Consider the following 140,884-nt stretch of genomic DNA (forward strand, 5'->3'; position numbering starts at 1 on the left):
CAGCACAGATGGGGTTAAAAATCAGATGTGAGTAAGGTCAGCAAACACCTGAGAGGGGAGAACCAGTCACATCACTGAAGTTACACATTTTGACCACAAGGGGGCAAAATACACTCACAGATATGAAAGGCTGAGGCTGACTGACAGGTTGATGGATGATCACTTGTAAAGAAAGGAGACATAAAGAAGATTGGGTTTGAGATAGTTAAGAATAAAAAAGCGGCAGTGAAAGGAGGACAGACAGTGTGTGTGTGTGTGTGTGTGTGTGTGTGTGTGTGTGTGTGTGTGTGTGTGTGTGTGTGTGTGTGGAGCAAAGACAAACATTGACACGATAATAATCAGCGTAACAGGCCTGACAGCTTTGTTAACCAAAGGGTTTTTTGTAACCTTCCAGGCCACAAAAAATGCCACAGTGCAGCTGAGCAGGCTTCATAGCTATGCGAGGAATGCAACTTAACGCTGATAAACTTCTGGCCTTTTAAAGGGGCCACGGTTTCTTCATCAGGGGTGGAGGGGGTGGAGGAGAACATGCAGGGAGCTGGAAAAAGACAATATGACAGTAAATGTGAGAGTGAGATTTTTAGGTACAGCACAGTGGGCGTCATTCATTAAAACACGCTCGCCTAACGACTTGACAAATGTGACAAGAAGGAGACAGGAGCTCGCTCAGATGAAAACAGGAAGGCCATTAAGACTGTGGTGTTATCCGAATGCACCTTTAAACTATGTGGTTGCAAGAGGTCCTTCAGTGTCAGGGTTATATTTGCATATCAGTCAGATAGAGAACATATAATGAAGGCTCAGTCCGCTGCTGGACAGACACGGTGAAATATGGCTGAGGATGTTTGCTCACACACTGCAATGATGTCAGTACACAGGACATTACTGTACTTTTTACTCCTCGTTTCACAGTTTGAGTTGGAAGCTACTCTGTGCATTTTGATTGTACATATAAAGACCAACTTAAGCTCAATTTAAACATAAAATGTGATGCAATATAGATGAAAATGACCACCCACAGTTTAAATGAGCTCCACCTCCACCAAATACAAAAGTTCCATGGTACTGACAGTACACAGTGATGCCACTTTCAATTTCACTTTTTCACTGTGAGAGCTCCTTTCTGAATCTGTTTTTATTCTATTTTATTTATCTTTATTATTCTTATCAGCACTCATGGAGGCCATTTTTCTGCATAATACTTCAGTTATATTCAGAAAACTTTTGAACTCGTAGCTAATGGGCTATTTTCACATCTGAATACTTCCTCCACTGCTGGAGGCTCATTATACACTCACTGCAAGGTGTTTCATCTATTTTCTTTGCAATGTGCAAAGAGCTAGGACAGAAAGGATAACTTCCAGTTCCATCTTTTAATCAAAGGAATGCAGTGACATCGGTCTCGCTTTGAAAACAGGACAGCCTGGCCAAACACAGCTCGGTGAGTTCTTTTAGGGAGCATCAAACAGTGTTAGAAAGAGTCCAATCTAACAGCTGATTTCTCCCGTGCAGTGATTATTCTAAAGCAGAAATACTCTGTTGCAAGTAAAAGTCCTGCATTCCAAATGATACTTAAGAAAAAGTACCGAAAGTGAATGCACTCATGCAGAATGCCCCATTTTGTGATCATTATTTGTTATGTTGCTAGATTATAATGAGAGATGCATTAATTTGCTCATCACATTAATGCTGCAGCTGACAGGTGGAGCTCATTGTAATGACTTCACACACTGCTGAAAAGGTTAACCTGTAATAACATGGCATTTCATTTATCAATTGGATTTTGTTTCAGAATATATATATATATATATATAACAAAACTGTACTTCAGTGCAGTACTTGAGTAAAAGTACTTAGTTACACTCCTCCACTGGTCTACAGGGTGCTGCTCCCACAAAGTCCAGTTTTAATGATCCAGATCGCCCCATCATCTATCGATCACCTCCGATCTGCGGGCGCCGGCCAATGAGGTCGCGCGGAGGCGGTCCGTTGCTAAGGAGGAAGTTTGGTTGAGTCTCCGCGTAGCAGCCATTCAGCGGCAGTGGCTGAAGCGATTGGACTGCGAGCGTCTCCCCCAACTCTTTCTGTGGAATTTGAATTATTTTGGCACCGCACGGTTCGTGATACATAAGTGGCGGCCTTAACGGGGCATCTTCTGGGTCGCAGCGGTGATCACAGGTAGGTTGAAAAATGTGTAATGGCTTTTTTTAACCAGCCTGCCCGGCACTGCTGGTTAGCTCAGCGAGCTTAGCAGCGCGAACGTTAGCTTGTGTTTTCGGATGCGGCACACGCAGCTATGTTAGCTCCGCTGCTGCTATCCTTCCTCCAGCCCCAGTTCCATGGCATTTAGGTTAGCTCGCGTTGCTAAACTGAGCAGAAAACAGAATGAGCGGAGTATAAGATGTGAGGCTGTTTACCATCCATAACGTGTGTTGGAAAAGGTCTTTCTCTGCCCCACCGAAGGAGCTAAAAGGTTAGTTAGCTAGCTACGGTTAGGTAAGCGGCTAACGTTACTCAACTTACCTGGTTAACTTTACGAGATGAACGTTACTCAGCAAATAATCACTCGAGCTCGGACTAAAATGATTTAATGGCTTTCGGCTGGTACTTAATTTGACGTAAAAAAAAAAATCAGATTGTCACACGGATCAGTTGTGTAATAGCACGTTTACTAATGCAGGCTGGCACCAAGGGGTTTATTAATTTACATTTAAGTTTGGTGACTTAGCAAGTTCGTGAAAATGTGTCCCAGCAGAAGCATACGGTTAAGAAGACAGCTGCTCAGACGATCAGCAGTCAGCCACAGACAGGTTGATCGCCCTGAAGATAAAACTGTGACTCACAGTCTTAACACTGAATTTTTGTGCAGTGTGATAATGTGCCCTAGATTCTCCTACTTGCTAATGATATCATCGCTAGATCTTTAGCTTGCAGGAGAGTTTACTGCTTGGAACAACCACAGAGCAAGAGCTTTCCATTCTGGTCTGCCATCCCTGATCAGATAAACATCAGTGGTCAGATTACCGTCCACATGCAGGCTTTACAAAGATAGCTCCGTGATAGATTGTGTGATATCCACTGAAACATCCTGCCTATTGGACAGTAACCACATTTCAACGCTCTCATTAGCCATAATTGTTGAGTCATTACTGCTTTGCTAATGGGGTGGTGTTGAGGTGAGTGACTTGAATAATACAAGCTGAGTTATCTATTTCGGCCTGTCTGTTTGTCAGCATTAAGCACTTAAAACTTTGGTGCATGCCACCATTTTGTACTTTCCATTGTGAGGAGACAGCAGTGTCAAAATCCAAGGTGGAAACGGACAGTTGAATCTTTATAAAACTGATGCTACTTGATGCAACTAGGGATTAGTTTCCTTATCCATTAATCTGCCCGTTATTTTCTTGATTAACCCATAGTTGCAGATTCATTTTTTGTTGATCCATTAATCAGTTAAATGAGTAGTGACTTCAGCTTTAAGGTCATACGGTGTTTGTGGTGATGGTACAAGGGGTCTCTAACCATTTCTAAGTGATACATGTCTTTTGGAAGGGGACTTGATGTCCCATCCATACAGAGAGAGAGGAGGGTAATATGGGAGCCCCCCCCCCCAAATTCTGAAAGTACTCATGGTTTAGCTCATCTCACAGAATGAGGGAGGCAAGGTTGGCTGTGAGCCATCAAACCCACTGTGCGAGTCTGTCAGCTGCTTGAGAGAGGAGGAGAATGCAAGATCAAGTCTGTCCGAAGCTTTGTGATTCACTCTGTGGGAGAAACTGACGTTACTCTCAGCAGTTCTGGTCTCAGAGGAGAGGCCCTTTTCTTGGCAGAGAGCTGCACATGTGAATGCTGAGTAGTGATGCAACACGGGGAGATAAACTTGCTGTGCGATGACAACGCAATCAAAGGGCTTCACTTTTGTCCCCTGATAGCAGCAAGATAGTCGCCGCTGATGGTGAAAACACAGTGGGCATCGGCGTCGGCTTAGCTCTCGTTCCAGCAGTAACTGAAGTGATGCGAGATGACAAGAACGGGAGATATGCGTCCGTGTTTCTGTTCCTCTTTTCCGACATCAAATGGCCTGGCTCGGGGCAAATTGCTATGACCCGCTCTTGACTGCTCACCTGTCCTATTTATTTTCTTGCTAATCATTTTGGCTGCGGTTTTGAGGCCATTGAATGGGCTGGCTGTTGTTGTCGCCCATAACCTGTGCTTTTCATCAACATCACAGCTGACTAGAAGTGAAAGCACACCAAGTGTATTTAGAGTGATTTGATTAAATGCTCAAATGTTTGCCTATTCAGTTTGATTTGTGTGGGAAGGTGAGAACAAGACAATATAAACGCAGGTGCACAGAGATGCATGAAAATCCTGTTCTCGTCCAAGTTCAGAGTAGTACCTTTGATTAGCAGTGAGCATGTATTCCACGTTTTTGTGTTTTTTTATGACAAAGATTGCAGACAATTTACAGGAACTAGAGTGGGTTTTGTTTTGACACTCTCCTCTGCCAAAAACTCAAACCATTTGGGATGATAAGTTAACAAAACACTGCTGAGTAAAGGAGCTGCTTGCAGTCTGGAGATTTTCACTGACAAGCCCTGGTGAACTGGAAATTGGACAGCAAGACTCAAGATGAATTGGGTACAAAATGCACTAAAATAAACGTTCCTGCTGTGGCTAAGCTCAGAGAAAATTACCTGTAAAATCAACGTGAAATGGAAATTCCCTGTAAAATTATTCTAATGATGCCTTCAGGGGATAGATTGGTATGTGAGCATCATTAACATCCAGTTCAATGTGGCATTTAGAACCTTTGCATCATTAGAAAGACGACATACTGTCTGCACTTGTTAGATTCACACACAGAGCTCCATATTCTGAGCTGATTGGGACTGGATCCAGCAGAGACACTCTGAGAAGATTCAACCAGAGGGGAGGTTTTAGAATCAGGATCTCAAATGTGCAGCTGACCCCATTTCAGAATAAGTAGCCTAAAATAGGTTCAGTGCAACCGCAGAGTTGGTTTGAACTTGTATCTTTGATGTGTTTGTTGGTAAGAACTGTTGTCCTCTGCCACGGAGGGAAACTGGTGTTGGTCCTGATTTTTTCACACAAGTCAGTTACTTTGGAAGATCTGTTCAAAAACCGATTGTACACAAGCCCGGACATACACAAGAGGAAGACTGCAGGACATCTTTGACCATGTTTAGATGCACGCACTTTAATCAGGTCAAGTTGGGAAACCGGACAACATGGTTATATGTGTTGCATCATTTAGAACGCTCTAAAATCCATGTTTCTGTGCAACAAATCTTCCCATTATGTGTGTTATTGTAAGCGAACGTGGACCGTATGAGAACTCAGCTCATAATATTAGCAACCACTAGTGGAGCTTTTTCCGTTGTGCTGAGTCAAACCGTGCTGTGTTAATTTCCGTTTCCATCACCAGTCTAAATGTGCTTGGTTGCGCCCAAGATGGAGCATCTCCAGAGTTGGCTCAAAGCCCACCTGACCGCGGGTTGTGGTGATGTCAGTTGGGCTTTGTCATCATTCAAGTACGATTCAGCGACGTGTTTAAATAGCCACCGCTGCTGCTAGACAGAGCACATACATTATCACCAGTTTCGATCATCTCGCCTTCGTTGTTCAAGCAATGAGCACGAGATGCCGAGCTATTGCACGGTACCATAGTAAACAGTGCTGAAGAGGGTGCTGCTTTTAAACATCACTGACTCAAGACAAGCTTGTTATCACTGAAAGACAAACCTTCCAGCAGGTAACCCTATTGTTATGGTAAATGGACTGTATTTATGTAGTGACCACTCAGAGCGCTTTTACAACACGAGCCGGCATTCACCCATTCACACCCACATTCATCCACCTGCTCATCACGAGCAATAACCATTCACACAGGCACTCACTGATGACACAGCATCAGTAGCAATTTGGGGATCAGTATCTTGCCCGAACTGCAGGGGCCAGGGACGGATCCACCGACCTCATGATGAGTGGACGGCCGCTGTACCTGCTGAGCCACAGCAGCTGGATGTCCTGCTGCAGTGGGCTGATGCACCAAGCCAAACCGAGTCAAGCCAGGCCAGCACATGTGTATAGAAAAGGGCGATAGCAGTCACAACCACAGCCGCTCTGAAACATTTTTTCCTCCACTCGCATGAATTCTCAGCATCACTTTACATTGTTTGTCTTAGGATTTTAGCTATTGCAGAGTCATATGAGTAAATACCTCTGAGAAATGCATTGAATTTGTATTTCTGCAGAAAATAAAATCAGTGTTAAGTCTCTTTAAGTGATAAAGCAAACTGAGTTTAGCATTTTCTCCAGTGTTTTTGAAATCATGCTTCCACCGTCAGTGAAGGATGGCTCCATTACTACAGTGCATTTACCCTCACTGTTTTCTGCAAACGAAGTAGTATTTGTATCCAGCGGCTGTTTCTTAATTGCAGTACTTGGCTATGTCAGCACTCATTTAAAAAAAATGAAAAACAACAGCGTAACAATGGATGTTACGCGTTGTTGTACTGCTTTGAATGCAGTTCTTTGAGTGATCCCCATTTGGGACAATATCTTTAGCTTAATTAGGTCCGAGGGGCATTGAACTCCTCATTTTACCCTGGCTGTTTAAACTGATTAGGGCTGGGAGAGTTGGGGGTGCGTCACTGTATGCACGGAGTTGCCTTTCAGGTTTGCGTCGGTATCACTCCTCCCTGGATATGGTATGGGGCTCAGGGACTCCTTTTGTCTCTCTGGGCCCCATATATAGAGTGATACCTGAGCCTCCTGGGCTGAACAGCTCATGCTTTATTCAGCTCTCTGATCTCTGGTTTAATTACGAGTGACCCAGGACAGAGTGAGCAGTGGTGTATCTCACAGGGTGGGAACTTTGTACTGGCTACCAGTGCGAGCCAGAGTGCTAGACCTGTAAGCTTTTGGCTCAGGTGTGTTTGTCACCTGACTAAGTTTCCCCACCCCCCCTCCAATACCTTTCTACCATCAGTATTTCCTAGAGAATTGATCGACTTGATCTTCTCTAGAGGTTTCGTACCAATTTTTCAATACATATTAATTCTGAATATTTGCTGCTGAATACTCACTTTCCACACTATCGATTCGTTGGTCTCGCTCTCTCATCTTTCTGCCAGCGAGTTGACACACACACCACTGCAGCCCCCCGTAGCCCCGCCTCCTCTCACTCACTCACCCACAGCGCTGTCGTCTTCTCGTCATATGCCCCGGTTTATCGTAACTCACGACAGGCCGTGGCATACTGCAGGTTTTGTTATGGCGTTAGCTCATTAAAGATGGCAGGTGCAGAGCAGCGGGAGTGCCATTTGGAAATACTTTGCATTTGAACAAGGCAAAGGATGCAAGCAGTGCTACAGAGCCGTGCTAACGAAAGGTGCTAACGCAACAAATTCAGCAAAGCAACTGAAGGACAGACAGGCGGACCTCTGTAAAGAATTAGGTGAGGTTGGTGACAGCTCCCATTTCAGCATCACTGAAGCATTGAACAAGATGGCCCAGTAAACTGTGGGTGATAAGTGGGTTGTCCTGTTGTTGGCCCAGCAGCCATATGTAATTCTCAAAGCTAATCTAATCCCCCTCAGAGCCACCAGGCCTGAGGCATTTCAGACTGCAGAGTCTCAGTCGATGGAAAACACTTTGACTATGGTCAGAAGTAAATTAACTTAGACGCTAGAAATTCCACAATCGTGACTTTATATGACCAAATGTTTGTTGTCTGTTTAAAAAGGAATCACCTCAACATATACACGTGATAGGAAAGCAAGACTTACCTCACAGTGGCGTACTATATACTACAAGCGTGACTATAATCTTTGATGTGGGTGACACAGACTCCGATTCTGGTATTGGTTTGATAAAACCACGTCGGTGCGTCTTACCTCTCAGTTCCTCTGCGTGCACTAACGTGAGCATCTCAGTGTGCGATTGGTGTAATATCTCCCTGTGTCGAAGCTAAGTGACGTGTCTCTGTGTGTCTGTGTTTACGTCTGATGGCTCCCTGTCCATGGCATGGATGGCACTGATACCCTCACACATTGTGCTCACTCTCCATTTACTTGGCTAAGCACACAGTCTGCATGTTGCTTCCAAGATATAATGAATCTACTATAATCTGTATTATAGTCCCGGCCTCTCTTAGCCCCACCCACCACCGTGACCCAAGAAAATGTCCAGAGTTGGTTCTTCATGTCAAAACGACAGAAAAAACTGCTTGTTGGCAGGATGTGAAAATGTTTATTAAAGATTTTAATGCGCATACATTAACAAAAGCACACAGCTCAATGGATGAGCATCTGAACCAAAACATGCAGAATTCATGTTTCAGGCTCATCCTCAGGCAACATGCTGGCAAAGCTCGAAACAGACCTTTATTAATAAATGCGCTCCACAATCTTTAATAATTACTTTAGCTTTTTGCAGGCGAGGAGCTTCTCATTTTGTGTTGAGTTAGTCATCTCCCCTTTGCTGAATGGGTTGTGTTAAGAAAGTCACTGACACCAGTAGTGACGTGCCATGTTGGATACTTTGTGTATCTTAAGTTTTGATCAAAAACGAGCAACTGCTGTTTACACATTCTTCCATTTCATCAGTTCACTGCTGTCTTTGATTCAGGCCTTATGCAGATGCTGGGTTCAAGTTAGCATGGCACTGGTGCATGTGAGAAGCTTGGCTGAATTTCTTAAATATGAAAAAGGTTTTGTAGAGAAATCTGTTTTTAATTAGCAAAATAAGGCATCAGTGGAAATGCAGCTTTGATTTTAAGACTGAATCACAGTTTTTGAATTGACACAAGCCTGAGAAAAAAAATTGATATCCATCTTTAATCAAAAAATCGATGTCAAGTGTAACATCTCTTGTAAGTCCAGGCCTTACTGCTTCGAGATCAGAGTCTCTGCTGACTCGCGGTTTGCCGGGAAGCTCCTTCTGGCCCATATGGGTCTAATTGGACCTCGCTGTCTGTTGTGTAACTGCAGTGTGCCTGATCCAAAGTCCACTGGCTACTGTGTTTCTGTTAAATAACTGTATTGTATTAATAAGCAAGAGATCCAATGATGCGACACTGTAGTTTGATTATGTAACTGACTTATTTTGTTATTGCAGCAGTGACTAAAAGAAAGTGTTGTCGTGATCCATGAACTGTTCCGGTTCACTGTATTGTTGACAGTGGAAGGAGGAGCAGCCTAATCGATGATGAACGTTCCCCGGCACAAGAACGATGTCAATTATTAATGAGCTGAATATCATGTTCTGACTCAAGTCGAGTGGCTTAATGTTTGTAAAGTATTGCTGCTAGCTTGCCTTTGTGTCACATACCAGACTTTTAGTGAGAGAAAAGTGAGAGAAATAATGGAATACTTGTGTCAGATAGGTCACACAGTTAGATTTGCTCTGTTTTGTCAGTCCACATTCCTCTCAGATAATGTCAGGAACAGGTAGTTAAGCTTTTTTCCCGGATTCGAAGGGGTTATCAGTGGAGATGGGCGGTGAGGAACGTGCTTTCTGTGCTGCTTTGAGCACTGCAGCTTTTTGTTTACCACAGAATTACAGGGACAGGTGTGTGAGCAGCATGTGCGTGCACATTTGCTCTGCGTATGTTGCGCATGTTTCATTGCGGAGAGAGGGGGAAAGTGTGTGAAAAAACCTGTGGCAAGTGCACTGGCAGGTTCACACACTCCCCACTATTGCACCATTCCTCCACCACCAAGCGGTCTGCGGAGAGGGATGTCTGGCTTGTGAGAGTGCCACTGTGCTGAGTCGACAGGAGGGGAACAATCGCTTCACTGTGCTGCTTGTCCCTTTGGCCGCCTTCATGCAGCATTTCAGCGAGGGGCACCGTCGGCTTTTGGCTCTGTGAGCCTTGTTGACCAGGCCTTTGCCTGCTGGTCACTGACCCGTTGTGCCCACAGTGCCTGCTGCTCGTCAGGCCTCTGAGGGCTGCCGATTATCCCACAGTAATTGGTGCCTGGGCTCTGGCTGATCAAAGGTGCCCAGCTGATTGTAGAGCCCTGGTAATTTTCCATTCTCTGGTGCTCTGCAGTCCTTGCCTGTTCGTCTGTCTTCCTGCTTGCCTGCTTGCCTGCCTGCCCAGACCCCGTCTTTAGCCAACGCTTGACGTCTGTCAGCTTTATTATACCTGCTTTTCTCATAAGAGATGACAGGACAGGGCTGCAGTTTCCTTGCCCTTTCAAAAAACAACTTCTTCCTTGTTAGATTAAGTTTGCGAATGTGGAAATGTGAGTAGAACTAGAAATGAGTTCCTCAGAATCCATAGATATTGGTGAGGTCATGGGTTCAAATTAGCTGGAGCTATAGTGTGTCCAGCAGCCGTGTGGCTTGGCAAAGCTTCCTTGAGCAAGACACTCACACCTCAGTCATGTGCCACGCAGGTTTTCGCCTCACTGAACTCTATACTTGCTGATTTTGCTGATTAGTTTCTGTTCTCTGCTTGAGGGTGTGGTGGTTAGTGACATCATCTGGTTTAGTCGCTCGCTGGTATGAAAGCCTGCGTGTTCATAACCCACACGCTAACCTATCAAGCTTGCTTAAACAATGCTGCCCTACATACCTGCTCGTTAAAGGTTGCCCAAGTCTTAAAATGTGAGATGATTTCATTGCCTGCCTGAGTTCCATCTTTGGCTGCAGAGAAAGAGCTTGATTGCCCGGCTCCTTGGCTGTGTGAACGGACACAAGTGAAATCACTTCTTCTGTTCGCATTCCAGCCTTCTACTGTGGACTCTTACCGAAGAGTTGTCCAACGTTTTTGGAGAAAGGAGTCTACCATGAGTGCTGAATCATTCCTGGCACTGAAATAAAACAGCACCATGGAATACGCTGCTTGCTATTAAGAGACCATTTCTTCACTTTAATGTATTGACTTTATTTTCTCGTCTGTTGCTCGATGCTAACACATAATGGGAATTAGCATCACGACCGCGCTGAAACTGTCTGAACAATCTATTTCACTTCACATGCTTAACAGAAAAGGACATGTATGCTCATAGTTAGAGGCTTATATTTCCTACACTTTAAAACACACAGCGAAAACACTCAAACTCAAAATTTATTTATTATTTTGATGGTCAGGAACAGCTAAAGGTCGCTGTTTGCTTCAAAAAGTATCTTATTTTCCACTTTTTGCAGCATCATTGCAATAACCGCTAAACTCAGAAAGACTGGCGTGCGCATTGTTTTTGAAATGTGACTCATGATGTTCAGTCTCTGCGAGTGTTTGTTCAACCTTTTCCCATGGTGTAGTGTTAAAAAAGCAAACAAAGATGGCAATAAATCATGATAGCAAATTGGAACGCTTGAATCACAATACTTAAGAATCACAATACATGCATACATCAAATCTATACCCTAGCTTCATGATAGTATCCATTGGGAGATAAGCATGTCCTCCCAGCCCCAGTAGCATAGTCTCCAAATGTACAATACGCATATATAGTCATAGGTTTAAAGTAGCCATGGCCTTATTCCTTGCTTGTTCTGCCCCTGCCTGAGCTGCACCATAAATCTGCTGGGTAAATAGCCAGGTAGCACAAGCAGGTTGGCCTAATCTGTTGCGTAACTTGGTATTCTGCAGTCATCACTGGCTTTACAAATAGTCCAAGCAGGATACAAAGAGTGGAGCTCAGGTACGTGGTAAGAATTCCTGAAACGAGTGATCAGCTCGGCAGCTGCACTCAATACTACAGCTCCATTTACATTCATGCTCACAGGACCAGTTTGGTTGGCTGATTCCTGACGTCAGTAGCATCCCCTCCCCTTGCATCATGTGGACTCCTATTACTGTTTCAGTCAGTTTCCTTGTCTCCCTCGAAGATCTATGAAGACTAGTTTCTAGACTCCAAGAACGCTGTGGTCACTGAAATGTGTTTTTATTCCTTCGTAATTCAGCATGTCAGGATCAGTTCATCTGACCTGGAGGATGAGTGAGGAGAACAGAAACACACACACAGTGTGTGTGTGTGTGTGTGTGTGTGTGTGTGTGTGTGTGTGTCTTGGCCCAGTCAGAAGGGCAGTGTAGCCATTCCATGTCTGTTCACTCAGCAGGAAGTTCCTGTTGCACTCCATCCTTTCATCACGCCTGCTGCTGGACAAACACTGCTACTGACACACACACTCACACACACACTCACTGATCAGTGCACTGTGTTCCTGTCTACCAGTAGTGTTGTTGGGATGAAAAGCCATATTATTGACAACACATTGACTTAGCAGCTGGGACCATGGAGTGGCTTGTCTGTGTAATATTGATTCTTCTGTGGGTATTTTTCCATTTATTCTGTTTTCTGTCTTTGTGTGTCTTTGCTTCTCTGCCTTTAACTCTCACTTATGTGTGTGTGTGTGTGTGTGTGTGTGTGTGTGTGTGTTTGTGTGTTGGCCTCTCAGTCTCACTCCCCCTGTGTGTCTATGTTCAGGGATATCCAAGTGACACACATGTTCTCAAGTGTATATGCGATGTGTACAAAATGTCACAAGTGTGTGAATGTCAGAAGGCAGCAGTGCGGCATTGAAAGGCCCAGCAGACTTTACCCTGCAGTCATCTCGACGTGATGATTGGGAGAGCAGTGAAGAGTGACAGGCCTTCATCACTCAGTGAACACACTTACTGACACCCCTCCTCACTGCAGGGCTTTCCTCACCTCTTATACACTTTGATAGCCTGCCAGAATGATCTCTCTGGCCCCGTAAATGCAACTAAAACAAACTGTTATGGTCGTTTTGAAGAAATACCAGCTAGCTGCAAGCCGTTATTGATAATCTGAGTGAAATTGCTTGATTATTTCAGCTCTTGTGCAAATGACCGAAATTCTTCTGACGACTCAGCAACATGAGACTGCAAATTATGACTATTAATCTTTATTTGTAGTTTTAATTATGGTAATAGAAAATAAACAGTTGCCAGGATTGCCAGTAAAAGCATATTGTAAAGGCTCTGCAAAGCACCACCAACAGCCTGATTTAACTCTCGCTTTCTGCATGAGCACCATGCATAGGAGAGAACAATTATCCCCATGCAGTTTAATTCCTCCTGGATTGGCTCTGAAGTTCATTTGGGGAGCCAGTTAATTGGCTCTGATTGCTGCATAATTTTTCCTGCTTTGTAGATTTTCTTTGATGCCTAAATTGACTCGCTTTCTTTGTCAGTTTGGGATCATGTAACTGTTGCCACGTTTAATCGATAAATGTTGAAATTAACTGAGCATTTGCCTGCAGCTGTCAGGCCAGTTACATTGCTGCGAGTCAGTGCCCTATAATCATAGGTTCTTAAAAGAGGGAAAGTCGTTTGGCAGCTGCACGGCACATATCTCCTCTGGGTCGCCTTAACTAAAGGGAAAGGAGAAGGATGAGAGGACTACAGGGAGGAGGATAAGCAGAGTGGGCCAAACAGGGACCTGTGACTTCTCACCATTAAAGAAACATTCGACAGTCACAGAAAAGCAAGCGTTTAGCGGTCTGTTTCTGCTCACTGAAGGCTGTCAGATTCGGCTAAAGAACCAGCATGTGGTCACAAGTAAATAAGGGATTTGAGCCTCGCTGTTGTGATCTTTTATTTAAGTTGTGATTAAACAAACTAACCTGGTAAAAGGTTCCAGTCCGTCCTGTTCAGATAATTAGATTTTAGCTTACCGTGAATGCTTTGTCTGTGCTGTTTGTGGTCCCGATCACTTCCTCGTGCATTGAACCGCTCTCTGGATTGGTTGTTAAATTGAAAGCATTTTTACAGTTCGGAGCAGAGGGGCGGTAGCAGGCTGTGCATGTCAGCAGTAATGACCGTGTTTCAGAAACCCTGTCTGTTGGCCTGATGTGGTTAAATCTGAGATGACGATGCTGCTGGTGCAGAGGAAGAGCTGGCGTTAACTGTGCGGTCTCTGGCTGGTGATTGCCGAGGCCCAGACCAACAACTGTGCGTGAGGTGTGCCGCAGACTGCCTGTAACACATTGCTCAACTATTGATAACATCGTTTTTGATATTTGATTTTTGTCTTCTGAAGCAGCAGCTCTCCAGGAAGTGCACTCTGGCGCCTGTCTGTTCTCATGTCTCTGCCCTGCATGCTAACTGGCTCACGCTGGGACAAGCAGACCTGTTTAACTTGACAGAAACAGCATGTCTGTGTTGGATGTTATGCGACACGGTCTAAGCTTCTCTTCTCTGTCAGTTTGCGGTTAAATCCTCAGCTTTTCCTGACCATGACAGGGTTCTAGTTTGACATTTCTTGTGTTTGATTGTAAAGTGAATGGTTATCAGAAGGGACTTTAACCAAAGGTCTCTGTATACTCACTAATCCACGTGGTGTCCTGGGGTCAGGTTGCACCAAGTTCGCAAACTCACAGGTGGAGAACTGAGCCAAGATTGGGCAGCTATCAGGTCTTGGTCAGCAGAGGTTCTATTGGATTAGTTTGCTGTTATAAATGAGCATAGGCACGGCCCTGGAATATAAACTGCAATCTTAGATCAGCATTCTTCCTCTGAGACTCTATAAATGTGCTAATGCTCGCTTTTTTGTTGTGAGTAAGCCATAAGTAGGATTAATAGATCATGTATTAACGGCGGTTTGCTGAGGCCAGGGTGAATATGTAACGCAGTCTGTGTTTCCTCAGGTCAGAGCCGTACTTGGGTTGAATACACAGTGTGTAGTATTTTGGCCTGATTTCTCCACCTTGCTGCAGCTCCTCTAATGGTACTATACCTCCACCAAGAACAAGAGCCAGACTCTGTGGCCTTGAGACGCTGAAGTCGTCTGTCTCACTTGTGCGTGTGTGAGAGTGATCGTTGTGTTTTCGAGAGCGTGTGCTGTGTTTTATGTTTGTGGATGTAGGGCAGGTTTGGGTTTATGTGTATCTACTTCTACTTGTGTGTTCTCTCTGCCGCTGCCGCTGCACTGCGTGTGTGTTTGTGTAATGCAGAGCTGTCGAGGGGAAAAAGTAAACATGGTTTCCACGAGCAGCTTTTTCACTCCGAGGTTTACTCAAAGTTTCCCTGCAGAGGTCACAGAGAGTCACGGACAGTGTGTTGCGGTTGTCTCTGAGTGTTCGCATGTGAGGAGGTTAAGCTTCTGTCCCACAATTTCCACAACACTGCCGTCGTCCCAGCGAAAAAAGGAAGACAGCAATTCCTCTCATGTTAAAAGACAGGAACACAGGCTGTTTTAGGTCAGCCAGTGTACAAACTCAGAGCCATTTTATAAAGACATCTTCCCATGGCTGCCACATTAGTGGGTACCTATTGTGTTCTCAGCAGCAGTCTACCATAAAGAGGGACCAGGATTGATGGAGTTGGGGCACTCAGGCCACTACATCAAACCCCTCCTTGCAGGCCAGTGCTTTCAGTGAGCAGCCCCTCTCTACAGCATGTTTACAGCTCTATTCATTTAATTGAAACTCCACTCCATTTGGCACAGCATCTCCTCTGGCAAGAATTTTTGAAAAACAATCACAAATATGCTGTTTTGAGGCAAATACAAGGGGCCAATGTAAGGATGCCATCTCCATTCCCTGTGTTGCCTGTTGGTGGAAACCAGGCCAGACCCTGCCTATTGATTCAGTCTGTGAATCATCGCCGGGGCATGCCTGAGGAGAGATGATACAGTGACAGTGATTTGCCACTCCCTGGTGCCAGGGTACTGCCCTGGTCGTTTAAATGTGGCCTCAGCTGTTGCCCAAAGTGATGTGTGGCTCTCTGTGCTGAATGGCTGGCCGGCTGGCTGACTTGCTGCTGGGCAGGGCCCCCTTAATACCAGGCCTGGCCGCTCCTAGATTCACGCTCAGACACACACACAAAAGGCCCGATGCACTGATAGTGATGTACACACACGGTTAGACTGGCTGGACAGAAAAGCAACTCAATATCCCCTGTGCAGCAGCCGGGGCCCTATTTTCTTTCTCTGCCTCAACCCTAACCCCGGTCAGCCATGTGTACTCAGGAAACGGAGGTCATCATGTCTTGCTGGGGGCAGGGAACAGATTGAAGGACTCTGAAATGATTCAGTGGCAGGCGTGGAGTGAGTGAGCCATGCAGACAGTAGCCTGCGCTCCTATTCCCACCATTTCCTTCCCCTGTACCACCCATTTGTACCTCATCGCCCTAGCTCTTTTTCTGTCACTTAAACATCTGGAACCTAAAATAGATGCTTTTCAAGAACACAAATACTGACTCATTTTCCTGCTGACTTGTTTCAGTATCGTCAGTTCAGCTTGCCCTGCAGCTAGTAACGCTCTCTGCTCTGCCTTTGGCCGGTGTTAACAGTCGTGCGCTGCAGCAAAGAACAGGCCAAATTCGCAGGTCGAGACATCATAGTCCGCTGAGTGCAGTTTGTTTTACACGTCGCTTGGATCCGCAGCCATCTTTTCATCACACGTGTCAGGTTGCGTCTTTTGATCACTGTGCAGACACGTGCTGTACCTGGCATATGAAGCGATTCTGATTATTGTGGGGACACTGATGGTGCAAAGTGTACAGATCATTGAAGCAGAGAGCGGCATGCTGAGCTGGAGCAGCTGTCGATTAGTTAGACTTGTTTACCGACAGTCTCTCCTCACACCAGCTTGGACACAGTGTTATTGCGGCTGTTATTTTATGTTCAGGCGTTTGAAGTCAATTAGAGTAATTGGCTGTGATGAAGACAGGGGTCACAGCTGTATTAGTAATTTGTTTTGCAAGGTAAAAAAAAAAAAGAATTGTAGCTCAAAATTACACAAGACTTGTGTGTAACCCTTTCAATGACATTGCAGTTAAGTGCAGTGCAGCCTGTTATGTTATACGTAATGTTAAAACTGAACTGATTAGGAGCCGTCACATATAATGTGACGGCACATTTAATATAACACAAAGGCTATAACAGTTATTTAAATCTCTACTCAAATGATAGCATTGCTTTGACTTGTAAGTCCACTACGCATTATTGGTTAGTTTTTATGTGGTTTTGGTAGTCATTCAGCTTAATCACTAAAATGATCAGCAAAGTTATCTGTGCCATGTATGCGCGAGACATGTGAGACATCTGAGCCAAATGTGTCTCTCTTGAAAAAGACAAACCTCTTTATAAACTTCATCTATTTTTAGTTATTCCTGAAGTTGTGTTCTCTGGGGAAAGCTGTCTTTTTAAGCAGAGTAGTGCTGGACAAGCACTCTGATGGAGGGAGAAAGTTTGCATGTTGTCAGCAGTGATCCCAATTATTTAGTATAGACAGGGTGCAACCACTGAATGCATACAGTGTAATGGCACTGAATGGACTCCATTTAGGTCAAACTACCCCTGAGTGGCAAACTGGGATACAGTAATTAATTCTGCAATGATGCATGTGACCCAGAATATCACATTAAGGGGTTAGCATTAATGATTAGCATTAATGAAGGGAATTGGCTGGATGCCCCCCAACTCACATTGTTCTCTTGTACTTGAATAATAAAGGTCAATGTCAGACTGTCATGAAATCAGTTGCAGCCCCAAGCAATAGCTTTACATGTCTGTTGGGAATTTTTCTACGTTTTATTGAATTTATTTTATTGGTAAAAACACCAAGAGTTTAGCTGGCTATGTCGTCTCTATAAACTCACCAACCAGGATGTCAGAAAGCAGATTGGCCTGACCTCTGACCCTGATCCTGGTCCCACCATGGGAATCTCTTAGCCTTTCCGTTGGCTTTCCTTTTGATGCACTGCAAACTTTGATCCAGATTTTCTCCTTGTTTTTTTTCTACCCCTCTTTTTACATAAATATGCCGAGCTACAAACTGGGGCCTGGAAAATTGGATTAGCACGGTAACAGCATTTTTCAGATTCTCTCCTTCATATGGCCGTTTGGGAGCAGAACAGAGGCGCTATCACCTCAAGTCGGCCGGCTCCCTGATAACGGGGCGCAGAAGATACGCCGGCCGGGCACGCTTTGCGTCACGGATGGCTGGATGGCCTGATTGATTGAGTCTCTCCAAACTATAAACTCAATCTGAACACAAATAACATGGATTCCCTAAACAGAGCAGCATGAAGTGGGATGAAGAGAAACGGCTGGCACAGTGGTGGGGCAAGTCATGAAAGGAGACAGTGGGGCTTTTTCTGTGTTGAATTGCTGCCCGGCCTTTCTCTTTCTCTGTCTCTTGCTCTCACGCTCACTTGCTCTCCCAGCCTCTCCCTCCCACCCTCCCTCCCTATCTCTTCTTTGAAACCCAACCGCTGTACTCATCCCTAGGATCCTTCTGCAAGGATTAATCAGTTTTCCATTCCTGGAGAGATTATTCAAATACTGTTACATCTACAGCCAGCAGCAGCACTCCCTCCCTCCTTCCCAAGCAGCAGCAGCAGCACTGACGGAGGGAAAAGTCCTGTTGTTTCTCCTCTATCTCTCCATCTTTGTTTTCTGTTTGTCCTGTGTGCCTCTCTCTCTCTCCTCTTCTTCATCTCCCCGTCTTTGCACTTCCCCGCCATTGTTCATTGTGCGCGCTTATGTCTGTAATTGTCGCTTGAGCACGCTGATGATGTTGCATGAGAGAGCCTTTAGAGAGTTCAGTGCTTTTTGATTCACCGTTACTTGTTTCTGTGTGTGTGGACACAGAGAGAGTATAAATGGTCCTTGTGTAATTGTCCTCATTAGTGCTGGTAGGAGAGCAGCCAGAGATCCTCACGACACCAGACTATAGGAGCTGTGACAGCTCCAGCAGTGTTCAGATCCTGCTCTCCTCCACCAAAGCCTTTACCTCTCCACCCGCCTTTTCCCTCCAGTCCCCTCTCCCTCTCCCAATCCCCCTTCCTGCCTCCCTATCTTCCATTCACTCCCTTTGTAGTTTTTGAAAACTAAATTAAAAACTGCCTATTGTTTTATTCATTTTTACTCTAAAAGCTGGCCCTTGGACATTTTGTGGCCTTCTAGCATTGACAAACCTGTTTCAGTGCTGCCAGTGAGTGAAAGTCTATTTGTGATCTGTGATGTTTACACCTGTCATGCGACCTTTGGCTTTAAGATAAAAATCCCCCTCATTTCTGGCTTATGTTTGGTCTGTCCTGATGTGTAAGTGCCCAAACGTAGGTGCCCTCATGTTACGCTGAGATATTTGTCGCTGACAGAAATGTTTTATCTCTGAAAAATAACAGTAAAGGTCAGGTGTGAGTGTTGGTCTCTCAGAATGGACTCTGCTGTTCAACAATGGCAAGATAAAAAAATCCAGAACAGCTTGATTAAACCAAAATGCAGTGCGGACACGAAACGCTGCGTGTTGCGTAAGAAGCGCTGCTCGCTTTTCTCGGAAACGATGGGAAACGATGTCCCGCCTGGGCTTTTGCTATCGCTTTGTAGATGTACAAACAGCAAAATTTAGAAGTCGCTCCATTTATATTTAGCTGCGTCTGTCTGCTTCACTTGAAAGGATAACACCAGTTTAATTCTTCGTGCTGTTCCCATTAATGCCTGCGAAGATGGTAAACTCTGAAGCATATTTGAGTCGGAGGCTCTAACTGCTGGTTTGCTTTACCGCCTTGAGGTCATGAGGTTGTACTGATTTGATTTTTTTTAAATCAAAGCTGCTTTTAAAGACACGCTGTTGTTGTGAGGAACATTATCCTTATTTTTAATGAGTCTCGAATAAATACAAACCTAAGGCAAACTGTGCAAATTCATTTTTTCTGCTAACTCCTCCACCTCACCTCTCAGCGTCTCTGCCTTGTTCTCTCTCCGTCTGTCTTAGCTCTTTCCGTCCTTATTACTTCCCTCTGTCCCTCCTGCCACTTATCTTGCCTTTTCCCTTCCATAACCTTCTTTTCACCTCACGCTGTCTGAGTTTGCTGCTCCGTCTGTGACTTTCACCTTTCCTCCCTCGTTACTTTCTTTTTTCTGGCTCATGCCCAAACCAAGTGCTAAACCCACCTCATGTGACCCCCCCACCCACCCATCCAGCCACCCACCCCAGCACTCTGCAGCAAGAGAACATCCAGACATCCCCCCCCCCCCCCACTGCTCACACTGTGCTCTGCTCCCTCTGGCCCACATCGCCTGGCCTCCATCCTGGTCACTGCTCACCTTCCTGCCAACACCACAAACACATGCACATACAGACAATGGAGCTACTTAATGCTGGTGGTAGTGCTGCTAATGTAGATTTCATACACAGATGCCATATTTGACATAATGAACATGTGCTCAACCTGCACTGGCCCACAAGTCTGCTTGTACAGGTTAATTCTGTGCTGTTGACACAGACACACTTTACTGTTCAGCATTGTACATGTAGTATAAATGAAATCTTGCTGGGGTATTCAGGTGTGTAGTACTCCTCATTCCAAACACGTTATATTTAGGCAACAGTACTCATATCACATTCCTGCAAATGGTTGCACTTATCGTACACTCACGCAGCAGGTGAAAACATTCACCGTATATACACACATTTCTGAAACATACGCTTTCTTTCCCACGCAGATGAGTGTAAGTGGTTTCACTCACATTCCTGCTCTCTCTCTTAGACTCTGCAGTACGCTGGAGAGAAGGCGTGTGGGTTGTAAGCTGGCAGAAGCATAAGTGTTAAGTGTTTTAGAAGGTGGGTTTGCTAAGGTGCTGTGAGAAGAGGCGTGAAGAACTGTTGGGCATTAATGGGCTGATATCGGGCTGTGATGCGATACGATCCCCCTCAGACTTTTTCCCCAGACTCTACCTGCTCTACCTCTGTGTGTCCCCAGGATGAGTTAAAAGAGACTATCCAAAATGAGATCTGCTGCCAGGAATTATACTGTTCTGCTCTTGAGCTGGGTTGAGTTGGTGGCTACTTCGTGCAGAATTTCATGCCAAAAACTTGTTACAGTGAACATGTTAGCGAGCTGTTGCCTCGCGAGTCATTGTTTTGGCCACTTGATGAATGTAAGACTAATATTCACTCTACTTTTACCTCTGTTTTGGTCTCCACCAGCTCCTGTAGGAAGACTCTGACCCTTTAACCGCTGAACACTCCATTACTATGCTGCCTTTCAGTGGTGGTTAAGTAGCGTACAGTTGGTTTAGCAGAGCTTTAATGAGAGCTGTGGTTGTGGTTCAGGAAACCAAAACAGTGGGCTTAAAGATGCTGAAACCCTCTGTAGAGCTGAGGATCCATTGTTTATTAGAGGTATTGATAAATGCTGATTTTAATATTCTAGCAAGCCAAAAGGCCAAATGTTTTCTGACTCCAGCCTCTCAGATGTGAGGATTTTCATGTCATCAGTTGAATACTGTAGGGTTTTCGACTTCTTCTTTCTCTGATGTTTTTCAGATTTCTGACAATTTATCGACTTAAAAGAATAACTGAAGAAATGGGCACCAGATTAATAGCTAAATAATCAGTCTTAGCATTGCTAAAGCTAACCTCCATCTGGTTGTTATTTTCAGAAAATGTGTGGTTGTCTAGTTGGCAAACTGGTTTGCCAGCACCAAAACACAGCTGTTTCAAATTCCGACTGGCTTTAAGAAATAGGATGCCTGTTTTATAACACCGTGCCTACCTACAGTGCATCATTCTGCAGAGTCACAAACAAACTGGCTTTCTTAAAGTGTTAGAAATACACCACCACTGTCGACATATTTAGAAGAAAACACTGGCGTCTTAGGTTTGGTGACAACATGACGAGTGAATTCAAAGTGACAACATTTTACTCAAAATACGTGTTCACATATTGTAAACAAATGTTTTAATTTGTTGTACTGAAGATGAGGTTCTCAAGAGCAGACAAATGTGTTTTCCTCCTGCTCCTCCTCTTCACTCTGCAGGCTGGAAGCATGCAGCCTGTCACTGGCACTGCAGTGAGCCCAAACATGATATGACCTAAATAAACCAGTGTGTTCGGAGAGAGCGGGAGTGAGGGATGAAGCAATGTTTTCTCCCTCTCGCTCAGTCGTCTTGTTTTCAAACACTTCGCTCTTCTGCAGGCTACAACTTGTGCACAGTCAAGTGCGCACACATTTTATACGCACATGGAGTCAGACTGGATGCTTTTATATGGTGACACCTGCAGAGGTATTTGGCTCCTAACTACAAAACAGGTGCTTTTACACGTCTTAACACCTGCTTTGCACTTTGCAAATCGCCTCTTTTTCAGACCGCTCACCCTGTGAGTTTGTACCTCTTCCTACAGTACGGCTCAGAGGTCATGATTGTGTTTCCATGAGTGATGCTGTAGACAACAGACAGTAGAAGAGAGAACATGTGGGAAAAAATCCACAAAATCTTGACTTAACGTGGCGGAGGCTTGGCCATGTTACCACTCACTTGGCAAAGTGACTGGACATCATTCAGAAGTGGTAGAGTTCATAAAATGTAGTTGTCTTGTAAAATAGCCTCAGCAGCAGATTTAACTTTGTTGTGTATTTCGCAGACAAACATCCCTTTCAGTGACAGTAGGAGGTTTCATGTGTTCATGTGTGTTTCGGTGGCCTGGTCAGGGCTGAAAGCGTCATCGTGTGCTGCTTCCAGGGCTTGAGCCTGACCTCAAACATGCTGTCTACCCCCAGCCAGTGCTGTCTCACAGGACAGGTTTCACTACGCAAACAGACAGCTCAGTCCTGTGAGTGTGTGCAGTTAAGTAGGTGCATATGTGTGAGGTGGCTGTGAGCATGTGTGTGAGTGAACGCTGCAACGTTGTGTGTGTGTGTGTGTGTGTGTGTGTCTACGGACAGTCAGTTCTCCTGGATTAAAGACCTTTAATCCTGCTCGATCCCCATCAGCTCAGAAGTTAATGGGTCCAACTTGTTAGTCAAGGAGTATGCTCTGCTCACGTGTTCAAAGTTCGAACTGCATGGTCGAATGACTTCTGCTCCTGGGTTATGAGCTGCTGAGGGAGACGTGAGCGGGGCTTTCGATGATGGATGCACCTCTCAGTTCCAGTTTGGATCAGCAACTTTTAATTGGGTCTCTGCTTTTTTGTGCCTCCTAATCTCCCAAAGCCAGGAAGACACATGCACTGTGCTTTTAGCCTAATTAATTGTGCTGTTTTTCAAAGCATTCGAGTGTTTGAACCTCCATTAAAGTGAGACCTTGACTCGAAACCTGGACTCAACATAAAGAAAAGGAACTTGAAGGAAAATGGTGGCTTATTATAGCTTGGGTTTTATTTTCGTAGCTCCAACGTTACAGGACAGGCCAAGAAGCACGGCAGCTCAAAGCTGAACCAGGAAGTTGGTATGAAAACCGTGCTGGTGTTTAAAATGGACAGCTTCATTCTTTCCGCTGAATAAGTTTGACTAACATGGAAATTTATTGTAACCGTCAGGATTGTCTTTCAGCTTGTGTTTGTTGCCCTGATAAACTTATTTCAGCAGTGTTTTGAAATGACAGCAGTTACTTTGGTGTCTACAGTGTAGACAGAGCAAGGACAATGAAGTCTGAGTTCAAACAAACCAGAGTTTTCCTCGAGTCTTGAATGCGACAGAATTTTCATGCACAGATCATTAAGTGCTGCGATCATTTACTTGATCAAGTGTGCCATACATTCCATTACTTCAGAGTTAATGGTTGCAGTTGTGCATTCCAGTTTAATAATCAGTGTAGAAGTTTCATTTTGAATGAATTCCCTGCAGAGGCCTCATTTCAGCGGTGAAGATGTTGATGAAGACGAAGATCTGGATTGTTATTTAACTGTAATCTTGGTATAATCAGCAGGTAAAGTGTTCTCTCAGTAGGAGTAGCATGCAGCCCTCCGTGTCCTCTGTTCCCTTTTATTTGGGCCGCCTTGACTCCTAACACTGCAGAGACTCAGGCTCCAACTTTTCTGTTCCTCCTTGTGAGTCTTCGAGACACCAGTTTACTGTGTTGTGAACTGATGTCAGTATTAAAGCGTTCTTATTTCCTGGCAGTAAACTGTACACATGGCAATGGTTCTTATCTGCTATCAAGCACAGGAAGTTGACTAATTTCTGTGTTGACATACACCACTGCACGTGAACTGGTTCATTTCCAGACTTACAAACTTTTATTATTACTTAACATGTTCTGTTGTCACCTTTAAATGTTCCTTTTTTTTGTCTTATCTGCGCCTTTTTATTCAGCTGCAGCCCATTTTCAACCTGGGATTAATAAATGTGTCTCACCATTGGCAGGGAGCTCAGCGATGAATAAGCTACGGCAGAGCTTCCGCCGGAAGAAAGACGTCTACGTCCCGGAGTCGAGTCGGCCGCACCAGTGGCAGACAGACGAGGAGGCAGTCCGCAGCGGCAAGTGTAGCTTTGCAGTCAAGGTGACTCTCCCGCACGCATGAACGCACCTGAATACAAAACCTCACGCACACCTTTCACAGAAACACACAGTCTAACAGAGGGAATGCAGCGCTGACCTGACTGTGACACACTCATACCTCTGAGAAACCTGCACGCTGCCCGGCTCCCCAAGGACGCTGCTTGTGATTAATCATAAGCATTCAGAGACTGTGAGCACAGCTTTTATCTAGGTTGTAAGACTATCTGCTGGAGCCTTTCAAGCCTGTGGGATATATGTGCTCGATTGATTCCTGGCCTCCAAGACTGCTGAGAACCATTTGAATCATCAAGCAGCATATGTAAAATTAAAGAATATGTTCCATTATAGCGGACAAATAAGAGTTCAGGGACACTTCGATGGGGGCAGCTCCAGACACATGACTCAGCTGGTGATGCTCGATCTGTCTGCATACTTTATTCATTATTGGTGTTTCATAAATGGCCAAACTGGACCTGCTGTGCTGCAGTTGATGGAGTGGGGAGGTTGCTGTATTTTGGCAACAAAACCTTCCACTTTTGCAAACAGAAGTGCAACGGTACACTTCCTCTCCTCACACGGGTCCAAAAGCTCTCCTCACTCGCAACAAAGGGGAATTGAAAACCGCAGAGTCGAGAAAGAGAAAGTTTTCCTCTGAATGTCCGAGCTTTGGTCAGTGGATGTGGATTGTGCTTCAGCCAGTGTGCAGGTTATGGTTTGCTTTGTCCTGTTTCCTCTGAGCAAGAAACTGAAATTTAAAGCGAAGGGTGGAAAGTAGGGAAAGGTAGAGGAGGGGTTTCATGACTGCCTTGAGATTTCTGATGTGAAGTGGGACAGATAGAGACCTGATGTGGAACGGGGGTGCATGCGTGCTGGTCATGGTTTCAGGTCGTTTCAGCCAGTGTGTGAAACGCCCTCGTTTCAAGATCTCCTCTAAGCTGTCTTCCAAATGTCCCACCCACACACACGCGCGCATGCACCCACAGACACACACACACACACACACACACACACACACACACACACACACACACACACACACACACCTTCCCTCCCCCACCTGCTCCCCATAAATTGTCTCGCTGTGCTCAAAGTTAGCTTTGTGGATTAGCAATGACGCCACTCTTTCCCCACACGTCTTTGAAGGTGCACATGAACTAAAACTTGTCACATTTTCTCTTTATTTACTTCTTTCTTCAAGTAGGAGCATTGTCTTTGATTTTTTTCTTTGAAGAGATTTTTATAAATTGTCTGTTGAACGTGAAGAGATTTCATTTTATTTATTATTCATTACTTTTTTTATTTTTTTTAACATGCTCTGCTATATAAAGCAACAAAAGAATAAAATAACAGCAGACTGTCTAACTGTAACCAGCCAATGGACACCCTTTTCCAGGTTTTAAACTCAGGGAATTGACTCTACTACTTTAAAAATCTTCTGGCAAACTGCAGTGAAAGCAGTCAGTGAATTACAGGTCGGCCACTGTGGCTAAGGAACAATTAGCTGATCTCTCATTGTCATGCATTCCTCCTTGTACTTCTGCAGCCACACACACTTCTCCATCAACATTTCTTTCCCCTCTGCACTGGCTTTCATCGTGCCGGTGCAACCTACCATGCTACTCCTCTGTGTCCCTCCTCCCCCCTCCCGCTCCCCGTCTCCCGCTCTAGGTGCCTCAGAGGAGCCCAGTTGGGTGTTGGTTGGAGCAGTTGTGGTGAAATTATCACTGGCTGCCGCACTGAGGAGTAACCAATAGAGGGTAGGAGAGGAGGTGCGGTGGAGAAGGAGAAGAAGAAAGGCTGTTTCAGGTTGGAGTGGAGGGGAAAACAGGAGATCTGGGGAGGTGGAGGTGTAAAATAGGGTGAAATGAGCCTGCAGTGTTGTGGTTTGAGGCCTCTCTCACTGTGCAGTGCATTTGACAAGCATAGCATAAGCCCATCTGATTACCACGTCTGAGGTTTTACCTGACTGTGCTCAGTCTGTTCGTGGTGTGTCATATTAAGTGGTGTGCTCATTTATGCTTGTGCGAGTTGTTTTCAAGATGAAATTGCAGCGACAGACCTTTATTCATGATTCAAGGTGAAAATGTAGACTTGCTTGTATGGAAATGTGTGAAGGCTGGAGATGAATGTGAGATTAGATTAAATTGCTTGTTCGCGTTTACGAACTAAAACAGATGAGAAGGGAAAGTATTTACATGTCCTTGTTTTGAACTACATACTTATTTGCATGGAAATGACTGTGTGCATTTTTGCGTCAGCTTCTTTTCTGCAGCTATTCACACGTTGGGAAGGAGGACTTTGTAACGCTGCATACAGCACTGACTTTCTATTGAATCTGACAGTTTTTCACTGAAACTGATTTATGTCCAATACCCTGAATTAATTCCTGGAATCCTTCTGGAGCATATCCCGAGGATTACACCAACAAAGCCAATTTCATTTAATTGATGGTGATGTGATACTTGTGAAATGCCTTGTACCCGTGCCACCTTCAGCACTTTTGAGCTAGAGGTGTATTTTGTTACCTTTGGCCAGAGCTTCTTCCTGTTTCCAGTGTTTATTGCTGAAATGAGCTAACTGGCTGCTGGCTCCAGGTACATATTCACCACACGGACCTATGACCAACGCATCTAACTTGGCAAGAATGCGAGTAAGCACATTTCCCAAAATGTTAAGTGTTCCTTAAAGAGACCTGAATATTCAAACAACAGGACCGCTCTTCTGTACTGTCTGTCTTTTGACTCGATGTCCTGTCCTCCGAGTCATTGGCAGCTTCAGATGTTGACAGAATGTGAATTTAAACACATCCAGGGTTGCACAGTGTTTCCTTTGTGTTACAGCTGCTGGGCCTGTAAGAGCTGGGAAATCATCCCCAGGGGCAAGGAACTGTAAATACAATATCTCATCTTATGTCTTTCCTAATCAGACACAAACAGTGCAGTGGCAGTAACAGCACAATAATACAAATATCATGACATAACGGCATCTAATCCTAGCCCACTGTAGGATTAGTGCCAAGTGGAACTAATCCTGGAGTGGGCCCACAAACAAATGTGGATTTCAGAACCAAATTACCCCACACATGTACAACACACTGTTCGGGAGATATTCGTTTCATTTTTTTAAAAGTTGCTTCGGTTGAGCGCATCTGGTAAATGTGAGTGTTTCAACCCCCGGATTGTGGCTGCCAGCTGGTTAGTAACAGGACGGAGTAAGATGCCGCAACGAAGCATCTGTTATGACACTCCGAGCCTTCCCTGCATTTACTCATCTCACCTCAGCCACGTCTCCAGGCTGATCCCCTGTTAGCGACGCTGCTGCTTTCATTGTCCTCACTATCCACGCTGCCTCCTTGCATCAGCATTGTCCTCGGTACACAAACGTTTTCGTGCACATCTCTGTGTGTTTACGTGCGTGCGCGTGTGCACATGTGTGTTCTGAAATGCCAACAGTGTGACTCACATCTGTGGCGTCACGTTCTCAAAATAGCCGGGCCAGAGGGCTGGGGGGAGACTGGCGTGGGTCAGCGTCACTCGGTGTGTGTGTGTATCTATAAGGAAAGGGTAAGGACTTCCTCTCTGGCCCCACACACACAATGGCTTCTGTGGCCTTCAGGGTAGTGACTCTGGAGCGACACTCAGCAGGGTGATGCTGCTTCAGGTCCGGGAGGAGGGGAGGAGGGAGGGAGGATCGAGCTGGAGGAGGCAGCCTTTTCCGCTCATTCAGTTGCCGTTAAACCCACTCACGTAGGATTTCCAAGTAAATCCCAGTCTGGGTTGTTGCATGGCTGGAGCACAGGGTTTCCCCCGGGGAACTGGTAATTGGAACAAGCGTATGTTGTGATCAATCATTCACTACAATTTCCTGAAAATGACACTTCCTTATGTGTCTCACCTCTTGATTAATGAGTAAGTGGATGACAGTCTGAACAGTTAGCTCAGTCATTGAATATGTGGCATATATGGTGATAATTTACCTGTTATCCATAAAGAGTAACCTTCATCAGTTTTGTTTCATGTGAAGCTACCTGCCCCAGGCGTAACATGCTGCGGGAGGCCGTGAAGTATTACTTTATTGTTGGGACTTATCATGTTGCAAAGTAATTTACAGTTCACACCAAAACGATTACGCAACCAAAAGAGATTTTTAAAGTCGGTTTTCTTCAGTATTACCAGGCCTGATCTCGATTGTTCTGCGGTGAGCCACTCTTATCTGGAATTTAGTGACAGCCCCAAAAACAAACTGTCCAACCGACGTCGTTTCTGTCAAGTTCAGAGGAACACAAATGAGCTGGTTGCATGTTGACTCTGCTGAGTGTACGAGGACAGAACAGTTTCGTTTTTGCCCACTCATGTGCTTGTTTTTCTCATCTAATCTGTTTCTCATAGAATCACACACCCGCTCTTAGAATTACCCACTCGCCCATTTCTACTTCTCTGGAAAGTGTTTAGCGTTTTCTCCACAGACAAAATCAGGGATCAACTAGGGAGCAATTGAACTGCGATTGACCTCGAAATGGTAATTAATTAGGTTTATAAATCACCAGCACCAGCCTACCAGGGGATATTAGACAGTCTGGACTCATTTAAATACTCAGTCTCATTTCAGGGTCTTTTATTGTAACCTCACTTTCAGCAGAGATAGCCACAGGAAAGGTTCGTCACAGCGTTACTCACTTTCTCTCTGTCTGTCTCTTCTAACCAACAGTACCTGGGACATGTGGAGGTGGAGGAGTCCCGAGGCATGCACATCTGCGAGGACGCAGTGAAGCGGCTGAAAACGGTAGGTTTTCCCTAGAAAACCCTCTCTACCTCCAGGAACGAGGCTGCTGAATACCAGACATCATACTTCCTTTTTATCTGTTTCTTATCTTTTCCTCCATCAGTTTCCTTCACTGTGCTACCAACATCGTACTGACTCCTTCTAACACTTCCTTTATTTAGTGGCAGCCCTTCTTCATCTGTCACCGAGCACTGTTGTACTTTTTAGCGTTTCATCGTTTGTTCCCGCCTGGTTTATTCTGTGCATCGAGGCCTGAATGTGGCCGGTTGTTGCCTTTTGTCAGCGAGGGTCTCCACCCATCTCAACCCTCAGACATCCTCCAGGGGTGTCGGGGTCCGCTCTGAATGTGTCTTCCTCTCTCTCGCACGCTGTCTCAGCCGGAGGAGATAGGCCGGCGTGTACTTCCTGCTGCAGTAGATTCCGGCGGAGTTGCGCAAAAAGAACAAATTCCAGTTTGGGGAGCAGGGGGGAGGGGAAGGGGGAAACCGTGGAGCAATTGCTTTTCCATGCTGTCAGTTGTTTGCCAAGGCCCCACCCAGGTCATAAACTCCTGTGGCTAAACGAGGCTTATTGTCTGTAGTCAGGGCCAAACCTGAGTTGGCAGGTCTGCTCCTGGGGTCTGTCTCCGTGTGATCAGAGTCTATTCAGGCGGATCAGCACGTCATACTCGAGTCTCAGGACGAAGCCAATTTGGAATTCCATGCCAACGACCGTTACGAAACTCCTGCTGGAAGTGTCTGCGATTAGTTTTCAGTTTCAGTTTAAATGACTCAGACTAATTTAGAATTCCCACTCTCTTTCTTCTGTCGTCGACGCCGATTCTTCCTGCTCCATAAAATTGTGCGAAGGACCTTTTACTCATTTTACATGTTCAACTCAATGAGAGGTTGAAGACTACTTGAGCTACAGAGAGCCATTTGTTAGTCTGAGTATACTGGAGAACATGCTTGAGAATATTTTATATTTTACGGAGTAAAACACTTGCATTTTCATATCAGTTAAAACAGAGCAGTTTAATAAAACAGAAGTTATGTAACGCAAATGAGAGAAAGCACACACACACACACACACACACACACACGCGCGCACACACACACACACACACACACACAGAGTCTTACATTTATACAGAAGCACGTTTCTTCACACCTCCACTCTTGTGTCGACACATTCTAGTACAAGACCTGCACACATTACATTAATATTAGACCCAAAAGTGCTAATATGCACATCACCACGTGAAAAAGACGCAGCACACACACACACACACGCACATACAGCAATATGTTTTCATGCAGTGTTTATATCAACTCACACACTTGCAGAAACCAGTTGCAGCATGTGCACGAATTTCCACACAATTTCACAACCTCACACAGTGGTACAAATGCACGTTGGTAGCACACAGAGGCACAAAGTGCACACAGCTGAAACACACTCTCAGATCGCGCTCACAGGCAAATAATTCTTACACACTGGAAGTAGCGCACCCGGAGGCGCAGCAGATAGACACACTGGATACAGACTACACACAAATACCCATATGCATGCTTCTTGTAGTGAATACACAAAGCTGGAACACACATAGAAGCATAATAAACACACACACACACACACACACACACACACACACAGCAGCATGCACACTCTGGTGCTTGATGAGGTCACATGGTGTGCACAGAGCCTGAGGCTGCGAGGTCTTATTGAGTTACAGTCATTTTAACAAGGCGGACAAAATGGAGCCAACTCAAAAGGAGAAGGCGGGGGCTTCTGCCTCATGTCCTCCTGCAGGTCGCGACTATCTGACCCTCCTCAACCCAATGACATTTCCTCCTCTGGCTCCTCCGCTGCTCCACTCTCTTTATTTCTCACCACCCAGAGGCGTTATTGGTAAGCCAGCAGAGGCATGGCTATATTGATCCACATATATAAGTAGGGTGGAAAATTAACATTTTCCACATTCAAGATGTGAGTCAGGCTGGCGCTATTTCAAGGTCCTCTTCTGCGCTTTGTTTTTCTGGAAAAAACTTGTAGTATTGTCAGTTGATGTTTGTGATGTAACTGCCGCTGTTCATTCTTGCTAAGGGGACCTCATCCAGTTCAGCCCTGGCCTGAACGTGGCACTTACCTGTGTGTCTGAGAGGCTCACCTGACAGGAAATGCCACAGAACATTTATTGGTGGTTGAGAACTGCACACTGTGTGCAAAGATGGTGCTCATTCATTCCGCTGAAATGAGCTTGCTTGGCTTTACATTGAAATGCCACCACACAGGAAAAATAGCCTTTCTCTGCTCTGAGAGGCTTTGCAATTTTAAAAAGTGATAATATAGGAGTGTTAATATTTGCTTACATTCAGCACCGGTGCATAGAGCAGTGGAGCAAACAGCAGTGAGTCACGCTGGCACTGCGTCGCTCCGCCCTTCATTTCTGATTAGTTTTGTAGTTACATGATTTCTCAGACAAGATTGAGCAGCGTGTAGCCTGCAGTGTGTCGTCTGCTATGCCGTCACTGCGTCGCTCCGTCTACAGTGACGCAACGAAAACAGGAATGTGCAGTGATTTGACTGACAAAACGAGGTTTGACTCAGGCATTCTCAGCTCGTGATTCAAGATAAGAGATAAGACTTTATTGATCCCACACAGGGGAAATTATGTCCTTACAGCCAGCAAGTATTACAAAAAGCAAAAACAGTGGCACAGAAGGGTCGAGATAAAAACATATACAGGAGATAAAAAGTTTAGACATTTGAGATCTAAGTTTTATAGTCGACTGAGCAGAACACAGTGTGACCGCCCATGATGCCACTTACCTGTGTTAAATCTAGATTGTCCAGGCAAGACGAGGGCCATCCTTTAAGCAGATATACAATTAGCGAGGCCCTGTTAGGTCCCATTTCATCCTCACTGACTCTTTAACAAGCTAACTGTTGCCAGGCAGCTATACAGTTCCCATCAGAGGAGAGGATGTCAGTTACTATTGCTCAGCAGTGAACTACTTCCAGGAACTAAAGTGATGAGGAACCAGGCCCCGTACCTGTGGGCACTTAATATCTGGTGAGAGCTAATGAGGGCTGTTTCTGGAAATTAGCTAAGAGCAGCCAGACAGCAGCCATGACACCAACACAAGCTTGGAGTGAGCAGCAGAGATGAAGAGCAACAGCGAGCTGATGCTCTCTGATGAATATAGTATGCATGTGTGTGTTTAGGTTTCCCTGTATGCGCCCTGTGCTGGAGGGTGCATGTTGGTGGTCTAGCTGTCAGTCGATGTGTGTGTGTGTATGTGTGTGCGTGACAGCTACAGCTCTAGCTGACTCCGTTGTATTCCCAGCAGCCTTTGGGATGTAATGAGAGTTTTCTCACAGCTCCACGACCCGTGACTCAGAGGGGAGGATGGAGGCGGGTGGAGGGGGAGGAGGAGGAGGAGGAGGCTGCACTGCGGCACCATCAACCTCCAAGCTGCCCTTTTGCGTTGTCATCGTGACATCACTTCCTGCTGCTGTTGGCTGATGGCCCGGGGTTGGAGGTGTTTTCTGTGTTCTAGCAGTGGGAATGTTTTTGCTGTTACTCAGGAGCTCATAGTGACCTGGGCTGCTTCCTCTGTGTAGGCTGGGTGGGGCACCCTACCAGGAGATGCTGACATGCTAAAAGAATTTCAGTTTTGTTTTGTACCTCAACACCCAGAAGCCTCAGGGTACATCACTGACAGCGTGTCGGAGGCCATCAGACAGTGTGTACACAAGCTGGTGCTTTCAACTGAGACTTTTAGTGTCATGAAAAGCTGCCTGTCCATCCCCACGAGAGCAGCTGCAAAACAAAACCTTCGCTCACCCCAGAGCTACATGTCCTAAACTCAGCATGCAATGGTCACAAAACAGAAACACTTATTCTTAGCGCTGGGAAAAGTGTTTCATCCTTCCTCTAGCTGCTCTGCGGTGTAGTGGGTTTAGATTCTTTGACCACATCTCTTCTGTCCATGATGAAGTGCTCTCTCTCTCTTAGAGTAGATTCGGCTGTGTCACGTTTGGAGCAAATGTTGTAAGGTGTGAGTTGTTGCACAAAATAAGGCCCTGGCAGGCGTTACACAATGTGTGATTCGCTTGTTGCACATCCTGCCAGTGGTTAGAGTTGTTTTTTGGTGCAGATGAAGCCACCAGCTGGTCGTATCGCAGCAATGTTTACAAGGTTGTCCATTAAAAAGAGGTAAAATATGCACAGCAAATGTCATCATTTTTATTTAGGCTTGTTGGCTGCAAAGTAATTTTCCTGCTTCACTTGTTTCATTTTTGCCTCGTTGGCTTCACATTGATCTTTCAGAACTCAGCTGTCCTCTCTGCCCAGAAAGCTTTCTCCCTTGTCGTAGTCTCATCCCAGCTCACACATTGAATACCTGAATATTGTGTTACCTTTTTGTTTGTGTTATACTTTTTTTGTCTTTTCAAGCAGGTTTTTATTGTGGTGTTGCAGAGAAATGCCTCCAAACCCCCTCCCCCACACCGCCCTCCTGTTCTAGTTATCTCCACCCTATAGAGCCGTTTTTTCCTCTAACCATAGCTTACTAATACTAGCTGTGCAGGCTCCACCATCATCTGCATGTCTGTGTGGCTCTCACAAACACACAAACACACACTAACAAGCGCCTAGCTCATTCCAGATGAATCTCCAGTGCTGGTTAACACGTTAAATCATGCATTAACATGGTGCGCAGAGTGCCGTCTCCTCCATGGCTGTGTAACAGGAGCAGAGTGGCACTTCTTTTCACAGCTTACGGGGAGGAGAGCAACTCTGAGGGAGTGGGGCAAGAGGGGAGGATTAAGACCAGGCTGGGTCAGGTTGTGGGTTCTTTATGTGGTTGTGGCGGCCTAAACTTGACCCCTGACTCTGGCTGACTGGTGAACAGTCACAGGTTTGACTCAGAGGTCAAACTGCCGTCTGTGGGAAATCTGTTTCTGTCTGCTGCACAGCCATGAAACCACCACGTCTCGGTGTAGGAATCAGAGGAGAACGAATAAAATGGGATTTTGGATTATCCCCTCCACACGCACACACACACACACACACACACACACACACACACACACACACACACACACGAAGGTCTCCCATCTCTGTCTCCTCTGTCCAGGCAGCTGGGTATGCTGTCTTAGCTACGGGACTGTCGTAGTCTTGTTGTTTATTTAAATCACAGAAGAACTGAGGGGTGTCACTTCCTGCTGTGGGGGGGGCTCTGGTGGGAACAGTAATATGGTTTACCGGCTTCCAGTGTGGTAGTACTAACAGTTATCAGCATAAAGACAATAACAACCACAATATCACCCACCAAAACATCCATCAGTATGAAATCATGTGGAACTTCCTGATCCATTGCCTCACTCACTCACTCACTCATAACCCAGCTTCACCTCCACCCAAAAAATCCCCAAATCAAATCCCTTCCTGTGGGCTCCAGACAATTTTTAGAGTTCCTAGGTAACATTTTCATGCCTTGTTCCTCCTCCCGTCTCCTCCACCCCTCTCACCCACCCTCCCTTTTTACCACATCCACTTCCAGGACAGGAAATTCTTCAAAGGATTCTTTGCAAAAGTAAGTTATTGCTTTGTGTGTCTGAGTGTGTCTCTTTATTATGAGCATTATTATTATTTTTCCTCCTCTCACGTAACACTTCACCCTTTGATCACATCTGAAGGCTGGAAGAAACACACACACAGACACACACACACTCATACACGGGAGGGAAATCTGTCTGGAAAGAGACAAACACAATGATGCATGTGTCTTTGTGCAGGTGGGGCGGTTTAGGCTGGGGTGGGGCACTTTTTGTGTTTCTGTGTGTGTGTGTGTTTTTTTTTTTTTAATCTTCCTTTTCGTATTAACAGGCGTGCCTTCTCTCCCTTCAGCCCTTCTTCCATGAACCAAGAGTGGAACAGTTGGTGTGAATGAACGTTTCCTTGTCGTGCACACACACATATTTTGTTGTTGTTGCTCTAACCGGCGAGGCCACCACTGTCGACTGCATCAGCGCACCACTTCTCATACCAACCTTCTTGTTTCTTTATTAAATTTGGGAACTACTGAATGACACAGCACTCAGAAAACCAACTCCTGACTTGTGTCTTCTCTTTTTTTCTCTTACCTGGTGTTTTCTCTTTATTTACAGGTGTGCTTTGTGTGTGTTTTGAGTGCTATTTTCTATCAGTAGGTACTGAGGAATGGTACAAAGGGAAGTCATTTTTGGGGGCATGGAGAGGCTGGAAAAGTTCCCTTGTTTCTGACTCGTACCTGTTCCTGTTGTGTTTTGTTTGCAGGCTGGGAAGAAGCCAGTGCGGGCTGTGTTGTGGGTGTCAGCAGATGGTCTTCGCGTTGTAGACGACAAGACGAAGGTAACGCGTCCCTTCAGTCGTCCATTACAGCAGCCAGAGGAAGCGCACACGCACGTGGCTTTAGTAAGGATGTAAGCTGCTGAGCTCCAGCACTTAATAATGATAGTGAAGCTGCTTTACGTCTGGTCTCATGACCTGCAAAAGGCCCTTTTTGGAGATTTGAACTCAGTGCACCTGCAGGAACACATGGAAGTAAACAGTAAAGGTAATATTGACACCTGCTGGAATAAACTGGTACTACAACAAACTTTGATTTGTGCCTGCACAACTTGAAGAAAACTGGGTTATGTCTTTCTAATGTACGTCGCCACACTTCTCAATGATTCTCCTCTCTTGTTATCTCACTAATGTGTCAGCCACATAGTTTAAGTATAAAGCTGTCAAACTGAACGATGCGCTTTCCAAAGCACCAGTGACACTCAAAGCTTTGGACGTCATCAGTCAGGTGATATTCTCTGTTTGACGCCAGCGCTGCCACGATGTGCTGACACACAGGAGTGGAATAAGCTGGGGAGCTCCAGTATCATCCACTCCTCTCTACTTTAAAGTGATAAAGAATAAGGTTTTAAAAAATCCTCCTTGGGTCAGGCATTATTTGTCAGTGTTGCTTCTCCGTGTGGCTCAGGGTGACAGTTTGGTCAGAGAGCAGGGTCGGGTGCACAGCGGTGGTACTAGTTCAGTCTTATTCGAGCACTCTTGAAGCCAATCCTTCGCACTGAAGCACTGTTCGTGCAATCATTCAGCCCACATTTTGAACTGACTCGATTGAGTGTCACTTAACCCCAACCGTCGTTGTTAAACTCATTATAATGAGGAGGAAATGCTTTTTGCAGGACCTGATTCTGGACCAGACAATAGAGAAAGTGTCTTTCTGCGCTCCGGACCGTAACTTTGAGAGGGCGTTCTCTTACATCTGCAGGGACGGCACCACGCGACGCTGGATCTGCCATTGTTTTATGGCCATTAAAGACTCAGTAAGAGCTCATTCTAACACTACAGTATTATTTAAGAATAAGTGGTATTGAGTTCATGTTTGTAGGCTTCTCGCAGTTTCAGTTAATGTATTTTCATGGACAGTCTTAGTCGTCCTTCCTTCCTTGTATGTGTCATTTGAATTATCTTTTGAACATTGGTGCTTTTATACCATAATTACAACAGGAGAAACATTTGTTTGTGTATGTCAGCACTATGCTTGGAGCCGTGTGAAACTCATGAGATCTTAACGTTTGCCATCGTCTCTGTCAGGGAGAGCGTCTCAGTCACGCTGTGGGTTGTGCATTCGCCGCCTGTCTGGAGCGAAAGCAGAAACGAGAGAAGGAGTGCGGGGTCACGGCAACCTTCGACGCCAACAGAACCACTTTCACTCGCGAGGGCTCATTTCGTGTTACTACAGCAACAGAGGCGGCAGAGCGGGAGGAGGTCATGAGGCAGCTACAGGATGCTAAAAAAGGTTTGGAAATAAAAAGTCCCATCTAGAGACTGTTGATGCCTGATGTGGGAGATGATTTAGCCACTTTACCTTCCACCATAGTGGAGGTTAAACTGGTCCTTTTGTTTGTACTTCCAGCTAATGTTATTGCTTTGCTTGTTCATTGTTGCTCCATTGCCCTTCTCTTAACAGCAGAGACAGATGTGAACGTTATTGGAAACTCGGCCACCAGTGCGACGAACTCCTCAGCACACCAGACGGGGGGCTCACCATCCCCCTCGTCCTCCCCGCCCCTCTCCATGTCCGCCCTGGGACCCCAGGCGATACCACGCAGACACGCACCGGCCGATGTTATCGCCAGACAGGGCTCCTTCAGAGGCTTCCCGGCCCTCAGTCAGAAGACTTCTCCCTTCAAACGACAGCTGTCATTGCGCATGAACGAGCTGCCCTCCACCATGCAGCGCAAGTCTGACTTCCCCATCAAGAACACAGGTGAGTCTTGGACCCTGACCAGCCATCCGTGTCCTCAGCTCCCTGCCAGTAAACTTAAAGCACAACAAATATTTGCTTCTGCTAACTTTACTCTGGCGTTTCCCCTCCAGTCCCTGAGGTAGAAGGAGAAGGTGACAGCATCAGTTCGCTGTGCACTCAGATCACCTCAGCTTTCAGTGGACCCCCAGAGGACCCCTTCTCCTCAGCACCAATGCCCAAACCAGCTTCATCTCCGCAGTCTCCTGTAGCACCAGGTAACAGCAGCAAAACCTCTGCTTAAATCCTTAATATCTAACATGTGTAACTGGTTATCCACGCTGTGATGAGCTTAGCTGAGTGGTTACTGTGTTCAGGACAGCTGTGTGCATTGTGAACTTTTAATAGACAAGTCACATATTTTCTCTGCTCCGTTATTGAATTTTCAGTGAATGAGGTCACAGTGCTAGCTAGAAATGGCTAATTACTGAATCGTACTCCTGACCCAAACAATTAAAACAGTTTCTAGCTTCTTGTAGTGATAAAAAAGTGGTTGTTAGCAGCAGAAGACTGCCAAAAGTCTGTGGCCAACTTTCCTGGCCAGCAGTCTTAGTTAGCCCAGCGAATTTCCTTTTCATTCAGCTCTGTGCGAAATTAATAGACTTCCAGCCACATCTGTGTTGCTTGCAGTTTAAATGCGTAGAGAATATGTGCCTGTTCATCTTTTCCCAGAGTTATGTTGGTAACATTTACGTGATTAACACTCGTTAAGGCTGCTAATGAACTGCACGGTAATATTGTGCATGTCTAACAAAAGATCTCCCACGTCACACAAAAGCTTGCCTGTACTAGCTTCTGTCTCTTATCTGCTGTAGTGAACGGCACAGCCCATGGCTTCTCTGTTCCTGCCGCTGCTACCGCTAACCCCCCAGTTCTGCCCCCCGCACTGCCTGCCCGAGACACTAACCCCTGGGCTAAGACCCCAGCAGGGGCTCCGGCCTCAGCACAGCCAGGTAAGCAGCACTGCAGAGAGGAGAATTTGCGTGTCATGGGGTGCTGAGAGTACTGAGTGTGTACTTCTGTGCCTTGGATTGGATATCTGGTGGAAATTTAGATGAGAAGATCGAAACCACTCTTACATCTGTTGGGTAGGTATGAAGCTACAGCTCTGTCTGAAGGTAAGAAAATCCACCTGTCAGCAAGACACAGTCTGGTGCATAATCATGTGTAAAAAACGGCTAATTGTCAGTTTTACATCGTCTTTGTATGAATGAAACAAGTGAGATATAATGTGTTTATTAGTGAGCTTTAGGTGTTGGCAGGCGGATTTCATTACCTTCAGAGCCGGTCCACTTGTTTCCAGTCTCTATGTTAAGCTGAGCCAAGCAGACCAGCTGCTGTCTTATATTTAACAGACAGATATGAGAGTGGTATCGATCTTCTCATTTCACTCTCTGCCAGGAAGCCAATAAATATATTTCCCAAAAAGGCAATCTGCTCCGTCACACCAGCATTAACTCTGAGCTGGGACGGTGAATCTTTACTGTTATTTGCAGCTCACTTTTTTGTGTGTGTGTGTGTGCGCTTTCTGCCAACAGGAAGTAACTGGTCCTCCCCCACTCCGGTGATAGTGGCCCCCCCCACATCCTCCCCAGCCATGCCTTCCCACAAACGCACACCGTCAGAAGCAGATCGGTGGTTAGAAGAAGTCTCCAAGTCTGTCCGAGCCCCTAATCCGATCATGGCAACAGCCTCGCCCCCCGCCCAGCCGTTCACTGCCCCCGTGCCCATGCCCGTGGTGTCTGTCCCCTCTGTTCCCCCGGTGCCCTTCATGTCCCCTCTGCCCTCTGCCGTACCCATGTTGCCCCCTCGCCAGCCCGCCTTCCACGCTCAGGCTCCGGCCTCCTACCCGATGCCGAACGGGCTGCCCTTCCCTCAGCCCAGCGTGCCTGTGGTCGGCATCACTCCTTCGCAGATGGTGGCTAATGTGTTCGGCTCGGCCACGCAGCCCCAGCCATTCCCCGTCCCGGCCTCCACGACGCCCCAGCACGATGCCCAGGTTGTCGCCAACGTCAGCCCGTTCATCAAACCCCCACAGACCACCGCAGTGAACCCTGCTCCCCTCCAGCCCTCCAACGGTAGCGTGACCTTCAACGGGGCAGACAGCTGGGCCGCTCCGTCCCAACTTGCTACATCCTCCCCAGCCACCCAGCCGCCCCCACAGCCACAGGAAGATGCCTTTGAGGCCCAGTGGGCTGCCTTGGAGGGCCGGTCACGCCAGCGCACCACACCCTCCCCGACAAATCCTTTCTCCACTGAGCTACACAAGACTTTTGAGATTCAGCTCTGAAGGCTGTGTTTGAGATTAGAAAGGACCGGACAATAAGGAGGCCATTTTAGATGAGGGAGCAGAAGGATGGTTGACAAAAGAAAAGAGGGGTATGTCCTCCTGTCTCTCTTCATCGTGGTTTCAGTGGACAAGCACAGCAGGGCCGGAGAACTGGGAGACAGTGGAGAGCAACGGGTGAATCAGCAGGGAGCAGAACTCTGCGCAGCAGTGAGGGGAGAAAAAAACAAAACAGGTTGCTGTTAACAAGGGTGCAGCTCCCCAGGCATTTCATTAGCATTGTCTGTATTGTTTTGTTTGTGCTGTGGAGCGCAAGGTTGTCATTACCCTGTGGAATATCTGTGCCGAGCCACACCTGGCCCCAAGTCAGCCCCCACCCACCCACCCACCCAGACGTGGTGGCTCACGTCCCCTGCCCGTCTTTGCTCGGTCCAGCTCCCAGCACCCCCTGTTTACAGGACGAGACCTCCCTCACCTGGCAGAGGAACTGCAGCACTGAAAGAACTCAGCTTCCAGATGAGAAGTTCTCATTAATAACTTCCCAGTCAGAAGAATAGAGTGAGACAATGCCAAAATCTTTATTTTTATGCATTAAGTATATTTTAAATAGCTTTGGAATCTAACAGAAGAGTTGTAAGTAATCGTGCCAAAGGCACAGGCTAGCTACAATGAGACAAGTTCTTGTTCGTGTATACAAGAAATGAACGTATATATTATACATAAATATATATATATCTATAAAGAATCTATACTGTACACACAGCTCACAGCAGTGCTACTTTTTAATGTGATGTAAAGAGATTTTTGTGAAGGGACAGCTGCTTTACTTTTGTGTTTTGTTTTATTGTTTTATTTTTGAAGAAAAATCTCTTTATTTCCGTCTACTGCATCCTGTGATTGGGTGCGAAGCATCTCACTGTAAATAGGGTGTCATTGCAGCAACAATCAATGTGGACCTAGCAATGGTGGTGGTGCCCAACTGGTTGCCTCTCTTACCTGTGCTCAGTTTTTAATAGTTTAGTACACATCAGTACTTAACATTTTACTTTCTGTCTTCATTGTCATTCTTTTTTTGTGTGATAACAATCCTTTTTTTTTTATTTAACACAGTAGGATGAGTCATCTCCCGTTTCTCCACCTCATATTATTTTTTAAGTAGTCGATTTCTAAATTTTTATTTTGCACAAGCATTAAAGTAGATGATTTGACCCCACAGGAGACCTCGATCAACGTGGGTTGGCCTGCTGTGGTTCTGACAGTCAGCAGAAAACTGCAGGGAGATTAAATGGTTCATCTCTCACTGTCTGATTTCTCTCTGTCGTGTTTTTATTTTTTTAAATCAAACCTGTGAATATGATCTGTTATCTGATCTATTTTTCCATTTTGTAATTATTTCATTACTTTATTCCACTTCTTCGGTTGAAGCTAAAAGATTGAATAAATTGATGGTGGTAGAGGAAAAGCTCGTCTGTGTTCTTGAGTGAATGCCATAATGTGTTGAATGTACACAGTGTATTCTGTTCACATTGATAATGAAACCGCTTCTGTTCTTTGGGGTACAAGATGTCAAATTGTTTTTTCAAATTGGTCAAATACCCTTTATTGAGAATAATGGTTAGTTGCAGCCATAGTAAAAGTACATGCAAATATACTGAAGAGTATGGAAGTTCTAGGCAAAGACTGAATAGCAGGTCCAGGAAATGTTACACCTGAGTAGAGCGAGAACATTATTCTTTACACAGACCCAGACAATATCACCAAAAATGTAGGATGCAATTATATCAGACGATTTCCAGACAAATGGGATTATAACAACAATGCTGTTGGACCAAGTCGTGTGAATGCAGCGACTCTATTGCGATGGTCTTTTCTGTTGTTATTCCACCCGTCCAACAGGTGGCGCTGGCTGGAGAGCTGCATCCTTTGCAGCAACGTCGTTACAAATAGAGCCCGGAAGACATGGTTCAGTTCAGTAAAGAGAAGCCAGTGTGCATGTGTGTGAAACTGGCGTTGTGTTGGTTAAAGACGTAAAGGTAAGACTAAACTCGCATATTCGTGCATGGAGGTGTACCTCTGCCGCTGTGCCGTAATATATAAAATTCATCGTAATGACGCCGCGCAGGTAACGAGCTAGCAAGTTAACCGGCTAGCTGTAGCGGCTAACGAGGCTAACGTTGGTTTAACTTTGCTTTAACGAGAAAAGCTTACCAGAGTAATGACAGAAACCAACGCTTGTCCGTCTTACCTTTGAAACAAGTTTCCTTCGGGGGGGAAGTGTGGCCCGGTTTAGTTTTAGGCGCTGTTGTGCCACAGCTGACGGCCAGCGCTAGCAGAAGTTGTACTGCTAACGCTAGTTATCAAGTTAGGTGTTAGCTTGGCGTTCAGTTCAACAGTCGAATGACAGCACGGAGCACTGAACCTTGGCACTTTACATGAACTCGTATGAACCCTACAGGTCAGGCGTTTGAAGGAGAGCTGTTGCCGGTCTTTTACTTTGAATGAGCACTGCGTAGATGGCTTTGGTTGAACAACCATGAGCAAACGTTAGCTAACAAAGTAGCTTAGATGAACAACTTGACCAGTGCTGACCCATCAAATCCCTCAACCTAGTTAGGAATGCTAGTTTTGCCGCGCCAAACTTTTAAAACACACTTGATTACAACCTTTATTCATTAGTTGCTCTTTATATACTTTATAAGCCGAACAGGGTGTCTCTATAATATTTAATGCTACAGTAGAAGGAGTTATAACGTTTTGATGGCTGTAAGTTACAGAAAAAAATATTTTGACCACGTGACACAAAGGGTCACATGTTTGATAGCTGAAACTATAGTGTGTTGGGCTGTCTGAGCAACACTAACCCCTCACCTGTATATGTAATATCTGATCATCCTCGTGTAGCTCCCAAAGTTCTCCTTTGGGGGATTAATAAAGGCTTGTCTTATCTTAATCCTCTAGTGTCACAGTTTTGGGCACACTGAGGTCACAGCCATCAAAATTAATTGTGCAATTAAAGTGGGATTTAAAACGCTTGCACTGGCTAAACAGCTGAAGGTCCCATTTAACTCAGAATCTGTTGCTAACACTGGTGTGACTAAGGTGAAGGCAGCAGAGGGTTTCCAGGCTTTTACATCATAATTAGGATGATTGTGTGATAAGAAGCGTATCTGTCTATTGAACGAGCTGTGGTGTTGTGTTCCAGAGAGATGCTGTGTCTGTCCAGATCACGGGGACAGAGACAGGTGTGCATGGGATTCCACTGACACTAAAAAAGGTAAAACATCGCTTGTTTTTTATTAACAAACATGCCATTTAGGACATGCGGATCTGGCCGCTGAAGACCAACTGGGCTTTTGTGTTTTTTGGCTCAAGGTTTGCACTCTTTAGCCGGCCGAAGATCACTACAGTCAACATGTCTCATCGAGGGCCTTTAACTGCTGTCATAACAACAGTATTAGGGGCTACCTTAGGAGGCCTGCTCATATGGCGAGTGTACAGAACGAAGAGGAAGAGGCTGCCTTCAGTCCAGAAGGTGGCTGATCCTGTGGAAGCTTCATGTCCTGTGGAAAACAAGTTTACAGCCGTGGACTGTCAGTACACCCAACCGCCATTCCCGGAGAAAGAGTTTAAGGCCGTGGAGTGCCAGACCACACAGCTGCCCCCTCCTGTACAGATACCGTCTTCTGAACAGCTGCTGGCGGTGAAACCGGTGATGGTGAGCTCTGAAGAGGAGTGGCAGCAGCTGTGGCGACTGATGCAAAAGGAGCTGTCAGTCTTCCCTGTGCTGGGACTTGACTGTGAATGGGTAAAGACCAACGCCGTAAGAAATACCTTCTGCATGTTTTTACACATCAAGAGGAAAAATCCACCCAGAATGATGCAGCATTGTTCCCCGCGTTTGGGTTTTTTATAGTTTGGTGTAGCTTGTTTATTCATGCAGGTAACTGGCTTCATACAGATGAGACAAAATCACACAGTGTCCTAAAATGCCTTTGACATCCAATTTGAAAATGTACGCAGGTGTTAGGTTATCAGACGGGTGGAGTTCTCCTTTAAACAGCTTCCTTAACCTTTCATATTGATGTTCTTTTTTCCTGACCTGGCTGCTGTTTCCTGCTGCAGGTGTCTGTGAAAGGCAGAGCCTCGGCGGTCTCCCTGTTACAGATGGCCACATATTCAGGTCTGTGCGTCCTGGTGAGGCTGCTGGCGTTTCGCAGCGGCCAGCAGCCATTCCCCCTCAGCTTAATGGAAGTTCTCCGAGACCCACACATTTTGAAAGTCGGCGTCGGTTGTTATGAAGACGGCAAGCGTCTGACGCGTGACTACGGCCTGTCGCTGTCGTGCACAGTTGATCTGCGCTATCTTGCCTTAAGACAAAGGTACAGTTTGCTTGTTGCTGTTTGATGTCAGTGTTCTTAAAAAGCAGACGACCCTCTTTTCCCCTCTTGTTCATTCACATTCTTCACATTGTGATGTATGTAAATTCTTAAATTCTGTCTTTATTTTCAGGCAAGCTACAGTGAATAATGGCCTGAGTCTGAAGTCTCTGGCAGCAGATCTGTTGAATGTATCTCTAGATAAATCACTGGAGCTGCGCTGCAGTGACTGGGAGGCAGACCAACTGACGCTGGAGCAGGTGGTGATTCATTGTGTTACAGCACTCTTCACATTTTTCATATGTCTCATTTTTCAGATCTGCTTCAGTGAATTAATCAGGAATTCAAGACAGTATAGCATTGCAGAGTGGAAGGAGCTGTTTTTAGTGTCCCTGGATCTAGAACTCAGATTCATTTTCTTCGTAGACAACGGCAAAGATTACTAACTTGTGTGCATGAGCACATATGTGAAGAAGTAAGACTCCTTGGGTGCATTTTGGAAAGAAATATCCAAACACAGAGTTTGAAATTCTGCTAAGCTAACAGCAGGTATTTGTCTTCACTCCAGATGACTTACGCCGCCAGAGATGCCCAAGTTTCCATCGCTCTCTTCCTCCATCTCCTCGGCCTCCGCTCTGAAGCCGGACCCGCCTCTTTCAGCGGGAGCTCTTACCCCGAGCTGGCTGCCCGCTGCCAGGGCCTGGTGGACGTGCCCTTCAGGGGCCGAGCAGACGGAGACGACAGGGCCGCTGACGGAGAGAGGAAGCGTAGGACCCGAAAGCCGCCCACCCAAGAAAGCCCGGAGTCTGGAGATCAGCAAGTCCCAGACCCTCGAAAGAATCACAAGAGGAAACCGCTGGGTGTTGGCTATTCTGCCAGGTGAGGATGGAAAAGAGACGCAGTTTGGTCTTATTTATTGTTGTCTATGACAGAAATCAGAATACCTTTATTGATCCCCCATTTCATTTCAGTTACATCCCGTCCAAGAAACATAAAAAAGTAGTAAGACATTACAACAAAACTCGGGGGGGGGGGGGGGGGGGGGGGTGTTGGGGAGGGGAGGTGTCGCAGCACAGACACTGGGGGGGCGTGCCGTCTGATAACTGATGATGAAGACACAGCCGTAGCCGTGGAGACGACCTCGGAGAGTTCTGATCCAGAAACAAAGTTCACAGGAGTGGGGGGGGGGGGGGGGGGGGATAGGGCCGGAGCATCTTGTCTGCATAACATCCAGGAGAGAGGAGAGACACCGGCCTTGGGAAGGCCGGTTATCTCAGGGAGCCAATGAAGATAACAATTGTTTTGTGTCGGGCCGACACTGCAATTTTCCGTCTGCCTTTGAGTCTCTCTGATTCTCCCGGTGGCTTTGTTCAAATATATCCAAATTCGGTTTTAGCCGAGCCGAGCTGACAACTTCTCCAAGTTGGCATCCATCCTGCGAAGGAGTTCAGGAATCGCATCCATCCTGCGATTGTGATCAAGAATCGCCTCCTGCTTGCGACCAAGCTCACATATCGCTTGAGTCTGAGTGTTTACAGCCCTGCTCGTTTCCTCAATCATGACGGGCAGCTTCTCGATTGCCAGAAGTGCTGCCAACATCTTCCGAACTTTGCGATAGATCAGGAAGCTGCTAACTCCAAACAGCAGAAAGCCTGTTATCATAATTCCAATTATGTAGACGTCTTCAACATCCTCAACGGAAAGGATCGACAGGCACACGATCCTCCACTTCTCCCAGGGGTCCATCGTGTATCCGGCTGCAAACGTTCCGTCAGGGCAGGCGGGCTCTCCTTTACCCAGTCTCTTTGTCGAGAAAATTTGGTCGATTGCGTTGAGAGACCAGGTGATCAAACCCATGATTTCAGGTTTCGAATCCATGATTTTAGGTTTCGCAGAGAAATGCAGAGAGAGGCTCCGATAGATCAGACAGAGACAGCACGAGACAAAAAGCAGCAGCAGGGCAGATAAGGGCAGGGAGGGAGCGAGAGAAAAAGCGTCCGCCTTCGTTGAGAACCACAAGAGAGGATTAAGAAAAACATCTTAGAGTGACGCTAATCCAAAATCATCCTCTCTCTCTGTTCCAGGAAGTCTCCTCTGTATGATAACTGCTTCCTCCACGCTCCAGACGACCAGCCTCTGTGTACCTGCGACAAGAAGAAAGCCAAATGGTACCTAGATAAAGGAATAGGAGGTACACTGGATAACTCTGATGCGTAAACACTAAAACACACTGTCTTGCTGCTTTATGCTGTAACGCGCAACTTTGAAATCTCTTTCATTCATCCAGAGGGAAAAGTCACACCTAAACCAGCATATTTAATGCAATAAGTTACACGTGTGTAGAAGAAGCAGGCGTTTAGCTTTGCGGCTTCTCGTCTTCCTGCAGTTTTTTCCTTAGATTTGTCAGTCAGTGAAGTTACACCAGTAGGAAGAAAATGGACTTAAAGCATTATAAGATAGTCAATGTTATATGAAGCGTAAGCTGCTTCACTGCAGTAAAAAAAAACACCTGCGTGTGATAAAGTGAAAGCGTCAGTGTGTCTGAAGACAGCGTGTTTCTCTCCCCTTTGGTTAACCGGTAATCTTTATGGAAAGACATTAATGGATCATCTCTGTGTCTGAGCCAGTGCTCCAGAGTGAAGATCCTTTTGTTGTGAGGCTGCTGTTTGAGCCGTCAGGACGTCCCGACTCCCAGCAGGACTATTACCTCACGGCGAAGGAGAATCTCTGCGTGGTCTGTGGCAAAGCAGATTCCTACATCAGGTCTGACATGTTCGTTCTGAAGCTGAAGGAAGTTTCATTATGGAGTGACACCGGGCAGATTAACTGAATATTTCCCTTTGGTCCCACAGGAAAAACATTGTTCCACATGAGTACAGACGGCATTTTCCCACTGAGATGAAGGACCACAACTCCCACGACATCCTGCTGCTCTGCACCAGCTGCCACGCCGCCTCCAACATGCACGACGGCTTCCTGAAGCAGCAGCTGGCTGAAGAGTTCGCCGCCCCTCAGGGCTGCGAGGAGGGAGTTCGCCTGCTGGAGGACTCGGACCGACGGCGGGTACGCTCGGCGGCTCGGGCGCTGCTAACCGCCGGGGAGGGACTGCCGGAGCAGCGACGAGAGGAGCTGCAGGCTTTGATCAAGAGCTTCCTCAACGTGAGCGAGGAGCAGGAGCTGACGAGCGAGGCGCTGCAGCAGGCTGCCGGTTTGGAGACCAGGTGAGACTCGACTCGGCTCAAACAGAACAAAATGATTCTGTTGGAGTTTCATTCATATCAGTGTGGTTGTTTAGTCCCAGAAGAGTCTGAAGCAGAACTTCGCTCGCCTGAACCAAACTGAACCCTTTGAGTGTGAATGTACCCAAAAACTTTTTCAGCACTGCAGCATTAAGCCAAAACAAAGACAGAAGTGGAGCAAAGACTTGACTTTTAAACATGACTGGAATGCTGAAAATGTCTCTGCTGAGAATAAGAAGGAGCTCTGTGGCACAGCCTGCACCACAGAGCAGGAGGCGCCACAGGTCACACAACAGCCCGTAAAAACATACGATGAAGGTTGTTTTATTAGCATTGGCTTGAGCAACATTTGCATCATGACGCTCATGAAAAGATAAACTAGCTGCGTAGCCCAGAAGCACAAATGTCAAGGAAAAATGGCAAAATTCCAGCGCGCAGCAAAATCTGAGCTAGTCAACAGAATCAGGCAGAAAAACGCTGATTCAGGAACTCTCACAGTGAGGTTTGAAGCCACGAGGAGGGTGGAAGGATTTCTGTTCAGCAGTGGCTAGTTACTTATTGTTTGATACATGTATCCACAGCCACACGTCTATAGTAAGATAATAATATCAGCTAATAAAATCAGCCCTACTGGTTCATCAGTTGAACTCTTATCATCACCGTATCCTGTTCATCTGCTGGGCTGCATGTGGTCTGTGCAGGATCCACACTCTCCTCCTCACTGCTCCTCTCTCCTCTGAAGGATTTTCAACAAGGCGTACGTGCCTCACGGCCTGAAGGTGGTGCAAGCCCACGCCGAGCAGGGCCTGCAGGGCCTGATGGACCTGGAGCGTCGCTGGAGGCAGCACTTCCTCAACACCATGCGGCCTCGCCACCTCCCTCCTCTCTGGTCCGTCGACCACAACCACAGCAAGTTCCTCCGCAAGTACGGAGAGAACCTGCCCATCAAACTCAACTGACCGTCCGTCTGTGCGAGGACCACGAGCAGCTACGGAGCAGGACGGCAGGCTGGACCTTCTCATCTGCCGGTCAAAGTGCCGATCGGATTTGACACTTCCCTCAGTTTTACAAGCCAAATTGCTTTTTTAGGGAGCGGGTGAATGAACTCGTCTGCCCGCCGGGACCCGAACGTTAGCAGCGTGTGGTGGCGGTGAAGTTACCACTCCGGTGTTAACGAGGCCTCGATGAGCGATGGACTACATTTCTCACACACACGCCTGAGTGCCAGTGAGATGCTGCTAGGTTGCCACCTGGATCCTGAAAGAACTCCAAGAACTTGAGCAGAGACTCCACTTGTTGAATTTCCAGCACTGAATCTGAGAAACACTAACACCCGAGGTTCCGTATGGCCTCTTTTTTTATCATGAAATATGTCTAATTATTTATGAAAAAAGTAAAAATATAGAAATTTAAGACCAGATTTTTAGTAAAAGCTACAGCCTGCTCTTCATTTCCCCTGAAATCTAACTCCCCACCTCCCCCCTGCAGGTTCGCAGCTTTTACCTCCATCAGTCTGAGAATAAACGACTTGCTTTGCAGAGCGAGCGAGCGTCATTTTAATGTGATCTTAAGTTATCTGGCGCTCCGCTCTGCTCTCGCTGTCAATCTATTGTCTGTTTTAAGTCAGTAGACGAAGGACGAGTTTCCCGGAAGCGTCTTGAAATCAGATCGGGTTTGGTCTCGAGGTGCCTTCGGGCCCGGACGAGTTGTTTATTTTGCAGGGGGGAGACGAACGCTCGCAGCGGTGGAGTTGGCCGCTTTTTAATCGACCATTTAAACCCCTGATGTTTGTGTCGTGCTGCTGATTCTCCGGCCGGTTGGGGCGCCTCCATGGCTCATGTTTTAATGAGCCTCTTAATCCCCAAACCTGACTGGAGCCGCAGCATCGGGACACGACCTCGTTTCAATCTACAGCCGTTTCACCACGACGTCGTCTTACACCACCCAAACTGCACCGTGAAGAAAAGCCGCCAACTCTAATGGGATTTTGAGAATCACCTGAAAACCGACCCCCCCCCCCCCCCCCCCCCCCCCCTTGCGAGGCTGATTTATCTTTTTGAGCCTGATGAATTTATTGACTGAACAGCTGCTTTGTCTTTATTCGTATTTTCCCGGATGTAAGCCCTGAAGCGGTTTATTTCAAATTGAATGAAACAATTAAATAAAAAAAAATTAAAGTCTTGTTTGTATTAATCACCTGTGACTCGTCTCTGCAGCGAGCACACACACACACACACGCACACACGACCACATTTCAATTTTTTTTTTATTTCTTACAAAATCACAGTTTAATAAATAGTCTGTAAAAATGAGTACAAAAGCGGTTTTCTTAACATTTCATATATGAATCACTCGTGACTTTCAGGTCAAAGGAGTCTTCAGTTGGATTTTTTTTTGTCAGGAATGACATTTTTTTTCTTACAATCTAGTTTTGCTGAATTAAGGCCTCTTGATTTTGGCATCAGAACAATCTGTCAGTCAAATGTTTTGTATCTGAAGTTGAATTAGTGTAGAGTTATGAGCTCCCCTGGTTTCACAGTTCAGTCAGAAAAAATAATAATAAAAAAACATTTACAAATAAATACCAAAATGGCTCAACATGCAGATGTAACCTCTTTGACCTAAAATGCTGACAAAACTAAGCACATTTCTACTGGCCAGTGTTCGACACTGCACACGTAACGATGGCACATGAGGCTGCTTCATTGAAAGGGATTCCACCGAAGCCGACTCTTCTTTCACCGTGAACGTCTTTGAGGAGGAGAGACGCGGGCAAACGTAAAAACGTTGATTGTGGTGGAATTTCCCTTTTAAAGAAGTTTAGCGGTGACGAGGAGTGCAATCCTGTGTTGTGAAAGACACTCTGACATCTTTACTGCATTACAGCGAATCCTCTGCGGGCGGAAACACACCTGAAGATTTAACGTCTCATACAATTTCTACTAATTTGGCACAGATTCTGTCAAAGGAACACACAGTTTGAGAAATACGCTGATTTGCTTCCTTGCTGATGACAAAGGTTTAAGTATGAAGCTAAGGCTACCACCGCTAGCTTGTTAGCATAGCATAAAGGTGGGAAACAGCTCGCCTGCTTCCACCAGCCAGCTCACTCCTAAACATGTTGCATCTACGCTGTTTAATCTGTAGAAGAAGAAGCACATGCCAGACTGGTTCCTGAAGTCCTGGTGCAGTAGCCAGACAACCACTGACAACCCGAACCTGCGATAACTGAAAGTTTTGGCCGCTTCGAGGCAGCAGAATCAAGGTGTGAACACAACATTAACATGATCGCATGCAAACAGTTTCCAGCCAGGCGCTAACTGCGTCTGTCTGCACAGGAGTTTTTTTAGGCTTTTTCACTGAAGATAACACTATGAGAGCAGTGAGACTGAACCAAAACAGTCGAGCTTGAGCAGGACGGCTGAACCTGAGCTGAAGCACAATAAATATAGATAATACATAGATAAATAAAGAGTCATAAAGCTGAGAGGAGCTTCAGATTCAGCTGCTCACAGCCAAGAAACAGTTCAGCACATAATTCCCTCGTCACGCTGCATCGTATCATTTTTCATCACTTTAAGTGAGCTTCACAGGTGATGTGAAGCAGCGTGAGGCTGGCTTTTCCCCCTGTTTCTCATCTTCATGCTAAGCTAACTAGCTGCTAGCTGTAGCTTTGTGTTTAGCGTACAGGCATAGATCCTCCGGTGTGTGTCCACCCAAACTACTGCAGAGGATTTCAGCTTCACTAAATTACTGCATATTATAACTCCTTTTGTTCATTCCAACAAAAGACAATTTCACATATAAAAAAAATGACAATTCAAGAAATGAGAAGGCCTGTTTGATTTAGCCCCAAATCTCTGGAAGTTGTTTTTGTTTTTTTCCTTTTTGAATGGACAGGTTACTTTCACATTTCAGAACACCAGATGTTGGAGGATTTGAAACGTCACATCAATGATATTTTCTTTGCAGATTCCATTTCCTTAAAGGTACATTGAATCAACAATAAGGCATCTTCTAAAGGTTTCCAATTCGCGAGTCGAGCCTTGACCCCTAACGGTGTCTTCAAAAGCTAAATTTTGAAGCACTTTTTCAATTTCTCTTAAAAAAAATTAGACATTTTGCAGCTTTAACATTTCGAACTTCAAGGTAAAATCCGTCCACAAAGAATATTTTGCACAGGTTTCTTGAGGGAGAGCCGTACCACCGATACACAGGACCCCAAATCTCTCACGTATTTTCATACGAACAGAATTCACGTTTTCACACAGACCAATAAGATTGTCACATTAACGTAAGATGCTGCAAAAATCACACTGCTCCACGACGGCCGCGTGAAAGTAAGTCTTCGGCTTAGTTTAATAAATAAAGAGAACTCTAGATGTGAAGATGTGAAGCGGATGATTCCTCTAGTTTTTGGTCAAAGGCTGTTTGATGATGCAGAGAGGCTGAAGTTCTTACAGTGTGTCGCGGAGAGACAGCTGCGCTTTTGGTGTTTTTCTTTCTCAAACTGGACCTCAGACCCTTGAAACAGACTTGAAACAGTTTCTAAACTACTTGAATGACAGAGTCTCGGTTTTCATCCAATGACGGGCGAAGATCTCCTCCCTCCTCCTCCTCCTCCTCACTGCACCACCACTGCTCCTAACAACCCTAACTCATTATTGCTTGCATGTTAATACATAAAGTATGAGAAACCATTCTCTGAAAACTACAATTATTTCACAGTCCAGCGTGAACAGCGACAAGGGCCCGAACTTAAAGACTTAAAAAGCACGACTCTGCCAAACCTTTTCAGTTTTGTTTCCTTTTTGTTTTCCCTTCGGGTTCTTTCAGCTTCAACAAGGACAGACTCCAGTTTGTGGGAAGAGACACAACATGGACGTTTGCTGGTGTATTCAGGATGTAGCAAGTCACAAATTCTTTGGAGTTTCATTCGATAAGCCGAGATGATGGAGCCTGCGGGGCTTTTATGTACCGTCCCGCCGCAGGATGCGATGTTTCCACACACACACTCCTCAGATCCACGCAAACCAAGACACACACACACACATCACACACTCGCTGCCTTTCTCAATGCAACTCATCTGAAAACACAATTGGCACAGATTATCAAAATAAATACCCTGGAAGCTTGGCACTATGCAAAAGAAACTTCACATTTGTGAAAGAAATCTTATAAAAAACTATTGAATAATCTCAGTCTACTCCACGTTTTCGTTTTTCCTCACTATTACTTATATACTATATGCTGATGAAGGTTACACCAGTGTCGTAAACCTCTGAATGACTTAACTACCACTGAAACAATATAGCTCCTATTCAAATAGATTTTTTTTTCCACAAACGTACATCAAAATGAAGTATCTAACATCTATCGGACTATAGATAGTGCTGTTGTCTGGTATGCATCTCTTTATAGTGCCTCTTAATTTTTTTCCTCCTCCCTCGTCTTTCAAACAATCAGTTCCTTTAAAGAAATCTCTGAAGCCCAGAAACAATCTCTCAGTTCTGGGAACAGATAAGAAGTCAGGTACAGCTTCCTTTGTGTTCTCCGGCCTCAGACAGATGTTTCTGCATCTGTGCGGACGCCTGTCGGGGCAGGTTTACCTCACAGGTGTCCCTCCAGGATGCTGGTGACGGCCTGGTCCAGTGAAGGGCCTGACGTGGCCCTGGTCTGGGCCGCAGAGGGACCCTGCAGGCGCTGGAGCTCCAGGATGCTGTCGATGGCACTCTGCAGATGTTCACTGAGCATGTTGTCCTCTTGGACGGGTGGAGGCGGCGGGCTGAACCGCTGCTCCGGCCGAGGCGACGCATCCAGCCTGTAGCATTTCAGTTTCGGGGCGCTGACGTCTCTGGGAGGCAGCTCGAGGCAGCCAGCCTGCGGCTCTGGCATAGAAAGAGGATTCGGGGCTTTTGTTTTGGGGCTGGGGGCTGTCTGTGGGGCCTCCTCTGCGGCGTTACAAGGCAGAGCTCCGTTGGAGATCTCCTCCTCATGCTGAGGTCGCTGGGGGGCTCCGTTGGGTGCCTGAGAGTGGCGTTCGTTCACAGCGCCGCCGCCGTTGGTCAGCTGCCCCATGTGGTCCCTCTTGAGGCCCGGATCGCAGGCGGAGTTGTGGACCACCTTGCGGGAGCCGGACTCCTGCTTGATGGTGAGCCTGAGAGCGCCGCGGGAGCTGGAGCGGTACGTCTTCAGTCCTGGGGGGCGGTCAGACAGTCTGGTCCAGGCTGGTGGAGAGGAGGGGCTGCCAGAGGAGCACAGGTGGGAGGGACCGGAGGAGTGGGCGCCATGGGGGGAAGACGCTGATGTAGCCAAGGCCATCATAAACGACTCTGGAAGAAATGAGGGTGATATTTCAAAAAGCCGTCCTGTCCTATTTTTGCATCATTATTTCAGATCATATATTAGTTCCCGGCAGCAGCAGCTGAGGCTGACATTTAACAGTTTTCAAGAGCTTCCTTCCCCTTTTCCAACTTTTTTAATTAACATAACAACCCCGCTTTAATTCGCTCTTAACTTCTCACATGTAATTTTCTCGTCATCATGCGGAGTCTTTCTCAGCACGACCCCGCTCCACATTTACACAGCTTAATTACACATTCACACCTGGGAGCTGCTCTGGAGCAAATATGGAGGTTAAGTGCGGCGCTCGGAGGAACGGCGGAATTAGTTCGTGAGAAGAAGAAAAAAAAGTGTCACTGATTCACTTTCCCCGTTTCTGTCCTGGGATTTGAAGCGCCGTCAAAACACTGGCAGCCACTCACATTAATGCACACACACACACACACACACACACACACGCGTAATAAAGTAGGTGATGATGATGATGGTTGTGCCTCCTGCTGGGACACTGACCTGGGTCTCTGCGGACTCTCCGTCTGTCCTCCGCTAAGGCGCATCGCTCAGCCTGGAGGAAGAGACGCTCCAGCATCACCATCTCCGCCGACGGACTCTCCTGCTGTGGAAACCAGTTCACGTCACGTCACAAACACAGCTGAGAAATCTGTGATGAAGGAGGCCTCACAGACGGAAGGAGCTCACGGACTGAACTCCTCAGGAGGACAGCTGATGTGGTTGAAGGTGTGAGGACAGAGGGCGGTCTTACCTGGGTCTCTCTAACCAGTAGCTGCCTGTATTTGTTGACCATGTCCTTGGTGCGTTTCAGCAGGAAACCGGACACGGTGTCGAACTCCTGGTCCACTGTGAAGACAAACACATCAGAGTCACGTTGAATGAACACACGATCTGTCATATACCAGAGGTGGACGCCTTGATGAGCGCCATGTTTAATTCAAAGCTGGATGTTTGCTGTATCATGCGTGGTTTAATAGTTATCCCAACTTAAATCGCCAGCTGCTGCCACTTTGCTTTAGATCTGCAGCAGATGGCTCATTTTGGATCCTCAGCTGGTGGCATTCGGCCAGCGTGGATCGTCATCATCGGCCGAAGCTCGCTCACCTAAATTGAAGTCATCCTGAGTGGGCAGGTGACCGGCGCAGGTGTGGTACGGCAGCAGGCGTCTGACGGCGTCCTTCAGCGTGGAAAAGGCCGGGCCGGTGAAGGGGGTCTGGACCGCGCTGTGGTCCAGACAAATCTGCTGCTGGAACCTAAAGAACACAAGAAAGCAGCGGCGTAAGCCTGCAGACTACAGACTGCTGAAGTAATTAAACTGTAAGTTACTCTGTTACTGTCTGATGTAATCCAACAGTCAAAGGTTTGCATCTACTGTTATCAGCGTGGTGCGTTCAATGTCGGAAAGTAGGTAAAGCTGATGAAAGTAGTGCTAGTAGTATCAGTAGAGTTACTTAAAGCGGTACTGGTAGTATGTAATAGTGGAAGTAGCAATACTCATGGTACTAACTAGAAGCAGTTATGACCAAATTAGCGAATTAAGGCATTTGTGTGATTGGTGAGCACAGCGTGAACTACAAAAATAAGGCACTGAAACTAGATTTTGAGATGAGACGGGGCTACAAAATGACTTGATTTTCCAGGACCAGCTGATATTGTACTTTTTCAAGTAATCACATTACCAAAAAGCAAGCGACACGCTTCATTGTGTCTAGTTGGTTATCCAGCCTGTGCAGTCATGCTGCTTGTATCAGAAGCGTAGCTGTTATCAATGTACAGGCAGTGTGAGCGGCTGTAGCAGCAGCAGTAAAAGGAGTCTCAGAAGACTCGGATTTGAAAAAATGACTGAAGGATCAGACCTAATCCACACCTGTGAAACCAGCCAACTGTTCCTAAACGACTGAATTAACTGGCTGATTATTACTGAGGTACGAAGGCGTCTTTGCAGTACGTCGCATTCAGCAGTGTGACAGGTGGGATCCTGAATAAGCCGTCAGGTTGACGAAGAATCATTCCTCCTTCCATCCTTCATTTTCACTCCGTCTCGTTCTCATTCAGGAAATTTCTTTTGCCGTACGATTGCTTTAAGCTCAGTGAAGGACAGCGGCCTGTTCCTTCCTGGCTGTGGCACAGAGCCACGTTTCCTGTTTCAGACCATCGGCCCGGCTTGCCGCTCTCTTACCTGTGCCTGCGCATTGCTGGTGTGAGCCTCTCCTCAGTCTGCTGCTCCAGAGGACCCGCCAGCTGGCAGCCGCACAACATTTCGAATGAGATCAAAGGATGCAGACAGGGGTGCATTTTGAAGTCATTAATAATACGTTTGCAGCATTTAACAAATAATCATTTCAAAGGCTGCCGTCTCCGCTCCAAGACCGGAGCCAGATCGGTTTAACCCACAGAGGAAATTACTTTGGCTCATTACACAAACTGTGATATCCGTTATTCTCGGCCTAAAACAAACACACAATATAATCAGAGCTGAGAGGGTTAGTTAATTAATCAGTGAGTGGGTCGACAGGAAGTTCATTTGATCATCTTTGTCTTTGTAAAATAAAATTGGCCAAAAATGACCAGGTGTCAGCTTCTAAAATGTGAGTATTTGCTGGTCTGAGTAGGATCATAAAATGGATGGATATGAGCAATTTTGAGAATTTTATAGACCGAGCAACTTATTAATTGAAGCTGATTGAGAAAATAATTGACACTCATTAAACACAGCCTTAAATATGATTTAATGGAGTATTAAACTCATATACTTATATTAGATTCTGTTATTTTTCAATTACATTGGACATTTGGCAGTTTCTTCCAACATTCATTACTAGGTAAGAATTGAATTATTGTATTTCTTAAATGAACCGGACGTGAAGTGAAGGGGTCTTGTTCTCACCTTGGTGCCGGTCTGCTGGCTCGTCTGGATGGGGGCGCTCTCTCTGGGAGCTGGGGGCCCGTGAGCCTGGACTCCCTGGGCCACAGGAGAGGGTGGATGGACATCGAGAGTAAACGCTTTACTCTCCACGACCAAGGCAGCTGTTGGCTCTGGAAGTGAACACAGCGATGACAGAGGTGATGATGATGATGATGATGGCAGACCATAGTGATCATGGTGGTGATTACAGTGATGGTGAAGGGTGAGTGCGGTGATGAGGTGGGAATCGCTCGCTCTGTGTTGGATTTTTAACGAAACTCACTGTTTTGTGTGTGCTGTTGGGCAGCAGAGTCGTCTTCTCCTTTGGAGAGACCAGCAGCTGTGGGATCAGGCTGCTGCTGAGGCACCGAGACGCCGACACGCACAGGAGACGGACTGCTGTGGACCGAGGACTGAGGCTGGGGAGCTGAGGCCTGGGCCTGGAGCTGGGGCTGGGGAACAGATGACTGGATCTGTACCTGGCTCTGGGCAAATAAGGCCTGTGAGACCTGGAGCTGATGAGAGACCTGGTACTGGACTTGGGGCTCGACGCGAGGCTGGGGAGCTGTGACCGGGGCCACTGAACTCTCAATCTGGGGCCCGGCCGGAGGGGAGAAACTCGTCGGAGCCGGTCCCTCTGCGTCCTGAACGGGAGGGGAGGAGCAGATCAGCGGCGTCTCCTCTGGCTCTGAGTGAAGAGGAGAAGCCTCAGCACGCTGGTCAGGCATCCCAGCGCGGGTGTCCTGTCCAGAGACTGCGTGGGTCTGTGGCTGGGCCTCGCCCTCATTGGTGACCGGGGAGGCGAGCGACTCCATCGGCACCACCGGCAGCGCTCCGACCAACAAATCGGACGCGATAGGAGAAGTAAGTGCTTGCTGTGGGAGAAATGATGAAGAAAGAGCTGCTGTTAGATGGATCTTCTGATCCACTTTCAAACCCAAATTAAAAACTCCCCCGTTTTTCTGTCTTTAACTTGATAAATTTGTCGACTGCACTTTCATTTCCTTTATTAAATTTGGGACAACTTGCAGCATTATTGCACCATAACTGCACTGAAACATGACTTTATTTAAACTTTATTCTACTTGAACCAATTTTATTTTCCTCTTCATTGCATTTTAAAACGTCGTTCTAATGACTTTTGTGCAGCTTTTGCATTGATTTATGAATTTAGCATCACTATTTTCACAGGAATATTTTTCCTGATGCCAAAATCATCCCAAAAATAAGAAAATGTTAACTGTTTTTAACTGCAATGCGTCATGTTAGAGACAATGTCTCACATACATGAAATTAATAGCACTGATGATGCTCTCCCTCAGCTTTAAAGTGAAGCTGCTGCTTGGTCTGGTATGACCCTGCGATGATGCTAACGCTAGCAAACTTTAGATTTCTGTATCAGATGGCCGACTTTGTGGTTCTTCTCCGTTTGAAATTCTTTCACTCAACAATCCAGCGAACTGGATAAATGTTGAGAAATTAAAGGCCATTCGGTGTTTTCCTTTAAACTGGCTGCTGTTTAGTGAAAGTTGATTCGCCTTAAATCACAGTTTGGTCGGGATCTTTGAGCCAACTGCCGCCGACAGTTGGTTTCAGCTGAACGTTCTGTTGCTAGTGGCAACCACTGCTGGCAGGGTTCTACAGCAGTTTAACTGACATTGTTACGTCGGCCATTTTGTCAGATCTGTGACTGTCTTCTGTCCAAATGTCCTGATCAGAGCTTTGTCAGCGGGTGCTCGTTATCGTAGCTGTTCTATGATTGTTGATTCCTTATTCATCCAGTGGAATGTAACTAAGTACATTTACTCAAGTGCTGTACTTCAGTGTAATTTTGAAGTACTAGTTCTTCACTTGAGTATTTCTATTTTATGCTACTTTGTACTGCTAGTACTGTGCAACATTTTGGAGGCAGATGTACTTTTTACTCTTTTTACTTTTTACTCACTTTCTACTAGTTACTAGTTATTTTAGAGATTTATTTTATCAATGATGATAGTGATGATTGATATAAATCAACTGTTATTATGATACGATCAATCTGATCTGATCTGAATACTTCTTCAACAATTTAATTTAGAAGCTCTGACCTGTTGCAGATGTTGCATAAAGGCCTCGTTCTGACTCATCGAGTGGGTCACCTCTTCCACTACCTGGGTCATGTCTGTTGGGGCCATCAGAAGTTTAGGGATCTCCACAGCTGGATCGGGGGCCAGAGGTGGTTCAGGAGGAGGCTGCAGGACTGTAACTACAGGGGGAGAGGAGGACTGTAGTCCTGCAGAGGTGGGCTGCACCGACACATGCTGGAGAACATGTCCATAGGGCTGCAGCAAGAGACAGAACACACACCAGAGCTAGTTAAAACAGAATTTAAGACTGAACTACATTTGCAAGTTATAGCTATTTAACCACAAATCCAGTATATTCTATGTCTTATTTGTACATACATGCTACAACACAGTTTTAGTCTGTAACACAAAACAAGGCCAGAACCATTATCCCTCTTAAACCATGCTCACTTGCCAAAGAAAAAATTAGAACCATAAATTCATATTTTCCTGCATTTGATAATCCAAATCTAAAGTTTTTCACAAGCCATATGTTTCCTGGTAACACCCGAGGGTCTGACTGATACCTGGAACAATTGCTACCACCCCACAAGGCTCTTACACAATGGAAGCCTTCACTACTCCAGCAAATAGGACGAACCTCAGACACATATATTGCTAATCTGCTCATTTTATAGAATCCTTTGGCTCACCTATGAGCCAGAAAGCTAACGTTATGCTAGCAGGATTGAAAGTCAATAACAATGGTTTGTTACTATGGTTTTAGATACAGGCTGATGCAATTTATCCAGCAAATTAATTTAGATCCATATCACCTGCCTCTGAGACAGAGGTAGCAGCTCACCTGTGGTAGGTGGTGGAACGTCTCCTCTGAGCTGGTCCTCTCCTCCTGAATGGCTCTTTCTGGCAGCAGCACCACGGAGGCCTGCTGGAGGCTCAGCTGTCCCTCTGCCACTCCTGTCTGAGGAGCCGGGGCCTGGGCAGCAAAAGGCAGCCCCTGAACTACTGAGGGGCCATTAACGATCGAGATGGAAGTGAGATCCGGGGGAAGCACCCCTGAACTGTTGATCAAGGTAATGTGGTTTCCAAGAGCGGGACTGTGGACCAGGGTGGTTCGCTGCCCCTGTCCTCCTGGAGTGTAGGTTCCAGCCAGCTGTGCTGGCATCTGGAAGACAGTAGGGGGCGCTGACTGTAGCTGCAAAGGTCCTGAAAGCACAGTGGCCTGGCGGAGCGCTAGCTGCCCTGTGGGGGTGGTGAAGACAGGGCTGAAGTTCAGCTGTCTTTGGGGCACAGTTAGGATCTGAGAGCCATCTACGAGCTGCCCAGTGGAGGGAGTCAGGCTGTGGACCGACGGGCCTTGGTGGCTGGGGGTCAGCAGTGGTCGAGCTGCACTGGCAGGCTGGGAGATTGTAACAGGGCACTGGCCTGGAAGAAGGAACTGGTTTTGGCCTTGGAAGAGTCCCTGAGGCTGGAGCACAAAGGAGCCGCCCTGGTTGACCAGCTGCAGGCTCACTGGTTTGGGGAGCTGCTGGGTAGCCTGCGGCGGTGGAGCTGCAGGCTTTTGGGTCGGAGGTTGGGAGAGTAAAATATTTGGTGAGGCAGTCCCAGGGACAAACGTAAGACCTGGAGTGTGTTTTTGCCCAGGGGGCTTGGGGCTAATTTGAACCAGCCTGGGCTGAATGCTGATAGGCAGCTTGGGTTGGATGGGAAGAGGGGCGCGCTGCAGGACGATGCCCGGTGCTGCTGCTGCTGCTGCTCTCAGGGTTGGGGTGATAAGAGGACGACTGGTGACACTGGGAACAGCCTTGTGGATGATCATACTGGATCCTTGGGCAGGACTCAGGGAGAAGGAGGTCTCTGGAGAAGCAGCAGGGAACACGTTTCCAGGCAGGAGCCCCATCAGCTGAGGAGGGGCAGCAGGTTTTAGAGAAGGGCAGCCCGGGCCGACAGCCAGGAGGGAGGGCTGAGGAGGCTCCACTGCTGCCTGGGTGTCTCTGGGCAACGCCGGGGTGACAGGCAAGGTCACAGACTTGGGTACGAATGGTACAGTGGGTGGAGAGAGGAGGGGGGCAGGTGAGTACAGGGACAAGTTGTCCCCAGGTTGGGCCAGACCTGCCTCCAGAGCCATTGTCTGCTCTGTGATCTCAGCCTCCTGCAGGCTCTGCTGGAGGATGTCACATGCCACCTCTGCCTCCTCCGCCTCCTCCACTTCTCCCTTCTTTGCCTCAAATCCAGCCTCCACAGGTGTCCCACCCTGCACCACCTGTGGGTCTTCCGCACCCTCCGGCGATGACAAGAGGGCCTCCTCCAGGAAGGACAGATCCACACACCCAGGTGGAGGTGTGCCTGGGGAATCCCTTCCATCCCCCAGCAGAGAGACGGGGCTCTGGAGGAGGAAACAGTGGGAGACAGACAGAGAGGCAGAGGCAGCAGAGAGAAGGAAAATAAGGGGAGAATTGTGTGATTAGCAGGAGTTAACAGGAAGCAGTTTCAGGCGCAGACGGAGAGAAAAAAAATCATTCTCCTGGGGAAAATGCTGGTTGTTGTGACGCTGCTGGCTGTGGATCCAGACACTCACCGGGGCATCTGTGAAGAGGGAGGGCTCCCCAGAGGAGGAGTTAATGAGCAGGTCTTCAGTCTGCAGCTGGTGGGATGAAATGAGACGATTTTAGGCCGGGCCCGCAAAGTCGTGGTGAGAAACGCACTCAGTATTACATTACGACTCCCCATCACAGTCAGCCCTCCTCCACACATCTCGCACGACCGTGTGCCAAGAAATATTCCCATCTCGCATTTATCATTTGCACTATTGATTTTCTTATTTGAGTCCCTCTCTATTTAAGACTCTTTTGTTACCTCATTGGTCCCATGAAGGAAGTCGTTCAGGGCTTGGGGGTCACTGCGAAGACGAGAAGACGGCGGCGATTAGAACAGCGATCAAAATCAGTTGGTTTTGGTGAATCAAACAGAGGCCTCTCGACATTCAAGCATTAGCAAAGCATTGCCATTTTTATCCTGCTGGAACCGAGAAAGAAGCAGACTCACCACAAAACATCAAGTAGACAAGTCCCATCTTCATCCTCCATGTCAACTAAGAGGAAGAGGAGGACAAATGAAATCATATGTGCATTACGATTGTTGGGATGAAGGATCAAACAACGAGGGAAACAAATGTGTTATACCAGTTTTTACTGTTTCTTTGGCTGCAGCTGCTGATGATTTGATCCACCTCTAAATGATTTTCCTGTTGGAGTTACTGCAGATGGTGATTTTAATTTTTGGTTGCTATTTACCGTCTGAGAAATATCTAAAAAATAAGAGGCCTTCTATCTCAGTCTGACTCAGAGAAGCATATGCATGCCTCTGTCACGAGTAGGCTGGACTATGCTGCAGACTTCTGTTTTGGGATCTTCTCGCTAAAACCACTCATCCAGAAACCTGCTGCACGATGAGAAATATCCTCACTTTGGTCCTCAGAAACCTCCACTGACGACCCTTCTGCATCTTGGCACAAAGCTCCTAATGGCCTCCACAGTGCACATCAAGCTCTCAGTTTACAAACCCAGCAGATCTCTCCAGTCACAGGAATCAATCTTCATTTCTTTAAAGCATTTTTAGATACAGAGTTCAGGTAAAAGCAACTTATTATCCTGTAAAGCAAATTTAAGCTGCTTTTGTATGAAAGTCTTCAATTAATCGTTTGTTTCATCTATAAAAAGTCAGAAAATTGCCAAAAAATGCTCTTTGGAAGTTCCCAGAGCCCACTGTGACATCTTTAAATTGATTCTGTGTCCAACCATCAGTCAAAAAAATCCAAAGAAATTCAACTTGCAGTGATATAAAACAGAGAAAAGTGGGAAATCCCTGTATGTGAGAGCCTGGAAGCAGCAACCATTGACTTAGCTGATTAATCCTCAAAACTGTGGATTTATTGATCAGTTGCTTTAGTATTAACTGTTGTCCAAACCAGTGGTTTCAGCCCCCCTTGTCACAGCTGCTGGCCTCAGTGTGGAGTTGTGAGAAGTTCAACCAAAAATTTTTACTCAGATTGCTTCATTTGAAGGATTTTCAGAGGCCAGAAGAGGTGAAAGTATACAGTATTATATCGTAAAACTTCTCATGTGGGGGTCTGGGGGGGAACCACATGATGACAGCAGAACATTTTAAAGATAAGATGATGGAGACATTTCCCATATTCCTCCTATAAATGAAGCAAATCACCAGCTCTCATCCAAACACACTGCAGACCCAGAACCCCTCACGAGTCTCATTCATGTGTCCACTTTCCAGACAGACCACAGCGTGTACCTACTTCATAGGTGAGAGGCCCCATACAGAGCGGTCGAGCTGAGTTCTGGTGGTGGCCTCATGGGAAGTCGTGGCCGGACTTCAGTATCTGGAGGCGGAGGGATGCCAGGCCAGGACGGCGGGACGGAGACGGGTCCTCCCTCTGCTGGGGCATCGCTGCGTCCTCACGGTGGAGAAGCTGGACGTGAGGAAGGGGGGATACAAACACACCACCACATGCTGTCAGGTCACTTGAGGTTAGCAGCAGCCAAAACACATTCTCATCTCAGCAGTGAGACATAAGATCAATATCTGATTCATCAGTTTCTCCTCAGCTGTGGGCAACACTCCTGTGATTCTGTTGCAGACATCTGAGGGAGACTGGACCAGATCTTTAGCAATAATAGCATCACATTTTTGGGGGGAGGGGGGGGGCTGTATTGATCACGCCTGAGGCTGATGAGGAAAATGGAAGCTATTGTTGTGGCTATCACAGACATGAGAGGCAAATCATGAACGCCTCAGCTGTAAATAGACGGCTCCCCCCGCGCCTCGGATGTGACTTGTCCTCTCTCCTCATGGCTGAAAAAAAAAGCAATGTGGAGAAGCTCTGCTCCATTACTCACTGCCTTGCGCTCAATTTCCCGGGGAGGTCCCTCAAAAAACGAGACAAGCCTCCCTCTCCGGTCCCGCTGACATATTTTTGTTTACAACGCGACAACCGCATTAACACCCTCAAGGTACCGCATCGCCCAATGAAATCCAGGCAAACGACCCTCATCTAAACCTGCAGCGGCGGGTGCATGCGATTCTCTTGCAATAACAGGACCAGGCTCCAGTGATGCATTTATAGGTTACGTAAGGTGAATGTGTGTTCATGTGAAATGAACGTCCCGTGCGATGAAGGATGCGGAGCCGCTGCTTGTTCCTTGTGGTGTTTTTTTTCCCTGATTTCTTTAATTATTATTTTTCCCTGAGTGGGACCACGGCAGCTGACGCCTGCTGTAAATCATATCGCGGTAACAAAAGATGCCTTGTGTTAAATATCATTTTCCACGCAGCCAGCCCCGAGCGATTCCCTTACCGTTGTGCCATTAGAGTCATCCCGCAAATTCCCCCCCTCCAAAAAATTAAAAAAAAAAAAAAAAAAAAAAAAAAAAAAAAAAGGAGCAAGAGGAGGAGAAAAAAAAACTCACCCCTTCTTTGTGGTTTATTGTCCTGTCAAGCGGGCCTCTGCGCCATCGATTCTCACTCAGTGGTCTTTTCAGATGCTAAAAGGAGGAGAGGGGGTGGTGGTGGAGGGGGGGTAGGGTGGGATGGAGGAGGGGTGGGTAGGGGGGTACCGGGGTGGGTGTGAGAAACAGACCGGGAGAGCCGATCACAACACAAAGGTGGAGGAAAAAAATACAACTGAGTGGAGGCGAGGATCCAGATGGAGCGGCGCGGCTGCGGGAGAGGAGAGCGGCCGCCTCGTGCGCTCCGCCAGGCGGCAGACGCCTCAAACGTCCCCGCGCTTCACTGTGGAGCGCTTTCACCCCCGGTACTAATGTGTTTCCTACACTTTATTGATTTTTTTAATCCCCCTCAGTCCAGAAAATTGTAAATACTTTCAAAGGGAGCGATGTTAAAATCAATATTACGAGATGCGCTAATTTGCCACTAATGTGCCAAAAGGAGGAAATTACACGTGCAAGACTACAAAGCAAACTGTCATCCAGTTAGAGAGGGTGAACGAAGGAAAAACAGACAGAAATCAGGAATAAAACAGGTAATTCAAAAAATAAACAATCAGAAAAGAAACATTAAAAGGAAAACAGGACAGAAAGAAAGATGGAAAGTTTCAATTTCTAAAAAAAATTAATTCCCATGTGCACTTCTGCTAAAGCATCTTCACATCTTCAGGAGAACTTCAGCATCAAACTGTGCAAAAGGGAGGAAGAGAAAGAGAGATGGGAAAAGAAATGAGGAATAGAAAAGCAGGAGTCCATAGAGTCCGAGAGAGAGAAAGTGAAGGATGCAGAAGATTAAAAAAATACAAGAAAAACCAAAAAGAAAGGAAAAGAGAAAAGTCAGGGCAGCAGGGAAGAAGGGAGATTTCATTTTTAGGTTCACCGAAAAGCCCAGGAAAATGTTTTTCCCAGGCAGTTATAAAACATTTCTTATTTGTCACAGTATTGAGCGAAAACTGCAAAGTAAATTGACATCAGTAGTAACAGCAAAAACAGAAGGAGGAAAATTTTTCTTATTTCCACAAGGGAATCTATTTTTGAAAGTCCAGGAAATTGTAAATATTCTTCCAAAGCACAGATAAAAGAAGAAAAAAATCATTACTTTGAGATGGCTTGTTTGCCATAGTGTTGAGTGAAAAGGAGGGAATTATCAGTGCAGCAAAGCAGACAGAGGGACAGGGAGGAAAGAGGTAACAGCTTCAAAAAAGGACAGAAATCAGAGAGTGAACGTAATGACAGACAGGACCAAAAGGACAAAAAGGAAATGACAGAAAGGAAACTGCACTAAAAATGTCATGTTTTCAGGTCACCTATTTAAAAAGTCCATATTTCAAGACGTTTTTTGGTTTTTTTTGCCATGACAGTGGAAGTTTCCTTGTGCTAGACTGAAAGGAGAGAAAGAACGAGTGAAAAGAACACGACACACGGAGAGAAAAACTCAATTCAGAAACTTTGGTTACTGAAAGGAAATCTTTATTAATAAGTCAAACATTACAATACAAAATGCAACGCCCCTCCATGAGAAAAAAAAAATTAAAAACTTTGTCAAAAACTTCTCAAAACAACTTTTGAACACAAGTGACAGATAAGAAAATGATATTGATCCCCCCTCCCTCCACCTCCACCTCCTCCAGCGGCTCAGAGGCTTCACTTTGCTGCCTGCTGGGCCTGACGGCGAAGCAGCACGTAGATCTTCTCTTTGATCCAGTCCTTGTTGTACGGCTGATACGTCTGTGTGTCGGCACGATACCTGAAGCAGCACGAAAACGATGTTCAGTTTTATTTCTGATCACAATGTGTTTGCACATAAGCAGGCAGCTGAAGGACATGCGAGACCTTTTCCCTCTGAGGAAACAACAATCCATTTAGACGCTTTCCCCTCGATTGGACTGTTTGTGTGACCTCCTTTGAGGCCAGCAGTCAAGTTCAGCTACTGGGAGACAGAAAAGCACCACGCCTGTGCAGAGTGGTTGTTTGCCGGCACAGGGGCTCGGACCTCCCACTCGAATCGCCCAGTTTAACAAAACTGCTGAACTGACATGATGCAAAGGTTAAAATATGAATGAAGGTTCAGATTTTCCCATTTCTCTCGAATGCACCGCAAAGGCTGGAGGCAAACAATCTGTAGAAAGTAAACGATTCATTTCTAAAAGTCAAACTGTCCATCGGAAAACTGCCGGAGGTGTCCTCTATTATTGGAATTAATGTTTTGGTGAATTTATGACGGATATATGAAAATAAAACTTTAGGTTTGGGTGATTTGACTAATATATTGATGATTAACTGAGTCCGTTATCATTTTTTTAGGCAGACCACCAGGACAAAGACCCTTTATGAGCAGGGGGGGTTCGTCTAGTCCGGTTTGAAAGGATTCGTGCTCCCTCCCCGCCGACAGCTCACTGCGGAGTAACTCCGCATGAAGTCACACTCACAGCTTTGGAGGCACTTCTACAGGCAGCGCGTAAACAAACAGGTAAACTGTGAGACACACGAGCCAAAATCAACCGCGAGCAGCAAAGAGCGGTTACCATGGACACTGGTAAACACACAGCTCGCCCTGCTGTGTTATTTGCCATTTCCCTGCAAATATTTCTCAAATTATGAACTTGAACTGTGTAGGTTTTGTCAGTTTTAAGACGTATGCATGCTTAAAACGAACCTCCACTCCTCACCATCTGGTTTGAGACGGCACATTATAGAGTGAACCCTCCACACGGAGACGCAAACAGGGGGCAGAGACTTTAAAATGATCCATAAGCTCTAATTTTTGGTCATTGCTTTGTTGTCAGTAGATGAATGAATTACATCACAAGAGGAAGCTTCCATAAACGTACCTCTGTACAAGATTCCTTGTATTCTGGTGGATACGTTTTGACTTATATGATAAGAAGCATTTTTGCTCTGACGCAGCCCAGAATTAATATTTCATGGTCAATTCACCCAAAATGCAATCACTGGAAAATCCTGTAAGACTTTTATTACAGCACATCCTGTATCTGTACATATTATACTTGCAGCGTCCAACCAAAGCGCTGCATTACACTCATCAGACTGAGAGCTGCCATTATTAAAAATCAATAACGTCACGATGCTTCCTTGTCAAACTTACACCAAACAGCTGAGGTCAGCCAGGTCGTCGATGAAGTCAAACAGCTGGCTGATGTCGTACGTTATCGACGGACTGTTGGGGTTCATCCTCTTTAAATGCTCCTCGTACATCTTGCACACACCCTCCATACACTCGTTGACAGATTCATAATCGGCGTACGTCCTTCCCTCTGGCCTCTTGGTGGGCTGCACCAGCAGGATGGTGTGGGACTGAAAAACCAGACACATGATGTTAAACTGAGGTGCAAATACTCAGTGAAACAATAATCCAGATAAGACACAAATAAACATATGAAGCTCTAATAGTATGTCAACTGATAATGGTCAGTTGTCATGATGTTTAGGGTCTTATCGAGTAACATGTGCACTAAGTAGTTAAACAATAGTTAATTGTACCAAGTTTAGTGTATAATTTAATTTGTAAGACAACAGTCTGCAGCGTGAAATACAGCGTTTTTTCGTCATGTTTCAGGATTCAAAGAAGTCTTGATAACTCAAAGACCAAACCAACAGACGCACACCTGAGCATGGAGCTCAGTATTTGTGTTATTTAGCCAACTTTAAGCGACAACAAAGTAGAGTTAACTAACAAGTGAAGCCGTAGCTAAGCGGCTGGTCAGCAGTAAATCTGGTTTATCTGTCCGAGTCAGTCATTGTGGCTCGTTGCAGCTGCTCAAGTGCCAAACGTCCCACATTCATGCTAACGTTAGCACAGAGCTTGTAGCCTTGTTAAACAGCTTTTCTGTTAAAATGAGATGTTAAAACCGACACGCTGATTAGCGTCGTAATGATCTACGCCTACACACAAAGATATGTACTGTAAAAACTGTATCGCGACGTACTGACCATGATTTCGAAGGGTTTTCAGTTGATTTTGGTCGATTTTCTTGGCTCCTTGCCTCTTCTTGGACGAGTTGACCTTTGTCACGGCGGTTGTAAACCGCTAAACTCACTAGCGCCACCTTCTGGAGTGGAGTAAGACCGGTTACTACACTATACCGTTCAATTCTTTATTGCTTTCTGTGTTTTACTGAAAATAGCCCTGTATCCTACATGACCTGAACTCATCCACGGCATTGCCTCAGTACATAGCGTTGTTTGGGTGGATATGATCGCACACATACGATTTATGGTTTATTTAAACCACAAATATTATCACAGAATAAACAAAATAACAAAAGCTACAAACGAATCTCAAACGCCGTTTTGATCCTGAACGCTCCCTGAACGCGCGAGAACAGGAAGTAGTTTACACCAGCGGCCGGATGTTCTGTGAGAAGACAGGAACAACAAAGAAGAGAAAGTGCCCGGGTTTTAAACCTACAAGTGAACCCATCTGAACACTAAACCGAGGAAATTAACTGTTGTTCACAGTAGGTAAGTTGAATTCCTTTAAGCTCACTGTCCAGGAACTATATTTTGTCTGAGCTACGTAAGTTATGTAGCGTTAGCCACCCAGCGCGGCCGCTGCCTGTTCTGCCGTTAGTGCCTGTTCTGACATTATAGGCTAACTAGCCGTTTTAGCCATTCGATAAAATACCTCCATGGGTAAAGAAGGCAATTAGATGACCTGTCACTAGCTTTCAAGTAATTACATGTTACGATAATGAGAACTCATGTTTAGCCATCAGCTGGTCAGTAATAAGTATTATTTACCGGCGTTTAATCAGTAACGTGAACGTTACATTCGCCGGAGGTTATAGTTAAAAATCTTACTGCTGATGATTGTTTGTCATTCTGATGTACATAGCAGGATCCCAGATTGAACACTTAAGCACGATATTTAACGTCATCAGCACAGTTGCTCTAACATTTTTTAAACGATAGGTTCAGATATTTTCAAGTCTGCCTGAATGTAATTCAGTGTAAGGAAGTGTCATTTCCGTGGTGGCCGTGAAATAATCTCCTCCCAGTATAACTCCAGCAGCGAGTATCTCCTAAAATTAGTCTCCTTTTTGTACAAAACCCCCGTTTTACTTTAACATCACTCCACCGCAGCTCAGCAAGGAAACACAAAGAGAGAATTTCGTATTGGGAAAACAGCTTAGGGAGATACCCACTCGATTGTTCGGCTGGTCTTTAAAATGCACAGAACGAGGACTGTGGGTTGTGCAGAGTTACTCTTGGAAAAGAGCTCTTAACAAGAGGAGTGAAGGAATGAAAGACTTAAATAAGACTGAAAGTGTAGAATGGTGATCTGTTGGTATGTTTTCTTCTAACTACACAACTTTTCCAATAGAGAAGCTCCAGAATAAGACCCTCTCCCTCTCGGTGTTTTCAGGGTTTTTAAAATCAACATCAAGCCAATTTCAAATCACACATTTGCCTCACATGGCTTTACAATCTGTTTGTGACGCCCTCTATCTCTACAGCCTCGATTTGAGTCAGTGTCGTCGCTGATATGCCTTCCTCATACTCATTTTCTGCCCCTATCATAATACTGTCTCCTGTTCTCTTCCACCAGGGCAAAAAGAATTTGGTTTGCATGTGAGGACAAGTGTCTGTCGAGCCAACCATGGCAAACAATGCAGAGGATATCGAACACAATATGGTCAGTATAAAAGAATGCGTCACAGTTGCTCTCACACTTTATCTGTATCTCTGTCCGTGTTGGTGTATTGGGTAATGATTAGCCAACAGTTGTAGTTGTGTGCAAACCCAGCTTCCTTGTCAAGTCGGCGGTGACACAGACGTGTGTTTCTTAATGAGTGTGTTTACGATGCCGGACTCTGGAGGAGTTTGAGTCGTATAACTTTGCTTTAATTTGGCCTTTCGTGCTATAAATGATGACTGTGTGTGGTTAAGTTCTGATAAGGGAAGACTTTGGATCACTGAGGTAAAACAGTGGGAAGGTGAATGCCAGCGTGCTGCTGTGCTGTCTGTTTGGCTCTTGCTGTAAATACAGGTGGTCCATGGTCCACTTAACAACCCTAAGTCTTGACAGATGTGTTGTTTACCCCATAACAACTGTGCAGGTACATTACAGCAGTATTTCTCAGTCTCTGAGAACTACAAAATGTGTCATTTCTGCCCTGAGAGTCATATCGTGGTCAGTCAGGCCAGTATGGCTCCAAGAGGTGTTGATACACTGCTCCAGTATGACAACCTGAAGTAACGGGTTAATTTAAACCTCTGTAAATTGTATTGATATCCCTCTTGTGTCGTTGGGACCAACACCGGCCTTATTCCCACGACTGAGAAACAATGCAGGCTACTGTAGCACACAGGGAGATCATTTGTGCCGCAGCCTGTTTAGGAGCTTTGGTGGCTTTCACTATTCACAGCCGTCTCTCCAGAGGCCTCCCGTCTTCGTTTCTGTGTACCTGGGGAGATCGCTTCATGTCGGGCCTTGACTCTCTTGGCTGCCTGACAGTTTTAAGTTCGCACAGCCTCCTTGATGTGCCTTTTTTATTTTGTCCTGACGGAGCAGATCCCCGGGCTGAGTGGGAACGAGCGCAGCGTTGTTGCCCTTGGAGGAACTGGTGTAGCGAGTGTAAATGTGCCAGTTACGCTCAGAAATGCAAACACTGATGGCCTGATAACAGTTTGCTGTAGTGCTCGTCCAATCTGGAGGCAGCTTTGCCAATAAAAACAAATGAAATACTTGAGTTAGAGTGTTTTCATCTTGATAAAATGACAGTCTCTTGTTGACATATGTGTTGATCCAAAACTGCCACAGAGAGATAGAAGAAGAAGATGGATTTGGACTTTTTATGAAGCAGCTTCTGGGGTCGGATTTTGAAGGAATCTCTGGTTTCTCAAGCTCATACAGCCTTTCAGTCGAATTTATGGGCGAGATTGAAATGGGTATTAAGTCTGTTTTTGAGGCTGGAGTCTGTTTCACAGAAGCGAGCGCTGCGAGTATCACCAGCATCGTGTTTCACAGATGAGTGTTGCTTGCTGATTGTTTCTTTATGAGTATTTTTCCTTTTATTAGAAAGTTCACAGCAGGGAGAGACAGGAAACATGAGCAGAAAGAGGGTCGACAAAGACTGAACTGGCACAGTTACTTTGTACGCTGTATGTACTTTTACTGCACGTCTGAGATTGTTGCCACATCGTTGTTTCCCAAATGTCTCCTAGTTTATCGCTTGATGAGACTTTATTGGATCACGCCTAGTTGGAAGATTTAATCAACAGCCATGTTCTTGTTGATTCTGAGAAATCCCTGAGCTCCATTTAGAAAGAATGTCAGTTTTACTGTTTCCAGTCTTTGAGTTGAGTAACTCAAGTGTTGTCTCCTGTGAGGCAGTTTGTTTGTGTAGAATAAAGTATACCAATAATACTAATAATACTTCTTCTCCCACAACCTGCAGGACCAACAGGAGACCAATGTGACCCCTGAACCCACCCAGCAGCCACAGGAGGCTGCAGTGACCAGAGCACGGTCCAGAGGAGGCTCTGGAGCTGGAGGAGGAGGCGATGGCGGAGGCGGAGGCGGTAACGGTAGTGGACCAGAGCAGAACGGACAGCCCCCCGCCGCTCGTCCTCCACGCGTGGTGGAGACTGAGGAGGACGAGGACGAAGAACTGACCTTGAAATACGGCGCCAAGCACGTCATCATGCTCTTCGTTCCCGTGACCCTCTGCATGGTTGTTGTCGTGGCAACCATAAAGTCTGTCAGCTTCTACACGCAGAATGACGGCCAGAGACTGTGAGTGTCCGAACCGTCCCAGCGCTCGTTAGAGCTGCTGTTTGAATGAAGTGCAATGAGGCCGCACCGCCACTAGGTGGGGTCAATGCAGTATGTTTGTGCACCGTATATCTCACACCTACAGTTTGAGTGTTTTACTCACAATACAAGAACTTTAGCTTCGTTACAATGCTAGTATTAAAAAAACAGACGGGATACCTTTTCGATGCCACGGCAAAGAAAAAAAAATCAGAGGAACAAAATAGGATCATTTTTTATTCACAGCTGCAAACTATGCTGGTGCAGAAGAAGACACTGAACACACACCGACACATCTGTAAGAACAGTAATAATAATCAACAGTGTTATTAATGTTCTTACATGTTTTCCCTGCCTTGGAGGACGTTGCTTTTAGTGATATTTGTCATTACTATTTTCTGTATTGCTTCACCTGTGAACAGCGTTCAGTGGCTGATTGTAGATCTGTGTTTTTTTTATAGTCCTCTCAAAACCTTCGACTGATTTTAAACACATGGTAGAGAAAAAGTGTGGAAGTATCGAGACTTTGACAACCTTGGCTTGAATACCAAGACAGTACTGTAATTGAATATCAAGGCAGAGTCTGAATTTGGCTCAGGATGTATAAACCTGACATTTTTTATCTTTATTTAATCCCTCTGAAATAGCAGTAAGCTCAGCTGTAATACGAAGCACAGGCAAAGCGACTGACAGTAGACACAGATACATTCATTTTTCCTTTATTGTATTTATTATTCATCCTGCTCTTTGCTGTTTGACTGAGATCTGTGTCCTTGAAATGTCCCCCTCAGGATCTACACCCCGTTCCCTGAAGACACAGACACAGTAGCACAGAGGGCCCTCAACTCCATCCTGAACGCCACCATCATGATCACTGTGATCATCGTCATGACTTTGGTGCTGGTGCTGTTATACAAGTACCGCTGCTACAAGGTACACGCTGCAACTCGTCACGCCGCACCGCGTCACACACGCTGTGGCCTCGTTCGCCGCAGACGGCGAGGTCTTCACAGCAGACATTTGGGCTTGTCATAGTAGGGAAAGCACAAGCGTTACCGATGATAATATCACCGGCTCCATTTTCTTCTCGTGCTCTCGTCAGCCCAGAGTGCTCACATGCAGTTTAAGGCACCACCTCGTAAAGAGGAGTGGTTTGACACACAGCCAGGGTGTTTTCCTCTTAATCATTAGATCTCAGATGGAGTAATGATGGACTCCATGTACTAATAAACTGTTTTCACAGGGGATGTTTTGACTTGCCAAGCACAGGTGTACCTACTATTAAAGTGGCTTCATTCCATTTAGGTGTGCCAGTTCCAGCCCCTCGTTCTGTCCTGTTCTTTCTACGTGCTGGCACGCTGTCATGGCTCACTGGGACACTTAACACAAGCGTTGCAGCAATTTTCACATATTTTATATGAGTCACGTAGACAGCAGTGTAGCATTTTCTGATGGAGACATGTGGGGCGTTCTGTTTTTTAGGAGCACTCGTTCAGAATGTGCATCTTAATTGTGGTTTTTACCGCAGTTTGCAGCACACGACCACTTCCCTTTTCAGCTCTGTGCTTTGCTAACAGACCATCTAGCCAACAGTTTGTAAGGCTGGAGTGCAGAAGCATGCACCAAAGAAAAGCCCACATTTCTGGTCCGAAGGAGAAACCCACCTACTTTAACACACTTAAGAGGTTTTTGGATGTGCACAAATATTGCAACAATGAATGACGTAAAGAAGCAACTTGAGGAAGAATAACAGGATGTGGCTGTAAAAAACTGTGCATGGAAACAAAGTCGCTGTCGGGGCTTTAAATAGTGATTGAATGGTTTAAAGCAGACAGGTGAGACTGAGCACGTCATGTTTTCCGACAGATTTCTTTGTCCAAACTCTCTGACGCTCATTGTTTTGCCCTCTGTTGTAACCCCACCCATCCTGGTTGTCCAGGTAGTGTAAAACAAACGCCGCTAACAGGTATTTGCACGTACTGGTGTGTTGAAGCGGTGTTGTTGGTTACGTCTCACGACTCTGGTTTTCCTCCACAGGTGATCCAAGGCTGGCTCTTCCTCTCCTCCCTCCTCCTGCTCTTCTTCTTCTCCTACATCTACCTCAAGTAAGCCACACCCCCCCACACTTCATCTCACTTTACAAGGTTTCCACACATCCTCATAAATGTCAAGTTGCCAAAATCTTTACGATGATGGATGGAGGCTTTCCAGGTATTTCTGTCATGTCCCTGCTCTGTCCAACAGAGAGGTTTTCAAGACCTACAACGTGGCCATGGACTATTTCACCCTAGCGATAATAATTTGGAACTTCGGAGTGGTGGGCATGATGTGTATTCACTGGAAAGGACCGCTGCGGCTCCAGCAGGCCTACCTCATCATGATCAGCGCCCTCATGGCCCTGGTTTTCATCAAGTACCTGCCAGAGTGGACCGCCTGGCTCATATTAGCAGTCATATCTGTCTACGGTAAATCCTCCTCCGTCTTTTGCTTTGACCTCTGTGTACTTTGAAGGAAAAAATATATCTTTACTCAACCTTTGAAGAGGTTGTTTTGTGCGCCAGTGGCCCGTCATCTGGTTCCTTTTAGTGTTCGAGAAAAAAAAGATGTGTAATCTGACTTTCTGTCTTTCAGTATTTTCTTGAATCATCAAGAGAAAGCCAAACTTATTCACATGTAAAAAGAGGGAATACAACTTTTAACAGAAACACTAATTCCAGTGTATCACAAATGTCACGATTGGTGGGTTAAGAGGAAGGATGTGTCTCAAAACCATTACACGAATGCTTTAAGGAAATGTGGGTTGAAAGACGAGTCTGTGAGAAAAGGAAGTCTGAGGGAGCCAAAAAAAACCTTTTGATTCCTAGAAGATGCTTTCTTGGTGATGGGCGGAAGCTAAAGGTTGCTTAAGTTGTAAAAGTACGTCAATAGATCATTTAGAGGTCTTTGATTTTTGTCTTAAATTAGGTTTCATTCACAGAAGCTTTCTGGATTTTTCTTACTGTTCAAGGAGCAGTAAATGATTAATATACCTGCCAATTGTACATGAAGGTAAAGAGTTTGGGACTGTTCATGCTCTCGTTATTCCCTGCACATCGACTCTGCTCTGTCAGAGTGTATTTTCACTTCACTCGCGGTCTTGTTATCACAGATGTGGTGTCGGGGTGCTGGTTTTGCTCTCTCACAGAGTCCTCTGTGTGGTGGCTCACGTCACTGATCTGGACTCTTTTCTTCTGTCCTGTCTCAGATCTGTTAGCGGTGCTCTGTCCCAAAGGGCCTCTGAGGATCCTGGTGGAGACGGCTCAGGAGAGGAACGAACCCATCTTTCCAGCCCTCATCTACTCCTGTAAGTCAGACACAGACACAGACTACAGACGCTTTTATTAACATTTTGGTGCTTTTCCATGACGCTGCCTGTGACACTTTCTCCTTCTTCCTTTCTTTCGTGAAAAATAGTCTTTTCTAGGTTTGCTTGGATTCTGCTTGTAACACACATCTTAACACTGTTAACATTTTTACTCTCTCGCTTCTTTTCCAGCTACAATGGTGTGGCTCGTCAACATGGCCGACACTGACCGGCCGAAAAGGAACTCGACAGAAGGAGCCTCCCCTCAACAAGAAGCTCCAGAAGGTGAGCGGCTGTTTGTCCGGAGTGATCGAGTGAGGTTCGATCTGGTGGTTCGGTTGTTTAGTCTGACTGTCTTCACTCGTCTGCAGCCGTGGCGTCCCCGGCTCCCTCCACCCTATCGCAGGACGACGGAGGCTTCACCCCCTCCTGGATCAGCCATCAGGAGCACCAGCTGGGGACGCTTCAATCCACCGAACAGAGCAGGCGGGAGATCCAGGAGATGCCCTCCGCTCGTCCCGTTGAAGACGACGATGAAGAGAGTGAGTGCTGAGAGCAGTGCACGCCATAGTTACACAGATGTGATGGATTTTAGCAGATGTTCACATAATTAACCGAGTAATTAGTTCTTTACTCAAGTTCTTGTTGTCAGCGTCGGCCTGTGCAGTTTCCCAGGTTTCAAACTGCGACAGATGCAGATCTGTTTGATGGATTCAGTCATCGTCTCTGTGATCAATTGATTGAGCCTTCCATTCAGCTTGATTGCAGTCAGTGGCAGCAGCTCTTTAAAAGGCATCGCGTCTCCTTTCAGTTCGACAGAGTGATGCATAATGAGAAATTGATTAATTATTGAAGGACTTATTCAGCAGCTGGTGCAGAACAAGGTGCGTGCTCTTTCCACTCTGCTGTGTTGCCTTCAGTATCACACGCTGAGGGGAAAACTGCATTATGTGCTGCATTACGCTCATTTCACCTCGCAGCCCTAATATGAGGCGCAGCTCTGTAATTCACACTGGTGAATTCCCAGATTGTCTGCCTGCCTCCTCTCAGTGTGTAATCATCATCTTTCAGTTCCCTCTTCTCCGAACACATAAAACACTTTGGGAATGTTTTTATGTGTTCCCCGTTCTGTGAAATTAGTGCGTATGTGAAAGCGACCTACATGTTTGGCTGCAGACCATTTTTAGTCGGAGCAGATTAGGAAGCGATTATTCACGCCAATTGCTAGGTTTCATGTCCGCACTGTTCGGGGGCCTCCGCTATTCCTGACATAAAACTTGAGTAAATACGGGGTCGGAGCCCTTGTTTGCACAGTAATTACAGTTGAGAAGAGGTTTCCAGGGGGGTTGGAGGGCGTTTGGATTGACTCCACCCTGAGTGCGGTGTCCTCCTGTGTTCTCAGGGGGTGTCAAGCTGGGCCTCGGAGACTTCATCTTCTACAGCATGCTGGTGGGAAAGGCCTCGGCCACAGCGAGCGGCGACTGGAACACCACGCTCGCCTGCTTCGTAGCCATCCTCATCGTGAGTGACCGCAGCTGCTTATTTTGGTGACGAGCTCGAGTCACCGCAGCCTCTTCTCTGCCTCTCGGCACAATGTCCAACCCCGCTTTATGTCAACCGCTTAATTGTATAACGGCCTGTTTTTTTCCCCGCCAGGGCTGATTTTGTTTGGTACACAAACTTTCAATGTGCTATTTCCTCCGGGTTTTATTTGGTCTGTCTCTGCACCCGCAGGGTCTCTGTCTGACTCTGCTGCTGCTCGCCATCTTCAAGAAGGCGCTCCCCGCTCTGCCCATCTCCATCTTCTTCGGCCTGGTCTTCTACTTCGCCACAGACAACCTGGTGCAGCCCTTCATGGACAAGCTGGCGCTGCACCAGTTCTACATTTAGCAGGACGCCGCCCCCCCCGATGGACCCACGCCCACGTAGCCCTCCGGCCAACAACACGAGAGCGGCCCCTTCCCAGCCGGGGAACAAAGGGCGATGCGGGGGCCCCTCCCGCCCCCGCATCCCCTCCTCAGAACTCACGATGACGGGACACAAGTTGTTTTTGTTCTGCCTTTCTTTTCCGGCGCCGCGGGAGGGTTTTCCCCACGACAGCTGTTCTTAAATGTTTTCGTTCTGTTTTAAAGCGTTTCTCGCTCGACTCGGGACCTCGTCCCTCACCCGTCTCGGCCTCGACCCGATCTCGGAGAAATCGGTGGGAACATTTAATTTATCCAGGGAGGCTTTAAGAGCTCGTGTGCTCCTTTCCAGCAGCGCCCTGCTTCACATCCACACACATTTCACCTGGGAGCTGCCCAGTTCAACCAGTCTTCTACCACTGGGGCTTTACAGAAGGTGCCTTGCTCAGGGACACCTCGGCGGTAGCTGTTGAGCGAAGGGAGGCGGTTTCTTTAAATCTCCCTTCAGAGACTTTGATGTTCATTTTTTCCAACTCGTGAGCTGCCACCGCCCCCCAAACTAAACCCAGCGTTCAAAAAGCCTTCATCGAACTAACGGACACTCTGATGATATTGATAATAGATTGGTAAATGTGTAGTTTGATTGTGTTTGAGCTGTCAGTCACCAGACGTGCTTTCCTCACCGCCATTAAGAATGGTTCACACGAGAGCGGCTTTCTTTTTTCCACTTTAGACGCACGAACGCCACCAAAGCTCCGACGCTGGAGCGACGAACACCCCGATAGATTCACACAAAGTGGAAGAATTCACCGTCTTGACATACGAGTATTATTGTGACTTTTTCGGCCCCTAAATCACATTCAAAGTCAAAGCCCGCAGAGGGAGGAAAGTTCACGCCCACCACACACCTGAGATTTGCCTGCCATGTTGGCCGTGTGCTGTCAGCCACTGAGCGGTTCTGCTGGAGCAGTCGGAGGTTCAGTGCCTTGCTCAAGGGCGTTTCAGTAGTAGTTGTCGTTATTGTGTTATGTGGGACAGAAATGTGCTTTTCGTTCTCTTCCCTGACTGAGATTTGATTTAGCTTTTCCTTTCTGTTTCTCCAACCTGTCCAGGGATTGTAACCTGTGATCATCTGGTCACAAACTCTGAACCTTTAGGCTACAGCTGCCCTCATGACGCTCGCCTGGTGCTGTCTGGAACTATGCTACATCAAATTATTTCGACTATACACAGATACTGTTGTGTTTTTTTCAAGATATGCAGAAGAGAAACTTTGTACTTTTTGAAAAAACGGGGTTAGATATTAACAGGGTTCCTACACAGATCAGGAAAATCTGGGAACGTGTGAAAACAGACACAACTTTAGACTGAACTTCTGTGCGCGTGTGGAGGAAAAGAACGCAGAGTGCCGATAAATGAGGGAGTTATAGATTTAGTTTGATTTGATACTTGAATTTGTGAACATTTTTGGACAACATAACCTCCTGTTAGCATTATTTGCTTAACTGGCTGTTTTAATCAAGATGAAAACAAACCAAAAAGTTGAAATCGAGGTGAAGTATCGAGATGTGTATGAACCCAAACTCTGTGGCTTCTGCCTGATGGAGGACGACGAGCTGCACCGATCGCTCGTTTTTAGTTGCTCTCATGCTTGCAGAGAAGAAACCAAGAGGGAACAATGTAGTAGTTTGTTCTGAATCTGTTTTTTCCCCTTCCCTTTTTGTTTTTAGGGAATGTGTTGGGTGACTGGCTTTTTTTTCTGTCCTTCACATGCATATGTGTGTTATGCAAGGTTATTCAATTCAGATTTTGTTTTTTAATAAATAACAAAACTTAAAGTGTTCTTTGCGTTCATTGAGTCCGACACGCAGATTCTCACGTCTCTAAGTCTTTAATTTGTACTTTTCGTTAGCGTGTGCCGCCAGCGTGGACCGCAGTATAGCACTTGTGGTGGCAGCGGTGACCGTGTGGTGTTTTAACCCCAGAGTTAAAATGTCAATCAAAATATGGGTGTGTCCAGAACTAGAAGAGCACAGCAAACCACGTTCACACATCACATGCAGGTACAAGGACACTGGAAACCACTATGGATGAAAAGAGCAACGCCTGCACGCTGACTCACATCCACAGATTTATTTCAATGCATGTTTTGATCGTCGTTGGTACAGTATGTGCCAGTGGGCTCATTGATTCTGCGTAAACAGCTGTGGTTGACTGTCCAACCTGCCCAGGGCGAAACAAATGCAACAGAACACAAACAACTTCAGGACAAAAGATTTCACAACATCAGATTTAAAGGGGAACTCCACTGATTTTACACGTTAAGGTCAGTTTGAGCCTCCAGCAACGGTTGTATGACGTCTTCTGCGGTTGTGTAGGGAGCTTTGAGAGAGGTTGACCCAAAATAAAGACGGAATGTTTGGCCTCTCGTGTACACCAGCTTCATGGATGTAAATCTCTGGAATTCTCACGAAGGGTTTTCACAAACTCTGAGCCAAGTTACACGCTGTACTTCTTCCTCGATAGTGTGGCAATGTGCTGGCAAAGATCATCACACACCAGAGCATCAATAATACAGAGGTAGTACTCTGTCATTTGAAATGTGGTGGAGGAAGATCCATTACTCAAGTAAAAACATCAGTAAAACTATGTAAAAGTACTTAATTACCGGTGCATTTAAACTTCTACTTAAGTAAAAGAACATGAAAACCATTAGCAGGTATCATAGCATCATAACATTGCAGGTGGAGCTTTGCCTCCTCCTCCCAGAGGTCAAAGGTTGGGGAGGGGGGGGGGGGCTGTTTTTCCTTCAGCACCGCTACAAAACACCGTTGTCTCTCCTGCATCATCTGCGCTGGTTTCCAGTGAGAAAACCCGCCCGGGAATTGACGCAAAACATTTCTGCAGACGGTGGGAACATTGTGGAAATTCCTCGGCGTGCTGACACTGGCATCCCGCGCTCGCCGTCCCTCGATGCCAACTGGCTGACGGGCCCAGTTGGCACGTTGCCTGGAGCGCTGGACGCATTAGCTGTCACCATGGGGACTGTTTGGCCTCGGTGGCCGGGACAGTGGCACAGTATGGCAATCCACCCAGAATGTTTAGCCTCATACTGCGACTTACCTAACAAGCCCTGAGCGAGGCCTCACTCTGGCATGTGAATCGTGTAGCTCGGCTGGTGAACGACCACAGAGTTAATTCCATCAGGCTCCTCTTGCATCTATTCCAGACACCTGTTCTGTTCAGATTAGGTTTCACCATGCACTCAAAGCTGTTTGGGCTACTTTCCCAGAAAACACTAAACCTTCCTCAGGACTTTTTTTTTTTTCCCATTGAAAGAAATGTGAATCTTCTGCTTCTGTTTTGTTTCTCTCCTTGCAGAAACGAGACATTTCTTTATAGGCCTTTAAGCTTGTTCACACACAAGTGGATGAGACTATAGAGTGAACTGAGGTAATCTGTCAATCACTTTCATCCTCTGTGTGGAGGGGACTTAAGCAGCAGACGATGTGGCTGTGTGTCACACTTAATGTGCGTTAGAGGTTTCCCAGGATAGCTCTGCTAAGGGGATTAGTGTGCAGGGAGGTATATCTGCTCCATGTGAGACATGTAAGACTTCAATAATCGCTCTAGAGAGGCAACAAGTGCACTGACGCTGAACAACAAGGCACAAAGGAGACAAAGCCCAGACCCCAAGAACAAAAACCCTCCAAGAGCTGAATCAAACATTTCAGAGATGTCTAAGGACAAGCTGGAGAGCCTGGTGAAGCACATGGAGGAGACGCTCTCTGAGATGGAGCAGCTGAAGCTGCACTGCGGGAAGCAGAGCGAGGAGCTGAGCCAGCTGGTGGTGGAGCTCCGGAGAGAGAACCAGGAGCTGGTGGAGAAGTACAACCAGCTCGCCGCGGAGATGAAGGAGGCCAAGGAGATCATAGAACAGCTACAGGACACAAAGTATGCCTTTAACGCAAAGGAGAGGCAGGCGCAGAAGCTCAGCCGGCAGCTCTGAAGGCCCGCCGGGAGGATGGAAGCGTGACTCTAGGTGGATGAGACCTGGGCGTAGTGAAAACAGTCCTGTAGGAAAATAAGACTGGACAAGGCACAAGATTTCTAAACACTGGGCGGGCATGAAGGCTAAAGTGGCCACAGCTGTTTTGTGTAACATATAGATAGTGTGTTTTTTTCTGTCTGCACATGTGTACATTTAGGGCTGGAGGGGATGGATGTAAAGCTGAGTAATTTGAATGTTTACTTAAATCCTGTGGCTTCAGGCTCCTTTTAAAGCCATGGCTAGATTTAATGACCAGGAATCAAAACTGGAGGCCTGTGGATGTGGAAAATGTGGATTTGGTTGAAATGGGGGTTTTGAAAAGTGGGCAAAGGTTGTGCATAAGGCATTGTGCTTATTAGGTTTCTATAATTAAAACAAGAACATGCCGGGAAGCTCGGCTGCGCTGCGCCTGTAAAGATTTTATGTGATAACAGCCACTGGATGTTATTCTTACTCGCCCGGTGACCAGAAGAAGTGGGTGGTCACCTATGTTTGGTCTCTGCACAGTCAAAGTGTTAAAAATACCTGATTATCCCTTCCTGACCTCGACCTTGTGAGATGTGAGACTCGAAGGTGCCTCCCTCCACGCTGGGTCACAAAAAACAAAAGAAAGACGCAAACGTGGCTGAATGTGTTTTATTCTTGTGCCCCAATAAAGAATCCTTAATGTCCAGTTTGTTTAAATCCTCAGCAGATCTCTGCTGGAAGCCTTTTTGCTTCATGTACGCTTTTTTTCGGCCAACTGAGGGCTATAAAGGTTGAGGCTTGATGGGTCTTTATTGAGAGTGAATCCAGTATTCCAGTATATCCAGCTTTACAGACTCTTACACATCACACTTAATGCCAGTGGCGCCAAACCAGTGAGATCAGTTTTGAGCAGCTCAACCCAGGAGTGATCTTTCCTGCTTGGATTTTTTTTGTCATTTTAGGGATTTCTAAAGACATGAAGAAGTGAAAATTAAACATTTTAATAACTCTGTAGTCTGACTCACCAGGAGTGGGCTGTTGGTATCAGCCTGACTGTTTCAGATTCACCTGAAATAGCTGAAAATGGCAAATTTTGACAAGGCTTTGTATCATGCAGTGAAGCCGTCTGATTGGTTCATTTGCAGAGATTCGGCATTTTAAAAACAGCTCTCGCCTCTCAGTGTGCAAACATTCCACCAAAACCAAAAGTTCACTCTGATGGTGTTTTTCAGGGGCGCCATCGCTGCATCCTGGTGTTAGCTCCGCCCAAGGCGATTGTGATTGGTTGAAAGAAATAACAAACAATCAGAGTCTTCTTCCTCTTCACAGAATGATAACGATCAACCAGACCTTTCTCCAGCGCTAAAGCAAAGTGTGGACGTCATTCTGCGACCCCTCATAAGTATCCTGGGTCCCACTGGGTGGTCCAAACCCACAGGTTGGGAACCAGCTGCAGCAACAAGTCCAATTATTTCCAGCCTCACCAACTGTAGAAAAGGGTGACAGTAGCTCTGCACATCACAGAGTAATAAAACATTAATGAGTGATGGGTCAGAAGAGCAAGTCTGCCCTGATGGTGGCGACAGAGGAGAGGTAATGGACAGGGTCGTCCTGCTGGTGTCAGGTGTTAGAAGTCCGTTCATATTTGGACAGATTCGCTCACAGGCGACACGTTGATGAAAGAAACACAGATCACATGACCTGCTCTCTGTGGAAGACTGGTTGGATGAGCTGCTGAGTAAAGTCCATTCAGCGGCTCTTCTGGAGTTTGCAGATGTTTTCTTTCCGCAGCACTTTTTTCCATTTTGACTTCAGGGTTCAAAGTTTGTTCTTGACCTTGGAAACAGCAGTTGTTGGACCATCAAAGAGAAACTGAATCAGCTTTAGTTTGTCTCATCTCTTAAGCCAGGTTCAGTCTATCTTTAGATCAGAGCAGCATAAAATGTCCTTTATTTCTGTGAGAAGTTGATATTTATCCCATTATCTCCAGGCTTTTCCAAACACCAGCGCTGGAAAGGAGCTAATTTACTCGACTACTCCACTTACGTATGAGTTTGAGGTATTTGAACTTGAACTTCACTACATATTATTGTACTTTTTTGTCCACTACAAAATAAGATTTCACATACTAAGCAAATGATCAGCTGATGAAATATGATGTGTTTTATCAGAAACTACCCAGCAGTATATCAAATACTGAAAAACAGCTCCATTTCAACCAGCCATAACATTACAATGCTGCTCGCACGGTTGCGTCAACAGTTTAGCTCTCAGAGGCCATTTTTCTGCCTTGAGTACTTTTATTTTTGACACTTTAAACACATTTTACCAACAACAGTAAGTAAAGGATTGGAGTGCTTCCTCCACCATTGCCTCACACTGGTAATGACAGCAATCTTGTGCACTTAGAGAAAACGCAGTGTGGTGAATATTGCACACGTGCTACAAACCGCTTGGATTACGCCTCATCAGCGGTTTGGAGAAACTGGATGGACACAATCTGTTTTTCGGGAGCTGTGAATAAACAAACAAATGAGGGTTTTCTATGAGGAGGTTAAGACGGGGCTGCAGGAGGTAACTCATCTTCTTTTTGATGGTCCATTGAACTTAAGTGGTGTTTCGGCTAACACGAGGCTGAGCAGACGTCTAGCTTGCGCTTTGTTTTGAACGCCGCTTCCTGTGGAGGGCGTCTGGTTACCTGTGAAGCGCTTTGATTCTAAACATTTATGCTAAAGCCTGTGAGTCACTCCGTCGCTCCTAAACAAGGAAAACGATCCATCGGTGCAACCAGATAAACAAACGTGGCTTCGATGTGTTTTCAGTGGCGTGAAAACAGTTTTCCTTTCACATGTGAAGAGAAAACGTCTCCAGCTGTTCCAACAATTAAAAAAAGATCAGGGAAGATGAAAACAGTAGAAAGTTAGCTCGAGAAAAGTACACATTGCACCCAAAACATATTTTCACATGAGCCCACAGCGACATAACTTTTGAGGAGTTTTGGGTTGTTGGGATGTTTTCGACAAACCTCACCCCAAAGAGAAGAGATACGAGGGGTGAAATCCTTCTGGGACACATACATTGGCAGATGTTGAAGTGGCCGTGGCGGTTTCCTCTTTAAAACCCAAAACGATCACTTCTCCATGCTGCTTTGATGCAGTTTTAACGTGTTTGGGGTGACACAGCAATTACAATGTCAGATCCTTCGGGGAGCCTTTGTGTTACAGTTGATTTGAGATCAGTCTTTTGAGTTATTGAAGAACACAAATCAAAGTTCCTCATCGAGGACTGATGTCATGTGTTTGTTGCTTCTTTTTTTAAAGCTAATGTTCAGTTTGGGGTTCTGGAGGCTGCAGCTCAAAATACTTCACATCATTTTGTTATCTTCATGACTTTTTCTAATTTTATGAAAATTGCTTATAAACACAATGATTACACGTCTTAACAGTCTGTCTCAGAGGCTCCGGCTGTAACGTGTGGTTAAATGCAATGATCGCTGCTGACTGTACGTTTTACTCTTTTGGTTCATAGGAGGTTTACTCAAGGAGCATCACTGTGCAGGATAACATATTCTACAGTTTTCTGCCTGTTCAGCAAATGTGCAGCCAAGTTTGTGACAAAGGGAAGGGTCTACTTTTAGTTTCAGTAAAGTCAGACGAAAAGACTAAAATATCTCCCAGGAAAAAATGGCTGACTTTGCAGTTGTTGTTGTTATTTTTAGCCACGGTAGCATCATAGCTGGTGTCTGTCAGCTGCTCCACCGCTTTGGTTCAGAGTGAAGTATCTCAACAGCTATTGGCTGGATCATCAAGACGCTTTGTCCACATATTCATGGTCCCAAGAGGATCAACCCTGCTCACTTTGGTGGTTCTCTGACTTTTCATCCAGTGCCGCCATCAGGTCAAAGCTTTGACTTATTCAGTGATCCACATGATGTCCCAGCACTGAATTTCATTCAGATGTTCGTGGTTCCCAGATGATGAACCCCAATGTTCCTCTGACTTCTCATCCAGCACCACCATCAGCAAAAAATCTCACTTTGTCCACTTCTTTACTTTTCCACCAAACACCTGCGAAACTGGACTTTTTCAGCCTAAGCTTGACTTTGTGTTTCGTGCTAATTTACAACCATTAGCATGTAAACACGCTAAACTGGGATGATGAGCATTACACCTGCAGGTCGCTGTGAGCATGTTAGCACGCTGATGTTAGCCTTTGGTGATTTTGCGTTACATCAAAGCCGGTCTTGAGGAGTACTGCGCATGTGAAAAAAGTTGCCTTTGGTGGCTCCAGAGGGGGCTACACCAAATCTGACAAACTGCCTCAGGTGACATCACTCGAGTCAATATGAGCTGCTGTTGAGTCAAGAGACGTGGCGTTAGGAAGAAGTTAAGTTTACCAAACCTCTGTAGCCCACTCCTCATATTAGCTGTTACTAACATAGCAGCAGTCAGGTTGCATTGTGGGTAATGTAGGCACCAGATTTTGACAAAGAGGAAGACTGCGTGGAATATAAAATGATATATTTGGCTTTGCAGCATCTGTTTTGATGCATCCATCTGACAATGAGGAAATAAAGCCAGTGTCAACAAAAGGGTTACTAAGTCCGACTACACATAAAATCCAGCTCTTTTGTAACACTTGGTGCCAATTTTCAGCTCAAAATGACTTTGCATTAAAGTCAGAACTGTGCAGGGACATGGCTGTGGATGATTACCCTGCTATTACATGGAGGGTAGGCGCACTGGGAGAGCATTAGGCTGTAATGATGCGTTAGTTTTAGCAAAGAGGGAATAAACTTTTCCCAAACAACATCTCGGATACGCTTCTGGGGGCCTTGCAACAAACGAACACGGTGATTAGTTGTTATTTTTGCAACCTGAAATGACAGACTGGTGTCCGTCAGGAGGGGCTGGAACCGGACCGGATGGTTAAAAAGCGCGCTGATGACGCCGCTGAGGAGGTTTAACCAACGGGACCTTTCTCCTCTTCTTCCTCTCGGTTTCCTGTCGGACGCAAGACAAACACAGAGGGAGAGACAAAGGCTTCCAGGCAGATAACCCTCCTCATACATCCAGGACGCAACTCTGAGCCAAAGCTCCGGAGAGGAACCAGCTGTCAGCCCCGCTGCGCCCTGAACGGTCCCTCCGCAAGGATCCTCCGGGTCCAGGACTCCAAGAAACCGCTTTTAAAACCAGAGATCAGGGTGAGTAACCCAGTGATTTCCCACAAGCGACAGTGGAGGTTTCTTCTTATGTCAGATTTCCTTTAAATGATTCGTTTTTTAATGGAAAAGCGGTTTTTTTGTGCACTTTGGAGGAATTGGCTTCTCAGCGAAAACGGAAATATTCACCAGAGGGGATGAAAAGTAGGTTTCAATCTGAGAAAAGGGTTAAAGAGAAAGTTTCTTTGAATCATAGTCCAAGAGATTTACCACAACTACTCATGTACAGAGATGAACGTCACTCCAGAAACCACTCAGCTGTTATATTCTACAGATATCTGTGCGCACTGGAATATTATAGGAATTAAACGGAGATAAAACAGTTTAAAAAGTATATAAATCAACCACAGTGTAGCCTACAGATACACTTTTTGATGAGAAAATCAACTAATCCAGCCTCTTTATGATTGAATATTTATAGAGATATTATGAATGTAGTGGTTTTTCCCCTCAGGATCCATTGATGCTTTTCCAGACTGACCAGGTGTCCTCCGCAGACATGCTTCACACACAGCGCACACAACACAAGACACTGCTTGCCCCGGCTGACTGACGAGTAATTGTTAATTTGGTTGGATAAAAGCGTGTATAGCTTGAGGCCAAAGGCTTTTATGAGCTGGAATAAAAAGTGCGGGATGCAGGAATCTCAGAGGCTCACTGGTTGATTGTACAGCAGAGGAATATTAAACTGTACCGATAATCACTCAGATTAGTAGATTAATTAATTGGAAAATGATCTGACAAGCTTTTTACTGCTGCTGATGGTGAGCTGATGTTTATTATGCTTATATTTAAGGTCAGTATTCAGGCATGCTGCAGTGCTTATCATCAGTCAGTTCATGGGTTTGTTGGACAACTATGTTAAATTTATCATTTAAAGTCAGATATCAATCAAAACAATCCAGTTCCAGTTTCTCAAATTGAAAGATTTTTGACTTTTTTTATATAATTATATATTGAGTATCTTTGTTTGTTTGTTTGTTTTTTTTATCACTTTTAATGGTATTTTTCACAATTTTCTGAACAAAACAATGAATTGATTAATGAGTGAAATCAGTCAAAAGACTGATTAGTAATGAAAAAAGCCATTGGGGCAGTCCTGTCTTTCACTTTATCAGAGTTATTGGCTCAGGCAGAAGAGAACCAGATTGCCGCCCGGCTGAGTGGCTCAGTCTGGGGCTCTTGGTGTTGGAGAGCGTCAGATCAGACATGCTGACAGCTCGTCTTCCCTCTGACATAATCGTCCCTCTGACTTCTCGCCTGTTCGCTGTGGGGCGTTCGTGGCTGCAGGGTAGCTTTCCTCCCTGCCGGGGGAGTTGGTCGCCCTGGCAGACAGGGTCAGAGGTGGTTTGGCGGCTCCAGCCGGCCCCCTTCCCTCTCTCTCAGGGGGGCAAGAAATCCTCCGTTTGCCCTGGAAAAAACAAACAAACAGCCTCTCCGCATGCAACAAAGGAGACATTTTTAGCTCAGTTGAGCAATTAAGTGATGAGATAGAAGAGGGGAATGATAAGACTGCTGCTCAGAGTGTCACAAAAAGCTTTTTTAAAGTTTGATGAAGAGACATTTCAGCAAGTTAGGCCTCAATATACAATCCAACTCCAAAAAAATCTAAAACACCTGTTTGGGACATTCCACAGGTAAACAGGTGGTTGGTAACAGGTGATAGTATCCTGATTGGGTATGAAAGGCGCATCAAGGAAAGGCTCAGTCGTTCACAAGCGAGGATGGAGCGAGGTTCACCACTTTGTGAACACATGATTGGATGAAGGATGTTACCTCATGGACTAAGGAACACTTCAGAAAACTCTTTTTGGAGTCAGGGTTGTATACATGCTTTTGTGTTTGTTGAAATGTGAAATCCACATTGCGTTAGGACTGCAGCTAACTCATTCAGTCCACAAAATGCTGCTGCTTATTTTCTGTCGACTGATTGATTAACTGGCTGATCACTTCACTTCTACATTAGAGACCAACCAACGCTAAGACTGACACCTTGAACATACGAGGTTTCCATCCGACAGAAACCCACAGTGCAGCTCCAGCTGCTGATTATCTCCTGCGGTTGGTGGCTGCAGACCAAACCACAGAGCATGTTTGCATTGGTCGGCGGAGCGAACGCTCAGTTTGAAGATCTGCTTAAAGATCTGCGCTGAACTCAAACATACATCCGCTGACTTCTGGCTGATTTACACACCTGGCAGTGTGTCAGGAAATGCTGCAGGGCGACATGTGTGCAGACCATCAGCCAAATGTGAGGCTGATGCTGTTTTTTATTGTCTCGTGTTTATTGTTGTTGAATCAGATAAGAGGAGGTCTTGCTCAGAAACCTCTTGCAGTCCTGTGGGCCTGCGTCTCACATCAATTACAGTTTACGCTCTTGTTACTCCGGCTCGTTTCCGGAAAAGTTGCTCAATGTGTAACAGCCTCTATTAGTCACAGTGACTAACTCTGGATGTCTCCTCTTTTTTATGCTTTAATTCCAGGGAACAATGAAGATGCTGCTGCCTCTGGTAATCCTTCAGCTGCTCTTGGCTCCAGCGCTCACGGTAAACTCCCAGAGGGTCGGCTGAAAATGAGCAAAACCAGAGACGTCAGCCTGTTTTTAGAAGCTTAAATCTGTGCAGTTTGTACATTATTTCAGGCGCATGTTCAACACTGATAGTCAGTTCATTGTTGATGGTTACAGGTCCTAAACTGTGAGAATTTGCTGTTTTCCTTTTGTATTAACTTTATCGTTAACTCTTAAACTCTTGACTGTTAAGACATTCAAGAAATTCTGATGTTCATTTGATGTTTTATAGATCTGATGATTAATCTTGAAACTTAAAGGATTCTAACTGTAAAAAAATGAATAATCATTAGTTGCAGACTGATCTAATACTTACTTCACGTGAAGCTAAGTCCAATATTACATATTGTCAATGCAAAATAATGTTAAGTATAATAGTAAAAGGTACATATGTGACATTTGGTCTAGAGTCTAAACAGTGCGATCACCACAGAAAACATGTTGTATAATACGTTCTTGGAGCTCCACGTGGTGTCTGCACTGCAGCTGTTGGTCTTATCACGGTTTTTGGCTTAAAAACTGACTTTCAAAGCTCATTTTTGACCTCCGTATAGTTGCTGGTTCTGAATCCAAGACTGAACTTTGAAACTAGTGAGATTTGGCAGAGAAAACACTTTGTAATGTGACTTGATATTGTTTTTATTTACACTGTGACGTCATGTATGAACTGCTGTCTCATGTCCAGGTGCCCAACGTGGACCACTGGGACTCGTGGGGGCCTTATGGAGAATGCAGCCGCAGCTGTGGCAGCGGTGTGACCACGAGGACCAGGCGCTGTATCACCCACAGGTGTGTCCCCTGCCCTTATTTATCTATCTGGAACCCACCTGCATACACACAAACATGCCTGTATAAACACACTCCCTGCACATGGACTCGCAGTCGGCCTGTTTGACAATCTGAGCTCATTGTGAGGTCCTGAATACACGCACAGGTTTTTTTTTTTACCCCGAGTGAATAAAGCTACTTGTGAGGTTCATGGGCACAGACTGTATCTTGATTTTAAAAGAATGCCTTGAAGTCACGAGGACGTGGGCTTGTCTTACGTCCAAAACAGACTGCGGGGAGGGGCCCTTTAACATTAAAAGGACCTCTCCTTGCTGGGTGTTGCCTGCTGGCTGCTGAAGGGGATCAGATGAGGAGTGAATATTTCTATCTGCCTTTTTTAGGCTGGAAAGACTTCAGAAGTGGTTTAAAAATGTTCTTCCTCTGCTGCGCACATGTTTTCTTTTTTTTTTTTTTTTTAAAGCATCACTTCTTTAAATACATCTTTCACGTTGCTTTGTGAAGCTGCTCCTCTTTACCTCTGACTGAACAGGACAGGGTGAGGTCACACTCGCTGTTGTTGCCAGCTTACACTGTAAATATTCCCTTCTTAGCTCGTATTGCTGGAATCCAGCCGGCATGTTGCCTCATGTAACACACCAAGTCATCTGCATTCATGAGGTGGGACGTGGTGTGTTTCTTATTTTGGTTTACCCCCAAATATTCAGACTCAGACTGTGCTTATGTAAAAGTCCAGCACATTTAAGTAAAAATACTCCAATGCAAGTGAAAGTATGACTAGCAAAGTATCAGAAGTGAGGGGACTCATTCGGCCCCTGTGACTAACACATTACGCTCCTCTTTAATCTTTCTTTAATGTAACTTGACATATTTGGGCTTCAAACAGTCACTGAAATGAAACCATCTGAGAAGTTTAAAGGGGAATTCTGTGTTTGGTGGAACTCATAACAACTCATAGACATCTGAAACGTACCAAAGGGCCCCAAATAGACACGTCTTTTTTAGTAAGGGGTCACAAAGCCAAGAAAATGTATGGCTTCTGGTTTAATCTTTAAAAATGTGTTTATAAGCTTATCGTGTTCTTTTAAGGTAAAATCCACATCTGTAAAGTAAGACAGATGTCAGACTAATGGAGTGCAGTACAAGTACAATAATTCCCCTTTGAAATGTTGTGAAGTACAAGTATAAAGCATACAAGTACCTCAAAATTGTAATTTGCATGCCATTAAAGGTCACTGCTGCTGTAGAAGCCTCCAGTCAAAACTTGATAAACTTCTCTCCACCGAAATGTCATCTGTCAGTCATCAGCTGCTGTTTACGGTCTTTGTGGCCATAAAGTGTTCAGCAGAACTTAGGTGTGCCTCAGTTATTGAGCAATAACTCTGCGGGAATTTGATAAAATGACGAGTTTTTCTTTTTCTTTTTTTTTTTTTTATGGGTGGGGGGTGGTGGCGAGTATTCCCACCAGGCAGAACACGTCTGTAATGAGCTGTTTCTTTAACGTGTCCAAACAGTTATCTGATTCAGGCAGTTTGATTTATTGCGTTTACTTGCAGGCAGACTGTAGGAAAATGCAGTTTTTTGACATTACACTAACGGGAAAGAGCCTTGGCAGAACAAAGTGAGCCCTGATGGATCTGTGCAGGATGTTGGTGTTTGACAGATTGATCCGTGTACTGATGCTCGTTTTCAACATGTCCGTGCAGTCAGTCAGTGAGTCAGACGGTCTGTCAGTGCGTCTGTTTCCCCTCTGTAGCCGAATGATGAATCACAGTGAGTCCTGCTCACTGCTATATAGAAGGATGAACTCTGTCATATCTTGTCTGCCAGGTTTGCCAGGATCACACCTTTAAATACTATGATTAGACAGCTGTTGACTCATTGTGTGCTTTACAGGAACTCCCATTTTGCCCAACACTCATTTTAGTTTTAAATTTCTTGATCTCCTTCCAAAGGAGGCGCACTTTGAAGCTTTGGAATTAAACTCGTCATTCAGTCGGTCCATCACATCTTTTGATTTTGTGTCATCAATCAGTTTGTGTGAATAACATTTCCACCTTTTTATTTGGTATCATTTGAAACTGAAAGTGCTGTTTGCTGCTGTAAATCTTTTTTCCATTCCCGGGTGAGAAGTTGAAGGCTGGATGTTGTCACCGAGCGTTTGGACATGTTTTAGTCTCCGTCCTGGCGTGCTGACAGGAGCGTGTCTTGTTTTTTTTGGCTTAAGGGCAGGTACTTTTGGAGGTGACTTAATCATGAGTTATCAGCATGGCTGGAAGGGAGGGAGGCAAAACAATCTGCTGTCTCACGGTTCACCGCCATGTGCGCCCATGTTAGTGCGAGCTTCAGGCTCAGCAGAGATGATGTTGAGGCTTCTGCTCTTGCTGAGAGCTCATTTTTTTAAAGGCACAGATTAAAGAGGAATGCCACTTAATGTCAGAGCTGGAACTTGTTATTTCAGTCTGAGCTGTATTTGCATACGTGCTCTGCAGCCTCACCTACTCATTAACTGTTTCTGCGTTACAATAATGACCCATAAAGTTTTAATGAAACTTAAGTCAGAAAAGATGCAAAAGGGGATTTTTATAGCACCGGCAGAGCTAATGAAAACACATATTTGTGGCTTAAAGGGGCACTCCCCTGATTTTACACGTGAATGTCAGTTTTCTTGCCATCAGGAGTTCGACTCAGCATGTGAGAACACTTAATGATGTCTTCTGTGGCTCTGGAGGAGCTTTCCAAAGTCCCAAAAACAAACCTGCTAATGTCATCAGAGTTATCGCTCTTTGTAACCTGAAGCAGCAGATGGTTTGTCACACAGAGCCGTGTGGGAAAACGTCCGTGGAAACTGTTTGGAAAAGGGCAGGCGATGATGATGATGATGATGAGGTGATTGGATGAAGCATCTGTCTGTCACAGGCTAACTTTGGATCCTCGGATCAATGAAACATATGATGTAGCATGTGAGCGAAACTCTTGCGGAAGTCGTTCAAGAAAAGTGCGAAAACATCTTTTCATCTTTTTTGCACCAGGCTGTAAACAAGTTTATGTCTGCCGTACAGTTGGTCACTTTAAAACGGGGGTCTATGACTCGGCTTTGGAACCAGCCTCAAGTGGCCATTCAAGGAACTGCAGTTTTTGGTGCTTTCGTGTTGGCTTCATGTTAAAGTCCTGGAGGTTTCCACTTGGGCAAGTTGGATTCTCGCATCCTGTGATCTCATGAATCCAGCCGCCTTGCATGTAACTCAGCCCTGGACACTGTAACACTCTGAGCTACAGACTGGAGGTGAGGGAGTTTAGGAGGCAGAGGGGAGGTTGAATGAAGGATACTATCCTATGAATTATGGGAAATGTAGGATCCAGAGCTTTTAAAGTCAGGATTTCTTGGCCTGCTGCTTAACTTTTGACTATCTTCTTTTCATAAGTCTCCAACAGGCCCATCAAATTTACTGCAGTCCTCCTTTAAACGTGAGTGGTTCCATATATCAGATAGGGTTTATGTGACTCAGCCCTTGTAGCCTTATGAAGAGAAAATGGATATTTTGCTCTCGGTTCAGTTTTGAGAGGCGCTGCTTCATCCCTGGGTTGTAAGAAGACACTGAAATCTGATATTGATGCTTTATTTTCTGCACACAGGACCGATGGAGGACACAACTGTGTGGGACCAGACAAGTCTTACCGCTCCTGCAACATCCAGGTGAACAAATACATCTGAAACTCATTTTTGTGTTGAGTTTTGCCAATATATATGCCGAATAAATCCATAACCCAGCTGCCACATGGATGATTGACAGCTACCATCAAAGTAAATTAAAGTGTCATCTCTAAATATTGTGTTTTCCTCAATTTCAGGACTGTCCGGAGGGATCCAAGGATTTCCGTGAGGAGCAGTGCTCCCACTTTGATGGGACCGACTTCCAGGGCAAACTCTACCAGTGGCTCCCATATTATGGAGGTCAGAAGCAAAGGCTTATTTTTGGATTTGCAAAAGCACATATCAGGCTTCAAATTTGGGAATGAACTAAGAGCGCTCACTTTTATTCTGAAATGAAACCCATCTCTCCGGCAGCTGAGAACCCCTGTGAGCTGCACTGCATGCCAAAAGGAGAAAACTTCTTCTACCGCCAACGCAGGGCTGTGGTGGACGGTACACCCTGCCACCCGGGCCGGAGGGACATTTGTGTGGACGGAGTCTGCAAGGTAGGCTGGCAGGCAGCAAGCACATGAGATTAGATGAAATGTAAGACAGTAAGAGGTGAAAAACTGAGCTACATCTGCACTTTCCAACGCCAAATCTGCTCTATTAAGGAGCTGGTCTGATGAATATTGACGCCAGACTCACTAGTTATGAGATCAGATGGAAATCTCTGAAACAACAAGCAGCTTTAATGGGCACATTTTATTATCCGCAAATGCAACTTCATATACTTCCTGATACAGTTATATTTGTTTCTAATTAGCCTTTTTTGGGGCACACAGGGTTATATTTGGATTTCTGATTCATTTCAGCCCAAACATTACAACTGTCTGGCGCTTGAGCCAGCTGGAGGGGCATTTTGGTTGCTCAAGTGCTGAACACTCCCAACATAAGTACATGGTATTTTCCACCTTAAAAGAGATTCACCTGCCTTTAGTGGATCAGATGTCATAATCCGGATAGAGATGGCATCTTAATAGCAGGTGTAAATGGGGCCTTTAAGTGCAATTTTAGTGTCTAACACCTCAAGTGATATTTCTGAGATCAGCCTGTTTGTGGCTAAAGGATCACGTTAACAACTATGTAAATGTCATTCAGAATTAGTTCAGTTATTTCAGTTATTAGTTTTATGTAACTGGAATTTAATGGCATGTGCATTGTTCTATGACATTTACCAAACGCTGGGAAGTGGCAGTTAATTGATTACATGACTTTAATAATCTAACAACAGGATCACTTCGTCCATCTGATCAAAGTCAGAGGAGTGAAATTTCTCCGAGGTTCAGGTCACACAAACGCCTGGTTCACAGCGTCGCTCCATTAATCGGAGCGGACACAGTCGGAGGATTAGTTTCACTCTGCGGAAATGTCAAACACCTCTGCTCTCATTCTGTTCTCCTTTCCCTCGTGAAACACCTCCTCTGTTTAACCCCTGTCATCATGTCTTCATCACCTCCTCTGTGGGGAGCCGCTATCCAAAATACTCTGCTCTCAGGTCTGCTTTTTCTAAGCCTCCACTTATTTAACCTCCAGCTCCTGAGTTTCTGGTTGTAGGATTGCTACTTGCACAAATCTAAGCGTCTCTTACACCTTGTTAAATGTTAAATCAGGTCTTGCAGTGGTTTGGCCCCTGAATGAGCTACTCAGTGATTGGACTGTGTGATTGCTTTTTTGAGGGTTTATGCCATACTGTTGACTCAACACTTCTGAAATATATCGCTTGATATATTCATGATTTAAACCGAATTGACCATTTTTATGCACACTAGTCGGTATTTCTCCAAATCTTGACGTTGTTAGGATGGAAAACTATCCAAGCATCCTTTAGATCATCACAGGATGTTAAAATTCTCCAATAAAAGACTCGCTTATGAAGTGTTTCCCTTCCTTTTCCGCCTTCAGCGTCTGGGCTGTGACAACATGTTGGAGTCTCCTCAGCAGGAAGACCCCTGCCTGCAGTGTGGGGGTAATGGACAGTCCTGCTACAGAGTCAAGAACAGCTTCTCTGTACACAACCTACCAACAGGTACACTAGAGGTTTTTAACTCTGCAACACGCTACCAGATGTTTCCAATCATCACACCATCCTCTTCATCACTGAGGAAGCAGAAGGCTTGAACAGCCAGAGATGTCGATTTCTTCAGTTTGTACCATTTTGTAGTTGGTATGTGTGACAAGACTTGTGTCTTAATTTCTTCCCAGGCTACAACCAGATGTTCATCATCCCTGTTGGAGCCACCACCATCAGCATCAGAGAGACAGTGGCCACACGCAACTACCTTGGTGAGCGTTCAGACTGGCACTTTGTACGTAATTCTGCAGTTTGTTTGTTTGTATTCTGTACATACGATGACTGTATCCTCTCTGATGGCCAGCTATCAAGAACCTGCGTGGTGAGTACTACCTCAATGGCCACTGGGTGATTGGCTTTTCCAGGGCGACACCCATTGCTGGGACCATGCTGTACTATCAGCGAGGGGCTGAGGGCGACAACGTCCCTGAAACCATCATCGGTCGCGGCCCCACCACCGAGCCCCTTGTTGTTGAGGTAAGACTGAACATGTACTGTGATAACTTTTGTCTTTTTATTTATTTTCTTTCTAATGTTTGTAATTTTAGCTGCTTTTAACCAAAGTCTTGGACAGACTGCATGTGAGTGAATATCTCAGTCTTTCTTTATGCACAACCTTCTCCTCACAGCTGATCAGCCAGGAGCCAAACCAAGGGGTTGATTATGAGTTTTACCTCCCTCATGGGCGCTCCACAGATGGATACTACTGGAGTTTTGGATCCTGGTCTGCCTGCAGCAGGGAGTGTGGATCAGGTCAGTCCTAGAAAAACACTTAAAAACACACCTGAATGCAGACCAGTACTTGTTTACATCTTTTTTTCTCATCCTGCTTCCTGGAAAATGAAGTCTTTCGCTTCCTTCATTAGGCTACCAGTCTCGTTTGGTCTTCTGCACCATTGATAACGAGGCCTACCCTGACTACCTCTGTGCAGCTCTGCCAAGGCCACAGACCAACCGTACATGCAACTCCCATCCGTGCCCACAGACCCGCAGGTAAATGACTTTTGAGTAGGCCAGCAGCATCCAGAGTTCATTTGTTCATTTGTAAGTGAATTGGGAGAATATGAACCCATTATTACTTTTTTGTTTGTGCTCATAAAGTTAATGACGTGCAAAAAAGTACCTTTCAGATCAGGCTTTTGACTGTTGCTGGTGTGTTATGACTGTTTGAAAGGATGGCGTACCTGTATCCACCACAGTTGTGGAGACCCTCAGAAAGTTCCAGAGCCTATGTATTCAGGTAACCCAGGATCTGGGTCGTAGTGAAGTTTTAGGTAGCTGCAAACACGGGGGGAGATCTTAATCATGACGTCATGATGATCGCTGATTTCCTGAGCGTGCACATCATTTTTTAGCAATTCTCTTCATTGATATCCATCCTACACCATTTGGCCACTAAAAAAAAGCGCCAAAATAGTCAACAAATGTAATAAATGATTGAAATGAATGACAGACTCTCCCCCTTCAGACGTGTTTGACTCTAGCATCTGTGTTTAGTGCGAAGCCTGTTCCTCCATGTGGGGTGAGAACGAAGGCGTGGGGCAACTGTCCAGTTCAGAGATCTCCTTTCAGCCCTTTAATGGTCCTCACTGGTCCTGGACAAACTGTCTCTCCAGTGATGCCAGATTCCATCAAAGACCTCCTCCTTCTTTAACCTCTGTACCTGATCCCTGAGCTGGGCTGCTGCCTGACTGCTTTAGCGAGCTGTCTCTCTGTCCCTGTCTGTTAGTGTAGCTGTTGTGATGTGAGGTGTTTGCAGGTTATGGGTCTTCATGCAGGGGCTGTCAGGGATTGTGCACATCTGAATGGGACACAGCAGCACTGGTGTGGTAGTAAAGAGCCGGGGCTTCAGTTAGTGACTCTGGTATTTCCGGCTTCTTTTCTTTGATGCCCAGAAACCTGAGATGTTTGTGAGGCTCGGGTGACGCTAACTGCAGCCCTCATTACCCCTCAATTGAAAGATAAACAGCACAGGAGGCCAGAACCAGTTCAAGTTCATTTCTCTTCATTTTTAATGTGTGCTAAAGTTGGAAGAGAGATTTAGGAGACAAAATGTGAGCGTGCTGGTTATAGTTTTTGTCTTTGCTTTTCAGTCTGCTTCCAGTAATCATTGTCTGTTCAGACCAACCAGGAGGTGAAAAATACCTCCTGTCTTTCAGCTGGGGGGTGAACTTTTGGTTTCTGAATTTTTTAACACTGCAGTCTCCAAAAGGATGTGTTGTCTTAACATGATCACGTGTCTAATGGTAGTTAGTAGTTTGTTTGTATTTTTTGTAACTCTGTTAAAACTATGCATCCTTCTGTAGGTGTGCATTTCATTTGAGGGGTTTCATTCCAAAACTCTGACATGTATCTGAACTAGAGAATCACTGAAACACTGATATTCAATTACTGCTGAAACCATTAGCTGATGATAGCTTGATGGACGACTAAATTTTTGCAACATTGGCAACATTAGCCAGTTTCAGCTTCTTAATTTTTAGGAGTTGTTGCTTTGATCTGTTTTGAAATCATGTTAATTAAAAGTCCTGTATGTAGGATTCAGGAGGATCAATTGGCAGAAACTGGATATAATTTTCGCAATTGTGTTTTCATTAGTCTGTAATCACCTGAAAGTACGAATCATTAAGTTTGTTTCTCAGAATGAGCTCTTCATATCTACAGAGGTGTGTGTGAGAGTCAGAGTGTGTCCTCGTCCAGAGTCCACCATGTTGCACAGCCGTGTTTTCATTTCATTTGAAAAAATTCTTAATTTTCTCTTTATTACATTACATCATCTCCAACATCTCCTGACTTGTGTTTCCTGTCTCTCTCTCTCCTCCCCCCCGGTGGGTTTCCCAGCTGGAGAACCGGTGAGTGGAACGCCTGCTCAGTTACCTGCGGTGGAGGCTCTCAGATCCGCACCGTGGAGTGCATCTCCCATGATGCCGGTGGCCCCCGCGTGGTGGAGGATGCTATCTGTGCTGCCTACACCTCAGCACCACCCTCTCTGCAGAACTGCAACATGCAGAAGTGTGCAGAGTATCGTGCATCTAGATGGAGCGCGGTGAGTTAATCAAGTCAACACACAATTGTTCCAAAATCAAGATTCATTTTACATAATTGTGTAAAATCTGCACTGTTCTGTATTTATACGACAGTACAGCATTTTTTAGCACGTTTAGCTTTGCATGACTAGCTTCACTCTTGCATCCAACTGGAGTGAAAAATATTCTGGCTTCTGCAAAATAAAGAAACATTTTAAGCTCATTAAGTTGTGGCTTTATAAAAAAAGGCAGCTGGAAGTGAAAGTGAAGATAAGTGAAAAAAGAAAAACAAACCTTATAACAAAGGAGTAATACAAGACAAGCAATGAGATGTGTGACTTTACTGCTGTCTTTTTTTGCTTCACACTGTGGCTTCAATCTAATTGTCTATTCAAAAGTCTCAGATGTAAAACCAAGATTACAAGAGTAACTTGAACTGAAGCTGGAAAAGTTCTATAACCTGAAGCAACGCATGATGCAAGCTGGGCACATACAGTATTTGAATGCATCGGATAAAATTACAGACTCAGATTTTAGTCCAGATTTGTCTTCGTTTGTCTGATGTAATGACTAGAAGTTTAGGTTAAATAATATTTTCCTCACTTTTTCCTTTTCTTGCACTTCACTGAAATTATATCATACAAAATAACTTTAAGGCCTCGACCACGGGCCATAAAAAGCATGGACGTAGTCTCCATGACGTAACCCACAGATTTCTGAAGAGCCATTGTGGAGCTCACTGACAGTGGCTCCAGCTGTTGCCGTTTGGGCAGTGTCTGACTTAACCAAACTCCAGGCTAATCCAAAACTGGGCAAAGATGTGGAGTGTGGGTGGAGCAGAGGAGGGCAGAAACCAAGCAGTTAGCTGTCATTCAAAGCGACCATGCCTGTAATTATGCATTACTTTAAGCCTTAATATATTTAAACAAGTGAGTTATATAAAAATTCTCCTTCTGTACAGCTGGCAAGAATGTGGAAAGTAGATGTAAAGAGCAAAACTGTTTTTTGTACCAGGCTGTAAACATGTTTATGTCTGCTGTAAAGTTGGGCATTTTAATATGGAGGTCTATGGGGACTGTCTGGCTGTTGTAGAGGAACTGCACTTCAGCAATGGCTTCATGTTTCAGCCCGTTTGGCCTCGACATTCAAGGTGTAATCTTATATAAAATCTGTGCTGTTGTGTTCGCAGTGCTCAGTGACCTGCGGTTCAGGCGAGCAGACCAGGGAAGTCACCTGTGTTGGTTTGGGAGGAATGAGGCTGGAGGAAACATCCTGCAGCGCTTTGCTCCGCCCGCTTGCCGTCCGACGCTGCGAGATGGCGGCCTGCCAGAGACAGATCACCTGGCACGTCGGACAGTGGGGACTGGTGAGACCAGCAAAACCACAAAGAATACAGGGACACTTATGTTCAGCTATTGTGGAGCATCATGACATCCTTTCTGTGCTTTCAGTTTCTATTGGTTACCAGCCATGAAAGCATGGCAGGGGGGTAGTAGGAAGAAGGGAGGGGGCACTGACCATCTTGGGACGGTCTCCAGTGATGGTTTCTAGTTATAATTTCTCTCCATTTTCCTCCAGTGCTCTAGGAGCTGTGGCTCCGGCTCACGAGATCGGCAGGTGATCTGCTCAGACCAAGAGAGGAACCTGTATCCCGTGAGCCAGTGTAGCGCCCACCCCAAACCCTCCACAGTGGAGCGCTGCAACAGCCAGCCCTGCCACAGCCCACAGAGTGAGCATACACTGCGCAAAATGAGCTCTTCAATTAGAGCTCTCGCTCCTGCAACATATATTGTAATGCAGGTAACTGAAGCACTCACCTGTATGATTGTTTTGTGTTCTGCTCTCTGTGCAGTGGTTCCCAGCGCTCAGGACTCACGAGGACACGACAACACACAGACTGTTTTCCAGCCCTATGTGCCAGACCACGCAACAGGTTGGACTAAAGTTTATCTGCCGATCGACGGTTTCTCCTGTCAGAGTATCATCAGTTTGTTTACAGAACGTATAAGGATGTGTTTTGTGTAAAGGTGACAGATGTACACTTTTAGTCACTGGTAGCTACTGTAAAAGACGAAACAACCAAGAAATAATAATGAACAATTTTGATTTGCCAAGCTGGGAGATACCATTTTGGTACATTCAGTGTATATTCTCCTCCAGCAAATCTGGCTTTTTTTTCACTAGCTCTTTTTTACTAGCTCTTTGTATCGTTCGCTAATACATAGTATTTGCCTTGCTCTTGCTTTTTGTCTTTTTGCTAATTCATGGTAACTACCCCTTTTTACTAGCTCTGTCTTGTGAACTCTTTTTTGCTAGCTTTTTCTTTTTGCAGACTTGTTAGCATCTTTTGTCTTTGTCTTTTTAGGTTTTGCTAGCTCTTTTTGCTCGCTCTTTTTTGTTAGCTCTATTTTGCTAGCTCTTTGTCTTTATCCATTAACAACTTCTTGCTCTGTCTTTTTTGTTAGCTCTTCATCTTTTAATACTAGCTAATTTTTCTACCTCTGTCTTTTTTGCTTACTTATTAGCTTTTTTCACTAGCTTTTTCTTGCCAGCTCTTTCTAGCCAACTCTTTTTTTTTATGCTAGCTCCTCGTCATTTATTTGCTCTCGTTATTTGGACCAAAGAAAAGAAACTGTAGGTGTGATGGCACCCTAATAATTGCCACCTTTCAGTTCGCCTGCACCCCCTCCGCTCTGCTGATATAACTCCTGTCACTTTGTGCCATCAGCCCCCCTTTTCCCCATCCAGCCCCTGTCCCAGCACTAATTATCCAGGCCTGATTGACATGTTTTCAGGGGTCCACGGACACTGTCAACCTGATTAAAATATTTTCGAAGCACTGAAGTGTGCAAGTGCTGGCTGTGGTGTTTTTGGCATGTTCTGGCATTCTGCAGTACCGTCCCAGTGGTCAGGAATTTCAAGTTTGAGGTCTTGTGTGTGTTAATTTCCTGTGAGATTGTTTAGTCTGATTGCAAGAACTACTTGTCCCACTTCATTCTCCGCTGTTCCCTGCTTTATATTTACATAAACACATAGTTTGGTCATTTTTTTTGTCTGGTTAACCATATGTATGTGTTTTGTAGCAGTTCTTTTCTTATTTGCATTCTTTTGTGTCTCAGCTGCCCGTGAAGTCTGTTTGGCCTCTAGCACAATAGCTTAGACTCTATTGTAAAATTCTAAAGCGGTGTGTGAACTTCATCATTGCATTGTGCAGTCTTGCCTATTTAGCACAACGTGAACTGCGGGGTCTAGTCTGCATGTGTGAACTCTCCCCCCGCTTGGTTTCATCTTAGCCCGCAAGCCTGAGACTGATCCGACCCAGACGAACACGGTCCACGACCCTCACGGCTCCGCCCCGGTCCTCCACTGCAGCCAGTCTTATTATGGCTGCTGCCCAGATGGACGCACTTCAGCCGGGGGCCCCAACAGTCTGGGCTGCCCACAGGTCTCTGTTCCCACTGCTGTCCAGCCATCCTGCATTCAGACCAGGTATCGAGCTCCAACCTGTCATTACACTGTGGTTGAGGTTACATAACGAGTCTTTTTTAGAGCCTTTGTCTGAGTGTCACTTTTGTGACTGTGTGACCGCTCTGACCAGGGATTGTTTAGTATTATGCATGGCTGCCATAAACACCACCAAGTGCCCAGATCGAGGCTCAGGCTTTCTTAGAAATGTCAAAGTCGTACATTTTTGTTATTTATGGCTCAGACTTTCAGTACTAAGTGTTTTCTTGTTTGAACCTGCTCCCTTTATGTTCTGTCAGTTATGGCTGCTGCCAAGATGGAGTGACAGCTGCTCATGGCCTCAACAAGGAGGGCTGCGTGGAGTATGTGGCCCCTGCAAACACTGTAAGTGAAAGCACGACATTGTGTGTACAGGAGACAGTGGGGAAAATTTACTGACCAGATTGACCATAAAAACAAGATGTTTACTCGCGTGAGGAATTGTTTTTGCAGAATGAAACTTTAGAAAACAGCTAGCAGGGACATCAGTCGAAAACAGTCGCAGAGAATGACAGACAAAAAGAAACTCAATACACAACGACTACAACACCAAAACTGTCAAAACCTGTGTAACGTCTTGATCCTCTTGTCTGTTTCTTCTGATCTGTCATGTCAAGTTTCCTCAGGGTGCTTCTTCTCTTCCCACTGAGAATGCAGTACAGTGCCGTACCACCACCTACGGGTGCTGTTATGACCGCACCACCCCTGCAGGAGGACCCAACGGGGAGAACTGCCCCAACCCACCCAACCACAGTAAGACAAACAGAAGATGACAATACGGTGTTACGCATTAATCTCTTGTTTGTGTCCTTTAACTCTTATGTGTGAACAGGAGGTCATCAGCTACCATGAAAGCTGGAGTTGGTAACCAGCAAAAATAGATTTTGAGTCGTGAGTAGATTAAGAGTAGTGATAAGAAGATCAACTACAATCAGAGTGTGGCACTAGAGAACTGTTGTCTCTTTACTGGCTTTTTCACGAGCTTTAAATCATATGACCTAGTCTTCATCGGAGGATCTCCATTGATGAAGAAAAACTAAACTTTCAGTCTGGAGATTGTGAGTTGGTAACTTCACCCGTCCTTTCTTTGCTGCAGTTGAACGCTCTATCTGCTCCCTGCCTCGTGCTGCCGGCTCCTGCAGCAGCTGGATAACACGCTACCACTACGATGTCATCACCTCCAAGTGTGTGCAGTTCTGGTATGGAAGTTGTCACGGCAACAGCAACAACTTCCTGACCATGGCTGAGTGCCAGAGGGTGTGCCAGGGTTATGCACCGAGCCAGCAGGGCCCTGGGCCAGTCGCTCCCGCTGCAGGACCCGCTCCCAGAAGAGAATCCACCCCTGGAAGGACCGCATCTGGAGCAGGCACCGCATCTGGAGGAGGATCTAGAGCAGGTGGATCCACCTCTGGAGGGTCAACAGGTGGAGGGTCACGCAGCATGGGGAGGATTTTCACAGTCCACGGAGGCTCGACCAGCGGCAACGGCAGACAGGCCACAAGTGCCGCCACACACGCCCAGAGAGCTAGAATCCATCTTCGCATCCGCCGGCCTTCCTATGCTACTGCTGCACAGCACACCGGTCCAGCAGCGAGGTAAGACCCTGAGGACCCAGGGAGCACAACGGAAAGCTCACGGCACGCCCGAGCCCCTCTGGCCTCATAATGCTGTTTACAACCTTCCCACCCCTGCTGAAGGAGCCCCATGAGTGAGGCCAAAGAGTGAGCTGAAGGAGATTGAAACACCACCCAAATCATGTGCATCAGTCATTTCCCCCCAATTATGATGATGGAGTTGATGTTAAAGTTGTTTATCATTGTTTCATGTATGACGATATTCCCAGCATGCATAATCCTACAAGTCCCAAATTTATATAAACCATGTCCATGAACCTTTTCAATCATACAACAAACAAAGTTAACATACTTTGCACAATCTGATTTTTAACTATAATTAAGTTTAATAATAATTGAAATTAATTCCAGTATAAGTTATCATTTATCAATGAGGCATCTGTAACTGTAAAATGCAAAAGAATTGAAAGGGAACAGTTAACCTTCTTTTCCAAGCCCATGAGACACATTAGCTAACTTAACGAGAAGCCTAACACCCCCTGAAGATCTTGTTTTTGCTGACACCAACCTGTACTACGGAATATGTTGTGTTTTATGTACGTTATGCAACATGCTCTTTACAAAACCCTTGCTTTGTAAAATACTGTGTTTGTCTCACGCCTGTCTGAGTAGCAGCACCTCGTTTCTTCCTTTAACCTCCACAAAGTGTCTGGAGACGTCGTCAAACTCACAGCGACTAAATGGACAGCTCTACTGTTTAATGCTTCTGGGACTTTTCACTGTCTGTTAGCTGCCTTTTGTGTGCCTGCTACCTCACTGTGTCAGCCGCCACCACCTTTGGGCTTTGTGTCGTCCCCTCGATGTCATTAGATAAAACTAATAAAGGTTCGTCTCTGATGTTCCATCTGTCGTTGTGTGTGTGGAGTCACTAAACCCTGTCTGTCCTCACCTCACGTCTGTGTGGTTGTAGTAGCTACATCACAGGTTTTAGCTTCTTTTTGGGAACTTCGGGGTTTTTCTGGTGTAAAGAAACTGTCCGTTGTCTCTGTGTGCGTTAACATCACCCTTGATTTTTAACATTTGCCGATCCGTAACAGAACTTGTTTTGTGGATGAAGGTTTTTGCTGTTTGTCTTGTCACCTTTCACGTTGCATGGGCCCTTTGTGTGCCAGCTGGGTTTCACCTCTGTCTTTTCTCTCTGAGCTTTCTTTGATAAGCCTCTGAAGCCAGGTTGTGGGCGATCTTTATGCTTGCTTTGGTGACTACTAATAAAAGTACCAACAGTAGAGCATAAAGTGACTCTTTCATCCTCTTCCTCCCTTCAACCTTCTCTTTCTTGTGTTTTCCAACTTTCTCCTCCATCCTTCTTTTCTTCCTTTCCTTCCTTCCTTCCTTCCTTGTATCCCCTCCTGTGTCCTCAGTTTGACCCTGGGAGAAGTGACCATCGATAAGACCGACCCCTCTACAGTGGAAGCTTTGGTCGGCCAGACGGTGGTGCTGCCCTGCAGAGTCAGCCCGCCGCCGTCCTCCACTGTGACCGTGGAGTGGAGAAGAGACGGTATCCCTCTGTCTACCCACAGGTCGGTAGAAACACACATATTATACATTTAATGTTGTTTTCTGTCAGTGTTTGTGATTCTTTTCTTCCTCTACATTTCTATTTTCCTCAGGCATCATCAGCAACCCAATGGTTCCCTGTTAGTCGGTCCTCTCACGAAGTTGGACTCGGGTTGGTTTCTGTGCGTGGCGACTCGTGAACAGGAGAGAGACCACCGTTACATTTACCTGTCTGTCACAGGTAATGCAGCAGCATCTGTATGAAATAATTTCATTTGCTGAAAGAGGCATTGCCCTTCTACTAATTTCACTTCATCTTGATCTTAGTTGGAATTTTTAGCACCAGTAGCAGTGTGACTGTATACTGAAGGAATGGTAATATTGGTCTTTCTGTTGGCAAAGATGGATCATTACGACATTTTGTACAGACATTCTCGGTCCCCAGAGGATGAATCCTACTGACTCCGGTGATCTGGCTTTTCCTCAAGCACCACCACGAGGTCCACTTTTGAGGCTAAGACTGAAATATCTCAACAACTATTGACATGAAAGTTGCCACAGATATTCATGGTGGCCAGAGGATGAACTGTAATAACCAGTTCCCCTGACTCTTCCTCTAGTGCTGCCTTCAAGGTTTTGATCGTGTTGTCGCGCTCTGACAGAATATCTGCAAAACTAGAGATGTTCCCATCAGCCTCAGTTATACTTTGGTGAGTGCTGATTATAAAAAGCTAGCATGCTAACATCGTAACCTAAGAAGGTGAACACGGTGACCCTTATACCAGCTTAACATCAGCATGTTAGCTTTGCCATTGTTGGCATGTTAGCATAGCATTTAGCTCAAAACGCCGCTGTGCTGTAGGATTGTTATTTCCAGATTCATGCGTGTTTTTTAATATGAGCAAACAATATGTTCATTCTTTTGTCCATTCCTTTTTATTGAAAGATTTTTTTAAATTTCTATCTTCAAATTCAAAACATGCATGGACATAAACAGACCGTAGATTGTCCACCACATTGCATATCTCTCAACGTCAGGGCTCTCTAAGAAAGCTTTTGAGAAAAAACTGTCACCCGCTGTGCATTCGGCTAATTGGGGCCAGGTTCGGTCAAAACCTTAATTTGACCGACTTTAACCCCAATTAGTCCGTCACACGTAAATCCAGAAGGTGGGGATGAAGCCCTGATGTCATGGATGATGTCAGAGGTTGTGTCAGAACACGCTGACCTTGAGAAGTTAGCCGGTCTTTACGCATGATGTGTTGTTGTGACATTATGTGAGTGAATTGTGACACGAGCATTCACCCAATCATGTGTGTCCCTCACAGAGGGATCGTCTCAGCTGACTCCCACCTCGTGGCCCAGAGATGGTCCCTTCCCTCGGTAGGAACAATCCCTCTTTCTCTTCATGTCCTCTCTGAGGTCTGTTAAATGATCAAACGGTCACTGACTCCAGCTTTCTCTTCCTGTGGATTCCCTCAGGTTCAGTATCGAGCAGTCCAGCTCGTCTTCACTGGAAATGCGATCAGGACAAACTGCCAGACTTCCCTGCAAGATCGTCCCTCCATCAGCACTTCAGTCTGTCAACATTCAGTGGACGAAAGATGGACAGATCTTCACTGACTCCAGGTAATTATCCCACAGTTCTCCTGATTTATGTACAGTATGAGGGTCTAGAGAAATACAAAAGTGTTTTTTTTATGATGTACAAGGTATTCTATTTGGCAAGGCAGTTATGTTTCCAGGAAAATTAAAGCTGTAATAGATGAACACTAACTGTAAATTACTCTGAATGTTCATTAGTATGCACATTAATAAAACAGTAATGCCAACAACTTTAAACCAGATTTTAGGTGCAGTTACAATCCTTAAACATCCCCTTCAGACGTGTTTGGAGAAATATTTTGCTCCTTCAGTAAAGGATCTGACTTCTGAGCGCTGCTGTGTTGCAGGTACACACAACATTCAGACGGCACGCTGATCATCGGCTCTCTGAAGTCTGCAGACTCTGGCGTCTACACATGTACAGCCTCCAATCAGCAGCAGCTGGAGCAGAAACAGATGCAACTCAGAGTCCAAAGTGAGTTTTATTCCCCATCAGGCCAAACACAGAACATGCAGCTGTTAACATGCTCATTACTGCTGCGTGTTCATCGGTGTTGTAATGTCACTTAATGACCAGCAGATGTCAGTATATCTGAGCATCAATTGTGGTTCAGGATTTTTAGGTTGAAAAAAAATCACCTTCTTCTTCTGGTTTCATTGTCCAGCGGACCTGAAGATCACCACAGCTCCTAATAACATCCAGGTGTCTGAAGGCAGCACGGCCGTCCTGCCCTGTGTGGTCTCAGGAGACAACGTCAATATCGGCTGGTCCAGGTAGTAACTTGAATTATCAAGCTCAAGTATTGATCCTGTTAGACCTCATGATGACTTGATGCTTAATTTTGGGCCTTAGAGTAATCAACACAATGAGCTGCTCCAACAGAGTGTAAAGCACATTTTAATGCCTGAAGCTGGCTCTAGTTATTAAGATTATAGTTCATGTACAACAGCTTCCTTATCTATTATCAATGAGCAGTAATTAGAAGGTTATTGAGGGAGACTCTTAGTTAATGGCTTAGTAGTTGTAAAATGTGGTCATGCATAATAAGGCATTAATAAGAAAGGTAAGATAAGCAGAAATATTAATTGTAGGTAAGAACTCAAAGCATCTATCACAAAGCTCATGGGCCTTAACTGCTTTTCACTTTTACTACAGAAACGGTGTCCCGGTGCGTCCCGACGGTCGGAACATCCTGACGTCCTCTGACGGCAGCCTGATCCTGAACAACGTCAAGCCTTCAGACGAGGGCACTTACACCTGCAACGCTTACACTGGCATCTACTCCGTGAGCGCCACGGCTGAAGTGAGAGTCACGAAAGACACACAACAAGGTGAGAACAATCGTCTTAACTCAGCCGTCCTGATGTTTTCATTTCACCCATTTGCACCAGATTCTCCAAGATGCCATCATATGACTGAACTGCCAACTTTGTTATTCTACTTCTGTTTAAATCACTACAAAAATCTGAGACGTGGGCCGTAGTTCGCTGGTCTGGAGGCAGGCTGATGATGCTTTGAGTGATGTTGTAGCAAAAAACAATGTAGAAAATCAAATCTGTGCCCTGCAGGTGGACAAACAAGCACAAAGAGAGGCTGCCACTGAGATTCACGCTGTTTGATTGAATCATTTGAAGCTTAATTTACTTTACAGAACACCACACGATGTTCTGCGTACTGAACTGATTTTATGAGGCACAACAAAACCCTCTAAATGGGGCTGTCTTTCAACTCCGCTGTTGCAGGTGTTGATGTGCCGCCAGAATGCGTGGACCAGCCCGAGCTTGCCAACTGCGAGCTGATAGTTTACGCTCGACTTTGCTCCAACACGTACTTCTCCAGCTTCTGCTGTGCCAGCTGTACCCAGCATTCGCAGAGGAACGACAGGTTCGGTCGGCTCGGCTGAAGACGCGGAGGGTGTAAAAACTCTGGGCTGGGTGGGAGAGGGGACGGGGGACGGGGGACGGCGGTGTTGAAACATTGAGGACTGCATTTTGAAAACCTTCCAACACTGAACTTCTGCAATTGCCAAAATGACTCAAAGCACTCGTATCTGACCAGGTTGTGCAGAATCACAGTTGAAGAATGCGTTGAAAAAGGGACTGATTACTGTAGCTGTAGATGCTGTGAACCAGGAGTTTGCAGAGTGTCGACACTTTGTTCAGGGAGTCTGTTTGGACACTGCTGCATCGAACACTGAATAAGGAAACATTAAAATGAAACGTACCATGTAAAAGTTGAATGTGATGAAGCAAAAGTCAAACTTTCTTTGTCGTTCTCTCTCTGCCGCCTCTCTAAAATAACTTATTTACCCACTGGACCTCCTGTATGAGTTCTCTGTTTTCTAGAGAATTGTGCTGATTTTACTTTCAGGTCATTGTTGAATTAGTGAATTATTTCACCTCTGCTGTCACTGTTTTGACCACTGCTCTTTTTGTAATCTGTGTTTTGGCATTTCACTGATAAAGGGTTTTATTTTTTCTTTTATTTTTATGTAATTATTTGATAATAAAAAATGATATTTTGCTAAAAGCTTTTGTTGGTTTGAATCCTACTTGTTGTTCCAGTTTGTACCACCAGAGGTCGCTTAACATGACAAATGAAGTCCAGCCTCGTGCAGCTGCTTCATGCTGAACATCTGGGTGGAACGTCTTCTTTGTGTGTAGTTGCTGAACTGCGTTGACTGACGTAGATGACATGACATTCCTTAATGTTTCTGTTGTATTACAGCGATGCCAGGCTGGTATTTTCCTGCTTGAATTAACAACCACAAACAAGCGTTTGCTCCTCCAGGTTCTCAGTTTTACTTTCATACCAAACATTATGAACAGAATGCCAGACGACGCTCCACCTGCTCCAGCTTTTAATCCCGGTTGAAATGATGGCTGAAACAATAACCACTGAGGTCATGTCAGGAAACCTCACATCCTGTTCCAGCTTCTCCCCTGTGGGAGGCGCCACAGAGCACTTTTCTCCAGAACAGCCAGACAACAGTTTCTTTCTTTATAATGAACACTTTATCAGTCATATAGTGTCAGAAACCATCATCCTGTAATACCCTGTGACACCACAACATCCACTGAACTACACATTATATATCATATAGTTTTTTTAGCATGTACATGAGTATAAAATTAAAATCTGCACGCTGTACTTAGTGTATGTGGACATGTATAGATGCATATACTGGATGCATCTACTTCATTTACATAAAATCACCTATTACATTAATAATTCAGTATTTTGTTCCAGCACTCCAGAATTATTGAGCAATTGCATTTACAGACTTGATATAGACAATATATGTTTGTTGTTCATGGTTGAGTTTTATATATAAACTGTATTTAAACACCTATTTTTTCACCCTCTTTTATGTATTCTGTGGTCCTTGTTTTTACCTGTGTGTCTATTTCTGTGTATGGACACTGAGAGCAGCTTAAACCACAGTCAAATTCCCTGTATGTCTACATATATTTAACCAGTGAAGCTGAGGTTTTGTAAATGTAGTTGTAGTGATGATGGTTTTAAGGTGGAACTGGAAGCTTTGTTTGGAGAAACTTGTGAAATATCAGACTTTTACCTTGTGATTGTTTTTCACAGGAGACTTTCTGACAGGTCACAGTTCTCAAAGCAGCACAGGTGTAAATAATGACATGAGTGATGGCGGCCGGATTCCTTTCAGCTGCTTCAGTTTCAGGCTTCTGGTGTCGTTCATGCCGGCTCACAGTCACACAGTCATTATTCGCTGGGACTCGAGTTAAACAGAGTTATCCTAAAAACACCTTGACACCTGTGCATGTTTGTTGTTTGTGATGTCACACAGGTGGGTTTTTAACTAAGAATGAGATATAGATCGTGATGATGGTTTTAAAGAGAAACTGGATGCTTTTAACACCAAACGTGCCTGTTTTTGTAGAATTTTTATTCTCCTTGTTTGTCCAGTTGTTGAATGTCAGTGAAAATAGACTCTTTCATGACCTGCTCAATACTGGAGGCAGCAACTCATCGTACTTTGGCTGTTAATGAGCATTAAGTCTGGTCTGATGATCCATCCTGGAGTCTGCTGGTTCAGCTCAGTGCAGAACGACAGCAGGTTCTGTTCCTGCTCCAATACAAAATTCCCTTATGAAAATCTCAGATTTAAAAGGGAACATTTACTGTGTCTCAGGTGACGTATTGTGCTTTTTTATATATTAGATAATTTACTTTGTGAAAGAAAATGTAGGAAATGCTATTTTGTACTTCACATGAATCTGTTATATAGATAAATAATGTAATACATTTTTTTCTGTAGGTGGTGGAGGCGTTTTTAATTTAAGTTTAGCACAAGTTAGGTTTGGTACAAATACTCCTTCGTCTGTCAGCTTTAAATAACCACATGAGCTTAATTTGGGAAATTGCAGAGAGAACAAAATTCTGTTTTTTGTTTTCTAACAAACTGATGTGAAAACAGCAGCTTTTGAATTGGTCTAAAGATCAGGGTTTGCAGGAGGTGTAATTCTCTAGTTCACAGATGTCGTACACCATGTTTCTGTTGCCGTCTCACACAAACTGTTTCCTGTTTGTGTGACTCCATCGAGCACAAACATGCTTTTAACGGAAACAAAGGACAAAAGTAGAACTCAGTTTGAGTCCCTCTGAGGTCCTCGCTGGTCCAAAATGAATTTATACTTTAATGAGCAGTGGTGAAAAGTAGCTAAGTACTTTTACTCAAATACAATACTTTAAATGAGTTTTTACATTTTCTGCTGCTTTAAATTTGTCTACATTTCAGTGGCAAATACTGCACTTTTTACTGTATTACAAAACAAAATATATGATGAACAGCAAAAAAAAGATGCATTATTGTAGATTACGAAAAAACATAATTCACATGCTAACAGTGTATAAAGTTGTTAAAATAAAAAAAAAGCTTTACTTGCTGCAACATTAAAGTGATGCACACAATAATTCTGATCCAGTAATCTACACATTAATCTGAAATGGGCCATTCTGCATGTGTGCTTTTTTTGTAATTTGGTGGCCTATTTTGATGTTTTTGATACTTTTACTCAAGTTAAACACCTGAATACTTCTTCCACCACTGTTGACTGTTTGAACAGGAAACCAAGGCGCTTCAAATATAGCTGTGTTATCTCTTAAATGTGGTTGATATGAAGATCATGAGACGATATAAATAACACACAGAATTATTAAATGAAGTGTTGATAGTCGTCTAAAGTCAACCCGATCTTGTTTTAATCTCTGTGACTGCAGTTAAATTAACCTCTCATGCCACTCAAGTAAAAACATCAAACGCAGCTGTTTCATGAGCTCTAACACACACTTGTGGAGCTTCAGTTGACACAGTTTTCCCAGCTGTTTGCTCAGAGATGTGCAGAGCGGGGGGGTTTGTGCAGAGGTGCAGGTGCGAGCAGGAGGTTGTGGTGAAGTCATTTCTCAGCACAGAGCGATCTGCAGGCTGCTCTGTGACCACATCCTCTCCTCTGCTGTCGCTTTCGACTCCTCTGCAGGGTTTCAAGCCCCGGTTTGTCTCCCTCACCAACAACAGCTTTGACCTTCTTCTGTGCGCAGACGAGAACGCTGGTTTCCTGTTGTTGAGGTACACTCACACTCTCACATTTGCTTTCCCACTGACTGTTTCAGCTTCTGCATTCATAAAGAGAACGTGAAACGTAATCCGCTGCTCTTATTTGAGCAAAGTGGAAAAACTACTTCAATAAACCCACTTTGTCAAGTCAAATGAGTTCCCCTAACGAATGTTCAAATGCAGATTAGACGGTGGAATTTCGTTTATCAGTCAAATATCACTGGAGAAACTTTAGTCAGCTCTCAGTTTGCTCACTGGAAAAACAGCTTTTCTGAGCTGAGACGTTTCAACGTCCTCCATGAAGGTGAAAAATAGCCTCGTTCTCAGAAAACAGGCGGATAGACAAGCAGCTAAAAATACCATGAGACGAGCAAGGACGGGTTGGAGGGCGGCTGCATATATCAGCACTGTTGGTCAAATTTATCTGTCTAATTCTTTCACATTTAAAAATGAATATTTTGATATGCACAGTGTCTGATATGAAGATCGACTCATGCCTTCTTCTGGTTTAGATATATGTGGGATGTAAAGAAAGTTTTACTGTCTGGAATTGGAGATGAATGAAAGCACATGATTGAAGAACTCCTTTAAAGTGCTTTTATTGATATGAAAATTATGCCAGTAATTCAGGAACACACAAAGTTATCATTACAAGCCTTTATAAAACTGCCAAGCCAAAGCAGCTTTTGGAGCAGAACAAAAGCACACATCGAACTGTTCATCTATTTTGGCAGAATTTACTCGTCTAATTAAAAAACAAATGCAAATGCACTGCAACACACACAGTTGTGGATATAATTCAATGTTTTCAACCTTTATTTACAGAAACCAGCACTTCTGATCTCCTAGAATTGAGGCTTCAGTTGTTCTGCTTTCCAGCCGATCCCTGAAACAATCAGAAAGGACAATGTCATAATGCCATGAGGTCGTTTCCTGTTCATTCCAATACCAAAGTGTACAGAGTGTTTTTATGTCAAGCGCAGTAAATCAAGAAGGAAAAGCAGCAGACAGGTCACATGTTAAACTGTGCAGGACGAACCTGAAGCTTCCACACCAGAAAGGCCACAAAGGCTCCATAGATGCTGCTCTTGACGATTAAAACAACGTAGGAGAGTTTGGCAGTCTGTGTGATCCTCAAATATTTCTCTGCAGAAAGTTGAAACACTCAGATGAGTGACATGATTCAAAGAGGAAACCTCCAGTTTAGATTGTTGGAATTGATGCATTGCAGCGTACTGAACCACAAAACAATGTATTTACCTCTTGTCATGACATCTGTAGTCTTAGCTAAGAAATGGATTAGACAAGGTCAGATGATCAGTTACATGTACAGCAAAAAGATCAGGTTTTTGGTCGTTTTTGAGTTTAAATGGACATACCTTCATCACCATTAATTGAGTCTGAAACATACTCATAGTGTGTCCCATTGAAGAAGGTGACAGTGCACTGGAATTCACTGCTGGATGTGAACCACGTTTCAGCAGGGACCTGTAGCCTGCTGGTGATTGTGTAATCGCTGCCATCCCTCACGGCAGCGCTGTCCGTCGCCACACCATCGGTTTTATTGTACCCGTTGATTTGCCAGGATACGCTGACGTGGTCTGGGTAGAATTCACTGGCCACACAAACCAAGGTCTTCTTCTTTGCTTTGTCTTTTTGGTTTCGACACTCCTTTGGCGAAGGTTTAAACACTTTCACTTTTGGTTTGACAGCTGTACGGCCTTGTTCTGCAAGGACAAAGAACATAAGTCACGAAATAAAAGATCCACAGCAAACCAGTGTGCACTACCCTAACTCCAGTGATGCACATGAGACACAGTCAGGGTTCAAAAAGACACAGGAGAGCTTTTTCCTCTGAAGATGAACACCAAATGCATGATCATCACAGGCTGCACAGCTCACACTGAGAGTCATTCAAATTGAATTCTTTCAGTAAAAAGGTTTAATCGCAGCGATCTTACCAAGAACTGTGAGCCTGGTTCCCTCTCCAAAATGAGCAGGATAAGTGTTGGAGCACACCTCCGACTCACATGTAAAAAACTGACAAAGATCTACAACCACTGAAGTAAAATCTAACGTTTTCTTCTTTTACTGCATTTGTGAGTTTTTTGCAAACTAGTGTCAGACATAGATCCTACTTATGGACTCACTAATGTCAATTTAAAAGACTTTTTAACACCTGTTTAACAACTGAACTGGAAACATTGGGAATCATAAACATTTTCAGTGACAATCTTTACAGTTTGACAATGATGCATTAAGTGGTTCTGACACAACACATGACCTTTAAGATTTATCTCAGTTCACACTTCATATGTTCTTTTGTCGTTTTGACTGCAAACGCACACAGCAACAAGGTGCCGCTCCAGATAATCAAGACATTTCACAAGACATTAAAACAGCAGTTTTCTACAACCTGAAACTTAACTCAACAATTATCCTAATATTTCAGTTTACAGAAGGCCATGAGACAAACATGATCATTTTATTACCCAACACGGTCAATCTGGTGCCACTGCCAAAGTAAGCTGGCTTGTCACTGTTCACACTGATACAAGTCTACAGAAAAAACTGCTCAACCTTTCAGCACTGAAGCTGAAAACCGTCTTTGTGCTCTTTTCTTGCACAAACTAAAAACATTTCTGCACACAAAAATGTTGAAACAGCAGCTATCCACACCAAATTGTTTGCTAACAGCATTAAACATTACCTAAAACAGTGCTCATATTCAAACTAACAGTTATTTCTTCAGATAAATGTTTGCTTTTTAGATGTCATTACAGTGATCTTACCAAGAACTGTGAGCCTGGTTCCCTCTCCAAAATAAGCAGGATAATTTCCAGAGCACACCACTGACTCGCATGCAAAAAACTGACGGCAGCGGCTGATTAAACCTGTCTTGGTTTTCTTTTTTGTGAGTTTTTTGTTGTTTGATTGACAGTGTTGACTGTTGTGAACACTTTTCAAGCAAATGCCAAATTTCACAGCTTTTAGACGATGAATTAACTGCAACAGCAATCAGTTCAGAATAACTAAGTCTGGTGCCAAAAGTAGCTTTTATTGCTGTAGACCTGAGAGATTTATCTTGTATAGATTTTATATTTGTATTTTCTTTTGCATTTCTGACAGCAAACACATACACAGCATTCTCTGAACAAAACATTCAACGTGTTATTTACTCAGTAATAATTTAGTAGATCTATGTTAAACAAAGCTCAGAAAACATTAATGCATATGATTTGGATCATTTTCTTACCCAACACGGTCAATTTGGTGCCACTGCCAAAGTAAGCTGGGTCGTAGTTGTTCACACTGATACAAGGCTACAGAAAAAACTGCTCAACCTTTCAGCACTGAAGCTGAGAACTGCCTTTATGCTCCTTTTTCACATTAACTAAAGACGTTTAACTGTTCCCACATAACTGCAGGGGAAGCTTTTTCACATACTACGTTGGTAGCCTTACCTAAAACCGTGAGTTTAGTTCCAGCTCCAAAGTAAGCTTCTGACTGTGAACTCACAGTGTTTGACAGAGCTGATGAGAACTCGCTGTGAGAGAAATAATCTGGGCTGAGAGCCAAAGGTTTTACTGCTGCAGTACTTTCACAGCAGCTTTTTGCTTCTTAGCACAACTTCCAATCGAAGCTCTATTTTAAAGGAGAATACTTTGTTTACAGGCATCAAATGAAAGATGTAAAAGTACACCTTTTACTGCCATTTTTTTCACATGTTGCACACAGGTTGTGAATCATCCTCTGAGGATTTTGCAGGTTTTCTTACCTAAAACAGTGAGTTTAGTTCCAGCTCCAAAGTAAGCCTCATTGTAGGAGCACAGAGACTTTCAGCTACAACAAAAACTCTTCCTACTGCCTCTCTTTATCTGTGCCACTTTGAAATTATTCCAACTTTGTCATTTATGAACATGTACAGACTTTAACCTATAGTTTACAAATCAGTCAGTTCCTCCAGAATAATTTCTTACCATTTAAGAATCTATTCTTGGTGCTTGTTTAATGATTATTTAATCTTGTAATGGTTAAAACACTGATGTTTATCAGTCATTTGAACTTTAGGTTTTCATCACAGTGCCAAGAACATCTTAACTAAATCACACCTGAATGATACTTAATGAACTTTAAAATAATTTCTTACCTAAAACAGTTAACTTTGTTCCTCCACCAAAATAGGCCTCTGTAGCACCAGTGTCACAGTGCACCTGATCAGTGCTCAAAACAGCCCATGATGCTGCTTTTACTTTGCTTCTTTTCTAAGAAATGTAAACTGTCTTTGCAGCCTGTTTTGTTGTAAGTGACACAAACCTCTCAGTGAGCTATGCTCCTGGGCTTTATGCTAACTTTCCAAGAACAGACAGTTTTGTGCCTGAGCTGAAAAAGGCTTCATTGTGACAAAGCCTTTAATATTAAGACCACAAACCTCAGAGCTAAACTTAAACTGGACTTCAGTGTAGTGAGTATCTTACAGAAACCCTGATTACAACGCTGCTTCCATTTGTTTGATTTCTTACCTAAAACAGTTAACTTTGTTCCTCCACCGAAGTAAGCTTCCCCACCACCAGAGTCACAGTGCACCTGATCAGTGCTGAAAGACGCTGCTTTAACTTTGCTTCTTTAGCTTCCTTTGAACTTAAAACTGACAGCTGCTGCACTATACTCCTTTATATGACACCATTTCTCTTAATGACCAACCTGTTGGGCTTTTTAGTGCTGCAGTCTTTGTTGTCTTGCACGTGGATTCATATGAAGGAATTTTAATGTCCTACTTACCGAGAACAGTCAGTTTTGTGCCTTGGCCGAAATAAGCTTCCTGCTGACACAGTGTTGAAGCTTGAGAACAAAAAGCTCTGAGCAGAACTTCAACTTTGAAGAGTTTGAGCTCAATAAAGTTAAAGAACAATTCCAGATCCACTGCTTTTCATTTGTTCTGATTTTTTTTTTACCTCAACCTTCCTCATAGACTGTGTAAACAATGTATGTTTCTTACCTAAAACAGTTAATTTTGTTCCTCCACCGAAGTGAGCCTCTGAAGCACCACCAGAGTCACAGTGCACCTGATCAGTGCTCAAAACAGCCCAAGATGCAGCTTTTACTTTGTTTCTTTGCATTGTAGTTTTGTAATAAATGTAACTTTCCTTTTAAAGGAAGTTTTACAAATTCTATGCAACACAAAGCTCTCAGGGAGCCACTCTGTTAGACTTTATGTTAACTTACCAACAACAGTCAGTTTTATGATTTGGCTGAAATATGCTTCACACTGTAAAAGCATTAAGATGAAGAACAGTTTCTTTTTCATTTGTTTGATTTCTTACCTAAAACAGTCAACTTTGTTCCTCCACCGAAGAAAGCCTCATAACCACTAGAGTCACAGTGCACCTGATCAGTGCTCAAAACAGCTCAGGATGCAGCTTTTACTTTGCTTCCTTAGTTTCTAGTTTTGTAATAATTTCGAACTTTCTTTAAATGAAAAACCAGCAGCTGCTGCACTGTGTGTTTATGTGCTGTATGTAATGCAGACCGACCTGTTAGGCTTTTCTATGTTTCACTTCTTGTACAGGTGGATTCATGTGAAGAAGTTTTGGCATCTTACTTACCGAGAACAGTCAGTTTTGTGCCTTGGCCGAAATGAGCTTCGTACTGACACAGCGTTGAAGCTTGAGAACAAAAAGCTCTGAGCAGAGCTTAACTTTAAAGAGGCTGAACTCAACTTCAATTACAGTGCTGTTGCATTTATTCTGATTTTTTTTTTTTTTTTTTTTTTTTACCACAGACCATATCACTGACTGTATAAACAATCTATTCAGTTCACTTAAATTTCTTACCTAAAACTGTCAGCTTTGTTCCTCCACCAAAGAAAGCCTCTTTACCACCAGAGTCACAGTGCACCTGATCAGTGCTCAAAACAGCCCAGGATGCAGCTTTTACTTGACCTCTTTGTATTTAGTTGCTTTTAGGTTTTTATTGAATTAACTGTCACTATTCTTTAAATGAAACAGCAACATTTGCTGCACTGCAGTCTGGTTTTATCTAAAAACAAACTTTTTCCATCGACATCAGACCTATTTTACCTCGTTTTACTTTGTCTTTAACAGGTGAATGAATCTGAATAACATTTGATGTTTACTTACCAAGAACAGTCAGTTTGGTCCCCTGGCCGAAATAGGCTTCGTAATTGGCACAGCACTGAAGCTTAACATCAAAAGCACTGAGCTGAACTTAAACTATGAAGAGCCAAATACCTTATGATTCTTCATGCACTCCTCCAATGACAAAGCCCATTGCATTTATTCAATTTTGATCATCCTTGACTTACCCAAAACAGTCAGTTTGGTTCCTTTTCCAAAGTATGCTTCGACATTGTCACAGTGCAGAAATACTGAGCATGAACCTCTGCTGTCTGTCCCTACCAGAATTATCTTGTGAAAGTTTTTTAGTAATACTTCTGACTATATTAAGACTCTAAAGCAATGTGAAATCTATCAAAACACAGTAATCAAATGAAATATTTACCTAAAACAGTCAGTTTGGTTCCTTTTCCAAAGTATGCTTCGACATTGTCACAGTGCAGAAATACTGAGCATGAACCTCTGCTGTCTGTCTCTACCAGAATAAAATTTTTTTACTCTTACTTTTGATTATCCTTTGAGTCTAAAACAATGTGAAATCTCTCAACATACACCAATAAACTGAAATATTTACCTAAAACCGTCAGTTTGGTTCCTTGGCCAAAGTAAGCAGGATCAGTGTAGGTCACAGTGTTTTCACTTCAGCTCAATATTTCATCTTTTTCATATCAACAGTTTTTCCTTCATTTTCACACCAACATTTAAAGTATTTTGAGTTTGTTGCAGTTAACTAAAGTTGTTAAAGCTGTGACTTACCCAGAACAGTGAGTTTTGTTCCTTTTCCAAAGTAAGCTTCATTCATGTTGTCACAGTGCAGAAATGCTGAGCATGAAACTCTTTCTTTACCAGAATTACCTTATTGTCAATTTTTACTGAAACTTCTGTTTATCCTTAGACTCTAAAAACAGTGCAGAATCTATCAAAATATGCCAATAAACTGAAATATTTACCTAAAACCGTCAGTTTGGTTCCTTGGCCAAAGTAAGCAGGTTCATTGTAGGTCACAGTGTTTTCACTTCAGCTCAATATTCCATTTTTTTCACATCAACAGTTTTTCCTTCGCTTTTACACCAACATTTAAAGTATTTTGAGTTTGTTGCATGGAACTAAAGTTGTAAAAGCTGTGACTTACCCAGAACAGTGAGTTTTGTTCCTTTTCCAAAGTAAGCTTCTTTTGCATTGTCACAGTGCAGAAATGCTGAGCATGAAACTCTTTCTTTACCAGAATTATCTTTGGACAATTTTTACTGAAACTTCTGTTTATCCTTAGACTCTAAAAACAGTGCAGAATCTATCAAAACATATCAATAAACTGAAATATTTACCTAAAACCGTCAGTTTGGTTCCTTGGCCAAAGTAAGCAGGATTTGTGGTGGTCACAGTGTTTTCACTTCAGCTCAATATTTCATCTTTTTCATATCAACAGTTTTTCCTTCACTTTCACACCAACATTTTTAAGTTTGTTGCATTGAGCTGAAGTTTCCAAAACTCTGACTTACCCAAAACAGTGAGTTTTGTTCCTTTTCCAAAGTAAGCTTCAGCTCCAGTGTCACACTGAATGTCTCCTCTACCAAAAAGTCACAAATCGTTCTGTAATGAGCGAGTGGAGGCACAGTCTGATAATCCACAGGATGAAGAAGGTTGAAACATTCAGGATGAGCTTCAGAATGTCCACAGTTGGTTTGATTTTTGTCAAGATGAGTAACAGAAGCATCCAGATGCTCCACATATGACCTTAAAGTCATTTTAAAAAAAGATTTCCAGCACATTTTCTGCATATAAATGGACTTTTTGATCCCAGAGTGTCCTGCCATCTCACACGCCTTCAGATTATTGGTTTTTCTGCTCTTCTAAGCGTCCCAGGCAGCATGTAGCCGTCTACACAATGGATGTTAATGGGAGGAGGTTTTTGTACGGCGGCTCTATTGGATTGTATCACCGTGGCCCCCTGTCCCCACGGTGAAAAAGCATCACACAAAAACCTGAATTCTCTTTCGTTCTCCCCTCTCTCCTCCCCCCACCCAGCTTCTCCATATCTCAGCCTCCATCTCTGCCTGTGTGAGAGCAGCTGTACAGGTCGGGCTGAGTGACGGCTGAACTGGCTCCAACATGACTGCTGCTATTTCTGTGACAGCTAAGAAAAGATGTGAGAGCGAGGGGAAGGAAACTGGTGTTTGTTTGTGTTTGTTTGTCACTCCTCAGAGGAAGTGACATCTCTGCTGGTCACACCTCTTTATCCACCCAGTTATCAGTGAGCTGAGCAGACAAACATTCACTGAGGAACATTTATCGACAGATGTGTCTGATACTGTCGCTGATCCTTAAACTGTTCATGTTTCCCTCTAATTTGATCTCCAGCTATGGAAATATTTTTCCTCTCCCACCTTTTTTTTGCAACTATTCAGGAAAATTTTTGCTAATTAGCAGTGGTGAAAGAGTCTTTCTCTGAACTTTTACTTGAGTGAAAGTAACAATACCACAATGTAGAAATACAAGTACAGAAGTTACAAGTATCATGCAGTCAAAAATGCATAAGTATAAATTTGTATAAATAAATGTATGAATAACCTGGATCAACAAAGTGTATTAACAAGTACATTATTTCCCTCTAAAATATAGTGAAGTACAAGTATAAAGTATCATAAAATGGAAATGTTCAAATAAAGTACCTCAAAACTGTGCTTAAGTGTATGAGTAAATGTACATGTTGTTACATTCCACCATAGTTTGGTCTATAACATAATAATCTGTCTGTTGAGGTGTTACATTGTACATTTCATTTGTTTTATCTCATGGGGTCTGTTTGACTTTGTTTAAGTGTAATCCCACATAAACCCTGTAGAGGTCAGTGTGTGATAACCTCTTATACTTGATACGCCTCCATCTCACAGAATTATAGTAAAATAAACCAGCGGAGACTAAAGCACAGACTGGAGAAACTGTTTAGAACGATAATGGTGAATGTGACAAATATTCACTGTGTTAACACCTGCTCACTTATCTGAACAGATCAGCTCTGTGGTGTCGTTGCAGAAATATCATGACGTGTGGGGAAGCAGTTCTTGCACCTTTAACAGATTAGTAGTTTTCTTCCATATTTCATGACACACTGATCTCAGTGTGTTGTCATTCAAAGAGTTCAACACATTAACCCTCCTCACTCATCCCTCCTCCCTGTTTTCTCTTCCTGGTTTCTTATTGAGGTTGTTGTTCAGCTGCTGAGCCTTTTTGAATCACTGTGATCTACTAGATGCACAGTAATACACAGCTGAGTCCGCAGCTTGAACAGTGTGTATCTGCAGAGAGGAATTCAGCACTGCAGGCCGGTGCATGGTGTACTTGGACTTGTTGAAAGGAGCTTCAGTGTTTGATGAACCTTGACTGGTAGAATATGTGATTAGCTGCATTTCCCTCTTGCTGCTTTGTCTGTACCAGTACATGTAGAAATTTAGATTGTCATCTTGTTCACACTGCAAAGTTACAGCTGGGTCTCCTTCACGGCTGAATCTGAATGGAGGCTGGAGAATTTTCACTCCCACAGAGGAATCTGGAAAGAGAGAAGACAACAAGTAAAATGAGAGCTTCAACAGGAATTTTCTTTCGACTTAATTGAAATGGTCTCACGGGTGAAGACGAGAACAGCAGCAAAGAGCAGCTTCATTTTGAGACTGATCGTTGGCTGAGCCACAACAGATAAATGAGATCCAACTCTGCCCGTCCTCTCTGTTTTGACTTTTGCCACAAACGAGTTTCTGAGTACAGCCTCAGTCTCCTGGTGGCCACTGAGCAGCACTGAAGGTTCAAGTTCTCATTCAAGGGCACTGTGAGCGGGTCTGAGGACACTTAGAGGAGAATCAGTTTGTTGATGTGTATATGAATTTCTCTGATTTACTCTCTGCTGTATCAGAATTAGAAATCAGCTGTTATAACTGCACCATATATGAAAGAATGGGAGTTTGCCAATGTTTGTGGTTTTCAGACGATGTGTCCCAATAAATTTGGTGTTCCCATGACTTTGCCTCTTTCTACCGTCTCAGCCAAAACATACGGTTTTCAGTGAAATGGATTAAAGTTTACTACAAATATTCATGTTTCCCACAGGTTAAGGTGGTCTTAATGAAAGCCTATTTTGATGTAATGTGTATTATGTAAACTTTGACAATTCTGAATCCATCTCCCACTGTGCCAACTATACAGTGGTTTGACAGTTTTGTATCAAGCCAAACAAGCCACAGCTCCTTCCTGTCTGCATGCCATCTGGGACAGACAGACTTGTTATTTGTATGACTGTCTGGTCTGTGTGCATCACTGTGACTGGCAGCACAGTAGTAGGTGCTGCTGTCATTGAGAAACAGCTCAGTGATTTGAAGGGAGAAGTTGTTTTTGGATGTGTCGATAGATGCCTGGAAGTGTCCCACGGTTTGGTCAAACTCTGTGATGAGGAACTCTAGTGGAGCTCTGTGGTGGTTTTGTCGGTACCAGAGCATGGTGTAGCTGCTCATGCTGATCCCTGGACCCATGCTGCACTGCAACATCACTGTGACTCCTGGGTGAGAAATTTGATCTCCAGACTGAAGGACCACAACAGCGAGACCTGCAGCACATTAAGGATGATGCTTCAGTGTGTCTCGTGTGCAGATACAGAACAGTGAATTCACTGAGATATGTACATTTGAAGAGAACATGCCACCTCAACAAGTTAGCTAGTACATCCAATATGAGACACACACACACACACACACACACACACACACACACACACACACAAAACCCACCTGAGTGTAAAAGAAGTGATAGATAAAGACCTGTGACAAACATGTTAATGATGAGCCTTCTTCCAGCTGAGTGATGCACTCAAACATCACTCAGCACAAAGGAAACACAAGGTCACATGCTCCAGTGACTGGAGGGGAGGGACTGTGCTCACTCACTGTCTATCAGCGACACTTAAAGGCGAATGGAAGCTCATTTTTGATGAGGTTTGGAATACGTTTCAAGACCCTAATGGAATGTAATATTCTTTAAAATGAGGTTGTAAATTAAATATTTAATTTACACGCAACAGGCCGTCAAAAGAGACACTGAAATCTGAAAAGTTAACAGAATTCCATTAAATTAATGTGATTCCATTATATTGCTTGTTTAAACACCTCAGAATGATGTAACATCCAACATAATATTACATTGTTCTTATCCGTATTACATGTTATATTGTTTGTGAATGCAATTATGACACTGTCACAATATGCAACGGCTCTTATGATGTCAGAATTATCAGTTAATGTGTTAAGAGATTCACAGGATGTAATTGATATTTAATCTACTTTTCATTACATTTTTAGTGAAACATCTATATATAAATTATTATATTTGGTACATGATTATGTGTAAAAACTAATTAATCAAAGGTTCTATCAATTGGCAGTGTGATACATGAATCATACTTCAATAAACAGCATCGTAATTTCAGTACCCAAACAGCTCAAACTCAGAGCAACAGCTGTTATTAGTTTCCATGTGGTAGGAGGTTTTTAGTGCAGCAGAGGTATTAAACCACATCACTGTGTGCTAGCAGCGCAGAAATACACCGCTGAGTCTGATGGATTCACTGCTTGAACGATCAGAGATCCTCTCAAAGTGTCCTCTCTTTTTATCTGGAATCGGTCTTTAAACGGGACCTCGTAGCTTGGGTCACTCAGGAGGACTGTGTACCCGATGAGGCTCATAGAACGACTGCTCGGCTTGTGTTGGTACCACAGCATAGCTTGGAGGTTGCTGTCATCGTGGCTGCAGTTAATCCTCACCTCCTCAGCCCCTTCCTTCACAACTTGAGGAGAGGACTGTTCAAAGATGACACTCTCCACAGCTCCTGTGAAGAAATCATGTCATTATTTGAATTCAAGGGGAATCTTTAAAACATGCCAACGTTGTACCGTGAGCACAGAGTGGTGCAGATGTTACAGGCACTATGATGCTTAATATTCTGAGAATTGTCATATAACACTGAGTCAAGCTTACTTGTAAGCACGAGCAGTAAAAATCCAAGTGTGTGTAAACCTGCAGGCATCCTGGAAACTAAAGTTAAGTCAAGGCCTGTGAAGCAGTGAGAAAAAACAAGAATAAATGCACCATTGCATCCACAATTTTACAATTACACCATCTGGCACCAGAGGTGGAGCGTTAGCATGTTCCCCAGATCTGACAAACATATTACAGATCAACCAAGTGATGACTATATTTCACCTCCGTACATCACACCTCCTCTTCCCCACCTTCTTCCTCTGCTCACAGCTGGAAAAAAAAAAAAAAAAAAAAAAAAGCCTGCTGCTGCTTCTTTGCTGCACATTTATTTCTCTCAAATGAATGTATAGTTTTAATGGATTTTCATGGTGTGGTGGTTTTAAGCCTTACAGACAAGACAATGAGAAACTTAAATCAAACGTTGCCGGCTTACCTTCCTTTATTTGCCCACCATCTTTTATTACATTCAAAACATTCATACCAATTTATCCCTGATGATGAATGTAATTACTATCATGGAATAATATCGTGTTGATGTACATAAATGGAACATTGGCCTAATAACTTTCTTTTTAATTGATGAATTTAGAATTAATGTGTGCACACTGAAAACGCATAATGTTTTTTTTTAAACAGTCATTGTTTTGCTTCCAATGGGCTTTGTAATTGTTAATTTTACTGTTGTCAATATTACGTTTAATTGCTGACAATAAGTACAGTCCATTACTTGTACGGTGAATGTGTTTCGTGGAAATCATCTGCTGAGGTGATTGGATGAAAACCAGGTCAATTTTAGACCGGTGGAACGTGATTGGTCACCATTCAGGCGGTCTTTTTAAACTGTCAATGCCCCGCCCACTGGTCGTCGCGTTTTTTTTCCGTTGCTGTTTATGCACTCCCGCAAAGACAAATAGATAAATAAACTAATTTAGTTTGTAAAGACAAGCTAACTACAGGCGTTTTAATGATGTCACACAAGTCGGCCATGTAAAGGATTTATAATGTTATCTTCACGCTGCAAGCTGCTGATGGAGTCTGCTTGTAGGTTGTCATCTCTGAAGTTGTTTCTCACGCTAACGGTTGACCACAAATGCGCACTTCAAGTGAGATCTGGAGTTTCCCTTTCCTGCTTTCGGCTGCTCGGGACTTGTTTCAAAGGGGTTCTCATCTTCAAGGTAAGAATTTGCTATTTGTGCTAACATGTATGCCATGAGTTGATGTCGTGGCTTTGTTAAGTGTGCTTGGCTAACCTGCGTTTGGCTAAGCTAATTGGCGATGATGTTCACGCTAACAGTTAAAGGCTAACGTTGTTGCTAAAAGTTATGAAGCTAATGTTTTAGTCGGTAACTGCTGTGGCTGGCTAACTAACTGCCTCTGCTCTTTTTCTGTCTTGTGGCTGATATTGTTTTGTTCGCTGGGTGCTGACCACTACGTTTTGCTCACACAGCGATGCTAGCACACCTGCCGTTGGGCGGCTCGCAGCTAACGTTAGCTTTCTGCTGTGATCTAGCTAACATGACTTATGTTGCTATCCCAAGGTTTTGGTATTAAGGTGAATGATTTCTTTTTGTTGGCTATTGTGTGGCACTTGTACGATGTTTTAATGCTTCATGCTGTTGATTTGGTGCAATGTACACACTTATTGTCGGGTGTTTTGAGGAGTTAATTGGTCGTGCAATATATTTGCCTCTAGGTCGTTGGTTGTTGCTTTGCCTTGTTGTGACAAGCATGCTGTTTGCTTATGGGAAGGATCAGAGGCTTCCTTTTGAAGAGCCCTTGGTTGTTGTTTAAATGACAGCACTTGCTGACTGCTGCTGACAGTTTGTGTTTTGATCTTCGCTTTGTTGTTTTTGTTTTATCTGCTGTAGGTGGTAAAGTGTACATATCAACACCAGAACTGGATTTGGGTAAATTAGGGAAATCTAAAATAGCATGGATATTACACAGTCAAACTGCCTTTATATTGTTGGCAGCCATAAATTCCACTCCATTCCATGTTTGCCTTAAAGGTCACTTATCAGTAAATTGGCTTGAACACTTTCATACCTACATGACTCTTAATGACTGTCTGACAGTTGGTCACATTATTTTCAGTCTGTTGAAAATCGCAGTCTGTGTTCATGTCAGATCAGTAATTTGACTCTCAAATTCCACCAGCCTACCTCTCAGGATCTTGAAGGTGAAAACAACAGACAACGAGAATAGGGTTTTTAGTAATGGGGTAACATTAAACCACATCACTGTGTACTGGCAGCACAGAAATACACAGCTGAGTCTGAAAGATTTGCACTCTGAATAATCAGAGTTCCTGTTTTCATGTCTTTTCTTGTAATCTTAAACCGATCTTCAAATGGTTTCTCGTAGGTGGGATCGTTGCTCATGTAGCTGTATCCAATCAATCTCACTAAACCTCTGTCTTTTTGTTGGTACCAGAGCATTAGGTAGAGGTTGCCATCATCATGACTGCATTCAATTTCTATCCTGGCTGCGTCGTTGACTATTTTTGGATGAGATGGCTGAAACGTCACACTCTTGGCTCGATCTGTGGGACGAAACAGATTTAAATTGATACAGAAGCCATGGAGAAAACATTAATGTAATTGCTATATAAAATTAACAACACAATTAAATGGCTATTTTTCAGCCGTTTTCATTACATGGAAGCAAGATAAGAAGGAATGCGATCATAACAGGAGACATTTTTCAGGTTTGCGCTGTTGCAGGAGAAACACAGCATCCTCCAGTGAGAGTCTGTATTAAGAGAGACACCGCCTCTTGTGCAAGTGCACACATTTACAGGGAAATGATGAGGGTTTTAGTGAGGGAGTGGCATTAAACCACATCACTGTGTACTAGCAGCGCAGAAATAAACCCCCGAGTGTAACAGGTCTGCGCTGCGAATAGTCAGTGTTCCTGTTGCTGTGTCTTCTCTTGTCAGCTTGAATTGTTCTTCAAACTGACCCTCATAGGATGGTGAACTTCCTCCATATCCATATGCAATGAGGGTCATAGACAAACTATCTTTTTGTTGCTGATACCAGAGCATTAGTGGTAGGTTATTGTCATCATAGCTGCAGTTAATCTGGACCTCAGTTTTCTCCTTCACTATCTGAGGAGCAGATTGCTGAAATGTCACAGCGCTCACTTGAGCTGTGGAGGAAGCAGATTTAGAAAATATTATTGATGTGCAACAAAATGAGCAGAATATAAAGCATTTATTTTTAGCACAATTGTTCATCATTTTTTATAAATAAAGATTAATGACTACTTTAATGTAATTCAGGATGATATTTGAGATCTTACAATAAAAACAGATGAAGAGAAAGCCGAAGGTTTGCATAGATGAAGACATTGTCAGGTGCTGATGTGAGAGAAGTGTTGCACTGAGAAAACTAAGGCCCAGGGTGAAGAGGGAGGGTGTTGTCTCTGCGTGTGGATTAATTCATTATCGTCATGATAAAAGCGGTATACCATGTGCTGTGCCTCCACCTATTGGTTGACTCTATTCTTCAGGACCCTGCTACTGTATTTTGCATTGTTAATTGTAATTTTAAAGTTTCAGCAGACTTACCATGCCCACGACCTGCCTACCAGTCTGTCTTATTTAGGACATGAGATCCAGTTGCTGTCTCAACCAAAAATGCTCATCAACAGTTTTTCCTTGTTGGCTCTAAAATGAAATAATCCATAAGGTGTGGTGAAGTGCTGTTGGTCTCCAAAATTACAATGATGATGATGCCGGACAGTCACCAAAACTATCCAATGAATGACTTACCTGTCAGTCATATATTTATACTTCTTTGTTCATATGAATTAAGTTGGTGCAAACCAGAGCTCAAATGATTTGTTGATCAACTGATTGGTTGATCCACAGAAAATCAACCGGCAACTCCTAACACAGCAGATCCAAAAGTCGAATATGTATGACTTTTTTCCTTCATCCAGACCAACTGAGCAACTCAAAGCAAGAAGACAATGTGACACCAAAAACAAATAAGATGCACCTGTGGCCAAGGTAGAATTTGTTTTTAAACAAAACGTGCTCTAAGGTTGTTTTGTACTTGTCCTGTTCTAGTTGCAATGCAGTGACTGTGAAAAGTCTCAGTATATACTTTTGACTTTATCTGCAGTGGAGAGAGCTGAGTGCAGTACTGCAGTGTTGTGAGACAAAAGGAACAAAAATATAATCTAGTGAGCACGTTATAATGAACTTTTTCAGAACTTGATACTTGTCTCACGTGGTTTCAGTGGTTTCCTGTTGGTGTGCTGTTACCTGCTGGATCATTATGGAGGTTTTTGTACGATAGACTCACTGCCTTTATTACTGTGCATACTTGCTGCTCCAAAATATTCTCCACTGTCTTCAGGGTGTTTCGCGTTCAGGATGTGAAGATAAGCCGTTTTCTCTCCATCTCCACTCACTTTAAACTGGTTTTCAAATGGTGCCTCAACTTTAGGAGTATCATAACTCATATATCCAATCAGCTTTAGAGAGGTGTCTCCTGCTGAGCGCTGATACCAGAGAATAGTGTCGTAGTTTGGGATTTTATGTGTGAAGCTCAGGTTGAATTCACTGTTTGGTTTCATGAACAGTTCATTTGGAGTCTGAAATACTTGCTTTTCTTTACTGGAGTAAACTCCTGTGAAGAGATCAAAACACGGTGTGAAGCAGTGCAATAATGTTGTGCCACTAGTTGTTTGTGCATTTGGATTAAATTACTGGGAGAACATTATATGAAAAAAACAATCAATGATTAGTGGGTTAATATTATACCTCCGATGCTGAAGATTTTTGAGGGTTAATTACACGTAAAATGTAAAATAAATGGCTTCATGAATACACAATACCTTTAAACCAGAAGATGGTAACGATGGAGACGATGAAACGAGGTGACATCATGTTGAAAGTGAAGCACCAGCTTGAGTGTCTGCTGCACTTTGCGGATCAGAAGGAGGGGCAGGAAGTGATGTAGAGAAATCACAGCATAAGTTGACTCTGAGAAACTTTCTTTCATTCACTGTCTCCATCTCTTTTTGTTTCAAATTGCAACTACATTTAAAGGTAATTACTTAGCATAATCGCTGAAGGAAATTACTTAGTTTCATGAACAAAACTTAGTTGGTCGGTGCTTTGTTGTGGTTATAACAGATTAAAATCTATAGATAGATCTCCCATTTACTCTTAACCTACATTCGGAGTGGAGGGGTAAAGAGGTTTTTGTCGAGAGCAGATGGATGTTTGACGTACTGTGCCTCACTTGCTGCACAGAAGTACACTGCAGTATGTGTGACTGCTTTTAGGTCAGTTATGGAAAGTGAACCATTTTTTATTTTGTCTCCACTCAGATCCCCAGTTAATTTGAAGTGTCTTCTAAACGGCTCTTCCACGCTGTCATTGTTGAACTGGCCATATCCATATCCAACAAGTTTCAGGGCTTTGTCTCCAGGTGGCTGCTGGTACCACAGCATCACTCTGTAGTCACTTTGTTCATGTGTGCAGACAAGCTGTACATCATCACCAGGCTTTCTGATGACAGCAGAGGGAGACTGATGGACCTGAACCCCCAGAGAAATACCTGCTGTAAGCAAATGTAGACAGATTATTGATTTTAGATGTGAAGGTAAATAGTACAGTGCATCTTAGTTCAGAATGAGGCGATTGTTACCTGTGAGGAAATGGAAAAAGAGAAATCTGATCATAATGAAGAGATCTGACATGGAACACTGAGTTAGCCCTCAGTCATGGATGAAATGCAGTGTTAAGTTATAAGTGATGACAGAGTCTCTGCTGTTTGTGCTTTCTCAGTAAACTGAGTCCCATTTAAGTAGGAAGCAAATGTGATGTGGAAAGGAGGCGTGGCTTCATGTAGTTTCAAAGTGACAGCTATGTTTGCTCTCTTCCTGAACCTTATTCACACACACATAAAATGCTTTTGACAGATTTTAATTATTTTTTTCAGAAATTGTACTTAGCTCATTTAATGACATGGTTGGACCAAACCAAAATACAACCACAAAAGAATGTGTGTGGGAGCAGTTTTCTTTGTCTTATTCCAAACCACGATAACAGTTCATACAGAGTTTTTGTAGAGTTCAGAGGGGATTTTTCTCAGTGTGCTTCACTGGCTGCACAGTAGTAAACTGCACTGTGCTCTTGTCCTACACGTTTGATGTAAAGAGAGCCATTCTTTGCTGTACTCCCACTCAAATCACCAGTGATATTAAAATCCTCTTGATATGGCTCTTCCATTTGGACAGTTTGATAATTCAAATATCCAATGAGTTTCATAGCTGTTTCTCGAGGTGAGCGCTGGTACCAGAGCATCATGTAATAGTCACTTTTCTCATAGCTGCAGAAAATCTGCACTTTGTCACCATGTTGTGTGATGAAATCAGGAGACTGATGGACCTGAAGACCCAGACAAACACCTGGACAAAAAGACAAACAGAGAGAACAAAATTAGTTACATTGTGGTTGATTATGAAAGAAAATGTTTCCATCTACTTGTGAGCTAATTGTTTTTGGAAAAAAAAAGTTTACCTGCTAGACAACAGAAGAAGAGAAAGCAGATCATTTTGTCTCCCTCAAAATAAACCAGTTTCTCAATACCTTTACATGACATGTCAGACAACATATGGCAGGGTCATGTAGCTTTAAGTTGCCAGGATCTCACATCAGATCACAATGACTGTCATTCTGTTATTGATGGGGATTCAATTGATGCCTCGACTGAGCTGGCTAAGATTTGAAGAAGAAACGGAAGTGAGGAAGACACATCATTGTGCATTAACTGGCAAAGATGAAAGCTTCAAAGAAAATGCAGCTGGCTGGGAGGGGTCTGTTCAAGGTGTAATTTAAAACCATAAGTGCTGATTATGGTTAGTTGTTCTTGTATGAAGGAGAAAGAAAGAGGAGTCACCGTGCATCACTGGCTGCACAATAGTATACTGCACTGTGCTCCCGTCCAGATGTTGGGAGCACAAGAGAGCCATTTTTTGCTGTATATTCACTCAAATCTCCAGAGATATTGAAATATTCTTTATATGGCTCTTCCATTTTCACATCTCCGAAGTATAAATATCCAATGAGTTTCAGAGCTGTGTCTCCAGGTGACTGCTGGTACCAGAGCATCATCCTGTAGTCAGTTTTCTTGTGGCTGCAGAAAATCTGCACTTTGTCACCATGTTTTGTGATGAAATCAGAGGGAGACTGATGGACCTGAATACCCAGACAAACACCTGGACAGAGAACAAAAATAAAGAACAGATCTACAATAAATTGAAAATGAAAGCATTTCTACATTTATAGGAGGTAGTTGTATCTGAAAGTTATTACCTGACAGGCAACAGAAAAAGAGAAAACCGATCATTTTGACTTCCTCAGAATAAAAGTTACTCAGAAACCTTTAAATAACATGTTCAAAGTATGTCTTTTAGAGTTTTAGGGGTTTAAGTTGATGAGATCTGACATCAGATCAATCTGACTGCCACTGTGAGCGATGGAGATGGAACTGATGCGTCTCCTGAGCTGACCGAAGTTTGTAAAAGGAAGTGAAGATGAAACAGCATCACTGTGTACTGGCTGGCAGAGATGATGGCATCAAATCAAGAGCAGCTGGCTGGGAGGGGCTCCAATTCAAAACCATAAAAGTTGTTTGAGAGTTTTTGTATAAAGGAGGGAGGATCTGCAGTCCGTGTGCATAGCTAGCTGCACAGTAATACACTGCACTGTGCTCAGGCGCTTTTAGATTAATTATGAACAGAGAGCCGTTCTTTGCTGTGTTTCCACTCATATCTCCAGTGATATTGAAATGTTCTTTGAATGACTCCTCGTGATCTTTGTTGTTGTGATACACATGTCCGATGCGCTTCAGAGCTCGGTCTCCAGGGGATTTCTGGTACCAGTGCATCATGTAGTAGTCAGTCTTTTCATTGCTGCAGACCAGCTGGACTTTGTCTCCGGGTCTTCTGAAGAGAGCTGCAGGGGTTTGGTAGATTTCAACACCCAGACAAACACCTAGAATAAAAGAAAATGAATGAAGTGTGTGGAAGCTACAGATGAATTGTTGTTTCTGAATGGTAAAAATGATTACCAATGAGCCAAAGTGAAAAGACAAATGTTGGCATGTTGACCTCCTGTCTGAATGAACACAGAACACCGAGTGACTCCAAGCACTCGACTTCAACACCAGGACACAGCTGACAGTTGACTGGAGTCTCTTTTATTAATGCCCTCCTCTGTAAACCAGCTACATTAAACATCTTTGTGTTTCATTGTTGAGCTGAGGACCATTTCTGGGGTTTGAGCTCCACCTACTGGAAATATCTAAATTTGGTTTCTCATACACTCATCAAATTTATTGTCAAGGAGTTTTTGTTCAGCTGCTCAGCTTCTCACATCACTGTGTTTGCTGACGGCACAGAAATACACACCACTGTCGTCAAACTGCAAGTCTTTCACAGTAAGAGACCCGTTCTCTGCGGTCTCTTTGCTGGCTGTATATTTGTTTTGAGGGGTCTCGCTGTAGCTTGGATCTCCACCAACAGCTGTGTATACAATGAGGGTCATGGTCTCCCCTGGACGCTGCCTGTACCAGTACATCTGGTTATAAGTAATATCTTTGTTGTGGCTGCAGTTCATCTGTGCAGATTTGGCCGAATAACTCCAGCTGATTTCAGGGTATTGGGTCACATCCTGGCAGTGAACTGTGTGGAGAAAATGCAACAGTGAATACAGTTTGTATTCCTTCTGAAAACATTCTGTCTACAATGTAATAAATTAAATTAAACCTATAGATTTATGTTTTGTAGGATTTATTTACTTCAATATTGAGTGAGACAAAATGTTTGTCCTGTGGTTTCTTAGTGCAAGTTAAGACATGTAAATGTTGTAAAAGATACCTTAAAAAAGTGTCGCCAAAATTAAATTTACAGGTGATTCTCGGTCAGAATATATGCTACTATGTCAATAAATACATTAATAATTGATTAAAGATTCAAATGTGATCTATTACTTTGATAGAAAATAAATAAATTCTGTATCCCTCTACCTTGACACCACAGAGACGAGACAATAAATATGATAAAGAGAGCTTGAATCATTGTAATGATCCTGTTGGCATGCGATGCCACAGCAGACATAATGAGTTTCTGAGGGAGGTTATATACTGTGTTGCTCACCACAGGGACCCTCCCATTGAAATCTCGGATCTTAACAAAAGGGGAAAAAAAACACTTGTTTAGAATGAGTTAATACATGTGTAAGAGGCAGTGAGATGTAATGCAGAGATAAAAAATGTGTGATGAGGAGGTTTTTGTACTGAGGAGCAGTGATATGTAGCACTGTGAAACTGGCAGCACAGAAGTACACTGCACTGCTGCTCAGGTTTAGTCCTTCAACTGTTAATGTGCAGGTTTGGTCTTCGTTTGCGCTCCCACTTATCTTCACATTCAGCCCAGCTTCAGGATTATCTATGTTTGTATACATGTACCCTAGGAACTGCAGTTGTGTATTTGTTTGCTTGTACCAGAGAATGCTATTGTAGTTCTGAATACTATGTGAACAGCTGATTTTTGCGGTTCCTCCTGGATTGTTGTACATGTCAGCTGGAGTCTGGTGGACTTTGTCGCTGAGAGAGGAGCCTGTGAAAAAGAGATCAACAAAATAACACATCACCATACAAACAGAGTAAAAACAAGTGCTAACAAATGGAAAAACAAGCAAGCACAGAAGAGAAATTTAACTTCCAAAATCTGCATGTCAGAGCCTTTGGCAAGAAATTTGGACATCTCCATCAACCTGTTTGCAAAATAAGCATAAATAGTTCTTAAAAGACAAATGCTGTATAAGACATTATATTACCTGAAACCAGAAAAAGATTCATGGTTATACAGAAGAAAATGATCATCGTATAGTGTTTTCTGACCAAATTTAAATTCCGTTCAGCTTGTCCCTGTGCTGAAAACACAGTTTGACATAGATGTCACCTGTTTTCTATCACACACGTATTGTTTTTTGAGTACACCCTCCAACAGTATCAAATGACAAAAGTCCTTCCTCCTCGTCACCATTAAAACCACCATGTCAGCTTCCACCACTCAACTGCTCTCAGCAAAGATATTCTGCCAGCTTATGAAAGGAAACAAAACAACAGAGACCTCTTACAAAACTACAAACTTTAACACGACACAGTATATTTGTAATATGTACTTTGTTGAAAACCTTGTTTGAATTTAACAGAGCTCTTTTGTTTAGCTCTGGGCCTTAATTGATGAACTAGTTAATTTTTTTCAGGTTGTGTTGGCCTATGCTGGTACATATCTGTTAATTCTTTGACTTAGCATGAAAATGAGACTTACTTTTGCAACAACATAGAACATGATAAACTTTTCACAAATGGAAAGTTGAATTCGTAAGCAATAAAACACACCTTTCCTTAATTCAACACACTTGCAGGTTTTACTACTACAGCCTGACTTGGTCTGGAATGACCAGTTGGCTTATGGCCAATGCTATAGATATTGCTGTGTACCTGACTTCACTGGTTTTCTGGCTTTAAGATTCTTTTCTTCTTGTGCTACTGTTAGACTAGGATTTAACATTAAACGTTAAACAACAAAACAAAACATAACAGAAAATGCCACACCCAGTCAGTTTGGAACAAATAAATGACATGTTTTCACAAAAAAGACAAGTAACATAAAACAAATAGCAACTTTGTGTTTCACAGGTGGAAATATGTAGCGAGAACTTAAGTCATGACAGTAATCGTGTTGACACGAGATGCAGCAACTGAAGAGATACTGAACTTCTGAGTCTGTTGTCAGAAACATAAAGAACCTCCCATTATAATATCTGATCTGGGTGAGAAGGAAGACCAACATCGGTTAGAATGGTTTAATGCAGGTGTAAGGGGCTAGGAGCTTTCACACTGAGATGCAGAAAAATACATAGTGAGGTGGTTTTTGTATTGAGAAACAGTGATATGTAGCAGTGTGTAGCTAGCAGCACAGAAGTACACTGCACTGCTGTGCAGGTTGAGTTCTGCAGTTGTTAATGTGCAGGTTTGGTCTTTATTTGCGCTCCCTTCAATCTTCACATCCACTCCGGCTTCAGGATAGCCATCATTTAAATTCATGTATCCCAGGAGCTGCAACTGTCTATTCTTAAATTGGTTGTACCAGAAGATTTTGGTGTAGTCCTGAATACTATGTGAACAGTTGATTTTGGCTTTTTGTCCAGGTTTTATGAACATGTCAGCTGGAGTCTGGTGGACTTTGTCACTGAGAGAGGAACCTGTGCAAAGGAATCAACATAAAAATGTCAAACAATATACAATGACATGAAGTCAGAAGGCATGTAATTCCAGAATTTCCATCTCATAGACAATCGTTTGTAAAATAACTAAACCTTTTTTTTTTTTTTTTTTTTTACCTGAAACCAGTACAGCATGAAATGTTACACAGAGGAAAATGATCATGATGCAGTCTTTTCTGACCAAATTCAGTCTCATTGCTGGTACTGTGTTTTCATCACAGTACATATATTCTGGCATAGTGATAATTGCTGTCTCCTTTTCTGAGTTAACCCTCCTATCAGGAAGAAAAACACAACTCTTTAAGGTCGGTGGTGTCATAGTGCTTCCTCCTCCTCTTCTTAACATTGAAAGCATCATGTCAGCTACCACCACACACCACTGGCTCAGTAAAGATATACTGCCACCTTATGAGAGGAAAGGAAACAACAAGGAGCCGTTATAATCTCCACAAACCTTTGCACTAAACAAGATGCAGCACTGAGTCTGAATTTACAGAGTTGATCTGACTTTACGCATATTACTGTCATCGGTCATGTTTGCTTTTGTCAGAAAATAATGTTGTCATACTGATTTGTTTTTTCCATCTCTTAGTCTGAGCATGTAAAAGAATCTGTTCATTAATTTGTCTTAATTAATTAGAATGTTGAGAGTTGAACAGAAAGAACCCTCCAAATATCTGATCGGGATGAAGGAGAAGACCAACTTTGGTTAGACTGGTTTATTCCAGGTGCAGGAGGCTGTGAGCTGTAAAACAGAGATGAAGTTTATGTGATGAGGAGGTTTTTGTGCTGAGGAGCAGTGATATGTAGCAGTGTGTAACTGGCAACACAGAAGTACACTGCACTGCTCTTCATGTTGAGTCCTTCAACTGTTAATGTGCAGGTTTGGTCTTTGCTTGCGCCCCCTTCCATCTTCACATTCAGTCCAGCTTCAGGATATGGATCCTTAAAATACACATATCCCAGGAGCTGTAGTTGTGTATTTGTTTGCTTGTACCAGAGGATTTGGTTATAGTTTGAATTGGTGTGTGAACAGTTGATTTTGGCTGCTTCTCTTGGTTTGCAGTACATGTCAGCTGCAGTCTGGTGGACTTGATCACTGAGAGAAGAACCTGTTGAACAGACAGCATTAAACAACAAAACACAATGAATAAATGAATGAGTGCTGGTAAATTCAGCTATGTGACAAAACACCAGCCCTGTAGAATACTAAACCATAAACAGATGAGGTTAAAATCTTTTGTTGACATTACCTGAAACCAGAATAATGTTCAAATGAATGGTGAGGAATAAGATGATCATGTTGTCTTTGTGTTGGTTATTTTGTTTGGTAATAATTGTTTTGTTGATATGAAAGATATTGTCAGAGTGTCAGCAGTTATGCCGATTTTTTCCATCCTCCTCTTTGAGTAAACCCTCCTATAAGCAAACCGGCATGAAGGCATTAGGTGGGTGGTTTCAACGTGCATCCTCTTCCTCCTCTTAACATTATAACCATCATGTCAACTACCTCTACACACCACTGGCTCAGTGTAAAGGTCTGATTAAAGATATATACCACCATCTACTGAGAGGAAGGAATACACAGGTGTAGGAGGCTGTGAGCTGTGATACAGACATGAAAAAAAATGATGATGAGGTTTTTGTACTGAGGAGCAGTGATATGTAGCACTGTGTAATCTAGCAGCACAGAAGTACACTGCACTGCTGTTTCTGTTGAGTCCTTCAATTGTTAAAGTGCAGGTCTGGTCTTTGTTTGCATTCCCATCTATCTTCACATCCACTCCAGGCTCTGGAACTCCACTGTCTCCTGTCATGTATCCCAGTAACTGTATTTGTCTTTTTGACTGCTTGTACCAGAGGATTTGGTTATAAGTTGAAATTGTGTGCGAACAGTTGATCTTGGCTGTTTTTCCTGGTTTGCTGAACATGTCAGCTGGAGTCTGGTGGACTTGGTCACTGAGAGAGGAACCTGCTGAAAATGTATCAACAAAAAATTAGAATTTTTGATTTAGAAATATTAAAACCGTATGCAACCATTTAAGTAAGGATGAGAGCAGAGAGGAGTATTTTAAGACAATAACACGTGAAAAGATTTTGGCAAAAACTTTTTAGTGTTTTGAGTACTTAAAAATTCTTTTCTTGAATCTCTGGTTTCAAATTGGAAAAATATAAGTTTCTGTCATTCCAGAATTTACATTTAATAGACTATAGAGCACAGCTTGGTTGACTACAACAACCCGATTGTTTGTAAAATAACTAAACCTTTTTTTTATTTACCTGAAACCAGTACAGCATGAAATGTTATAGAGAGGAAAATGATCATGATGCAGTCTTTCCTGACCAAATTCAGTCTCGTTGCTGGTACTGTGTTTTCATCACAGTACATATATTCTGGCATCGTGATAATTGCTATCTGCTTTTCTGAGTTAACCCTCCTATCGGGAAGAAAAACACAACTCTTTAAGGTTGGTGGTGTCATAGTGCTTCCTCCTCCTCTTCTTAACATTGAAAGCATCATGTCAGCTACCACCACACACCACTGGCTCAGTAAAGATATACTGCCACCTTATGAGAGGAAAGGAAACAACAAGGAGTCTTTATAATCTCTACAAACCTTTGCACTAAACAAGATAGTTTAAAATGCAGCACTGAGTCTGAATTTACAGAGTTGATCTGACTTTATGCATATTACTGTCATCGGTCATGTTTGCTTTTGTCAGAAAATAATGTTGTCATACTGATTAGTTTTTTCCATCTCTTAGTCTGAGTATGTAAAAGAATCTGTTCATTAATTTGTCTTAATTAATTAGAATGTCTGAGGCTGCTGGTTGTAACAGGATGTGGCAGGTGAAGTGTTACAGAGCTGCACGTAAGGAACCCTCCAAATATCTGATTGGGATAAAGGGGAAGACCAACATTGGTTAGACTGGTTTATTCCAGGTGTAGGAGGCTGTGAGCTGTAAAACAGAGATGAAGTTTATGTGATGAGGAGGTTTTTGTGCTGAGGAGCAGTGATATGTAGCAGTGTGTAACTGGCAGCACAGAAGTACACTGCACTGCTCTTCATGTTGAGTCCTTCAACTGTTAATGTGCAGGTTTGGTCTTTGCTTGCGCCCCCTTCCATCTTCACATTCAGTCCAGCTTCAGGATATGGATCCTTATAATACACATATCCCAGGAACTGTAGTTGTGTATTTGTTTGCTTGTACCAGAGGATTCGGTCATAGTTTGAATTGGTGTGTGAACAGTTGATTTTGGCTGCTTCTCTTGGTTTGCAGTACATGTCAGCTGGAGTCTGGTGGACTTGATCACTGAGAGAAGAACCTGTTGAACAGACATCATTCAACAACAAAACACAATGAAAAAATTAATGAGTGCTGGTAAATTCAGCTATGTGACAAAACACCAGCCCTGTAGAATACTAAACCATAAACAGATGAGGTTAAAATCTTTTGTTGTCATTACCTGAAACCAGAATAATGTTCAAATGAATGGTGAGGAATAAGATGATCATGTTGTCTTTGTGTTGGTTATTTTGTTTGGTAATAATTGTTTTGTTGATATGAAAGATATTGTCAGAGTGTCAGCAGTTATGCTGATTATTTCCATCCTCCTCTTTGAGTAAACCCTCCTATCAGCAAACCAACATGAGGGCATTAGGTGGGTGGTTTCAACGTGCATCCTCTTCCTCCTCTTAACATTATAACCATCATGTCAACTACCTCTACACACCACTGGCTCAGTGTAAAGTTCTGATTAAAGATATATACACCATCTACTGAGAGGAAGGAATACAGGTGCAGGAGGCTGTGAGCTGTGATACAGACATGAAAAAAAAAGAATGATGAGGTTTTTGTACTGAGGAGCAGTGATATGTAGCAGTGTGTAACTGGCAGCACAGAAGTACACTGCATTGCTGTTCCTGTTGAGTCCTTCAATTGTTAATGTGCAGGTCTGGTCTGTGTTTGCATTCCCATCTATCTTCACATCCACTCCAGGCTCTGGAACTCCACTGTCTCCTGTCATGTATCCCAGTAACTGTATTTGTCTTTTTGACTGCTTGTACCAGAGGATTTGGTAATAGCTTGGAATTGTGTGCGAACAGTTGATCTTGGCTGTTTTTCCTGGTTTGCTGAACATGTCAGCTGGAGTCTGGTGGACTTGGTCACTGAGAGAGGAACCTGCTGAAAATGTATCAATGAAAAATAAGATATTTTGAATTAGAAATATTAAAACCCATTGCCACCACTTTAAGTAAGAATGAGAGCAGAGAGGAGTATTTCAAGACAATAACGTGAAAGATTTTGGCAAAAACTTTTTACTGTTTGAGTACTTAAAAATTCTTTTCTTGAATCTCTGGTTTCAAATCAGAAAAATATAAGTTTCTGTCATTCCAGAATTTACATTTAATAGACGATAGAGCACAGCTTGGTTGACTACAACAACGCGATTCTTTGTAAAATAACTAAACCTTTTTTTATTTACCTGAAACCAGTACAGCATTAAATGTTATAGAGAGGAAAATGATCATGATGCAGTCTTTCCTGACCAAATTCAGTCTCGTTGCCGGTGCTGTGTTTTCATCACAGTGCATAATTGCTATCTGCTTTTCTGAGTTAACCCTCCTATCAGGAAGAAAAACACAACTCTTTATGGTAGGTGGTGTCATAGTGCTTCCTCCTCCTCTTCTTAACATTGAAAGCATCATGTCAGCTACAACCACACACCACTGGCTCAGTAAATATATACTGCCACCTTTTGAGAGGAAAGGAAACAACATAGAGTCGTTATAATCTCTACAAACCTTTGCACTAAACAAGATAGTTTAAAATGCAGCACTGAGTCTGAATTTACAGAGTTGATCTGACTTTATGCATATTACTGTCATCGGTCATGTTTGCTTTTGTCAGAAAATAATGTTGTCATACTGATTTGTTTTTTCCATCTCTTAGTCTGAGTATGTAAAAGAATCTGTTCATTAATTTGTCTTAATTAATTAGAATGTCTGAGGCTGCTGGTTGTAACAGGATGTGGCAGGTGAAGTGTTCCAGAGCTGCACGTAAG

At 44.2% G+C, this 140,884-nt stretch overlaps 7 protein-coding genes across 15 annotated transcripts; 4 read left to right on the plus strand and 3 right to left on the minus strand.

Annotated features, from left to right (window-relative positions):
• The first annotated feature begins 2,030 nt into the window (after positions 1–2,030).
• numb (NUMB endocytic adaptor protein) lies at positions 2,031–41,104 on the plus strand. Of its 5 annotated transcripts, XM_076749416.1 has the most exons (11): positions 2,031–2,178; positions 24,102–24,238; positions 28,945–29,019; positions 34,569–34,601; positions 35,324–35,398; positions 36,232–36,372; positions 36,644–36,848; positions 37,020–37,319; positions 37,430–37,573; positions 38,171–38,308; positions 38,894–41,104. In XM_076749416.1, the coding sequence occupies exons 2-11, from the start codon at positions 24,113–24,115 to the stop codon at positions 39,643–39,645; spliced, it is 1,989 nt and encodes a 662-aa protein (XP_076605531.1). In that variant the 5' UTR covers positions 2,031–2,178; positions 24,102–24,112; the 3' UTR covers positions 39,646–41,104. The 5 variants fall into 5 exon arrangements, with proteins under 5 accessions (XP_076605531.1, XP_076605533.1, XP_076605532.1 ...); XM_076749418.1 differs by lacking the exon at positions 38,171–38,308; XM_076749417.1 differs by lacking the exon at positions 34,569–34,601.
• A 465-nt stretch (positions 41,105–41,569) lies between these two features.
• On the plus strand, positions 41,570–49,452 carry exd2 (exonuclease 3'-5' domain containing 2). 2 transcript variants are annotated; one of them, XM_076749422.1, is made up of 10 exons: positions 41,570–41,675; positions 42,845–42,916; positions 43,015–43,462; positions 43,765–44,021; positions 44,152–44,278; positions 44,587–44,897; positions 46,103–46,209; positions 46,646–46,781; positions 46,871–47,239; positions 48,000–49,452. In XM_076749422.1, the coding sequence occupies exons 3-10, from the start codon at positions 43,055–43,057 to the stop codon at positions 48,214–48,216; spliced, it is 1,932 nt and encodes a 643-aa protein (XP_076605537.1). In that variant the 5' UTR covers positions 41,570–41,675; positions 42,845–42,916; positions 43,015–43,054; the 3' UTR covers positions 48,217–49,452. The 2 variants fall into 2 exon arrangements, with proteins under 2 accessions (XP_076605537.1, XP_076605538.1); XM_076749423.1 differs by having other exon boundaries at positions 43,015–43,447.
• Positions 49,453–49,505: 53 nt separating this feature from the next.
• Positions 49,506–63,691, minus strand: LOC143332135 (BRD4-interacting chromatin-remodeling complex-associated protein). 2 transcript variants are annotated; one of them, XM_076749414.1, is made up of 14 exons: positions 63,497–63,691; positions 62,896–63,069; positions 61,629–61,674; positions 61,440–61,482; positions 61,162–61,227; positions 59,428–60,969; positions 58,605–58,838; positions 56,801–57,392; positions 56,500–56,648; positions 55,792–55,853; positions 54,717–54,865; positions 54,364–54,458; positions 54,114–54,216; positions 49,506–53,590 (listed from the first exon to the last, which is right to left on the minus strand). In XM_076749414.1, the coding sequence occupies exons 3-14, from the start codon at positions 61,667–61,669 to the stop codon at positions 52,869–52,871; spliced, it is 3,798 nt and encodes a 1,265-aa protein (XP_076605529.1). In that variant the 5' UTR covers positions 61,670–61,674; positions 62,896–63,069; positions 63,497–63,691; the 3' UTR covers positions 49,506–52,868. The 2 variants fall into 2 exon arrangements, with proteins under 2 accessions (XP_076605529.1, XP_076605530.1); XM_076749415.1 differs by lacking the exon at positions 63,497–63,691 and having other exon boundaries at positions 58,668–58,838; positions 62,896–63,018.
• Positions 63,692–65,557: 1,866 nt separating this feature from the next.
• On the minus strand, positions 65,558–68,160 carry LOC143331792 (enhancer of rudimentary homolog). The gene is made up of 3 exons (XM_076748952.1): positions 68,054–68,160; positions 67,209–67,417; positions 65,558–65,849 (listed from the first exon to the last, which is right to left on the minus strand). The coding sequence occupies exons 1-3, from the start codon at positions 68,054–68,056 to the stop codon at positions 65,747–65,749; spliced, it is 315 nt and encodes a 104-aa protein (XP_076605067.1). The 5' UTR covers positions 68,057–68,160; the 3' UTR covers positions 65,558–65,746.
• Positions 68,161–68,455: 295 nt separating this feature from the next.
• On the plus strand, positions 68,456–78,969 carry psen1 (presenilin 1). 3 transcript variants are annotated; one of them, XM_076749326.1, is made up of 11 exons: positions 68,456–68,584; positions 69,672–69,758; positions 71,524–71,861; positions 72,671–72,812; positions 73,917–73,984; positions 74,124–74,344; positions 75,124–75,222; positions 75,415–75,507; positions 75,594–75,764; positions 76,625–76,743; positions 76,957–78,969. In XM_076749326.1, exons 2-11 carry the CDS (start codon positions 69,723–69,725, stop codon positions 77,110–77,112), a joined length of 1,443 nt encoding a protein of 480 aa, XP_076605441.1. In that variant the 5' UTR covers positions 68,456–68,584; positions 69,672–69,722; the 3' UTR covers positions 77,113–78,969. The 3 variants fall into 3 exon arrangements, with proteins under 3 accessions (XP_076605441.1, XP_076605443.1, XP_076605442.1); XM_076749328.1 differs by having other exon boundaries at positions 68,502–68,588; positions 69,681–69,758; XM_076749327.1 differs by having other exon boundaries at positions 68,505–68,580.
• Positions 78,970–86,120: 7,151 nt separating this feature from the next.
• Positions 86,121–109,212, plus strand: paplna (papilin a, proteoglycan-like sulfated glycoprotein). The gene is made up of 28 exons (XM_076747890.1): positions 86,121–86,347; positions 88,849–88,911; positions 89,620–89,723; positions 93,357–93,417; positions 93,573–93,675; positions 93,790–93,920; positions 95,320–95,443; positions 95,620–95,700; positions 95,793–95,965; positions 96,118–96,241; positions 96,355–96,481; positions 96,663–96,728; positions 98,330–98,534; positions 99,704–99,880; positions 100,093–100,243; positions 100,367–100,447; positions 101,808–102,003; positions 102,279–102,363; positions 102,636–102,771; positions 103,115–103,613; positions 105,014–105,172; positions 105,263–105,390; positions 106,478–106,532; positions 106,632–106,778; positions 107,102–107,229; positions 107,420–107,528; positions 107,911–108,086; positions 108,498–109,212. The coding sequence occupies exons 2-28, from the start codon at positions 88,855–88,857 to the stop codon at positions 108,656–108,658; spliced, it is 3,744 nt and encodes a 1,247-aa protein (XP_076604005.1). The 5' UTR covers positions 86,121–86,347; positions 88,849–88,854; the 3' UTR covers positions 108,659–109,212.
• Positions 109,213–112,924: 3,712 nt separating this feature from the next.
• Positions 112,925–127,231, minus strand: LOC143331852 (M1-specific T cell receptor beta chain-like). The gene is made up of 9 exons (XM_076749038.1): positions 127,158–127,231; positions 126,749–127,042; positions 124,158–124,348; positions 122,789–123,050; positions 118,668–118,703; positions 113,722–114,069; positions 113,603–113,629; positions 113,382–113,488; positions 112,925–113,228 (listed from the first exon to the last, which is right to left on the minus strand). Exons 1-9 carry the CDS (start codon positions 127,198–127,200, stop codon positions 113,202–113,204), a joined length of 1,335 nt encoding a protein of 444 aa, XP_076605153.1. The 5' UTR covers positions 127,201–127,231; the 3' UTR covers positions 112,925–113,201.
• Positions 127,232–140,884: the final 13,653 nt, after the last annotated feature.

The sequence above is a fragment of the Chaetodon auriga genome, chromosome 14, assembly GCF_051107435.1.
Source record: "Chaetodon auriga isolate fChaAug3 chromosome 14, fChaAug3.hap1, whole genome shotgun sequence".
Classification (NCBI taxonomy): domain Eukaryota; kingdom Metazoa; phylum Chordata; class Actinopteri; order Chaetodontiformes; family Chaetodontidae; genus Chaetodon; species Chaetodon auriga.

What these genes read in the sequence shown, in the direction of transcription:
- numb (XM_076749416.1), top strand. Translation starts at nt 24,113, where the DNA reads ATGAATAAGCTACGGCAGAGCTTCCGCCGGAAGAAAGACGTCTACGTC. An exon ending in AGTGTAGCTTTGCAGTCAAG is followed by an intron (nt 24,239 to 28,944) that starts GTGACTCTCCCG and finishes TCTAACCAACAG; the next exon opens with TACCTGGGACATGTGGAGGT. An exon ending in CTTCCCCATCAAGAACACAG is followed by an intron (nt 37,320 to 37,429) that starts GTGAGTCTTGGA and finishes TTTCCCCTCCAG; the next exon opens with TCCCTGAGGTAGAAGGAGAA.
- LOC143331792 (XM_076748952.1), bottom strand. An exon ending in GCTGACCTCAGCTGTTTGGT is followed by an intron (nt 65,850 to 67,208) that starts GTAAGTTTGACA and finishes GTGCTGCTTCAG; the next exon opens with GTATCGTGCCGACACACAGA.
- paplna (XM_076747890.1), top strand. Translation starts at nt 88,855, where the DNA reads ATGAAGATGCTGCTGCCTCTGGTAATCCTTCAGCTGCTCTTGGCTCCA. An exon ending in ACCGCTCCTGCAACATCCAG is followed by an intron (nt 93,418 to 93,572) that starts GTGAACAAATAC and finishes CCTCAATTTCAG; the next exon opens with GACTGTCCGGAGGGATCCAA. An exon ending in TGTGCCAGACCACGCAACAG is followed by an intron (nt 100,448 to 101,807) that starts GTTGGACTAAAG and finishes GTTTCATCTTAG; the next exon opens with CCCGCAAGCCTGAGACTGAT.
- LOC143332135 (XM_076749414.1), bottom strand. Translation starts at nt 61,669, where the DNA reads ATGGAGGATGAAGATGGGACTTGTCTACTTGATGTTTTGTG. An exon ending in TCAGGATGACTTCAATTTAG is followed by an intron (nt 54,459 to 54,716) that starts GTGAGCGAGCTT and finishes TTGTCTTCACAG; the next exon opens with TGGACCAGGAGTTCGACACC. An exon ending in GAGAGTCCGCAGAGACCCAG is followed by an intron (nt 53,591 to 54,113) that starts GTCAGTGTCCCA and finishes CATTTCTTCCAG; the next exon opens with AGTCGTTTATGATGGCCTTG.
- LOC143331852 (XM_076749038.1), bottom strand. Translation starts at nt 127,200, where the DNA reads ATGTCTCCTGTTATGATCGCATTCCTTCTTATCTTGCTTCCAT. An exon ending in AACCAAACTGACTGTTTTGG is followed by an intron (nt 114,070 to 118,667) that starts GTAAGTCAAGGA and finishes TTGTCCTTGCAG; the next exon opens with AACAAGGCCGTACAGCTGTC. An exon ending in TTCTGGTGTGGAAGCTTCAG is followed by an intron (nt 113,229 to 113,381) that starts GTTCGTCCTGCA and finishes TGATTGTTTCAG; the next exon opens with GGATCGGCTGGAAAGCAGAA.
- exd2 (XM_076749422.1), top strand. Translation starts at nt 43,055, where the DNA reads ATGTCTCATCGAGGGCCTTTAACTGCTGTCATAACAACAGTATTAGGG. An exon ending in ACCAACTGACGCTGGAGCAG is followed by an intron (nt 44,279 to 44,586) that starts GTGGTGATTCAT and finishes TCTTCACTCCAG; the next exon opens with ATGACTTACGCCGCCAGAGA. An exon ending in GGTGTTGGCTATTCTGCCAG is followed by an intron (nt 44,898 to 46,102) that starts GTGAGGATGGAA and finishes TCTCTGTTCCAG; the next exon opens with GAAGTCTCCTCTGTATGATA.
- psen1 (XM_076749326.1), top strand. Translation starts at nt 69,723, where the DNA reads ATGGCAAACAATGCAGAGGATATCGAACACAATATG. An exon ending in AGCAGTCATATCTGTCTACG is followed by an intron (nt 74,345 to 75,123) that starts GTAAATCCTCCT and finishes GTCCTGTCTCAG; the next exon opens with ATCTGTTAGCGGTGCTCTGT. An exon ending in TCCAGCCCTCATCTACTCCT is followed by an intron (nt 75,223 to 75,414) that starts GTAAGTCAGACA and finishes CTTCTTTTCCAG; the next exon opens with CTACAATGGTGTGGCTCGTC.